The following is a 121896-nucleotide window of genomic DNA, read 5'->3' as shown; positions in this document are numbered from 1 at the left end:
CACAAATACATGTGTCGGCGCCCCCGAATGCGACTATACTTGTTTGTGTTATGTATTTTGTTATATGTGTTCGTTTTTATGTGAGTCATTTTGCGTGTTTGTGTTTTGTGTACCTATAACCTCTGTTTTCATTGGCTAGTTTCGCTTTCCGACATTCGTCCAAGTGTTAAGGGAACCATGAGAAACCTTAACAGGAAAGGGAGGTATCTGTGGAGAAATTTTGATTAGTTTACATTTTAATATTGTTATTATCACAGATTGTTATGACAAGTATAGAGTGCCAGCCTCTTTACTTGTTCATGGGTCTTATTCTATCTATAATTACTTTAGCAAAGTTCACGAACATCCCGGAGAGTAACCTGTTTTGAAGTACCTGCGTAAAATCTTCAAATGGAACATTTAATCTGTTGCACTCTTTTTCGAAAGAGAATCGATCTATGGCAAACATGGGGCAGTGAAACAACAGATGATCTACGTTTTGCTCCGTCTGTGCGTCGCAAGGACAAGCCGGATTATCTTTCAATTTAAATCTGTGAAGATAAGAGAGTGTGGCTCCATGGCCCGTTAGAATTTGGGTTGACTCGAATGTTGGCGTGTTTGATTTTCTGAAGTTTTTGCACTCTTCTAGTGTCTTTAAAAAGTATTTGGTTCCAGAACCAGTGGTGCTGCTTTGGTATCGTTCTTCCCATTCTGTTAAAGTCAGACTTCTTAATTCTCTTTTGGCGTAACTAAGTGGAAATTCAGTGTAAAGCTTTGCGGTTTTTACGTGTAGAGCTGCGCTTTTAGCTAGTTCATCAGCTCTTTCATTTCCCGCAAGGCCATTATGGCCTCGAATCCACATAAATTTGCAATCGATGCCTTTGGACTTTAAGATCCGAGATGAGTTTTGGATGTAGAAAACCATCGGATTGTCGGGAGCCCCGTCTTCAAGTGCTTGAACAGAGCTTCTAGAATCTGACAACAAGTTGACAGTCTTCCAGTTGCTCGTCTTGCTAGAGACCCAGTCTAAGGCTTTCATAATGGCGAAGAGTTCGGCTTGGAATACCGAGCAGTAGTCAGCCATGGGAAGTTTCTTTCTGTGTACTTCTCCGTCATTATTAAACACGGCGAAAGCTGCTCCCACTTTTCCTTCAGTTTTACTTCCATCCGTGTATATATCGATTTCTTCGACGGGGAATTTGACTCTTGCGTACGAGTCTGGGTAACTGGTGATTTCACCTATTTGCTCGCTTGGATGCGGCAGTTCCGTGTACGCTATCCTTCCCTGGTATCTTTGATCATCTGGTCTATTAGTGATGGTGAGATTCTTCTTCGTATTATAGATTTCTCCCAGCTCTTTAACTTTTAAGTCCAGTGGAATCAGTCCAGCTATTGCTTGTACAGATGTAAGGGAAGCCGTGCGGTATGCTTTGCATATTCTTATTCCCATAGATCTCTGTACTCTATTTAGTTTCGCCTGTATATTTTTCCTTTTTGCCGCTTCCGACCACACCGCCGCAGCATAGGTGATCATCGGTTCCACTACTCCAATGTAAATTGACCGCAATATTTCAGGATTAAGACCCCATGTTGGCTTGGCCATGAATATTAATTTGTTTGCGATTTTTGTCGCTTTTTTCGTTACTGAATCTACGTGTTTACTCCAATTAAGATTCTCATCTAGTACCACTCCAAGGATTTTGCAGTCTGTTACGAAGTTAATTCTTTTTCCCTTCATGAAAAGGCAAGGTGCCTGCGCCTTATTGCGCTTAGTTATGAAGAGGGCGTTAGTTTTTTCCTCTGAAAATATCAATTTGACTTTGTCTCCCCATTCAGTGACCGAGGAGAGCGTTTCATTAGTTATACTCTCCAGAACGTTAATGTCTTTGTGCTTTATGACCAGTAGTACATCATCTGCAAATGCTTGTAAATGAACATTGCAGTGATATTCTTTTTGTAAAAGTTCGTCTAGGACGATATTCCAAAGCACCGGGCCGCAAGCAGATCCCTGTATGCAACCCTTATTGGAGCCTTTCTTTGAGCTGGCTCCTGCGTATTTTATTTCTACCATCCTATCCGAAAGGTAGTCCTTGAACATGTTAAATATGTTCAAGGGGCAGTCAAGTCGCGCTAGTTGCCGGAGGATGTGAGGCCACCAGGCATTGTCGAACGCTCCCTTGATGTCAAGGGATATCACACACACGTGATAACCTTCCCTTGTTGCCGTCTTGATGCAAGTTACTGCGTCAAGCATGGCGTCCTCTGTACTCTTTTGTCGAGTAAAACCATATTGGCGAGGACTCAATTTATTATATTTGTTGAATTTCCATGATATTCTATTAATTAAAAGTTTTTCTAGGACTTTACCCAAGACTGGTAAGAGTCCAATGGGTCTATAAGAAGTGACATTGCCGTAGTCTTCTTTGCCCGGTTTGGGTATAACTTTTATTCTTGCTATTTTCCACAGTAGTGGAAAACAGCCAACTCTAAGGCAAGCGTTATATATGCTGACAAGAATTTCTGGATGGAGCTTGAACGCCATCTGGCAAATGTCTGCAGTGAAGTGATCACGACCCGGTGCTTTTCCGGAATCTAATTCTAAAAGTGTTTTTCTTATTTCTAGTTCGGTAAATAGTACATCATTATTTTTTAGAAGCGCTGCTTCTTTGTTTTGTCTAATCAAAAGTTGCTCGGCTGATTCTTGTGACAATGAGTCATCGGGAAAGAAATGTCTAAGAAGCTCGGTGGCCGACTCCTCCGCTGAGGTTGTTTGTTTATTTTGGAACTTTAGAGTTTCTGGGGGGCGATATTGCGTTGATTTGAGAATTCTTTGCACTGTTGACCACGTGGTTTCTTTCGATTGTGCCGAACAGAAATTTTTCCAGCTCTGGATTTTGGTTGTCGCAATCAGATTTTTATATTTTTGTCTAATCTCCAGATAGGCTGGTAATGTGACATTTACTCTCCGGCTAGCGGCTGAGTTCACAAGTTTACGTTTAGCTATAGTCACGTCTTTTTTCATTTTAGTCAATTCCGTTGTCCACCATGGACATTTTTTGAGAGGCGCTGTTTTCATAGTGGGTATTGACGATCGACAAGTTTCAGATATTGCGTCAGTGTAAAGGCTGACTTGTCTGTTTAGGACACTCTGTTCGTTATTAGAGTCGATATCTGTTTGGGATAGACCCTTTTCCTTTAATATCTTTGTTAGGGTTGTGCTGAATTTGTCCCAGTTTGCTTTGCATGTTTTGTACAGAAATGTTGTATCAGCGTTATCTTTAGTGAATAAATGAGTTTTTAATAACAAATCGAATGTTATTCCATTGTGGTCTGACAGTGCTGCTATTTCTCTATTAACCATCCATTTGTCGACTAGGCCGATCATGTTGGAGGTGCAAACCGTGATGTCTATGACGCTTTTTAATAATTTGCTGCCTCTTATGGTTTCAAAAGTAGGCAGGTTTCCTGTATTAACAATATGTAGTTGTTTTTGCGATATGAAGTCAACGACTTTCTCGCCTCTTTTGTCGGTTCTATCGCTCCCCCACCAAATGCTTTTAGAATTTGCATCGGCACCGATAACGATTTTACATTGGCCTTTGTCTTCCGTTACTGCGTTGAATTTACTCAGGCTGGAGTCAATGTCTTCACTCGGTGAAAAGTAAAGAGAGCCGATTATTAGTGGTTGCGACTCCACCGTTGCTTCAATGAAGATATTGGCGTTATTACTATATTTATCAAGTAAAATGCAGTTTTTAGAAAATTCCTGGTTAAATATTATTATGGCTGCCTTGACCGGGAAATTTAAGCCTCTTTTTTGGAAAATCTTTCCTCCATACGTAGATTTGTTAATTTTACCGGTGCTTCCAACATACGGTTCCTGTACTAAAGCGATGTCAAAATGTTGTTCAACCGCCTCTTTGAGAAACGATACGGTGGCAGATTCGCATCTTTGTAGATTAGCCTGAGCAACTTTAATGATACTAAATGGTTTACTGGCCATAGTCAACCATGTTCTTATACCTATTTATTTGCCTCTGGTGCGCCGGGCACTCTAATGATAGAGCTTTATGGTTCGTTGGAGTATTTGTTTTATACAATTTGTTGACCAAGATGCAGTTATTGCACTTGGTCGTGCTGCCCTTTTCTGTGCATTGGGCTGCGCGGTGTTCTCCACCACACTTCCAACACACTTCTTTATTTTTACAGTGAGCCACGGAATGTCCGTAGCTCATGCATTTCTGACAAGATATTAATGAAATATACTCTGCTACCCCAACTTTAGCGTAGCCGATATTGACTCTGCCCATCTCTACGAGACGGGTCCAAATTTGCGGTTGAACCGCAAGGACAGCACATTTACGGCTGTTATCTTTTTTAAATGGCAGAGTGAAAAGTACTGCTGCTTTACATTCTGCCGTTTGGTATGCAGAGCTGTCAAAGTCATTTTGATTAAAAAGGGCCTCAATGATTTGTTCTTTTGTGAGATCTGCGTCCACACCTTTTAAAATAACTTTAGGCCTAATTTTAGCGCCGTTTTGTACAATGAGCTCATTATTTTTTGCGATTTCGCTTGTGAGTTTTTTACATTGGTCCTCAGTGTCGCATTGAATAATAACTTTATTGTTGGCCGTCTTTTTTAGGGACCGAACTCCAACGCCTAATGTTACCACGTTGATGCTACTTTTAATGGTTTTTTCCAGGGCCTCGCTGGCTGTGGGCAGTTTTCCTTGGATGACTACTGTATGCCGTGTTTTGGGTTTTACAACTATAGGCTCGATAGAAAGACCGCTTTCTGGCTTAGCATTGGTTGCTGCAATGTGAGCATAGCTTATGGCTGAGGATGCGGTAGCAGGCGATAATGAAGAGCTTTGGGGCATAGTAATCTGTGCTTTGAACGAGGTCAAGGCTTCACTATGCTTTATTTCTTGTACAAGAGCCTGCTCAGTATACAAAAGTTGTGCTTTAAGAGACTCTGCTTCAAAGCGAATTTTTGTCGCCGAAGCTTCAGCGGCAATAGCAGTATTTGCAAAAATTATAGCTTTGAGGCAGTCACGAATTTCTGTTTTAATGGAGCTTTTAATGTTTCCACTATTTGACAATGCGCGAATCGCTTGCTCTGCTTTTGATTTAATGGTATCTGTGGGCGAAAGTATCATGACAATTTCATGACTTTGCTCTTCGGGGCATTCTTCATCATCCGAAAATGCTTTTTTCGATAGGAAGATTTGAAATAGGACGAAAATTGGAAAGATCTTCCACATCTAATTGTGAACCTTTTAAAAGTGGAGTTACATTCGCTTTCTTTATGGCTTTTGGAATAATGCTGTGCTCCATGGAAGTATTGAATAAGTCTGTTAAAAGTGGAGCTAATGCGTTAATGCATTTTTTCAAAAGCCATGTTGGAATCGGATCTAGTATACATTGTTTGTTGGGTAATGCCGCAACAATCCTTTTTACCTCATTTATAGATGTTGGTTCAAATTTACTTAATTTTTGGGAGGCGTCAGCTGAAAAAACTGGTTTTTTCCCTGAACTAGATGCCAGTCTGATTTTTTCGACCTTATTTGTAAAAAAGTTGCCAAAATCAGTAGCAGTAGCGCCTGTATTCGGTGTCTCTGTTATACAGTCACCACGGACAGATTGAAGGCTTCGCCAGAGTGTTACACAGTACAGTGCTGGTTTCTTCCATCTCCGACAGATCAAATCCGTACGGAGAAATATTCCCATAGACGCAACTAAAGCTCTTGTAAATACTTATGTCGTTTCGCGTATGTCGTTACTGTAATGAAATATACACAAATCTCCCAAAATATCAAACGTCAATCTGTTTTCAATGCAGCAGCAAGGCTTATTACGGGAGTAAAAAAATATTCTCACATCCCACATCTTTGAGATTTACACTGGCCCAGAGAATAAAATACAAGCTTTGCTGGACAGTATTCAAATCCCTTTATGAAGTAGTTTCAAGATACCTATCAGGGAAAATACATGTCAAAGAAAATCTACTCTTAGGTCAGCATTTGATTCAGGAAGAGGAAAACTTGTCGAAATCCGGCGCTCCCCAAACACTAGATTTAGAGATTGTGCTTTGGCCATTGCCAGCCCCTCTGCCTGGAACCAATTGTCTTCAAACTTACGATTCATTGACACTCCCAGTCAATTCAGATCCCAACTAAAATCTCACTTCTTTAGATTATCATACCCTCAATTTTAAATCAGAAAATATAGTATGTCACTTAAGTTTAATTAGAATGTAAGATTAGATATACAATTTTATAGTGCCCTTGAGGTGATTTTTCACAAAAATGGAGCTTTATAAATCGGCCAAATATTATTATTAATGTTATGGGTTTTTGCAATATTAGTAACTAAATTTATAAATAACTAAATTATAAATACGGAGTACATAATGGGCACTCGATGTTTATCTATAATCTTTTATAATTTATCAAGACTTCTGTAATGCGAGATGTGGCAGTCAGGCAGGTATAATACTATAGTATAATTATATATCGATTAAATTGTTTCATGTTGGTCTGTTGTGTAAAGACTTCAATTTCAAAATATTCAGTCGTCTTTCTCAGTTTGTTGCATTTAGACTTGTGACAGTCAATTTTTTTTTTTTTTCAATCACCGATTTTTTCAAGTCTGAACTTTAATATATAAAAATAATATCAGACTTTGTGAATTAGACTATAATAATCAGACTTAATGAATTATTACAATTCTTACTATGAGACTGATGGATTTGTGTTAAAAATTAAGTAAAAACAAATTATATAAGAATTACTTTATTGTAAAAAAGTATTTTATTCCAACATCTGTTCGCCTTCCTTCATTTCCTTGAGATTGACAAGTTCCATCTGTCCTGTTCCTTTAGTCTCCGAAGATATAATGGAATCTAATGTCCTGAAGTGACCAGGATCAATCAGACTTACCATAACCATTGTTCCACCATTCCACTCCTCCTGCTCAGTGCTGCTGGTTAAAGTTCCTATTTTATCTCTGATCTTCCTGGCGTCCTTCCCTGATAGTGTGATCCTAACTCTCATCTGGGCACGTTCTAGGGGCATGGTTGTTTTTAACAAAGGTATTACATCCAATGCTTGCTGTTTCGCATTACGATTCGCTTTTACAGAGAAATGAGCATCCTTCATTGCCTTTTCAATTATGGAAACTGGGTAAGGCCTTTTGGTTTCAGGATTAATGCATTTATCTGCAACCGTTGTAGCTATATCTTTAAACAGGGCATCCAGTTGAGAATGACGCTCTTTATCAGACACTTGGAGCTCTCCTTTTTCCAATATTTCTTTACAAATTTCCGTAACATCATCCTTTGCGAAGATTTTCACCAAATCTTCTTTTTTAGCAACTTGTCCCTTTGATACATTTGTAAACACTGAGTGAGACTGCAGAACTTCATCTATATCTTTTTCCCTGTAACCATAATGTTTTTACATGTTCCAACTAAACTCATTGCTATTTAATATGTAGTGTTAGCTTAGTTAGTGGTGAAATTTTAAAATATAAATAAAAAAGGTAAAGGTTTTGGTTAATCTAATTTCCCAGCATCAAGATAACATGGAACAATAAAAACAAAACACAAGTTAGTACAATGTATTAAACATTTCTATCTTTAACTTTGGGCACATATTCAATACATTTTATGAAAATGTATATTGTGCATGTAACGATCTAGTTAGTTTAATAATGCATGTGATATTGAACCAGGCTGTGGTCCCGTGGTAATGTTTAAATTTCAATTGATTTATTTTATAAATGTTTATGTACATTACAAAAAAAATTCAATTATAGAAAAAGGATGCTATCCTCTCTGAACTTTTTTTCACATATATGATAGATGTCGATATCCGAAGAGATATGGTTGAGTAAAGACATTGCTCTTCCTACTGGCATTACCATCGGCAGGTTGGTTCTGCAAGCAGGAAGATAAAACAGCTTAAGCTGCCGATGTCTAAGGTAGTAAATTAGGAACATAAAGAAAAATACTCTCCATTACACCTATGTTAATCGTAATACTATGTATTAATCTGAAAAACTACATAAGCAAGTATGCATTTCTACTTTTCTTCAAACTATTGTAGCCAAGCATTCCCAGTATGAAGTCAGACGGGTACAACCACGGATAGTATCTGCACTCCCTTAAGTAAAGATACCTCAGAAATTTCTTCTGAACCATCTCCAGCATAACAGAATATTTCAAATCGTGGGGCGCCCAGATCAGAAATCTCAAGTCTGACTCAAGTCTGCTTCGCACCAATGAGTTATAAAGAAGCCTAAGAACACGAGTATTCAAGAACACCTTAGCTGTTCGGAGAACAAATTCCAACATTTTGCGCGCACTGTCTCAGACAGTGCCTATGTGAGTATGAATTTTCAGTTTAGCATCAACATAACTCCCAGGTATTTGACAGTGGCAGTTTGCTTAAGTGAACACACTCCCATACAGTACCGCATAAAAATAGTTTATAATGCCTTTGTATATGACAAAACATAACATTTAGAAACATTAAAATTTAGTTGGTTCCGAGTTCCCCAATCAAATATATTATTTATATCAGACTGAAGAAGGCAGCAATCATCCAAGGTGGAAATCTCCAGAAACAATTTTAGATCATCAGCAAACAACAGAACTCGTGAATACGATACCACGCTAGTAATATCATTTATAAAAATGGAGAATAAAAGTAGTTTTAAATTAGAGCCTTGTGGGACTCTTGAAAATGTAAGAAAGGGTTTAGAAGTAAAAAGTCCATAAGTGACAAATTGACTCCTGTTTTTAAAATAATTTGCAGAAAATATTAATAGTTTATTACTGAAACCAATTTTATTTCATTTGTTTAGCAACAAATGATTCACCCTGTCAAAAGCCTTGGCAAAATCATTATATGAGCAACCCACTTGATGACCTCTATCCAAGGCTCTCGACATGTATTCAGAGAGTACCACAAGATTAGATTCAGTTGAATTATCAACAGAAGTCTTGGAGCCACTTTTGAAAATTGTAGTTACCTTGGATTTCTTCCAGACTTCAGGAAAGGTACCCGAATTTAAGGACTGGTTAAAATGAAAACACAGCAGTCCCTTTAAAAACTCAATACAACCTTTCAGGCTGATAGGTACAAAATCGGGACCAATTAAATTTGTATTTTTAAGTTCGAGTAAAAAATTGGAAACTTCCTTCTTATCAAAATAATCTATGGCTATGTTATTGGCTCCATGAGGGCATTGTTTAGATGCATTATCAGCACAAAAAATAGGAGGTTCATCAGAGTAAATTGATTTAGAGTGACTCGCAAATGCATCAGCCACATCCGAGTTTCGAACAGCCTTATCACCCCATAACATAGTACCTATCAATATGTCCACCATCCCTGTGCTTGGATTTAATGTAATTCCAAAAATTATTAGACGCAAGAAGAATATCCTTTTCCATAGTGTAAATGTTTTATGAATACAGAGATCGTATTTGTACATGGATTTCTGAACGATAGCGACTGAACATTTAATACTCACACTCACTACCAGTGGCCTTCCACTGTTTATGATGGAAATGTTTTATCTCTATGTCCCTAATAAGTTCTCTAGTGTAGCATTTCGGATATCGTCTTCCACCCAATGATGGCGATCAAAGGTCCGGTTCAAATCCCACTATATCACAACTCGATTCCCATTTTTCCAGTAGAAATTTACTTTTAGAAATTGAAATATTTTGGTAAATAACTAAAATATTTCTTGTTAGGAAGATTGCTGTTGCCGGTACGATAATTTTTATCATCCTAAAACTTAAAAATATTGAAATAACCTGAAACCGTTACGCATAACACTTACACTTTACTTCTCCAAGATAAAACCTTGTTTTTGTAACAAGCTATTTCAAATCGCTTTCCTCCTTTTTTTAACCTCACAACCGCAACGTTCGTCAATCTTATTTGGTTTGTGGGAGTAAAGATTTTAGACATGTTTAAAAAAAAAATTTGCTCAACACGAGAACGTAGGTATTTATATTTTTAATATTGCATTGTTATTTTCAGATTTTAGACCGACAATTGGACAAATCCGACTCGACTCGACATATCCGAGCACAGAAAACCATAGACATCATCCGAAAAAACAGATTTACCACAAACAAAATTATTTCTCTTTTTTGCCTTTTACAACAATTTTTTTTTTTCCGCTTTAATATTTTTTTTTAGAAACCTGCTATGTTTATTTTTTTTATAAACCTTGCTACACCATCTACCAACGTACTTTACTTGTTATCCGAAAATAATAATAATTTAATTTGTAAATATGTAGGTAAGTAATTTATATTAGCCTTTCCTTTCCCTACTAACTGGCAGCACTGCTTCGATTATGACAGTTCTATGTCTAAAATAAATATTATTGTCGCATTTCTCATTGTCTGTTGAGTTTTGAAGTTTGAAGTTTGAAGGTTATGTATTACTCGAGTATTTTGTTCATTAGTTCATCTAAAAAATTGCATTGAAAATTAAACAATTTGTAAAATAATTTAGTATGCTACTTCCAATGCTTCAAAGTAACCGAGTTCGTAACGTATGTAGAAACAAAGCAAGAGCCGTCTCTTATATTAATGCAACCATGAATACAAAAATACGAGAATATAACTCTAGAAGAGTTGTTGTTACGGGTATTGGAATTGTAAGTCCCGTAGGTTGTTCTTCAATTTCTGCATGGAATAACATAATCAATGGAGTATGCGGAATAACAAAATTATCAGATAGTGGCTATAAATTGTTACCATGCAAAGTTGGCGGAATAGTCAAGAGAGGTGAAGATGAGGGTTTGTTAAATATTGAACAGCATTTTAATAAAAGTTCGTTGAAAACAATGGCGCCAGCAACTATGTTTGCACTAGTTGCAGCTGAGCAAGCATTATCTGATGCTAAATGGAAACCTGAAGATGAAAAGCTAAGAGAACATACCGGTGTTGCATTCGGTATGGGAATGATTGATTTAGAAGATGTTTGTAATACTAATGAATCCTTTAAGTTAGGTTATAATAAAGTTAGTCCATATTTTGTACCGAGAATTTTGCCAAATATGACTGCTGGACAGATAAGCATAAAATATGGTTTCAGAGGACCAAATCATTCAGTTTCCACAGCCTGTGCGACTGGAGCTCACTCTATAGGCGACGGTTTTCGATTCATTAAATATGGTGATGCTGATGTCATGGTCTGTGGAGCTTCTGAAGCTTGCATATGTCCCTTGTCTGTTGCCGGTTTCTCACGTTTGCGAGCCCTAAGTACTTCGTTTAATGAAAATCCTACCAAAGCATCGAGACCCTTTGACAAGTCAAGGGATGGCTTTGTCATGGGAGAAGGAGCGGCGGCTTTAATTTTGGAAGAGTACGAGCATGCGATACGAAGAGGTGTTAACATGTATTGTGAAATCTTAGGTTATGGTCTATCTGGAGATGCATCACATATAACCTCGCCCAGAGAAGATGGATCAGGGGCAATTCTGTCAATGTCCAGAGCTTTAGAAAGTGCAAATCTAAAAGTTGAAGATATTGGTTATATAAACGCTCATGCTACATCTACGCCGCTCGGTGATGCTATTGAAGCTAGAGCTATTGGCACATTGTTTAAGGGTTGTAAGAATCTTCAAGGAGTTTCGTCGACTAAAGGAGCGCACGGACATCTCCTGGGTGCCGCGGGGAGTCTGGAAGCTGCATTTACTGTGTTTGCTTGCCACCATGGGATATTACCTCCGACAATTAATTTGACAGAGTGTGATGTAATGCAACTTAACTATATTCCTAATATTAAGCAAATTTGGGAGAAAAGTCATAGAAGAATAGCGTTGAAAAATTCATTTGGATTTGGAGGTACTAATGCAACACTGTGTATGGGAGCATTGTGATATTATTTCTCAAAAACAGATGAATTTGTAGATCGCCTTAACATAAACAATGTATTGGAGAAGTCACTGATTTAATTTTATGATGTATATTTTTATTTGACATAAATATATACATTTAAAATGTTTTAATTACACATAATAAAGTAAGAGGCATGTTCAGAAAGTATGTATACTAGATTTTTATATTTTTTAGAAAGTCTATTTGAAAAAAAATTACTCTTTGACTATTTTTCCACATTATCGCCATCCTGTTCAATGCATGTGGTGAGCTGTGGCACAAGCTTCTTTTTGCCCTCCTCGAAGAACTCTTCCACCAGCTCCTTCCCCCCACTTCAGAACTTGTTTCTGCACCGACTTGTTGGTTGAAAACTTAATTCTACCCATGTGTGCCTCCGGGCCACTTGGCGCAGCGTTACGGCCCGCTCCGCCAAGGCTGACGCGTGACGCTTTAAAAGGCTGTAATTTTCTATTATTAAATCAGTTAAGCCCTGGGTCTCTAAGCAGTAAACATTGTGTTTTATTTCATCTCTTCCCCCCTGTGTGTTCTTCGCTCCACTCTGCCCGCTGACTACCTTCGCCTCTATACCACTTGGACTGGGTGGAAAGTCCCTTTGAGGGCTATTGAGGTTGACTTGTAGTTGGTGTAGACGTGCCCCTATGTTCCGGGTTTGGCTTTTGTAGACGCCCGGGAGGGTGGCATGGAAGACTGACTGCGGCAGATGCCGGTGATGAATCAGCAAGAAATGTGGTAACGCGTTAAGACACAAAAAAATATAATGCTTTAGAATAGAAGCCAGAAGAATGTATGAATTTTTATATTTAAAAAATGCATATTAGTGATTATTTTATGGCTATAATTTTCAATATAAGGGATAATAAATTATGCTATCACGAACCAGCTTAATGTATGTATTTAAATCTGACTTAATTAAGAAATTCCAGTTCTTATCCATATAAAAGCTGAAAAATGAAGAATTCATGCTTGTCTTCAATTAAAAAGAAAATATAGTCACTGACATATTGGAATTTAATCACAGGTTAGTCTGGATAGCCAGAAGGCAAATGGAATACCTTATGATTACTTTGTTTTATGAGGGTAAGTAATAATGAGAAACCAATATTTTTTGGTTTCTTTGCAAACATAAATCAACATATTATGTACATTAAAAAATTTATCACTATAATTACCAGGGTGTGGTAGTATTATGGAATCACAGATCGAATCACACTCTTCCGCTAACGGATTCCTATCTTTCTAGCACAAATTTAAAAAAATTGAAAAACCTTAAAATTGAAACATTGGGTAAACAAGAACTCACCAGCAAAGGCTGCCTGCCTACAACAAATTAATAATTAAAATAATGTATTTCTAGTGTGAAGATAAAGGTATATATTTTATATCCACTTCAGTAATTGCAAACAATTACTCGAAGATGGCCATGTATTTTTATTTGCCTATTGGAAATAAAAGTCGAGTTTTGGTGGAATATTATAGAATTATATATTTTAATAATTGGTTACAAACATGAGAATTGGAACATACATAAAATTCATTGCATTGGAATAATGGGTTTGCGAACACCCTAAAAAGTAACAATTACCAAATATAATTATTTCACCAACTTATTTAACAAATATTGTAAAATTATAAAAGTTATAAGTAACATTAAAAAAAAACGAGTGGACCGTAGTAATATTTTCAATTTTTGTAAGTGTAATCTGGGCAATGGAAAGCATTGAAGCCCTAAAGTATGATAATATGTCGACAATTTCTGTAAGAGAAATGCATTCTAAACATTAATTTTGTAACAATTTGTTGGCAGTAGCGCAACGCCTATCATGTGTAACAATGCTTACATTTTCCACTGAAGAAATCTACGGGTATAACCATACCTAAATGTTAATGTTCTTATTTACTTTCTGAGGAGCATTATAACAAAGCTGAGCAAACTTATTGCGAAGAGTCTGTCGAAGTTCTTGACGCTTTTCTGTTATGTTGTGTCTTGATTTAAACTCCATAACATCTTCAATTGGAATACAATCATGTTCTTCATCCGATTCCTGAAAATAAATTACCAAAATTATTGCTTCAATATGAACCGGATTTTGGTTATGTGGTAGCGTAACAAACTTACGGATACATTCTACCACAACCTGATTTCCATTTTCTAAAATTCATTTATTTAAGAGTTGAAAATTGCTCCAAAATTAAAATATTTAAATAAACTGTAAAAATCTAACTATTAATATAAAAAATATACGCATTTATCTTGTCAGATTGAGTGATGAAAAAAGTGTGGTTCTGAAAATCCAACATTAAAAAAGTAACATCACATAAATTAATTATACAATTATTATATTTGAATGTATCTTTTGATAAAACTAGTAATGTATCTAAGATTACATCAGTTAAATTAACATTTACAATTTTCTACTTACTAACTAAATTTAAATCATACTCACAAGTAACATTTCTTGAAGTGATAGAGTAAACCCAGATTTAGCAAATTTATTTTTTTTGTTGCAGTTTATTACAGTTGTAGAATCTACTAAGCAATCGGCCCTTTCATGATTGCAACAACTGTCTGAACAAGCAACTTCCGAACCTTCAGGGGAGCTAGGAGAACTAGATGATCCGGAAACAGTGTCGCAGCAACCATTATTATTCTCTGAGGAATAGCCACAATCTTGCGAATGTTCACTGGATGACCAGCTTCCTTGGACCAGTCTTTTAGAAATAATGCTTGACCCTTGAACACTATGGCAGGAATGACAAGATCCCACATTTAAATCTTGACTATAAGGAAGGCACCCTTGATTACTGATGCTTATTGAGTTTACTTCTATAGCTAACACTTTGTTATCAGCCAGACAGTTATCACACCGACAAGGTTCTGTTTCTGCACACTCTTCTATGTCTACATCATCACATTTATCTTCTTCTGTCCTACGATCTTTCTTCTTGCGCCTGCGGAGTTTCTTCTGTTCTTTCCTTTGTTGTTTAGCCGCTTCTTCTTTTGTTATTTCTTCATAAAGCAGTTCGAGTTTGGTAACACCACACTTACGCTCCACAGCAGTCTCAAACTTACGGTAGAGTGCATCAACTGCTACTGCTGCAAGAACCTGACAAGTGCCTTCTTCTTCCTTTAGTCGAAGGGATATCCTGTGTAGCCTCTCGTATAAGCAGATGCCCAGACATATGAGAACTTCTTCTTGAGCTATTTCTAATGTTTTAGCGTGCCGTTCACGATGGCTGCCTAAAAGTTCTGGTTCAGCTTTCATTATTAGGTTTTTGATATAATCTGTATCAGCTGACAGGTGAAGATGCTTATCAAACATGCATCGGCGAATTCCATCATACAGGGCACTTACGTATCCTTTTTCTTTAGTAGGCTCTTTTTCTTCAACTAGTAACTGATATGCTCGAATAACCTTTGTCCTGCATTCCCCGCAGAATCTATGTTTCCTTAAGTAGTTGTCTAAAGTATCTTGTAATGTTTGGAAATTGATAAAGGTGACTTCTTCTCTGCACTGAGTTTGCATACAGTCCCAAACATCCCTCCAAGAACCGCTCATAATTCGAGATCTACTCGACTCCAAGGAATGAAGAACACAACGACGACTTTTCTTTGACCGGGGCTGGTTTTCTACCAAGCACTGTAATTGAGAACTGAAATAAAAGATAAATATTAGCAAAAAATACCATTATATTAAAGATTAAATCTTCCAGGAAATAAAATTCAACGAGAGATTAACTTTGACTTTAAAAAATCACACCTTATTTTAATAAATTTAAAAAGAACAATGATAGACCGAAAAAGATCAATAGTATCTCCGTTTTAGAACAATCAGTGGATGATATCTGACATTGAGAAGAACATTTTAATGCTGGGAAAAAATAAAATCTATTTAGAAATAGTTACCTGGTTTTAGTCTGAAATACCAAACTTATTTGGCTCATGAAGCTTTGATATTTTACTTTTAGATCTTTACGTATTTACGTTAAAGCTCTTTTAAAACTTTAACTGGTGATCAATGGAACAAAAACAAACGAACCATTACACCGTAAGTAGAGGACAGAACGCCACACCACTCTGTCTTTGTATACAGACCCCCTTCCTCTACAATCATACATCTTCGCATACCAAACGTGATCAATTGATTTTTGTTGAATTAGCTGTATGACTATTTTAGAACTCTTTTCTTTAACAGGAAAAGATTGTTGCAAATTACAATCTATTTTTTTTTTAAAACACAATTACCTGTGTCCATGCAGCAATGTACAGAGGGCTTGCGGTTTGACTAATTTATCTTGCTTTACAGTTAATATTCCATCGGGAGTCACCACAAGTGGGTCTAGAGTAGAGTGACCTGAATCCATCAGTTGACAAAATAATCTTTCCACACTGAAACAAATTATTAACAAATATTAAACACTTATGTGTCACTCCTGATACTCAGGCATTCTAGTTTTGGGGTCAATGCTACCAATAAAACATAGACATTGATAAATAAAAACATTTTACTCAGAATATTAATTTTATTATAAACAAGACAAAGAAATTATGTTAGATAAACAAAACTATTATTCTGACAAAATTTTTGACTGAATATGTATTTTTAATACTTAGGATGTGAATGCATTTGTAGGCAATGTACAGTTTCACAACTCTTGGAAGAAAAAAACAGGTTTGTGACAGTCACTGATGGAAATTCAAACAATTGGAAGGGTAAAAATTAGGAACTCTTACAATTATCTTTTTTAATTGTTTCTTTAAACCTTATGAAATTTACAGAACTGAATACACACACTTCAAACACGTTGAACAAACGAGAACATTTACAATCAATAAATCCTTTATTGATTGTACATGTTCTCGTTCATAAATGAGATTTTATTTTAATATTTATCACATTTGCGAAAACGTTTTGTGACAACCATTCTTACCTACAACTGGTAATAAGTTTATATATGTTCTGTAAAGTAAATCGCATTACTACATTTCAAAATTTTAAAGATTTTTAAAAAATCGACAATAAAATGGGTGAGAGGTCCCCGAACTTTAAGGGACTTGAATAAGTTCTCGTTGTTTCCAGACAGATGTAGTCTTTTTACATCAGCCAATACTACAACCAACTTCATCGTGAAGTTCACCATTAGGCTTATAATGACAGTATATGTTATTCCGCCGAAGTGTAAATACATATTTTTTCATAGCGTTAAACATGTCAAATTTTATAGTAAAAGAAAAAAAGAGTATTTGCTGTCATTACTTTTTTGAAAAAAAATCTGAAGCTGAAGAATTCTTATGGAGACTTATGGTGACCATGCTTTGTCAGAAATAACATTCAGAGATTGGATTCGACACTTTGAAAATAATGATTTTGATGTTGAAGATAAAGAATGCTTAAGAAGGCTGAATCACACTACCCTTATGGAAATTGCGCTCATCTAATAATAGTGTATTTTAGAAGTGTTACTATTTTATCCTATGAACTTTAGTTTTACACTAGCTTTAAAGAAATTCAGAAACAATCTGGTATTAAAGTTCAATAAACCTGTAAAGGAATAACGTACTAATTTGTTTGTGCATGCATTTAAACTGTAAGGACAGACACAATCATGACTAATATGTTTGCTGGTACAAGCAAGTGAGGGAAGAAAGCAAACTTGGAAATCTCCACCAAAAACGGAAAATGAGTTATTGATGCCAAAATAAACTATACATAAAAACCTACCTACCTAAATAATAACGTAATTCAAAACTGTTTCTAAATCTAACAAGAATGTATTTCAATTATACTTGACACTGCAAACTTAGCATTCTCCATTGAGTTAAAGCATAATAAGAAATCTCACAATCACACACTAGAATTTCTTCAAAAACTACATTGCCGCTTAATACATTTGGAAGTTGGTTGTGATTTTTTGAGAGTGAATTTTTAATTGATATATTATAAAATTAAGGTGTTTCAAGTACATAAAAGATACAATTAATAAAAATACCAGTTATAAATAAAATAGCTAAAAAAAGTGCTTAGAAATACGAAAAATAATCAAATAAGTATATTTAAAATAAAAAGATAAGAAATGAAAATGATTTTTTATCTTGGCTTATACACTAAACATCATAATTTTCCTTTTTTTAATTAGAAAAATGTCAGAAGCATGTCACATTATATCATATTTTTATTTCTTAATATGTCAAGTAGGTGTTTTTTTTTCAGGTACAAACTAAAAGAAATGCCAGAATATCGCACTTGTGAAGATAATATGAATGAATTTAAATGTCCTACTTGTTCATGTTAAAAATAAAATATTGATATTCGAAAACATGGAAATCTTAGAAATTAAAAAAAAAACAATTCATACAACAAAAGAAAATAAACAATATTTCCTTTAGTCCACCCCTGTCTAGTTTTAAAGACTGTTTCCATCTCACTTCAAACCTCCCATCTTCACAATAACAACATAACATAACATATTAGGTCCATATGTTTAAATTTAATATTTATTTATTGTTAAAATTCTAATAAGATTCATTACTTAATTATGCCTTGATAAAGAAGCTTGTGTAGCTTTAAAATCGGTCAGTAGAAAAAAAAGTGGTTAAAAGCAAAGTTGTTTTATATTTATTTTATCAATTTAACTTTAATTAAGAAAGTAATTTTCATTGTTTGATTTATTGAACGTAGTCCACTCATTTTACATATATTTTTTATTATTTTATATTCTACTCTGTACTTTAAAAAAATCTAACTTTTAAATTTTTTATAAATTCGATACTGTATTGTTTTAATTATGTTTAAAAACCTGTCAGCTAAGTAAAGTTTGTTTCTTTAATAAATGGTGTCTCACATTTTATTTTTAAATAAACTCATTCTTCTACGGATAACTTTTTTGTTACTCTATAGTATAGATCTTATGATCTCGATTTTATTATAAACATTATTAAACAAAATATATTTTTATTATTACTTACCTACTATGGGCATGCAGCTTTGTTAGTTATGATTATGTCTTTGAAGTCCATAATACGAAACAAAAATGGCGGCATTTGTTTAATTTATAAAGCGAATTTAGATATCTCCATCTACTGATTTGCTTTTACTAAAAGCAAAATTAGAAATGTCATTTCTCTTAATTATGCAAAATTAGATATTTCCACATTTTTGTAGCATATGGAATCTATGTTTTCCAAAATGGTACATATTTTTTTTTAAAGTTACTAGTTTTTCGCAAATATCTCAGTAACTCCTTCAATGGAGATTTCTAAGTTTGCTTCTAATACCCCCAAGAATAAGGACTATTAGTAACCTCATTTTGTTAACATAAATTTATAAGTGATGCTCAAAGGAGCGGAGCAGTGGCTGGTTCACAATGTCCTTTCAATGTGTTTTAGACCACCGAGACCCCTCTAAGCCTCTCTGCTTCCACCAGAGATCTATCTACACTGTTAGGAACCAATAAAGTAGGTGCGGAATCTAATTGAATAAAGTTTAGGTTAATTTTTTATAGGAAGCCTCGGATAAAAATAATGAATTTAATTCATTACAATATTTCAATTTGTATTAAGATTAACAAATTACAACAGGGATGGAGAATACCTTAAAGAAGACTTCCATATTACCTTCTTTAAGGTATTCTCCATCGCTGTTGTAATTTGTTAATTGATTTTATTTATATTTCATATCAATTCTCATAAGTAATGACTTTTGTGTTTTAAAAAACTTCTTACTCTTGTCTACATCCAATGGTGCGCAGGGCATTGAATTAGTACACCAATGAGGAAGTTCAGTGTTTATTTGTATTTGTTAGTAGACTATAAAACCATTAAATTACTTCACGTGTGGCATCTCAAATTCTCTACCCCCATCTTCTCGATGAGTTCTGCTGATTGGTAAGTTGATTTGGCGTAAATCGGAAATCTATCACAACTTTCTTATCATTGGTTGATTCGGAAGAACTGGTGACGTCATGCAAAGTAGTTCGTTTTTATTAAAATCATTTTTATTATTTTTTCAAACATTTGCAAGAAACTTCGCAGTTGCGGTTTAATGCTCTATGAACTTCTACGAAATTTTTACCGCATGTAAAAATATTTTTTTTATATCCAATTTCTCATAGGGCTGAACTTCCTCATGTGCTCCATGAAGACAACACGATCAGTCTTGCACTTCAGATTTAGTCTAGAAAGTTAGATAGTGGCGAAAAAACAGAAACTGACCTAAAAGAGGAAAGGCTTTCAAGTACATACTTACATTAGTAAATATGTACTGTTTTATGTCAAAAATTCAACTCCAATGAATTTAGAGATATAGAAAAGCAAATTTAGTTCAAGAATAAAATAAATTTACAAAAATGATCAAGTTACAGAAGTCAACGATGGAACTGGATTTACGGGTCAATCAGAATGATGTGTTATTGACAAATAGCAATTCAAAACTATTCAGGGGAAAATAATTTTAACTGCGGCAACTAATTAATTAGCACTGTTGTATTTGTTTTTCTACATTTTGAGTATTGACTAATCCATACTAAGACATTAAAAGCAGTCATAGGCACAAATTGACAGATATTTACATATTTAATTTAGAAATGTAACTGAAAAATTAGATATCTTATGAGAAACGCAATATTAAATTTAGTTTAGTGAATAGACTTTTGTTTTCTTCCTGCAAAATTACTGAAAACATTTGGACTGTTTTTTGTGCGAAAATTTGCGCCATAAGCAATTTTTAAAGTCTTTACCTTCTTCTGCAGCCAACACAAGGAACCGTCTGGCCGAGTATGAAAAGGAGGTCTTCGCATGTGACTTGGAATGATTCCTTAATTTCGTCGGGACCGAGAATGTTGTACTTTCTAATGAAGTCTTCTAACTCTCGGCCTTTGACATCAGGATTGTCACACACGAGACCCATCGTGTTTAAGTCCATTATCATCTAAAACAATCGAAAAATGTGTATTAAACCAAACCTTTTGAAGAACACTCGCCATAAAAATTAAAAGAAAACATTTTGATAAGGAATATTATAACGTCACGATATTGAATGGTGGAAATAGAGCATCCAGAAAACTTATGGTAACGGCGATGTATTGCAGAAAAGTGATAAATTATTACAAAATTTTGTTAGAAATGCCGTTTTCTGCGTATTATTTGCTTAATACAGAGATAAAACTAAAAAATATCAGGACAACGACGAATGTCAAAGTGCATTACTAATTCACTTACTGTAAGATTTTCATTGACGACAAGTGGGAGTTGTCGTCGCTTTATGACAGGATCTTTATCGGAACGATAAATATCGACTAATTTCGCCATTTCGTGGTATTTAAAATTAACGACAAATGATGAATTTCAATAGCAGATACCCAATTAACAGCCTCCCGTCACGAAAAATAACACGTCGTGTTGCTACTAGAACGACTTCCGCCTTGAAAGCATCAGTCTAACGTTTAACGGCTGTTAAATATAAAACATAACACATAAAGTACTTAAAAATGGGGCAACATTAGACGAACGTGATGTCAAGGAAAAATATAATAATGTAGATAGTAAATAATTATATGAAGTATGAACTAGTCTCAATTAAAAAATATATTTGTTATATTTAAATAGTCAATAATTGCGAGATTAATTGATATTTTGAATTTCTTTCACGTGTGTTTTATTTTGAATAGTCATTTGTATTTATACATTTTATACTATTTGTGTAAACCATAATGTTAACTCTCCAAGGCATTAAACAAAATATAACTGCAAATAAATACATATTTTGGGATAGAAACTTAGGGATGCATAACATAAGTACGATTGAATTCACATTTTTTTTGCGTTTTAATGTGGGTACGTTTAAAAATTGTTAAAACGATATGGTTAAAATATGCCATTCAAACTAATTTCTTCCACTGTTCTAAATTATTTCCTCCTCTGTATCTCTATCTTGTTATGGTGGTGAGACTTGAGTATTTTAATGATTTACCAAGCTATGCTGGTGTTAGTAAATACCAAAAGGGACTCCCATGCCAGACAGGTTAGTGTTGAGAAATCAGACGAAAGGAGATCGAATATGGTAGCCCATGTCTAAGTGGGTAGATTGAGCCGACCTCAGGGATTACAAGGCGTTTGCCCACAGACCTCAGGCCTTGGGAGCGTAGGACTAATCACTTTACCTTCTAAAAACTCATTAATTACTAAACCTCCATAAAATGCCTAGGATACCGGCATCCCTTATACCCGACCCGGCAACGCAAAAAAGTCAATTCATTCGAAAAAAACACTTCTATCCAATAAATCTTCCTTGCGCATCGGTACATACAACGCGCGCACAATGCAGGTCCTCGGAAAAGATATTCACGCAACTCGTATCATGGATAAATATAAATTATATATCCTTGGTATAAGCGAGTCGCGTTAGAAAGGATCTGGAAAGAGAGTATTGGAAAAACACTCACTTATATACTCCCCGTGGTCAATAGCAGTATCTTTGTAGCCTAGAGAATGCCTATGATGCAGTTATAGTTGCCGATTCAGTCACGGGTCTTCAGGCCTGTGTAGATAGCTTAAATAGGTATTCCGCAAGCATGAGTTAAATCAATATCGCAAAAACTTATGTACTGTGTAATACTTCATGCCTTGATGCCCAATATCGACTTTGTTTGAACCATGTCATCTTAAGAGATGAGATTATCAAATACTAGGGCTGGTATTCTAAATGCTCTCGTGGCCGTATTATCTCGTGTATTTTGTATGTAAATACACGAGATAATACTGTTATCTCGTGAATAAAAAACTATTTTCTCGTGCCATGAGAGTGGTTTAAAATAGCACCCCAGGGGTGCCACATTCAACAGTATAAAGGCTGTTTGGAGATCGAATATTTACCCAAAAACTAAATTCCGCCTTTATAACTCATGCATAACACTTATTTTACTCTACGGATGCGAATCGTGGCACACCTCACGAGGGCCAAAAACAGCAAAATATACAGAGTTTCGAGAGTAGAGGTCTCTGAAGAATCTTGGGTGTGTGACTTTGTAAATAATGAAGTAATGAGAAAACGGACGGAACAAACTCCGGAGACAACTGTCATCAAACGGAGGTGAAATGGTTGGCTTGGCCATGTACTGCGGGTGCCTTTTATTTTACAAAGTATCAGGTTCTCGACTTTCTGGACTCCACTGCTTACTGTTCGTCGGCAGTTCGTATCAGAACTATGGGACGCGAACCTGACTTGGGAGGATGCACAGGAGCTGGAAAACGACAGAGATGCTTGGAGGATCTTTGTGGACACCATATGCTCCAACTAGGGAGAAGACATGGAATGATGATGATGATTCAAGCTAATTTTCACTAATAAAATACAATTTTAAAAAGGCAGTTAAAAAATATATCGTGATGTTAAAAAGGTGTATATAATAACTAGACTAGGTACATCTCGTATTACATAGTATATTCTATAGGTATTTATGAACGCTCTCTCGAGGGTAGAGAAACCGTTGCAGAACGTAATTAATTAGGTGATAGCAATGCTTTCTTTACTCCCTAGAGAGCATTCAGAATCGCACTGTAGGTTTTGTTGTTTCTATATATGCTCTCTCATTGTAATTCATAAATAATAAATGTTACTTGTTTTCGACCGCTATTATTGTATTTTAGTAGAAGGCTTCAACAAAAGCAAAAAAATACGTACGTAAAAATATTTAGCTTATTCTTCTTTGTTTATTGGTTTTATCACCTCCCTACTGCGGTATTCTAGCAACGCAAAAAGGGTATTGCTTCTAGTCAGTGTCGAGTTCTATTACAATATTTTTTTTATTTAATAATTTATTTATTTCACCATAAACACAAACATATTTGGTACTTAACACCATATTAATTAATAGATATTTTCATAAATATAAGTTTATTGGGACTGAGGACAGGAGCGTTAGAATATGAGTAGGGAGTTAAATGTTAGTTTCGGAAAGGGTCAGATAGGAACTAAAGACAACAATAATGTCTAGGGCATCCAAAAAAAACATTAAATTAATATTTGAGTTACTACTTACATAAATACTTTAATTTTCAGAGAATTTTGTAACAGTCGTATATAACTTTTACTGAAAAAATGGCAATCGAGTTACGGTAAAGCAGAATTTGAACCGCAGACATTTGATCCGTGAGTCCACAATACTAACACGGGACCACAAATCAGTTAAACATGGTTTAGATCTTCCTCCTCAAGTTTACATTCGCACATGGCCAAATCCTGGCTTTGCTAAAATGTGCGTATTTTAAATGAAAATAATAGCAATTTCATTATTATTATTATTAAACGAATACACCATTATTCATATATGAAAAATTCAAATGAGTTATATGGTATATTTTAAAACTATAAAATTGTATGGTTTGTTTATAAAATTAGCGTCGTTGTCGTTTTTCTGATTTTCCATTTTAAATTAAATTTATTTGACAATAAAAAAAGCTGTCCTACTTTGTTGGCATATAGGTCATTCATATAGTATAATTTCCGTGAAGTTTTATATAATACCTCCTTATTTTTTTCTCACTCAACAAGTCAAAAAACTTGAAATTATAAATCTGTGGCGTCGTGTATAATCTCTGGCGTCGAGTGTCAAAGCAACGTCAACGTCAAACAAGAAACGAGATCGTAATTTTATTTTGTGATTCTGTTCTTAATGTCGAATTGGATGCTACAAAGTATCAATTAGTACTATAATATCTGCAACGAATCAGAGATCTGAGTTATCAGTTATCATTGTCTATAATCAAGTCGGCATATAACATCTATGGCTGTGAGAATAGTAAATATTATTAGCACGCTTTGAAAGCTGCAAACGAATTCTGTTTGCGTTTAAAGTTTTTATAAAGCTCCCTGAGCGAATTGTTTGCTTCATAAGGTGTAGCTTTCTTTGTAGCTTTCTTTGAGCCAAGTACTCATTTCAAAGTCATGAATTTTAAAGTTTTACCTTTGTTAACCGTCATTTTGGGTATTGTTTTATTTTACTTTCAACAACATATTTTAGTATCTCTCTCAAACATTTACTCTAAATATTTAAAACCCAAAAATAAGGATGAGATATTGTTCACCGTCAGTGAACTAAAAATGTTCAATGGAGTGAATTCAGATTTGTTATATTTGTCGATTCTGGGGAAAGTATATGATGTCACAGCCGGAAAACAACATTACGGACCCGGTTCAAATTATAATATATTTATAGGTAAATTTGTAATTATTATTATTCACATTCATGAAATATTTACACTTTCATAAAGTTCTGTTTGGTCACCAAATTTGAGCCTACATAGAATGTTTGTAGCAGTCAATACCGTGTTGCTGCTTAAAAATCGCCAGTTTTCAAACAATATAGTATATTGGATTATTTAGCAGTTAAAACCTGTCTTAGATAGTTCATCGCATCTGCCCGATGCATCCAGTGCGAACTGCTTTAGTGTTATTAATTTTACATGACTAAACCATCTCAGAGATCCTGTCTTAATCTTATTAATTGTACCTGTCTCAGATTTGCACTTACGTCTGATTTCATCATTCATAACCCTGTAATATTTTCCACGCATTTGTCTAAAAGATCGTATTTCGACTGCTTTCACTTTGCTCTCATCCTTCCTCTGCCAGTTCCATGTTTCACTTCCATACATAAGTGTTGGGACTAAAACTCCGTTGTGCACTGCCTGTTTAGCCTCGATTAACATATTTTTATTAGCAATTCCTGTGCTTAGTGCGCTGTTCATTATGTTGTCCGCATTCATTATCCTTTCAATATCTATTTCTATTTCTTGATAACACACTTCACAGATACATAAACTCTTCTACTTATTCAAGACATTAGTTGTTTACATTTATCATGCAATCAGTAACATCACTTCGCTTTTCAAATACCATCACTTTTGACTTACTTTCGTTCATCACCAATGAGGAAGTTCAGCCCCAAGGGAAATTGGATATAAAAAATGTTTTCTTATTAGAACTTGAATCAGGTCCAGGGCCCCTGGTTATATCAATCTGCCTCAATCGCTCCTTTACAGTTTGCATAGTAATAGCTCCTGAGCCCATACCGCACTGATTATAATCAAGAGCACCATTTACATCTGTAAACTGCAATGATGGGTTCATTTGATAGACTGAAGCGAAATATTCTGAGAAAAGATTAACAATTTGTTCACCGTTCTCTACATGTATGTTATTTAGATTCATAGATTGTGGAATACAGTTTGTGGTTCTCAATGATTTGGAGTAAGACCAGAAACATCACAGTTGAATTGAATTGAATTGACATCAGTTTGAATTGCTGACTTAACAGAATTTATGAAGGAGTTGTAGCATTCCTTTTGATTTTTTTTTATCTTGCTCTTAAAATGTATAATGATCTGAAGGATTATTATATTTTTTAGCTCGGAGTCTTTTTTAAATTTTTTTTTAGAAGTTTTATGAGTGACTGACTAAACCATAGTGGGTAATGATTATTTGATTTTGATTAGCTTGTTGAAATGTTCACACACTTGTTGAAAATTAAAAAAAAACTTTATCTTTTTTAGGCATAAATTTGTCAATTATTTTATTTTATTTTATTTTATTAGGGAAATCAACAGTTCTACATACTTATTTTTAGTAAACAAACAGATATAGTGTATAAACTCAGAACTAATAACAGATTTCCACATAGTATACAAAGTTAGTAAAGAAAATATATATTACATATCAAATAAATACATACAATTTATACATATAAAAATGTTATTTTCAAGTACTCAATAATCAAAGATTTTTTAAATATTAATTTTAAGAACATGAAGTTACTGTTAATTGGGCGGGATAAGGACAAAAATGCTTGAAGAGAGGATAAGGAGGGGGGGGGGAGATGTACATATTTATTATTATAATGTCTACTAAGTTACATAATACATTTTTAGTGTAAATTTTAAATCTGACAGAGTGATGTTTGTATAATCTATATTTTTAAATTTTGTAATTGAAAAAGTCCTACGAAAAAAAGCATTTTTAACATACGATGTTTTACTTATTGGTACATGAAACAGGTGGTACCGTCTACAAATCCTGGCTGGCACATGTATTGTTATTAAACCAAGCAGCTCTGTACAGTCAACCATTCCTGTCACAATTTTGTAAAGCAGTAGTTGATAATTAAGCATGTTACATAATTTGTCATAGAACAACTGCACTATAGTGTTAACATCTTTGATATTATTAAACAATAAGTTCCAGTCTGTGGACAATAGCTCATGGTGACAGCTATCAAGATTTCCCCTTTTGAAATTATATTTATCATCAAAATGATTTATTTTTAGAAATTTGATTCTTTCTGAGTTTACATTTATACTAAATGGAGGGTGATGGTGATCTATGTTTGATAATCCCGCCGCTGGAAAAACATCAATATTAGTTTTATCAGAAAAAAACTAGGTCTAGGATTTTTATCATTTGAGTTGAGTAAATTATTAAATTGATAGAATTTACATAATAATGACATGTTAACTAAATGCTGGGCTTTTTGATTCACTTAATTAGAAATATAAAATATTCTGTTATTAAATGTGCTGTCAGGGTCCCATTTTATTTCTGATATATTAAAATCTACAATTATTATGAGCTTAGGTCAAATATGAATTTAGGTCAAAAATTATAGAAATTTTGAGAGAAGTAGAACTTTATTATTATATACATATTTTTTCATTTCGTTTCATTTACATTTATTATATTGAACATAATTAAAATTATTGTATTAAGTGTAAACATTTTTTTTGGTGTGTTCATGAGTTTCTTACACTAATATACAAAGAAATTGGCAATATTTGTGTACAAACTGTTTGTTTACCTAATAAAATAAATAAATAAAATATACCTCTTTTTCGGAAAAAATCTAATTATTCAAACTTTTGATTATCCGAATGGGGTCCGGTCCCAATTGATTTAAGATAATTGGAGATCTACTGTATCTATTTTAGTAAAAACATAAAATTGATTTTTATTTATTTTGTTGTTTTACTTTAGGTCGAGATGCTTCTAAGTCTTTTATAACAGGAGAGTTCATCGACACAAACAAACAGTTGGATGCGGTTTTAGAACTTTCTCATTCAGAATTACTAGATTTAGAAAATTGGTCAAAACTATACGATAACCAATACATTTACAAAGGTAAAGTTTAAATTTATTATTAAATAACAAAATAGAAATTTGGCTTTTGAATGCCATAAATATAGAAATAAGTGTTTCATATTGTTTTATGAAAATTGTGTCCCATAACATTTCCTAGACAATTTTTTGTAATTTGTGAAAATGATGAAACAGATGTTATAAAATCATCCATGAAAATAATGTTTATAAAATCCAATTACTAATGTCAAAATCACAACTCTTATTTTTTCAACATCAATTGTAGTATGAGGGTTGATTGATGTGCTCCACCCCTGACCTATTTCAAAAGGGATCAGAAAAGTTTTGGTACCTTTTTTTTGACCTAATCCCCTTCGACTAATTCCAGCGACGCTCCAACATTTCTATAGCTTCCTGGTAAAACATTTGTCCAACCCCTGCCATCCACTCATCTACATAGTACATATTGTCATTCAAAAGTCTATTTCCACGTAAATGTTTCTTGAATTTTGGGAATAGGTAAACCTAGGTTTGTGAATAGCAGCCATTGACACTAACACACTGTGTGCTGGAGCATTGTCCTAATGAAACAGCAGCTTGCAGCATTTTGCGGTGGTCAGCGGCCTGTTGTAGGTTTCAACTTGTCGCTCGGTACTTTACACGTAGGGATACATAATGCATACACATCAGCTCGACTGGTCAATTCAAAGCAGACCAAGGGTGGAGCATATAAATCAACCCTCATACATATTATGTATTGTAATGATACATAATTACTTGGAGATCCACTGATAACCGTATAATTTTGTCTATTTTTTCATAAATAAATGCCACTTTGTGGCACTGAACTGAAAAAAATATATAATTATAATTCTTGATTTATTTCTTCCTCAGGCAAACTAATAGGCCGTTTTTATGATTCATACGGAGATAAAACTGAATATATGAGAAATGTAGAGCTGAAACTGAAAAACGCCATCCAAATTCAGTTAAAAAAAGATGAAGCGAGTTTGGAATATCCACCTTGTAATGCAGAATGGGATGCGACTTTGGGAAGCAGAGTTTGGTGCACAAAGAAAAGGTCTGTTGATATCAGACCCATATATTTAGATATCAGGGGTAAATTGTTCATATAAGCGATTATGTGCAGCTTACCATTATATTTGACTATCAATAATAATGTTTTATAGTAGTTTTAGTTAAGGGAAAATAAATTAAATAATTTGCATTTATTATAAATTACCATCATCCTTTATACTATTTTCCTAAAAAAAAAATATAAACATCTATGAGCTTGTGGTGTAATGGTCAGCGCGTTTGCCTACCAAGCAAGAGGTCTCGAGTTTGATTCCCGACATGGTTGATATGAAATATTTATTTAAAAGGGTGTTTTCACACTAGAATATTTCGTAGTCCCTGAACTGGTACCTGAAGGGTAAGGCTGATCATCTTATCTTTATGTAACAAAAAATGATCAAGATACGCTGCGATTGGTGTACTACTGCAGTGCCCTATGCACCATTAGATGCGGAAAGGGAATGATGATGATAAGCTCATCCAGCGCCCAGCCCATTCCCAGTGGCGGAAAGAAACTGGCCGATTACTTTAGCTTCTTCATATAAAATGTATACTGTATTTTGACATCTCAAAACACAGTTAATGTTTTTTCCTCCTTAATTAAGCTCGCAGATTACATATATTATTTAAAGCTTCTCTATTTGGAGAGTATCATTTCGAACATTATTTCCTAAGGACCATTTTCCTTTGATAGTATACAGTCGACATATTATGACACCCGTTTTTTCATCAGCCCATCTTAATTCAATGTTAGCGGCGCTCCGCCTGGCGCATGTGTCAATTTTTGGCATTATTCATTTTTAGAAGGAATCAAAGTGGACAGCCAATTTAAGCTAGTCAATTAAAAAAATAGAACTTTTTTTTACTTATTTGTGCATGTTATGTTCACATATAATTAATGAACAATATCTAAACATAACAGATTTGATTATTATACTAATGTCGTATGTATTGTTTATTGTTTGTGAACCATAATAAATACATAAAATAAATAAAAATATATAAATATACGTATGTAATTCTGTTTTCAATTTAATTTCATCTTGTGCATTTTAGCGGGGGAATAGATAGAGATTGGGAAGGAGTTCCAAGGATGCTGTACTCTAAAGGATCCTCTGAACCAAGATGTGTTTGTGTGAAGAACATAAAAGATGCAGACAGTAATGCACTATTAAAGAGCTACGAAAATTGTGACTCCTTATCAGTTAGTTGTGTTGTTAAGAACTCAGAGTCGTAAATGAAAATAATATAACACACTGGTTGAAACCTTTGAGCCTAAATATATTTGAACGTAGTTATTCAGAAAGCTAAAAAGAAAAAAATGGATATTGGTGTTTTCGGTTGTAGCAAGGTCAATTCTATGTTCTGCTAAAAACTGACAACTGCTTTCATACCAAAAACTGTAATAATCACCTTCTAAAATTGGTGATCACAAAAACGGCATTTCTCAATCCGCAAAAAACACCCACAGCACCAGAAAAATCTAACAGTACATTAAAAATCATTAAAACTAGTCAAATGTGTAATTAGAGTCTTGTTTGTAATATAAAAAACTAATGTATTTATCATTTGTCAATGTCAAAAACATTCCAACTGTTGTGTAGATTTTATTATTCACTCTTTTCACAAAGGTGCTTTTATCTCAGTTTCACTTTTCTATAGCTGGCTGCTTTCTGCATAACTATGTTCATTTGATGTAGAGTAATGAAATCTGTGATCCGTTGATTTTTGTAAAAAATATGATAATTTTCATTCCTTTTAAGAAGCATTTTAAGTGTTATATTTTTATTATGTCTTACAAATAAAATTATAATTATTATGAACACACATTTTTAGTAATTATTATGAAAAAAAAATTATCTTCGAGATCTGAAGTAGATACTTAAATCACAATTGACGGGTGGCATCAACCGGCAAATTTTTGCGTATGCATTTAATTTGTCTCAGCTGGTAGAAGCATGAACTTATCGTTCTACTCATTTGAGCATCAAGTGATAGGTCAGAATTGAGTAAAACTCCCAGTAGTTTAACGGTTTGTAAAGCGGTACTCCCTACATTGGGTAGAGCCATATCCTAGATCAAATTCTGTCGTCTGGCTGAAGCCACCATATTCCCTACTTTAAGGTATTCTCCATTCCTGTTGTAATTTGTCAAATAATTACTTATTTATTTATACTTTTACATTGTTTGTATTCTTTTTTTATACAGAATAATGTTCCCTCACTGGGGTGTCCCGTGCCGAGGGAAACATTTTACAAAATGTGAAACATGCTTAAGATTAGCTATTTAACAAAATTAACATAATAATAACACCATAAATACATATCATAAAGTCCAATTCGAGGCCTCCACATAATATTGTTATTTTAAATGTTGTCACATAAAAAATATACATAACATAAAATAACTAATCATACAAAACTTATAATATTACTAGAAATGTAAAGCATATTATTCAAAATATATCTACTTTTGAATATTGGTCACACAGTTGCACATTATAATATAAATAAAGTTGACCATACAGTGTACATTTATCATGTGCCTACATACAGAACTACACATAACCTGCATAATATAGGCTGCGGATTCAAGGCGCAACATCATAACTCGAATTATTTTTGGAAATTTCACTTTTAAAGGAAGTTAAAGATATGTTATTAATATCAATGCAATTTAATTTCTTATTACACATATTGCAGGTTCTATTTACAAATGAATTTTGAAAAGATTTAGTGGAACATTTAGAAATTTTAAAAAGGGATTAGTTTCTGGTCTGCGTTACTGGGACTCTAAAATTAATAAGTGATAGAATCTTAGGGCAATCTATCATGTTATTCAAAGTTTTATACATAAAAATGGCATCAGCCATATTCCTGCGAGTTTGGAGTTTAGGTAAGTTTGTAGATTCATCTGGACCTGTATTCTGAGTCAACCGTCTAAAATTGCAATACGATATAAATTTTGATTGTATAGATTCAATTCGGTTAATGTATTTTTTGTATTGAGGGCTCCAAGCGGGAGATGCAAATTCTAATTGACTTCGAACATATGTAAAGTAAAGAGTTCTAAGAGTGCGCGCATTATTGAATTCTTTCCATAGGGATTTCCATTCCGATTTACATTCGTATAAACGGAAGAGAAAATCTAACATTTGGTATGATTTTTTCACAATTGAGTTGTGCCTCAAACGTTAACTTATTATCAAGTAGAACCCCGAGATCCCGCATCTCATTAACTTTAGTAAGTACTTGATAGTCAAGGCAATAATTATGGATGATTTTAAAGTTGTTCCTCGAAAATGTTTTTAGCAAATAGAGCATTTTTTAATATTCAATTTTAGTAAGTTTTAATTACAATATAAATTTAATCTATAGAGATCTTCTTGGAGTTTGACACAGTCTAATTTTCATGTCATCAGCAAAAAGTAAAAAATTTGCAAATTTAAAGTACTTATCAATGTCATTGATAAAAATTATAAACTAGTAATAGCCCAAAATGCGATCCTTGTGGAACGCTTGAGGGTACATTTACAACATCGGAACTAAACCCGTTTATGACTACTGATTGTAGTTTATTATTAAGGAAAGACGTCAGCCACCTATGCAGATTACCGTGGATACCCAAATTCTATAATTTATTGAGTAATATACTATGCCTAACAGTGTCAAAGGCCTTTGAATAATCAGTTTACACTACGTCTACCTGAGTTCTTTCGTCCATTGCATTTAAAACAGATTCTAAAAATACAACAAGATTAGAAGTGACAGATCTAAATTTTACAAAACCATGTTGGTTCTCGATGATAATGTTTTTGACAGCATTATAAAGTTGACTGTAGACTATTTTTCAAAAAGTTTGCCAATAATAGTTAATTTTGAGATTGGATGATAATTTTTTATATCATTTTTGGAACCAGATTTATATATAGGTGTAATAAAGGCGCTTTTCCACATATCAGGAAGTATGGCTTCACTTAATGACAATTGAAATAGTAAAAATAATGGTTTGGCAATTTCATAACAACACATTTTAATGAAATATGAAGATATGTTATCACTTGTACTATTTGACAAACTTTTAATATGACCAATAATCATCCTTTTTGAAATTGAAATAGAAGATATGTTGACATGATCATCAGTTTGTATAAGGTAATTGTGTGTTGGGGGTGCAATGATTGAAGGAAGTAACAAAATGCTTTAAAAAAATAGTTCACAAATATCACTGGGGTTGTCCGCTGTAATATCATCAAGAACCATAGATTGCGGCAAACCATGATTTTTGTTTTTCCTCTTTCTTTTTTCTTTCTTCTTTCAATTCCAAAATTGCTTTGGATCTTTACAAATTTTAATCTCAGAGCCATTTACAAAACTTTTTAGGCAATCTTTGGCCATTTGTTTTCGTCTTGCGCGCATAATATTAAACTAAATCTTATCAAGGGGGTTATTAAATTTCTTCAATTTTTTTTTAATTTTTCTTTAGTGAGTTTAATTAATGCTGGACTGTACCATACAGGATATGAGTTATTTGATTTGCATTCTCTCGTTGGAATATTTACAGATATAATTTCCCTTAAGAAGTGATAGAATCTTTCTACAGCAGTGTTACTAGAAATATTAAAAATTCGCTATCCCAGTTGATATTCTGAAGGGAGTTGTAATTTGTATTATAATTTGCCTTTTTAAATAATGTTATAGTACGGGAGTGATTAGGCATCGGTGTAAAAACGGATAATTCAATTTTAATACATAGAGCGATACGGTGCCGACACTCAGGGATGAGAGGCTGGCTAATTTTGGAGATTTCCAAATTATAAGAACTTATGACTAGATCGAGATATTTGTTGTTATTATTTGGTATGCTGCAATACTGTGATAGACTAGTATACGATAATAAATCTGAAAATTTAGCTTTAGTAACAGTTTGATTACTATTCACCATACACATGGTCCCATCGATACTCTTATGCCATGAGGCTTGGGGCAGATTAAAATCACCTATTATAATAAATTCATCATTGGGATGTTTAGTTCTAATATCACATCATTTTTTGAGAAAGATTAGAGAATGAGATAAATGGTTAACGCCTGGTGGAATATAGACACAGCATAAGTTAATTTTTATATTATTATTAATAGTTAATGTTACCCATATGTCTTCAACTGATGATTCCCATACAAGTTGTTGAAAAGCTTTGTATTATTTTTTCAATCCAATCATTACACCACCACCTTCTCTATTATGACTGTAAACCTGATAACGGTCGTCAAATGGTTCAGAATTGTGAATATTAGGGAGTAGCCACGTTTCTGTTATAAATATAGCATCATAGTCGTTATTAGTCACATTAAGATAAAAGTCATTCATCTTTGAGCGCAAACCAGTTACATTCTGATAATATATATTTATTTGAGCTTTGGTCCTGAATTTTTATCTATAGAAAACCAACAACCTGGTAAGAAATTGCATGAAAGATAGTTAATAATTACAGTATGGAAAAGGCAGTTACAAAATAAAGTAAAGAATAATATATAAAAAATATCTTGCAGCACAAATTCAGAAGTCACTTGAAGTACCGGGCTAATGAATTGAATTATGTCGCGTGAGTGTTGCGGCGATGAGTTAAACTGGCTGCGCATGAATTACATGCTGGAACGGAGTGCCTGCATTGAGCTGATTTGTTAGGCTGACTGGGCGTTACCACACTCTGTGATCTCTTTATGTCTCCATGGTAGGAACGATGTTAATGTACTGCAAGAAGTTGCTTATGTGCAATACAGTTAGTATTACAGAATATAATGTATTTAATCCAATATGAAATGATGAACTTATAATATTAGAAATCAAACACTGATTTGAGTCTACTGAACACTTTATTTTATTTTTACAAATATAAAAACAAAATTTTCGTGACAATTGTTTCGCCTTGTTAGGGCATTTTTCAAATGAATGCCATATTTATTGAATGTTTACATATTTGTAAAAATAAAATAAAGTGTTCAGTGGACTCAAATGAGTGTTTGATTTCTAATATTATAAGTTTAAATATGGAGTTCTACAAAATAAACACTAAATCAATCAATGAAATGATGACTTGGTTCAATTGTCATCGCTTTATTTTTCATGAAATGATTTAGCATGTGTGTGCGTCATCGACGTATTATTATTATTTTTTACTATTATGAATTACCCAACCTAAAAGAGTTTGGTTAAAATTGTTGGATTTGCAAAGTGTTCCGTTCCTGAAAAACTCTGTACTAGATAGTAGTTGAAGAGGAAGATGAATGTGAAGAATAAAAGTTGCTATAAATTCCAACGAAACAGCCAATAGTAATTCCAATTCTGATCATGGGCTCCGTTCAGCAGATGATCCAGTAGCACTGAATTCAACAAAGAACTTGTCCAATGTTGCCTGTTTTTGTCTGCCCTGTAAAACGTTCCTGTAGTAGTAAATCAAATTATCATTACACACATTTAAATTTTGGTTGGAAGTGACGACAAATATGGGGGTTGACAAATAAAGAGGTTCCACTGTATATAGCTTTGAAATGTAATCTCTAAAATGAAACACAAGCAATTAGAATTTATATGTCTATTTTTATTAAAACCTTCAATCAAAAAATATTTTAAACTTGTGCCTTTTTTTAATTGCCAGAAGAAAGATCTTATTTGCAAATATCTCATTTTCCACTTTGTTTCTTACGTGGTTTTGATATTGAAAGACTTTATAAACTCAAAGTATGCGGTCAATAGTCCAGCCATTATAAATCATGTTACAATTAGCAGGTTTTAACTGTTGTGGCTCTGAATTAGCCCATGATACAATGGCACCAGAGAGATCTAATCAGGCATGTGGTATGCCCGATCTGCTTAAACAACCAACTAAAGATGAGTTATGGAGCAAAGTTCAAACATAAAATGGAATAGGTAGCGGAAGAGTTATGTCAACTGTCAAATGCATTTATTTTGGATGAAACATTATGACATTATCTTTACTCCACATACATCCTCAATCTAAATGAAAGAAAAAGAGTAATACTTAACATTGTTTTATTTGATACACGGAAAAAAAACATAAAAAAGAACACATAATTAGGAATACAAGCTTTGCATCCTTTCAGTCTATTTATCACCTTCACAATCGTTGCTGCTGTCAATTTTTTGTATGAAGGTCGGATTGATGGGTTCATCGGGGTCTAGTGTTTGGAGGTTCTTAATGAATGCTTGCATAGATAGCTTCTTCCTCTTCAAGAAGTTCTTACTACCCAAAAGCCTTTTGATTTTGGACCTCCGTTTTTTAATTTTTTCTTTGGTGTGAGAAGATCCTAAAGGGAATGTGAGAGATCTTTTTATTTTTTTAGAGCCAATGAGTATTGTTGTATTGCAGATTCCAGCTTTAGGCTCTTCGAAAATTGTTTCTAATGTTTGAGATGTAGTTTTAACCTTTTGATTACAATAGTAATTTCGTAATTCAACTTCTGACATAGATACTTTCAGTTCTCTTTTTCTGGGCTTCATTATAACCCTTCTGTTGGTTACCCCATTTGAGGATTGGTTTTTTTTTCTAGATGACCTTCGGGTTGAAGTTGTGCTTGACTGTGGAGTATTCTCTTCTTCCATCTTATTAGGAGATTCCCATAAATCTAAAGAGGCCATTTTACATGGGAGCTCAGCATCCAACCTTCAATAATTTGAAAATTGTTTCAATGAAAAAGTTAACATGCTAAACTAATATGTCGATACTTGGGTAGTATAAATCATTAATCAATCGATGTTTTCTTTTATAACAACATTTAAATAAATTATTACATCTATAAATACAAAAAACGAACAAAACTCTATAAATTTAATTTAACTCAACTAGTCAAAATGAATATAAGATAAGGATTACCCACCTCACATTTTCCATTGCTGGTTGTGCGGTTGTGATAGCGAATAAAATTTATAAAAGTGAAATAAGTTTTCAAACAAACACATCCATGCACAACATGTCAAAAATTAGAGCTTAGATGAAAAGTAAAAAATATAGAAAATATCAAAATCTCAATAATGCCAACCTCATTTTGGGATGGCGCTAAACATAAACTCGTAACTTAGCTGGACATTTTTGTAAACAATTTTAAATAGGTACCTAACATCAAACGAACTTTTATATTTCTCTCTTCTCCGAAAATAATTATTTTGGGGTCCACAGATATAGAATAGTTTTATTTCTTAAAAATAATGGAAATGGTGAATAAATACCATATTATAATTGGTAAAGCTAAAAGCGATATTTTTTAAAAACAAATTACTTCAAGGGCGTTAAACACGTGTTTGGGGAAAACTATGCATAATTTGCTTTAGTTTATCAATTCATAATCAAAAAAGGCTACAGAGATGCCAAGATTTATAATTATTTAGAAAACCTTTTTTATTTATAAATACATATAATACTTGTATATCTCTAATTATTTAATTATGATTTTTCGTGTTTTAATTTATAATATTTTTTTCGTAATAAAGTAAGTACATACCCAATTTGTAATTTTGTTTTCAAGATAACTTACTTTTATTTCAAAGATCTCAACTAATTTTTATAGACAAGTACTAACTGCATCTTACCTTCAAGGGAGTTTACCAAGATTGATATTTCAACAAAGATGAAGATAAAAATGTATTAAGCTGTGAAAGCTTAGACTCCCGAATTTCTTCAAAAAATAATAATAATCAATAAAAAACTAGTGGATTAGAAAATTCATACAAAGTGTCCTTTGGTTAAGATAGTCTCCATCTAATATAGCTCACCTTGTTCTAAGATGGAGATTAATTAGATTATTAAAGTTATCTCTGCTATAAAGATTATAAAATTTGATATTGAATACATTAACGGGTGCCACGGCACAATCTATTAAATAACCAACAATGATACAAGGATTGCGGTTTCTCTCAATTAGTCTGGGTGTTGTGGTGTATTATTCATAACTACCTTCCATATCCTTTCTTACCTACCTCCTGACAAGCTTCTAAAACATAGGCTAAGCGGGTTTTCCTTTAAAATAAAATGGAAACTGTAGTTTACTTTATTTACAGACACTAATCATTTATCAGTATGTAGTGGAATTGTTGGCCTCGTGTTGTAATGGTCAGCGCATTTGCCTACCATGGAAGAGGTCTCGGGTTCGATTCCCGACATGGTTGATATGAAATATTATTTAAAAAGGTGTTTTTACACTTGAATATTTCATAGTCCCTTGACTAGTACCTGAAGCATAAGACTGATCACCTTACCTTCATGTAACAAAAATGATCAAGATACGCTGCGATTGGTGTACCAATGCAGTGCCCTGTACACCATTAGATGCGGAAAGGGAATGATGATGATGAGTGGAGTTGAAATGCTCTATGCACCATTGGGTGCGTATATAAATTATGATGATATAAAGATCAAGGGGATTAAAGTTTTTTTTAAATATCACTTCAATTTTGTGGTTTCATACTTCTGATATTTTTCACAGATACACGGTTTCAGCTAGTGCTAGTACAGTGACCATTGCTGCATCAAGTTGAACACTTATGGGCCATTATGCATCACACAGATACCACGTGACTATATTATTATTCATTAAAAAAAATAAAAAAATTTACAAAACCATATGTTTTTGAACATTCATTTAATTCCCGCCAAACAGCAAAAGCAGTTATTTGGCAGGGATTTCTCTCGCAGCGATTATAGCATCAACTAAGCGCTCAAATGCATTTCCAAATATGTTGGGTTACCAAGGACTCACACAATATAAATGTAAAGAGCCTTCTTTTCTTTTTTTCCACATCTGCTCCTAAGAAGAGCATGTGGACATCACCAGTTGCCTCCAAGAGACTCTATCGCTAGCCAGCACTCTCGCCTCCTCCCATATCAATCCAGCGCCCCTTAGTTCTGCTGAATCAAGTCTAAAGATCGTCATCAACAGCCTTCCAGGACGACGTGAGCCCGCAGGTTTAAAGAGCAGACAACTTGACCAAAATCCAGAAGCCATTTTTTGACAAATAATTTGAATTTCTGTTTACCTATATTTATTTTTTAATCAAGAGGTAGCGTAAATTTAAAAAAAGTATACTCGTACATTCAATGCAGCACTAAGCATCTGTCCCATTCTTTTCAATCTGTTTTTATTTGTAGTTATTAACAAAAAAATAGTTGTTCTTATTTGAGTCTTGGTTCTTTATATTTATCTTTTTTGTTTGAAATATTAATTCCAAATTGATTTCAATGATATATATTATGTTTACCTATTTACAATATTATGTGAATCACCCTTGAGGTCATTTGCATAAAAATAAACAATACCATTCTAAAAGGGTGTTTTCGAAATGATATTATTTGCCTTGTCTTTAATTTCCATTCAAAAACAAATTTTAACTATTAAAAAATGTTCTGTGGCTTGGATCTTGAAGGGCCAGTGTCAAATTTCATTTTTATCTTGCCAATTTTTTTAGAGGGGCGATGTCAATAAATTTTAAAAATTATTTTATATACATGTCTGTGGTAATGTTTTTTATTAATATTAGTTTCAAACAGTTCATTAAAAGGCTACGAAATGGCTGAAAAATTACTCTCCTGTAATTTACGACATTAGTCCTTTTAGATCCAAGCCACAGAATTACTGCCAGGGTGGATTTCAAATTTATAGCTAGACTCCAGCAGTAGAGGTAAGCTAGCTAAACCAATGCCAACAGATGTTTAAGATATGTGCACAATCTACATCTGCTGACCTGAATGGGACATTCAATAATTTTCAAAATGTTTTAAAACCAGGAGACAAATTTGCCATTCTTTGGTTTACTTACGTATATGATAAAATGTGTTCACTTTTTGTTGCATATAGACAAGTTTATATTTGCTTCTTCTACATAGTTATTCATCTTTTCAGAAATATAACATTAAATTAAAACTAAGTGTGCTTATTGCATGTGCATTTATTTTTTAGCCATGCAAAAAAATATTTTAAATTGAATTCGATGACAGATTGTTCCTTCAATTCCTTAGCTCAACTCTTGACTTGTAACTTTATTTTTATAAAATAACAATGAACTTACATCAATGACTGTTTTTAGAGTAACTATTTCTTCGAAAGATGAACAACGCTGTATGGAACAATGGATGCGGGAAATAAAAGGCACCACCCATTTTAAAATTTTATTCCTTGTGGTCTCTTACGTTAATACTCCTTATTATATACATACATATTTATGTATACGTGAAAACTTGTGAAGGTCGCTGGACATTGCGACAAACTTGTCTGGAAATATGTCTCGGTACGGACTTTAGTCCATAGTTGTACATATTTCCCTTTGTGTTTAGATCAGTAAAACTTTAATTAGAAAATACAATAAACTAAATGAATTGAAAAAAAAACTTAGAGTTTCTCACCTATGTATTATAATATAATACGTAATCATAATATTATGTTATATCTCAATATTTAAAATGCAAATGAAGTGATGGAAGACATATCAGTATGTTCCTTAATTTCTAATTCTTTCTAGAATCATTTTTCATAAGATTAATTTTAACATTTATTGTACTTTCTAATTCTCTGTGAGAATAAAATTCTACTTACAAAAAATACTTGTGTAAGTACTGATCACATCAACAGGAGGATTTATTATTGTTCAACAATCTCGTATAAAAGTGTGGAATATTTATATGGATGTAGGTCTTTATACTACAGGGGTTACAAATCCATTAAGCGTATAGCTTTATCAACAATTTATTTTATAAAACAATACATTATAATGTACAGGTATATTTATATTCTGCCAGATGTTGTGTTGTTGTCCTGGCAAAAATAAGCCGATCAGTAAAAATGCGTGTCGGGGCGTGCGTAGAGAAATAAAAAATAAATATTATTACTTTATGGACATCACATATGGATCCAATCACAAACATGTAACTTGATAGATCTAATATTTAAGTACAAACCAAATGGGATCCATATATTGGATTTCGCCCGTCCCGACAGGCATAAATCCATCAGACACTTCATTCTATTCAACAATTTAAATTACTTTTCCTATTTATATAATATATACACAATTTGTTTTTATTTTAATTGAGTAACTCTACCACTGACGTCACAGATGCTGCAAGGGAGAATAGGCGCAGCAGAGGCAGGCAGAGCGGTGTCTCAGCTACACTTCCCAACCTCGGGCCTTTGTGCGTTCCTCCGGTCCGATTAATTTAGAAAATACAAGTAGGTCGGATTAAAGCCAATTAGATTAGAAAATAAGCAGTAGCGAATTAGGTGCTAAAAGCGGTATACGGAAGTTATCGTTACCACTTGTCAACCACCACATCACCCACTGAAAAACAACAACACCGTTAGTTCGCTGAAGGAAACTTCGCGTTCTGTATCTCAACAACTAGTTTGTAATAAGAGCAGCCAGGGGAGGCATGCGGTGAGTCCGAGGAAAAGAAATGTTCAAACAACAAAGGGAGAGATCACAACCGAGTGTTATAAGTAGAGAGGAAAACACAACATGGGTGTCGGTGGAATAGGGTTAGTCTGGGTGGCTCAACGGGGTCCTGATAGGCCGGCGGCCCTGACTCCGCTCTTAGTTCGCTGATACCTTCGGGGACACTGCGGCAAAACACAATCTCATTAGACATGGGCGGTGTGAGGTCGGGCGGGGGAGGGGCGGGGCGGGGCCGAGCAGGGCAGGGGAGGGTGGGGTGATAAATCATATACAGGGATTAATAGGTATAAATGATTTGGTTCATGAACAAGAAGTTATCTATAACGATTCATAATAAATACATTAAAAATATACAATGTAAAAGGAAATATTTTGAACATAATATAATCACATTACCTGAATGAGACTCTGTAAGGAGCCTTGGTTATAAATAAGTAAATTTGTTTACAAATTCGGTTAGTCCAATTACCAGATTGATTGTGAAATAGTATTTATTCACATGTTAAATATAAAATTAAACATAATGTATAAAAGTATGTTACAATGTGCCATAATACAATATGGATTTATTTTTAGGATAGAATGGACAACAAACATTTTCCACTAGAATAGGGTCAATACAGGAGAAAGTACACTAAAACACCTCTGCACACGTTTCTAAGGTTAATCACATTGGGATATATTATGGGTTTACAGTACTTTAGTCAATTACCCATTCAAAATATTCTAACATTTTATATGTAATATGAAGCAATATGTGTTAACAATAAAAAACTTCATAGTTACAATTAAAAATATCCTTTACGACATTAAGCGATGTAAAACTACTTCCAGAAAAGTGGATGAATGTTTTACTTACATACTGTCCAGCGTATGTTGTAATGATCAGTAATCAGCACGAGAAGTGTATTTCCCATACCGCGTGTACAACATTCACTATAGACAAATGGAATTGAGTAATTGAGCACAAACATTTGGCTTCCAACATCCAACAGGAACAAGAGGTGATGAGGAACAAGTTGGGGGCGTGCAAATCATGCCTCACACAAGTGTGATCATACAACTCAACAAACGTGACTTGGGCTACAATAGACTTGTAGTGGCAGTGGGCCAGCTTCTGCAAATTAACTTGAGGTTTATATTATTACATTGTCTAACCAAGTGCATGATGAGTGACAAATAATATTATTGACACGAGGAAATATCGGGTACATGTTAAATGCATTAAAGGCACTTCCGAAAATTATAGTGACCCGAGTATATCAGAATTTATTAACGGACTAATATTCAAAGAGAACACAAAAAAACATAGCTAGATAAATAATTTAACATAACACAATCTCCCGATGATATGAGATACATTTAAAACTATATAAATACTAAAAATGAATCATATAGTCCATTTCTGGCGCGAAACTGTCGGGTGTTATAGCACCATTAGCATGTAGTCCGAACATGTATTGTCCTACTATAGTATCAGTTCTTCACACTCAAAACACACTGATGATCGTTTGTTTAGTAACGAGTGGTATTAGGTCGGGGTCAGGTAGGGGCACAAACTAAACAAACACAGGCCGGGGAGCCTCCACACTACCGGGGCGTTATATTGGCCCGTAGAGCAGTAGACCAAAGAACACGACCCACATTAGGGCGATCCATTGCATGCCTTGAAACATGTTCTCACCGTCGGCGACCTTTCTCGCCACAAACTTCAGCACCTCATCCAGCAATACTACCGGGATGGAGAACTTCATCACGGTGATCCATTCTTCGATGCCCAGGGGGGTGACTTGGAATACAGTCTGTAACACACAAGGGGCGGGTGGTTATTGCACTACCGGTTATAAGGACATAACATTGGGCGCTGACTGTAAACTGTGCTACTCACCGACAGGACCTCCACATACAGGATGACAAAGTGGAGAGTGAAGGACAGAGCCATGGACCCGATGAGCCACATGTTGCACCATGGGGGCATAACGAGGAGAGACTGGTTCTCTGATAAGCTGTAAATCAATAACAAAACATAAGTTTACACATTCACTAGGATTAATTGTTTAAATGAATGGTAAAGATGATTAAATATAATCGAGAAAAATACCTGTTCATGGCGTTGAGCATCTCAATTGTAACAAGTACTGAGAGAGCCATTGTCATAGGATGAGGATCGGTGAAGATCTTGCAGTCAACACCCTTGAAGTCATCTCCGCCACCGATGCATGCCAAGTGGTGGGTGAGCTGCCAGTATGTCATCTGGGGACCCTCAGGGGAGTACATGAACCACCAGGAAGCGGCAGCTACGGTGGCAGCGCCTACATATCCTCCAATAGCCATGTACCTGGTCATTTAATGAAAAAAGCTTCAAACAATGATCTCCAAAGTGGTAACAAATCAGTAAACATCTATAAATGATTTATCGAGTTTTCAAAAAAATATTGATGCATAATTTGTAATTAATGTCACATGGTGTGTATGTTCTGTATGAATTAGCCAAAGGTATGCCATAAATAATTAGGTTGATTCCAAGTTAATATATGTATAAATATTTTCAATACATATTTATATTTATTTTAAATCTATAAAAAATATTCTAGAGCAATACACACAGTGGCCATGTAATTTTGACAATTTTTACACTTCAATTTAAGTATAACAACACACTTAAATTAGTAAACTTCTAAAAGAGTAAGAGAGAAAGTTGACCGTGAGATAGCATAATAAAGTTTTGAAAATACATGCCTTTAACAGCCGAAAATACAGATTTTGCAGAGATCTGGATATGTAGGGAACTAAATTCGTCAAATGAACAGGATAAATATGAAAGTATGGGTATGTTAGATACCTGAAAAACAGCCATCCGGAGATGAGACCTTCATCAGCCTTGCGGGGAGGCTTGTCCATAATGTCAAGATCAGGGGGGTTGAAACCGAGAGCGGTGGCGGGGAGACCGTCAGTGACGAGGTTGACCCACAGTAGCTGGACGGGGATGAGGGCCTCGGGAAGGCCGAGGGCGGCCGTCAGGAAGATGGATACCACCTCACCAACGTTGGAAGAGATCAGATAACGGATGAACTGCTTCATGTTGTTGTAGATGGCACGACCTGCAATAGCAAAGCCGAGGTTTATTTGAAACGAAACATAAAAAGCACACATTTATGGAACTCTTCAGAGGGGATTGATTACCTATCGATTGCTAAGGAAAAAAAATATACATATCTAAAATATTTTTTCTCAAGGGTAAATAATTCTCGGGAAAGGAAATATAAAACTGCAGACGATATACGAACGAGGTAAGCAAAACCACCCATTTTGGAAATCAATCCGTTTCAATTTTTTAAAATTTTTGTAAACTTATGATGAGGTGAGCAATACTAGTTTGTTCATAATGTTTAATCTTAATTCTTTCAACTTATTTTTCGAATGTACCTACACTTAAGATAATATTTAGTTTTTTATAAATTATCCTTACACTGTATAATATTCACCAGTCTGAAGATGTCCATTAGAGGGTGAAAGTGCTAATTGGTCAAACGAATAAGTGGAAGTGTACCAAGTATTTTTAATTAATAACTTATAGGTAAATATGAGTTATGAAATCATTGTTATTAATTGTTTAAAATTATTTTGACTTTAGTTGTATAAAACGAAAATAGTTCCAAAGACTTGTTGATTACTATATTTTAGAAATATTTGAGTGGTTATCGTTAATTAATTACTATATCATTGGTTTTTACAATTGTTTTTTTAAAATTTTTTTAAACTCTAACATCAGCCAAAAAATGGCAATTCCAGCCATTATTTAATGTTACTTCTAAAAGATAAAAGAAACATAAGTTAAGAAACACATCCAGGCTGGTCAACCTGACTTCAATATTTTACTACAGTAAGTAAAAAAATAAACAATAAAAAAGTTTTCAGGCACTGAATATTTTGCGAGTGGACCCCTGTTACCTACATGTAATCTAATAATAAATGTATTAAAACATATGATAACTTTAAAAATAGTTCTCATGTATAGCTAAGATGTTCGAACTGTGTACATTGGATGCAAAAAATGTTTTTTTTTATATTTTTTTTACACGCAGTAGACGTGAAAAATTAATGCTTTAGTAAAAAAAAACTGAGATTCATTTGCATTGTAGGTATACGACATAGTTGCATTAAAAAAACATATTTATTTGTCTAATGGATTTTAACAAGAGTCTTACTTACTAACATATTTCATTAGCAAATAGGTTAAATAGGTAATTTCACTTAAAAAGTCAACAATACACGATTTACAATTTATGTACAGAGAAATAAATGAGCAGTTTAATTAGGTTAAAGCTGTTTTACATCACAGAATCAACATGACTGCATTAAAGTAAGAAATAATAAAACCACGATTATTACTAGTTCATTTATTTTGGCAGTATTGATGCCACAACCACACAGCTCACTGTTGCATGCACTATCAATATGAAACGATCTCCTCTCTTTAGTAAAGCCTCAAATCTTCCATTTGATTAGAATTTGTAATATTATATTTCCTTCACTACTATTCTACGTTTCCTTGCTTACATAATCCAAATAACACAGTTTTGAAGAGAAATTTACTGCAGTTTTCAAATTAGTTAGAAATGACTTGTTTTGAGTTGGATAAAATATGTAAATAGCCAGTTTTGATCAGAACTAAGAATTACATGGCAATTTTTATTAGATAAATAGCAACTTTTGGAGCATTCTGGGATCAGAATTTAATAGATTTAAACCAAATAGAAAAATGTAAATAGCCACTTTGTTATTTCTTAATTATAAGAATAATTTTCAAGTACAAAGTAAAATGGAAAAACTTTTTTTTACCCTGGTCAAATTTCACAGCCGTATATGGTTTTATTTTTAAAAATTTTGAGTTCTAACATGTTTTTAAAATGTGAATTATAATACTTTTGGAATGAATGTCACCAAGTAGGGTCGAGAGAAGATGGAAAATACAAACCTTCTTCAACAGCAGCGACAATGGATGAGAAGTTGTCGTCAGCCAACACCATCTCAGCAGCAGACTTGGCTACGGCAGTTCCTGAACCCATGGCAATACCAATCTCAGCCTTCTTGAGGGCGGGGGCATCATTTACACCATCACCTGTCTGGGTAAGATTATATAAGTCAGTAAATGTTTTAAGCTGTTGAGTTCTGAGAATATTAAACTTTAAGTCAAACTAACCATAGCAGAGATTTCATTCATGCCCTGCAAGAATTCAATAATCTTAGATTTGTGGGAAGGCTCCACACGGGAGAAGAGACGACCACGAGCAACAGCCATTTTCTGTTCAGCGAAAGGCAGGTCATCAAATTCACGTCCAGAGTAGGACTTTCCAGTTGTATCTTCTTCCTCAGTGAAGACACCGATACGCCTAAAGAACAAATCATATTAGACAGTAAGTCTTTGTTTATAATTGTACACATAATAATAAATAGCGGTCAAATGAATTGATATAACACCTGCAGATAGCCTCAGCTGTAGCCTTGTTATCACCAGTAATGACAATGACACGGATTCCAGCAGCGCGGCACCTCACGATAGAGTCAAATACTTCCTTACGTGGGGGATCCAACATGCCCACAACACCGACAAAGGTAAGGTTGACTTCATAAGTGTAGAACTTGGTAGAGTCTCCGAGATCCATATCGTCGGGCTTCATTGGGCTATCGCTGGTGGCCAGAGCTAAGCAGCGAAGTGTGTCACGGCCGGTACCATAGGTGCGGGTCAGTTCTAAGATGCGGTTCTTCAGGGTCGGAGTCAGGGGCACTTTAGATGCTCCGACACGAGCGTGTGAGCAGCGATCCAATACACCTTCGGGTGCTCCCTTGACAAACAGTTTAGGTCCATTTCCGATACGGGAAGACTTCAGAGGTACGCAGTATGAAGACATGGATTTCCTGTCGCGAGAGAATTCCAGAGTAAATTCTTTCTTCCACTTGGTTTCAATTTCTTGGCGGACAACGATGGCAGTTGAGCGGCGATCGAGACCAGACTTGGGAACACTGAAGGGATTCATCTTCTCAGCTAGTACAATAAGGGCAGTTTCAGTAGCTTCACCTACTTTCTCAAATGCTTGTTTGAATTCATTGAAATCAATAGCGGAATCGTTGCACATAATGCAGATGGTTCCCATTTCCTGGAGAGCGTCAAAATCACCAGCCTTAACTTTTTGGCCCTTAAGGAACACATCTCCGATGGGTTCGTATGTGGAGCCAGTAATTTCGAATTCCAAGAAGTTGCTATCATTACCATCAACTTTATCGAAGATAAACAAGCGGGATACAGACATCTGGTTGGTGGTGAGTGTTCCAGTCTTATCTGAGCAAATAACAGATGTGCAACCGAGGGTTTCTACAGAGGGTAGAGACCTGACAATGGCATTTTTCTTGGCCATACGCCTGGTTCCCAGGGCGAGACAAGTGGTGATGACAGCGGGAAGACCTTCGGGAATGGCGGCAACAGCAAGAGCAACAGCAATTTTGAAGTAATATACAGCACCCTTGATCCAGCTTCCTCCGTGAGCTGGGTCATTGAAGTGTCCAATGTTGATAGCCCATACGGCGACGCAGATAACTGAGATAACTTTGGAGAGCTGTTCACCGAATTCATCAAGTTTCTGTTGAAGGGGTGTCTTGATTTCTTCAGTCTCGGACATCTCAGTACGGATCTTACCGATCGCAGTGTTCAAGCCAGTTCCAATAACAATACCACGAGCTTTTCCAGCAGCGACATTGGTTCCTGAGAAAAGGATATTTTTCTTATCCTGGTTGACAGCCCTGGGGTCGGGGATAGCGTCGGTGTGCTTGATGACAGAGACAGACTCGCCCGTCAGGATAGACTGGTCAATGCGGATGGTGGTGGAGTAGACCTTGATGAGCCTAATGTCAGCAGGAATTTTGTCTCCCACAGACACCTCAACAACATCTCCGGGGACAATTTCTTTGGCGCGTACTTTTTGGACGCCAGATTTGTCTCCACGAACCACTTTGCCCATTTCAGGCTCATATTCTTTAAGAGCTTCAATGGCGGATTCGGCATTTCTTTCCTGAAAAGAGAAATAAATTAAGTACAGAATAAATACCAATAAAACTGTAAAGGATGAATAACTTATTAGTTTATATTTACCTGCCAAACTCCCACAATAGCATTAGCAATAAGAATAAGTAAAATTACAAGAGGCTCAACGAAGGCTGTGAATGCGTCTTCATGATCCTCAAATAACGCTAGGACCTGCAAAAGATAATTTAAATTAAGTTTTTAATCCATGTACATAACATGTAGTTATGTATGATTCTAATATAATAAATTGAAAATAAAAATGTTGCCCAAGAAACGATAATATTTATATAAGTTAGGAATTGAAACCATTTCTCATTATTCGTGGAATTACCAAGAACAATTTTCTACAGAATATTCGGCCAATAAAATAAAATAAAAAATGCAGGGAGTCATTTTAGTCTGTCAATAGGTGGGTGTAAACATTTCTGATAATAATAACAAGTTTTTATCATGAATTTACTTACAAAGGAAATAATAGCAGCTAAAAGCAGAATCTTTACTAAAAGGTCATCGAATTGTTCCAAAACTAATTGCCAGATGGATTTTCCTGAAATAAAATTACACAAATAAGTACAGTATAAGAAAGCTCTACCAGGGTATGAAATTCTGTGAAATGGGATAAACAAATACATTCCCATGAATAAGACGTATGTTACCAGCAGGTGAAAACTATTTCTGTTATTATTTGACTAATTTAGCCTAAAAATATCATGTCGACGGGGTATGTCGGTACATTCTCAGATTATATTTGCCCAGGTGTACTATTGTTGCAGGGAACACCATATTAGCAAATATTTACCGCCTGTAAATATTAATAATAGCAGATAGCAAATTGTGATAACTGACAGTACATGACTATATAAGGTCAAGTGGTTTTTATCTCACAATGAGTTCAAGAGAACTATACCAATCTTACTTTTTCTTTAAAATACTACAATATATACAAGACGTATATAAGCAAATTGAACTTTTCGGATGATAATATTACTTTTATGAATGAAATACCGCACACTAAGAAACAGATGCACATTACATATATTTTGTAGCTATTTCGGTACAAGTAAAACAAATCTAACACAAAATTTAATGTGTGAATAAGGGTGAACAACTGTCCCGTATTTTAGCTAGCCGTGTACCATAATTTAATAATCGACACCCCGCTTATAACAAATGTACGTAATTGACTAATTTTAAAAGTCATATTTTGACACAAGCGTCTTTAGTAGCTCATAAATCGAAATATTGATCATAATTTGTACTTTTAAATGTAAATATGATCAAAATATTCACTAACTTTACATAGGTACCTGATTAAAAAAGCACAAAATTTCATGAAGATTTGAATTTATGAATAGCAGACTTTTGCAAATAGCAGAATTTTTGCTTATGAGGGCAGAATACATAATACATGCGTGAATTTTTATGGTATAATGGCAGTCTTTATATCACCCACTTCAACTCCACCAACAAGCCATAGAAAGTGGGTTGGAGGGATTTTTAGTTATTGTAAAAAAAAATAATTAAAAAAACAAAATCGTAAAAAATTGTATTGATGTAAATAATAATTTAAAAAAACGAATCGGTTTGTGGCCCCGCGGCTAGCGTCGTGACCTTATAGACCAGAGGTCCGAGGTTCACACCCTGTTCTACCACAACTTGGTTCGTATTTTCTAGTAGTGAGTTATTTATAACTCATTGAAAATGCCTTCCAAAATTGAAATATTTGAGTGGGTCATAAGAATGTAAATATTTATTTATTTAAAAAATAAAATCGAGTGATTAAAAGGTCGACATTTTACCATAAAAAATCACACTATTGGTCGGTAAATCAAAAGTCCGGCAGAACTTTACGAATACTGCCATATTATACAATGTTACTTGTTCTATACTTGTTCCTTGTTGTTAATAAGATAATTTATTTTGGTTTGTATTAAGAGCAAATTTTTATGTTTTTTTAAAAAGTGGATATGTATTTTTAATAAACATGTTCATAAAAAATGTGGTGGAGCATATTATTACCCTAAATTGGATTAAATCTTTGATTTTATATCACGTGTCCTGTAAAATGAGCAAATAGAGTTGGTCATACCCTTAGAGTAATAATACGCTACTGGCTAATAGAGTGGCCCATTAGGACAAAAATCATTCTATGATTCTAAACCACGAAGTTAGCTACAGTTTACAGCAATACAACAGGGTGTAGGAACTCTTAAGCACAGACCGAAACTGACTAAAAATTTACAACGCTTATGTTCTATGCAATAGAGCTAAAGGGCTTCTTTTTAAGCGTGAGCGAATTATTACTATGAGGTGACCTCATAGTAATAATTCGGTGTGAACCTATGTAGAATATTTCAAACTATAAAAGCCTATTATTTAAAGTGCTCTATAATAATTCTCAGGTGTGTTAATCAGTAAATTTCCTATATAGGTTTTTTTTTGTGCAACGCGTTTTTTTTATTTTTTAATTTTAAAAATAGTATTATATTGCATAAATATATATATATTTTTAGTGGGTTCATTATCTGGTTTTTAAACGGTGACCAGTATGGGTACCATACCTGTAATTCATGCAAAAATCTTTATTAACTGACTATGATGCAGAAAACGAGGAAGACCGAGAAAGACATGGCACGATCAAGTCCATCAAATACTTGAAGATGGACATGTCAAAAGTAGGAATAATCGGCGTGCGTGCATGAGAAGATGTATGAATGTAGAGGAAGCGAGGTCTGTATGCAAAGATATAGTGATATGGCGTTCCATCCTCTCTGCCTACCCCCACGGGGAAACGGCGTGATGGTTTGTTTTTTGTTTTAGATACATGTATATACACATAATATATTTTTAAATTAGCAAGAATTATTTCAAACAATATTATAAGAATTATTTTGAGAACATATTGCAATAATCGCGGGGAATCCAACCTCTTGAAACTTACCTTCTTCTGTCGGCAGTTCTGAAAACAAAAGAGAAAATATATTAGAATATTTAGTCCAATAAATCAAGCAGATTACAGATTTCAAAAATATATTTGAACTACTATTTTTATCTCGTGGGTATGTAAAGCAACGTATTTTACGGAAAGTCCGTCGACGAAAATTAGGTTAGAAAATTGTGAAACAAAAAATAAATTAACATTTTTGTGAAAAAAAAACTTTTTTGTTACTTTAAAAAAATAAATTACATCACTGGGTTTCAATTGTCGGCCTAGTGGTGAAGTGGTCAGTGCGTGTGCCTGCCATGCAAGAGGTCTCGTTACATTTTCCCCGTAGTATAAATATTTAATGTCTATATGTAAATTTAGTTTTTTTTTTGTTTTACTGAACCTCATGCAAATCAAGAAAAGAGGTCGATTGGCTTAAAGAACTAACCACCAAAACTTTAACAGCACTAATCCATAAAAAAAACAAATTCATTCAAATAAACATTCGCATTAAATGCTATACATATTTATGTGATCATGGTGATTTATGGTCTTTTGTTATTACTCCGCGCGTCACGTCACTAGTTCTCATCGGTGAGTTGTCCTGATTGGTGAGTTGGCTTCCCGGAAACCGGAAATATATTACAACACTATCATTGGTTGATTTAGAAGAACTTGTGAAGTCATTTAGAGTGGTTAATTTTTTTTTTTCATACATTTTAGAGAAACTTTGCCGTGCAATGAATGCTCTAATTTTTACCGCGCGCAAGAAAACATTTTTATACCCAATTTCCCGTAAAAATCAAATAAATTTTACTATTGCAATCTTATTTAAATAGCTAATAATTCAAGTCAATTAATTTATTTTAAATAATACATACATTACAAACTAAAATTTAATGCGAACATATTATAAAAAGACAAAAAATATATAAAGAGACTCTTGTCAAAATAGTAGGAGAATCCTGCTCCGGAAAACCCCTTCAGATACATGGAACAGATCAACATCCAGAGCGATGTTGTTCAGCATAGCATAATGAATTAAGTGTACACATAGTACAAAAACAGAATACTTAGTGATAACTGTATTTTAGTTTCTTACATACGATTTGAAATGTAAGTATTTGTTCCACACAAAATGCATTATTATATAAAAAGTGCATTTTATAATAATTATATAAATTTGAACGTCGATAAAAATAATGTTTCGCTGTTTTTTAAAAAAAAGAGCCTCGCATATGATGATATCCATTAAAATAATGTTAAGCAATATATTCGCAGGGGTAAGCGGAGGTGCGAAATAATACTATTATTACCCGTGCATTATATTGTAACTCCTTAAAACTTTTTTTTTTCATTCCTTTATAATAAAAAAAAACAGATTGGCGTTTGTGCGCGACGATCGATATATCATTTTTCGGATAGCAGAACTAGGTCTGACTGTTTTTAAAGTCTCGATTGAACAGTGTTTTGTTTACAAAACATGTGGCTTCACGGAGTACCTTTGAAGTAAGCGTGTAATGCAATAAATAAGGACATTTAATGAATAATCAGTGTACGTATTATTAATAAAAAAACATGTTAATGAAGGCCGCGCACGAAATAGGGTTAAAAGATCATCGAGTGTGGATCTGTGGACGAGTTTAACGACAAAAATTAAAAGTATGGCGTATATTATAATATAATATACTTATCTACACTTAGAACGGCCACGGGAAATTACGCGGAAGTTTTATTATGTAAGTGAAAATTGACCATTCGCAGTTTCATTATTCAAATTAATTATTTCACATGAATTATTATATTTTTTACTATAGTCGTCTTTGCCCATGTTTTTCATCAAAATATTACTATCGATCTTATTGATTTCTTTGTTTTTTAAAGTTAGCCCGTAGTGAAAACGGCATTTGTATTCAATCAATCGTTGCATCAAACTGGAACACAATGTTCGCTAAAAATAATATATATTACTATGCACTTTTGATAGTCCAATTTAATATAGGATTATAATATACCTGTGGTTTTTTTTTAAGTATACCTAAACAAACTTTTAATAAACAGATATGGTACAAATATGTGGAGAGACTGGAAACTCTCGGTCCCACAACGCTGCAGGAACGGCGAGAAAGGGTGACCCGATAGACATACAAGATACTCGACAGTCACTATAGCTGCCCAAATTTGGATCCCATATTCAAGCTTAAACGAGATGCTCGTCTTTGAGACCACAGTCTCAGGCTGGAGAAAACGAGATTCAATCTAAATCCACGGAAGCATTTCCTGAGCAAAAGGGTTGTTGATGGTTGGAATAAGCTGCCACAAGAGCTGATCTCAATGTGTAGTCTCAATGGGTTCAAAAATGGACTAGATTTGTTTCGGAAAAGTTTAAGTGCGCCGACAGCTAACTTTCGTTAAAATAGATTAAAGCATATCAGCTTTAAGCTGCTCGCTTAAAATTAATATGATAATAATAAAAAATAAAATTATTTTTATAAATTATCTCAGAGCTTAGCGAAATGAGCCTCTCAACTTCATTATGAAAGTTATTAATTGCAACCGACATGAAATTTTATGGTTTTGATTAATATTTGTGATGTATAATTTCGAGGAGCATTTCTGATGACGTATCCGGAAATGAGTTGTCTTTCGTTTCACATCCATTCGTCATATAAGTCATAACGGACACCATTGTATAAAGTACGAACTAAAGGTTACAAGACAGCTTTACCGGATTTACATTGCTGTAATACCTTTCCACAGTATTCAAAGCTTTCTACCCAAATTGTAATTGACCATTATATACAAAGCGATATTAGAAGTAGAAACACTCATTATACGTAGGTATTTAACGTAACATTATTCAAATTAAGCATTCAGGCCAGAATGGAAAAACAATGATTAGAAATGAGTCAAAACTTAACTATTTTAGAAATTATGCGAAGTTTTTTTCAAACACCAACTTTACAACGTAATTAATTTAAGACGAAACATATTAAACGATAATTGCGGCTTTTTAGTAGAACGGTTGACATTTTTGTCTCTTTACTCATGCATATCAGAAACGAAGAATTAGCGTCATTAGGCCAGGAGGTAGGAGCTGGGCTGCTGGGAGCACGGGAAAGTGCAAGAGCACTAAAAATACCACCGGCTACTGCTGTTTCATTGGCATCTGCTACTGGTAAATGTGTATCTGTGACCTGTTCATATTCATTCCCTCGAGTTGTTCTCACTGCACACGGCCAGTGAGATAAGTACGAAACGGAAATATAATGTTGCGCTCAAATTCCACGAAGTTACAGTGAAGAGAATAACCAGAGGCGATTTCTAAATAAAGGCAACAAGGTTAGTGGCCCGGTCAAATTTTGGATAATAAATATGGAAAAATGTATCAATTTCAGACGAAATTTTGTACTGTTACTACACTCGAAGCATTGGGAAAATTGACAAGAAAAAAAATAATCAGATAAAGAGGTCTTCTTAAATCCATCCACACTTTTATTATTTAAATCCTATTATAATTACTTAACTTTAAAAGTCTTGCAGCTACTGAGCGCACGGAGAGTTGAAATGCAATACTCCATTTACAAAATTCAAGTGTTTTATGGTTGATAATATTTACATATTGAAGCAAGATTACCAATTATCTTGCAGCTACAAAGCGCATGGACGGGTGGAATTCTAGCAACTTAAAATTACATCAATAAATTTACAAAAAATAAACGAAAGCATTGGTAGGTGATAGGGTCAAAAGCATTTTTTTGGATATTCATACTCTATTTTAAGATGTATCCTATAAACTAAGATTGATCCTTCAAATTTGCCGAAGGTCAAAGGGTAGATTGTGTGGGAAAGTGGAAGTAACAATACGCTGTAAGAGGTTAAGACACATTTCCCGGGAATTTTCATTACACTTCATTTTGGCCGAATAAAAGGAAAGTCGATCGAGAGGGTTCGAGAGCCAATGTAGGTCGAGTGGGCACTGCTCGGCGTGAGAAATCTCACACTACGATTGTACGGGGTGGATTCGTTTGCGGATAGTAAAAAGCAAAATATCAGCTATTTTGTCATTCGATAGAGTGCAGAAAAGTTTCCGGAATCAGATGCAGATCGTCTGAAACAAGGTGTAAGTACCAAGTGAGCATCGAAACACCTGTGGCCGTCATTTTATTTAAACGCGCATTGTTGGGAACTGTTTAAATAGAATGGCGCACGCAAGTCGAGAAATAAAAGCGTTAGCTTCCCAAATGACCACCGTCATCGTCTAGATGTCGATAGTGCGTATAATGAATAATCCTTCCACCCAAGTTAGTGTCTGTGTTCAGTGCACCAACAGCAGAAGCCATTAGTTGTAGAATGAGTGCTCTTCCGTATTCGGTCCCGTGGCCGCGGCCATTAGAGTCCGGAATGGCGCATGGCGTTAGCCTGTCACGTGGTAGGCTGTGCAATGTGTAATCACCCGTTTCCTATCTGATTAGGTTAATTAATACACTAATTGCGGGATGTTCGACTTCTTACAATAAAAATACCAATCAATAATTGATAGATAAATGAGGTAATTCGTTTCTGTTAATATAACGACAATTCTTCGATGTCCCGATACAAATGTAATGATATTTTACGCCAGTTTACCGCTACCCTCGGAAATATTACACAAATTTAACTAATACTAGGACGATCGTATGTAAATTTAAACTTTTACGCCTAGCGTATTCGTTTGCATAACACGCGGCAACGGCGCATATTTTCTTATCCAGACGTAAATTACGTTCGGCAAATTTACGAAATAAACATTATACTTGTGCGAGTCCTTCTGATATTTTTTCTAGTGTGCGTATTAAAAAATACAGCTTTATACGTCACAACGAGGATACGTGCGTCATTGCTCGGTCGGATGATACTGTTCTTGTTCAACCACCTTACGCCACGTCACGAGATTCCACAAGGAATCGTAAAATTGTTGTTGCGCAATAAATTAACAAAAAAAGCATAAGAAAAGAATTGCACAAGGTTAAGACGTAGAGAAAACGAAGAAACCGTTTAAAATTGTACCATACAAAACATCACAAAACAGAAAATATTTCCCGTTAATAGAATATGCGACTGAACGTCTGATGTAACGTTTAATAGACAAAAGAGCTAATATCTTTATGCAAATTAATATTCTTTGGCCGGCTTACTCTAACTTGTTCACGTATATCGCATACAATAAGTACTTTTACCGGATACTTTTTATGGTACCGACTTTAGGAAAACCAAAATACGACAAAAAGCTTAACTATCGTGATTATGAAGTAAGAGAAAATCTGAAGTTCTGAGTATTGCGGACAGGCAATATATATAGGCGGCCTCCGTGGTGTAGTGGTCAAGACGCTTGACTCACAGACGGAAGGTTCCGGGTTCGATTCCTGGTGAGAACACAAAAATTAAATGTGATTTTTCTCAAGCCTGGGAGTTCTGTGATGTAATTCACCACTGTAATTAGGTCTCCTGGCCTGTTGTGGTGCAAAAATAAAATGAAAAAATGAAATGAAAATGAAAATAGAAAACATCACATCGGGATGGCTTCAACTGGTAACCCGGTGAAGGGGGCGAGGATTGGAGACATAGTATTGTGGAATTAATTTCCCGCGGACACGAAACCACCTGTCGCTAATGAGAAGTCCACGACATTGACACCATATTGTATGACGCTGATACGTTATTACGTATTGAGGACTACTTTGTTAGACGATAGTATGCGCGAGGCTTCTCAACATGTGTCGCAGTCACTATAAAAGTAACGGAAATCACACGCATCAATTTTACGTAAATTTTAGTGAAAGATCGAATTGCGCCAACATGGCGAATTGTCTACGTTGTTTGTAATAAAAAGTCTTAGCGGAAAGCGAAGTCCACGTTGCAACATTTCGACGGGAGTAGCGAACTCTCCGACAATCGCCGGTTTGTCAGTCGTCGCTGGTTGGCAGTTGGCGGTTGCCAATCCTTGTGCCGTTATCGCCGAGAATTAGCGTAACGGTAAATGCGGGGAATATCGCGCAGGTAACGTCGGCGGTGCATGGCGGTGGCGCGAAACTCCAGATCGAAACACAGTTGCGAAGTCCGCGAGAACACAACAGATGACGGATTATGCATAATATTATGCACCGGAGCTCGTGACGGCGGAGCATTTATCTCTCGCGCAATAGGGCAATGTATGATCGCCGAGGAATACGAATGTGCAGTAGATACGCCAGAACTGGAGGCCGTGAGCTCGTTATACTTGTATAATACACTGCGGATCAAAAACTATCACAGCGGGCAATACCATGAGTACTAAATCAGTTTAAGATAAAAGGATACATGCTTGGGTACTAGCATTGGTTGTCTGAACTGAACTCTTGTCCGTCTATGTTGTTCTTGTCCCATAGAAGGGAAATGGTAAATTACAAATCTAAATAGTAGGCTAACTCAAGAGAACCACGCGCCGACCATGCTCTAGGACCCGTTTCGTCTGCTTTAAGGTCTGAGAGATTGTTAAGACGATTAAGGTCTTTGCATAGGATTGTTTCTACTGTTGGTATTAGGAAAATGGTTTTTGCGAGGAATTCAGTACTATGACGAAAAGTAATTTCGCCTGAGTTCGATAGGAATCATGTTGGGATCTGTGTTAGGATTTTGCCGGTAGTGTCTCGATAATTTGATGTTCCTCCGTGATTTGTTATAGATACGTATTGTTTTTCTTCTGTTGCTTGAGTGCATGTTGTATAGGGCAAATTATTCTAATGTTCCCTATATGTATTTGGGTTTCGTGTCGTTGATTGATTTGTTCGTATTACTACGTTCTTCTTCCTTTCCGATGCGGGATCTGGAGCGTGCGGCCGCGGTCTCAATTTGGAACTAACACTGTATTCCTCCACTGTCATACTGGGAAATTAGAAAAAGGTGATTGTGCTGACCACGTGTATTTGATTGATCACAAACTGACAATACTGCAGTGAGGGGTACAATTAAAGTTTTTAAAGTTTATTTGTTTTGTTATTTTCGCGGTTTGATTGTAAAGAAATATTACATTTTCGCTTAGTTAGTTTTTTAAAAAATGATATTGATATGCGAAACTGAAGAAAGACTCAAGTCTTTATGAACAGTTTCGGGAAAGGGGTGGATGCTTTCATTGTATCACAGCGAGGGCGATAGCCCGTTTCCTAAATGCGGTGTTCTTTCTACATTGGAAGATAAATTCACTATATATCCGAGACGATTAAAAGAAAATAATATTATTTTACTAGAATACGATAGTCAAAAGAACATTATTTGACTTCAGAGTCGAATAAAAATGTAATAAAAAAATCTTCCCAATTAAAACACGATAGGGAATAGGGAATTTTATTCAGCGTGCCGCTACGTCTTATTTTATGTTCAAAATCATTAACGCTGTTTATAAAAGATCTCGCAGAAGAGGAACTATCGTTGAAAGGGCTAATTGAAGCAATAACAAATCAGAGTAGATCCGATGAGCCGTCAGTGTCAGCGGTAAGAGGAAAGGCACGCACGCATACTAGCCGGTTATAGCTATAATAGTATGTAGCTAGCAACACCAGCTTCGAGTTTCCGGCAAGGAGAGAAATAAAGTTAATAAAGCAAACAGCCGTTCATAGTTCAGATATAGTTTTCACGAGCGCGAGCGCTTTGTTAACGCGGAGTTAACACCGACACTCGAACGATGATGAGAGGTTAATAATATGATTGGCGTTGTGTTATGAATGAATATGAACTGCCCGATTATTATTAGCATTGCCGCCACTCCGATGAATCGAATCACCTGGTAGTAAATGTAAATATTTAGCATAAAACAGATGTTGCGATATTTTCCCAATGCGGGAAAAGCCTCGGAGTAATAACATTAGCGCCTTATTACCCCGAGGTAAAAGCGCAAGTTTATTAAAACGATTCAATATTATATCTGTGTGAACTGTGAACATATTAAACTTTATTAACGAAGTTATCACAAATGCGAAATTCATGCGAAGTTATACGTGCGCAAAGTGGATTGCCGAGTTTAAATTTTACGAACTTACTTAAGGCTCGACCGAGGTTTATCTAGAAAACGGATCAAGTAGGGATCCGGGATTCGTAAAGCTCGGTAGTACCAACAGGTATACTAAATCCAATATAAACCATATCGGCTCTAGCGGGTTCAGGAAAGCACTCCGATCCTCGGTGAATTTCCATATTCCGCTCGGAGAAAATCCAATTATGCCCCTAAATCGTCTACCTGGTATATCTACTCCACACTCCACACGGTTTCCGAGATATTCAATTTTATAAATATGTGGAATCCAAAAAACGTTATTTTATTCGAATAAACGAAAATAGAAACATGACGCTAGTGTCAAACCATTAACAAAATATGTAATTGCCGCAGTTTAGTGGCTGGATAGAGCGGGATCGGACTACATCCGAAATACCGCGGTGACGCACGATCGGGCTAAAATTACCTGCCGCTCGTGGACTCTGGCAACGAAGGAGTTACTCGGCTCACTGCACGGAAGGCATACGACACATCGCAGAGATCGAGTGCAGTTACGAGGAAGAAAAGTCAGTTGTATTATATCGACACCTTCGATAAATCGGTGCTTTTCATGTTGCTTCATGACATCGTTAGCAAAGTCGCCAATCTACTGACACGTAATAATAAATCACTAAGCGTATCAACAATAAATTAAGTCGACCCTATAAATAAACTGCCTTCGAGAAATAGACCAGGCAATGAGAGATTGTTTAAGATTCATGCTACACTAGACTTGTCATAACTAACTTTAAGATCTAAATATTAATACATGCTATTTTTACGCTTAGGGTAGAATTTACAGCGCCTTCGCAATCTTTTTTCGCGGGGCAAAAGACAGTACTGCCGTGCCTCTGCAGACTCTTCTAAACGGCCGTAATTCACATTTTGTCGTTTTTAAGTTATTTATTGATTCGTAATCAGCATTCAATAAGCTATAAGTGTATTCAACTCTTTTTTCGTTACGACAACTGGAAGGTTGTTAATTAAATACCTACCCATTCAGTAACACCAAGTTTTTAGCCCATAAATGATTGAAATACTAACTAAAATGCGATAAAAAAATATGTTTAGCTTGATTACATCGAATGTTTTTATTTGTAACGTGCGTTAAAAACGCGTGTAAAAAATTAATTGATGTTTTAATTCAAACTGCGTATACTCAAAATAAGTATCTGCTATTAGTCAAAGTAAACCTTATGAAATACGCATTTTAGGCTGTACTAAAAGCATATTTTTTATGCGGCATCAATTTTTAACATTGCATTTTAATTAGTTTTGGGCAACTTTAGGTTTGGAGTAATTGTTTTTGTTTTTTAACGACGCACTATTATCTGACAATTAATCGTCATCATCATAGCCTTCAGATGCATTTTTTATCAATATCATTGCGATTTACCCGTTTGAAAAGGTTTTTGCGTTTCTCTCGAAAGAGTATTTTTAGAGTTACGGGGCTTGCACGGCAGAGTAACTTTATTGCTTTTTTTTTAATACTGTTGCCGATTGTTCTAACTGGTATAAGAAGACCCGTAGCACCGACTTATCGGATATTGTTTGTCGAGAATGAAATAATAGATAAGGGATAGGAGTGTAGATAGGCCGGTTGCCTTGTTCCCAGTTTACTTAACTCGGCACTCAGCATACACGAGGCACTTCTATGACACAATATTATGCATCCGAATCTCAGTAACTAGCCAACATTCAAACGCTTGAAAGTGTGAATATAAAATAACGCTTTATTTCTTAATTATGAAAATAAAAACTTCGTCATTAGTGTAACACGTTTATTTTTAAAGAACAGTGTTATCGTTTCGGGAGAGAACTCCTCCCATCGACGGGTGATACAAAACTCGAAAAAAGAGTTTTGTATCACCCGTCGATAAAATAGTGGATGTTTACATCACTTGATGAAAACATCCACTATTTTAACGCGTAAAGATTCATTGTGTTCATCACCCAATCGAGGGTTAATATCACCAGCAATATACGTACACATACACTCGTACACTGCTACTAGGTATATAGGTAAACCTTTATTATGTAGTAACAATTCAATAACAGTGTTCTCTTGTTACTTAATGTTACAATTTTAGTATATTTTATTAAAATGCTATAAAATCGGTCAAACGCTTAGCACATTCGAAGGTCAAAATATGAATACCTAGACTTGATCAGTACACAATCATTCCGAAGAACAAGCAATCGAAAAAAGGCGAATGAGAAAAGCAATATATAATTGAATTGTTTTATATAAAATTATTATGTTTTTATTATTCCCTAATAATTATATTAGATTAGATAGATATCTCAGCAGAGAAGAGACAATGAATTAAGAAAGAAATAAGGAAGCCTAGGAAATATTTTTTTATGATTTTTATTTACTTCCTTAGGTGGTGGCGCAAACATTTGCAGGTGGCTGTATTTTTTACTATAATAAATCATTATTTTTTCAATCTGGTACATGTTATAGACCAAGACGACAGCTCAAACTTCACCATTTTAATTTTAAAAATATGCAAGGTGGGATAGTACATACTTTTAAAAAAATAATTTTCAGTTTTGAATCTGATTATTTTTAACATATTCTTATGCGTGCTCTAATAATTACATTGTGCATATATATATTGTTTATAAACCTTTTGATACATGAACAAATTACAACTTGGATGGAGAACATTTTAGAGAAGGGAATATGGAATTATGCGTTTAAAGGGCTGTTTAACACATATTATGTCTTAACCTTAAGTTTATCATATTTTTGTACTGCATTATAGAGAAACGATTTTTATAACTTGGATTTTTTTCTAAATGGGAGTTTGATTCTTCATATGTTTTACTTTAATAAGAATGAATATATATTTATGAGTTTATCATACTTATGTGCCATATATTTTGTTTTTGTTTTTTTAAATAGTTATTTTTAATATTTGGGATCATATGCTCGTGTGTCTGTGTAAACTAATTGCTCTTCTCAACTCAATATGTTGGGGCATATGTCTCAAATACTGTGTAATAAACGACCTACAAATAAATAAATTCCACGGTAGCTTTTAATTAAAACAAGAATTTAAGCATCAATATCATATTTTTAAATGATGCGGATGATTCACAATGAATTAATTATAAAGACGTTGCACGTTGCAACACTTTCATTTCCACACATATTTATTTTGTACATTTGCATATGGGCGATTTTGATTTCACCTAAAATCTACTAATATACAAACTACAATCGCGTGTATTATGCATAGTGTGTATAGAATATGAATAATCATCGGGGTAATTAATAATTAGAACAAAGTCTGTACGTACTGCGTTCAATAAAACCTACAATGTACAAAGTTTCAATAAAATCAAGATGCAAAAATCAATTCAATTATTTGAATACATACGAGACTTCATAAATTTAAAACCGCAATCGCTGGCATACTTTCTAACAAGATTATTATTTAACAAACCGTAGTACATTGTATTAGCCTTGAATTTCGATAAACATTTCACATGTTCGGATTACCCTGGATATTGTAATCAGAATTTATATGGACTATATCGTGTATTGATGCATATGTTTAGTTTGCGTAATATTAGGTACAATAAGGCAATATTTGTATAAGATTTTTTCACAAAATGCGCAAGCAAATGCGCGAAAACATCGAATAAAAAATAATATACAAACTACTACCGGGTAGATTTCATAATAAGATCGATAGGCCGTATCTTTGAGATTTGCGAGTCAATAAAAAATAAAGCGATGCGCAGATGTTCGTTTAATCGCTTAATATATTCTAATTTATGCGTTAGACCTCAACACAAAGCTACACTTCCTATAACACAGATGTAATGATTAACAAGAATAATTATTATCAATGGACGATGAACCGCTTACAAAGGTAACCTTTGTAAGGTTAAGCAACTTCTGAGAGCGGACGATTCTTCGTGTGTTCGTATGAAATAATAATGTCCCCGTGATACCGAAATTGAACGTTACAATGTTGTTTAGTAAATATACCCGAGGAAAGCGTCGGCTGATAAGAATCTGCTCACGGAAGTAGGGGATCCGCAAACAGCGCGCCATGTTCGCGATACAATTATTTCATCTGGATTATATAGAGCGGTCAAATAAAAAAGGAAGTTAATTTCTAGACTAGCAGACGCCATTCGCCATCTATTTAAATATTTTATCCGACCAATCATGATATATCATAATACTCAACTACCGACTGCGCGCGCAACAAAGGAGCATGCCAAGACTATTAGGCTGGTGAAAAGGCACCTTCGAAGCTTACGCAAAATGTATTTATTATGTAATTAATTCATTGTTGACTTATGTTTTAAATTGACGCGGGTTTTCTACAGTATTTGAATTTGCGGAAAATAAATTCATTTGGAATAATAATATAGTACGAAGTCGCAGATAAGAAAAGAAAGGCCATAATATACTAGCAAAAGCCATAAAGCAAGACCACAATTGAAAAAAACAAAATCGATACAAAAGGAATGACTCATATAGATTAGAAATCTACGGTAACAATTTTACATTATCCGCAGTGTCATTTTGACGGAATAAGGTAGACAGATCGTGAACGTTCTGATTAGATCGAGCTGTGATTGGAATACTTATATGCATTTAGTTAAAAAACTTATCACCATATTTTGTGTATTTCATAGAAATACGCCGAATGTTTGTGCGTGATCTGAGGGTTGCCTCTGATCGACCGTTAGGATAAAGTTGCATTCCTATAAAAAATGGAACGTTTATAAAGCGCAAAGAAAGCGTGAAATAATGTGTTTTGTCTGAAAGACGCGAAACGGAAAATGTTTTATTTAAAAGTTAAGAATTTGGCAAGTGGAAGGAGTGAGAATATTTACGATCTGACAGCCGATTGGAAAGAAATAGAATTAACGAAATAGCTCTGGTGAAAGTAGACGTAGTTATCGGTTAAGTATCTTTAGATGTACGAGTATTTCATGATCAAATACATTAGACTAAAAGTGTTCAAACATACAAAGTCAAAACTAATGAATTGTCCAAGTCGAGAGAAATAATTGCAATTAATAACATTGTCATTTTGGAAAATGGTATCTTCTCGCTTTCGCCAACTGAATGACTGTGGACATAAGAGGACACGGCACGATGATTTTTTAATTAGAAAAACAAACGGGATGTACAAGAAGAACGGTGAATGTCACCTTTTGTCTGCCAGCAGTATTAGATATTTACCCCAATGCACTTACAGCAAAATAATGCCGAGTCGAGATAACGAGAGATTTACGATGCTCCGATTATGATTAGGAACGTACATACACTACAATTTACATACGTATCATTGTTTAGAATATATATATAATGGATACGAAAAAAATACTAGTAAAATCAGATAAGAGTAAAATAGATTCCATCTGCAAAAGGAAAAAATAAAATACAAAAACTATCCTAACCTAACCCGCTGGCTTTTGGTTCGGCTGTTTCCAAAGGGCTAGCTAGACAGACCAGCCAACACGATGAACGTCGAGTTATCTTAATTCATTTAACGAACGGCCTAGCCATTCAGTTGAATACGGGCATTTAATTAACAGCCTAGCCGCTCTGCTGAGTGGCTGATTTGACTATTTGGCAGCTACACACACATAATATTACGTGATTTAGAATTTGATTCCCCGAGTTTTAATAGCTTCGATAAAATAAATGCATATCCTGTGTCCCATAGTAGTCGAATTAACCCGCACTTCCGCAAGCCAGAGGCGCAACTGCATTTAGTCACTTGCTACATTGATAGCGATGCTAAGTTACAATAATCAAACAGCCAAATTATCATGAGTTGGTAAATCGGAAACTAGTACCAATACCATCTACCAAACATTGTTAATACAATTATGTCAAATGGAATCAAATTTAACCTTGGTGGTTGCGCGTGAATGTTTACTGCCATTTATATGTTTTAGTTGTTGGCTTTTTCTTGAGAAGTAGGAACCCGAGCAGCCTGGCAGTACCTACCGCATTTCAACTATTAAAAAATTCCATATTCAAATATAAAACTGACAGTTTCCGGAAAAACAAATGAATCTCCTGGGTGATCCCCAAGATAGACAAAAAAAATATATATTCCTACCACTATCGATTTATAGTATTCGCTAAAGTGTCAATGACATTATTATTATCGCATCAATATCCAAAAATTATGATACACAAAGCCAAATAAAGAAAGAACTAAACATCCGCATTATTCCCGTAAATAATATCTGGTGGAGCGAGGGGAACACTTCAACACAGGTGAGCCGATTTCCATTGTATATTAGGTGGCAGCAAACGTCCTTAATAACGTGTGTTGGCTGACCTTGTTGGACCATCTTGGATCAGTTCATGCGCTCTCTAAGCTATCGAGGAAATAACTTTCGCGCCTCTCTCTCGCGTCATCACTTGGAATAAAACTTTAAATAAATTTAATAAACAGAGCCACGATCCGAGAATATAAATAAGGTATCAATGACATGTTTCACCACAGGGTTGTTTAAAAAAAGAAGAAAATACTTAAATAAAAATCCTTCACCACCTTCACCACGAGAAAAAAATATAATTAAGTCAATTTACATCGAAATCATGTAATTATTGTAAATAATTTATATCAGAATCTGATTTAAAATGTTTAAAATCAAATTAATTATCTGGGTAAATAAAGTGTCGTAAACATCAACATATAATATACGTATGTATATCGTCGGTATACTGACTAAACCGTCTAAAGACAAAATTTGAGAAAACAGGTTAAAAATGCAATTACATGATTTTTTCCTCAGTTTAGTTTCTAATTTATTTTAAATTGAAAAGTACTTTAAAAAATGTATTCTGGTGTTCTCACTAATTCCATTTACACGATATTTTTTCGAATTCTTAACTATTGAAACAATTTAAAGGAACTGAAATGGTATCTATTTATTTTATATAAATGTACAATACAGCACGACTGCAAAGTGCATATATGATTGGGTTATTACAAAAGAACGTTTGAAAAAAAATGCTCAATAGATTATTAAGGTCCAACATATGGTCCATAAAAACAATAGTAAACAAAGATGAATAAGTCACTAATGCACATTATGATAGATAATTAGAGAGGAAGAGTCTAAAACTGGTAGTCCCAGCATAGAAAAGATCCACGTCTCTCGGTAGGCTGTTCAACAGACCGATCATCCTCCCCACAGGCATCATCAAGGGTAAATTTGTCCCGCATTCAGGAAGAACAAATTGATGGTCTGTGTTGCCTAGCTCTTAAAAAGTTGCTCGGCACATACAATTTTAATCAGTCGTGTCATGTTCAAAATATGAATAAGAAAGACCGGAAAAGATTTATGTTGAGTCAAACATTAAAATAGATTTTTCTCAGAATAGGAAATAATGCATAGGGGTTTTATCAGAATACCGACAGTATAGCAGAAAAGATAAAATCCTAAGAATGATTACTAAAATGATTTTATATCAATAGTTTGAGACAGCTTTGTCGCCTCGTAAATTCAACCTCAGCGTCGCACATTAATCATTTGTGGAAGCATGAATTTTATTATATTTTCATTATTATGGTGAGACAAAACTAGCCGATACTAAAATGATCGAAAATAATTAAATAATACAGTAATCAAATTAAAACGCGGATATTATAACAAGGCAATAACTTATTTTAGTTTTCGGTTTTCCCAGGAGTTCCAAAAGGAATTTAGTTTTTTATGCTATAATTAATGTCCACAATTAAATTTTACGTTGGAAATCTAACTAATTAGGCGTAAAATGTTAGTAAGTAGTGAGTGGGTATTTTCTTTTTAAGCTTTTAAATGTTTGAGGATGTTCATGTGCGTGTATCTTTTTTACTTCGCGTTCATTAAAATTATAACATGATTGTTAATTATTTACTATTGGGGTAGGTCACCAGCTGTACTTGTTTTTCTAAAACATGATACACACCAGCATTGTAAGTAAAGGCGCTTTTATGTTTTTGAACATGAAACAATTATTATTGTCATTCGAACAAAATGAATGCATCGAATAGTAATGTGAATAATCATTTTACTATTTTCAAATACAAGAAGTAACCTATAGCAAATATTTCGAAACAATATTACCATTTTAAATTGTAGATTTCGTAATTATCAATCAAATTTACGGTGACCCGAATATTACGAATGTTGTTTTATGTTTTATTCCCTAATTGAATAAATATTTTTTAGAATAAGTTTAGTAATACATATGTTTAATATTATGTTCATTTCTAATATTATGTAGTTCATTAATAAACTGTATAACTAATTCAATTAAAAATAAATAAATTTATTTTTTTTGAATATAATATTCCCATGTATGTAATGTCTTAAAAGTGATAGACTAATAAAAAAAAACATATGAAATACACACGATTAAAACGTTGATCAAAAATATAATTTAGATTTTTCATCTCAACCGTCATATTTATGGCAAATAGTATTAGAATAATGCCGCCAAGTGTAATTATTTATATTTGAGAATTTTATTTCTTGATTTCAATTACACGTAAACAGGAAACTCTTATAGAAATAATTGTTCATATAAGTATGTAATAATTAGTTTTCATTAAAATATTAATGTTTTTACTGTATGAAGATTTAAAGATATGTACTAAAGTCACTTTGCTCCAACACAAGGTCAGTCAGTATAGCCTCATTTCAGATATTCGCAAATAAAATAAATAGCATGTGTGTGCCGTGCCTACAGCAATAATCATTTGTATTCTAGATAGGAGAATCGGTATTACGATATAAAATAAGGGCATTAAAGATAAACTTTTAACTTAATTACAATCAATTTAATATTCTTAAATCAAGAGCATAATCAAGAGTACTTTAAATAATGAATATCATAATCATCATCATCATTCCATGACCGCTCCCTAGTTGGAGCATATGGTGTCCACGAAGATCCTTCAGGCATCGTTCAGTCAGGTTCGCGTCCCGTAGTTCTGACATGAACTGCCGACGGACAGTCAGCAGTGGACGTCCAGGACGTCGAGAACCTAAAGCCTTGTTAAGTAGGCGAGCGTGGCTAATGCTCTCAGGAGGCATCAGCAGTACATGGCCAAGCCAACCGTATCGCCTCCGCGTGATGACAGTTGTCACCGGAGTTTGATGCGTCGTGAATATAATTGTGAATAAGTTTCGCATATACGCTATGGAAACGGCTAAACTCTTTGCGGAAAAATATGCGTGGTATCCAATGCCTACGACAGTTACTGTTCACCAAGTTTCAATTCACGGGAATGAAATAATAAAGCATGCTTTATTACCTATGGGCCAGCTAAGTGAAGAGGCACAAGAAGTAAGAAACAAAGAGTTCAAAATATACAGAGAATGCTTCTCGCTAAAAATGTCACGTATAAAAACTAATGAAGATGTATTAAATTAACTTTTAATATCTTCAGACCCTCTTGTTACCAGCTCGCGAAAAGTTCCCGTAAAGAAAGACGTAAATTTTGAAAAGGATACTTAGGATCTATCGGCTCTATAAAATATTACAACGTCCGACGTTTCCACGCAATCCACGATCAGTGAAAACGAAGCCGAAAATTCCTCAAATAGTGAATAAAGTTTTTTTTTTTTTAAATCCTGTTTTTCTGATTAAAATTACTTTATAATAATGTATGTACATTTTTTTTTATTTATTTCATATTTTAAAGATCACTAAAATAATTTATTCCAACAATGCGTAATTCGGCTCCAGTGTGGGTCGTTGCGCCGGCAATATATGTTAAGTTACATTTCGAATTTTGTGAAGTAGATAATTTAAACAATGTATCTTTTACTGATGGATGTTATTTTTAAAATACATTTTTATTGGTGACAAAAAGGAAAAATACGTCATTTTATTTTAAGAAAATATTTAACTATATTTTGTTGAAAAAAAATTGTTTAATCTTAATGAGAAGTTAAAAATACTTTTGAAAAAAAATCACTCTCACAACAGATTTTGCCGGCGCAACGAAGTGCTGATTTAAGATTCCCCGCTCCACTTAAAAGGGGTCTTTGGTAGGGGGGTTGGTCATCAATCAGCTTAATAATATCATAAACTAATGATTATTTTTGGCTAAATCAACGAATATCCAGTGACCCCAGTTAACGCTAAAGTTACTTATTCCGAAACTATGCTATGAACTCAACAGGAAAAGAGGAGACACTTACCGTTGGGGCCATATTTTTCTTGATTGCGTTTGATTTGATCTGGTGTAAGACCTTTGTCTTCATTTGTGCCGAAATAATTTAATACTTCGTCCACGGATTTAGCGTGAGCATCCTCCATGGTTGGTTACTTTGTTGTCGTCAGTTCTAAAACAAAAAAGTAAGGTTAGAATTTAAGTATAAATAATAAGTAATACTAAAATGTTGTGACAAGCACATACATACGTCATCTTCCGGACATGCAATGCACTTTTACTTAATTTCGCAAATGTTGAATAAAGCATATTTTAAGGAAATAAAACGATCTAACGTTCTAGAAGGAATGAGGAGATCCTATCATACAACATAATTAGAGGTATAGCAAGCGGTGCTGTTTTATACGACAGTGACAAATACATTGGGACAACTGGGGCGCGAGTACAGAGAGCACTGACAATATACGAAGAAACGATATAAATATATCAAATCTGAATAAAATATAGCGTGATTTTTTGGTAGCATAGGCGAAATGGTAAGAAACGGCTAAATGCTAGGTTTTATAATTGAAATACAGCAGGCTTTACTTCGCATCGCGTTCTTAGCGGCATAGATGAAACTCACCTAGGTTTTATTTTAGCATGTGAAAAGTACGTCAAAACTTTAAGATACACGCCAAATTACGACACCTTACACTAAATAAATTAACACTTATTTTATTGTATAAAAACTCCACATGCGATGTAAATATCATAAACCACGCGCACACGTAACCAAACCAGCCGTCATTTTCCACTAAACTTGACTAGACCACAGATTACATATACTAATATCTAGATGGGACACTTAAATTATAGTTATGCTGTTACGCACGAAGCGCTAGTGTCGCTTAGTCATAGATTATGCAGTAACTGAATTAGTGTTGCGCCACATTGCGAATTCGATTATCGATATCGATGTAATAGTGATACCAAACCGATCGATATTGGTCGATGTGGTCTTCTTCTACTTCGTTTTTTATGCCTTTTCACCTCTCAACTAGGGTGTTCTGGCCAGTGTCGAGTTTTTTCGTTTATTTATATATTATCACGTGTGTTAATAATATATACACAATTTAGTAAGTTAGTATTTAATATTTTGAATAATAATATATAAATAATATATATTTACATCTTAACACCATTTATAAGTAGATATTTACATTATTAATTTTAAATATATGTTTATTGGGTGGGGACAGGAGACTTAGAATATGAATGGGGAATGGGATATTAATATCAGAGAGGTTGGATAGGAAATTAGAATAACAATCATTTAAAGAGCTTAAAAAAAATGGTTTAAATCTTCCTCATCAAGCTGACATTCGCAAATGGCAGAGTCCCGGATATGGATTCTGAACAAGTGAAAACCATTGCAACAGTGCCCAACGCTTATTCTGCATATGGAGGATTTCTCAAACTTGTTCAGAATTAGTTTAGAAAACCAAGGTTTTTCTGTTACATTTGGCTTTAGTTGGAAAATATATCTCTCCTTGGCTTGGGAAGAGGCTACTCAATATTCTTGCCATGTGCGAAGTTGCTTCTCCTTTGTCAGAGCAAGGAGATCACCCAGTGGTAGTAAATTACTGTAGGAAAGAACCCCGGAGTGCACCGCCTCCTTTGCTAACAATGGCTAGGAATCCAGTACACAACAAAAGTCTTATTGAACGCCTCTGATAAAGAAAAAAGAAATCGAGCTCGTCCTCAGGAAAAGAGGATGGAGGGGAATTGATTTTTGTAAGACATTCAAGGAATCCAACAGGATTAGGAACTTGCTATATTTTGAGCTTAAGGCGTACTTGACAGCTTCTCAGATTGCGATACATTCCACTGTAAATACAATTGCATTCTTGTGCAATTCGTTTAATCTTTGGAAATTGTCATCTTCACAACATATAGTCGCACCTATTTGGGTTGGCGAATCTAACCGAGATCTATCAGTGCAGATAATTTTCCAACTGCCTATCCCACCATGGGGTAGGAGGAGATTTATTTCTATTGCCTTTTTCTTTTACAGGGACATGTTTGTCTGCTGCTTTGACGACGAATGATGATAATGCTTCATAGCATTTCACTACTTCTCTTTCGTCGGAGTGGGCAGCTCGTTCACTTTGAGTTCAATGTCGTCAGATAAGTATCTCCATTTAACTATTTCTGTGATGTATCTCGGTTTCCGTCTTCCCCCAGGGGATAGGTCACTTTGGCAATATCTATGGCTGGATAAGAGGTTGACTACTATAGGGTAATGATCAATACCAATAATGTCTTCTTTAATTAACCATTGCAGTGATGGTGCCATTTTATTCAATATGCTATGGCTGTTCCACTGAAGAATCCTCATCTGAGGAGCCATGGTGGTGGTTAAGTAGGGAGGTTATATGTAGGAGTTGATTGGCGAAGTTGGACAGTATTTGTGGATTATTTTGAAGGAGCGAGATTAGTCTCGATATGGTATGGTTTTGTGTGGGAGGGGGCGGTCGGACTAACTCGATTTCCTCTCCGAATTTACGAGTTTTTTGATTTTGACTTAATGGTTATGAATTTTACGGGATCTGGAACAATGTCCACTGTACCACACGATGAGTCTGATTGAGATCCATCCGGTGGATCCGGAGGTTTATCTTTTAACTCATTTTAGAAAAAAAAAATTTAAAATAAGTTATAAAAACCGACAATAAATTTTGGCTACAGGTGTATGGAAAAAAATAATTGTTACCTGGTTTTTAGGTATCGGGACAATGAACGAAAATAAACACAAAGTACTGTTAACACTCAGTAATAAATAAAATAATACGTTTTTCCAAGCAAATTAGATCATTATTTTCTACTTTTTTGCGTAAAAACACAATAATTTTTATTTAAGACACAGGAAAACATCCACCGCCACTGATAGCCATAGACAATCCCATCGGTCGATGTGGTCGATTTGATGCGTTAAATTCATGATTAGGAACAAAAGTAAAAAAAAAAAACACCGATTAGATATATATTACATTTTCATTAATAAAACCACATATCTTAAAAAAAAACAGTAAAATAAAAGTTTATATAATATACATTATAAACATCTAAAAAATAATTTTAACATAAAACTACTATCAGAAAAAAACGCATAAAAATATGTATAAAAATATAACACAAACGATCTTAAAATAACAATCAATTAAAAAAAAACTATAGCATAATACCAAGGGAACAATTACAAAAAAAATATTGATATGCTTTCAGAAACAATGTCTATTACTATAAAAACAATGACTTAGTAATTAGCGTTACACGTTTACCATATTAACAGAACACAACTATATTTTCAGGAGAGTACTCCTCCCATCGATGGATGATACAAAACTAATATTATAAATACAGAATATTGCTCACAGTGCAATAACAAAGTTTTTATGTTTATAATATTTCAACGTCTTTTAAAATATTATATTTCTAATTCCATTAAGTAAATGTGGCGGATCAAATATTGAATACAATTTTTGCCCAGCAATATCAATGGTTGCACCTGAAATTGATAATGCCAAAAATTATTTATTTGTATAACCAACGAATGTAAAAATCATTGTCAAAATAATACTTTTCTTACAATACTTAAGATTTCATTTTCCTTTAATGTCTTCTATGTTCAGTTCAATTTGTTTTTAATTGCGGTTCTGAAAGTAGAACCAGAGTGACTGGTACCAAAACAGATTCCGCGACCTTATAAACGTGTTTCTTTAAAATTTTCATTAAATTCTTGTTGAGCAATGAGCAAAGGCAAGAAAGACAACCACAGTGCTTCCAGTGCTTCATTCCTTGGAATATAAAACGTGCAGTTTGTTTTACTCGTTGAACTGCACCCACAAACAATTTGACCCTCCATATTTCAGTCTGTCTATAATAAATCTAAAATCAGAATTTGCCGGTGATAAAATAAATTGGCTTATTTTGATAGTCAACTCCGCAATAAATGGCACTTCAAGCAATCTTTAACTGCCTTACGAGCTACGAACGTACGAACGAAAACTGAATTGATAGAATGACCGAATCGAATGAAACATCAACGCTCTCAAAGCAAGATGACAGCTGGAAGTTGTCTTTAAAATTTATCTGTGGAAAACGGGCAAACGCGATACTAACGCTTTGTGTGTAACAGCGGAACTAGAGCCGTCACAGGCCTGGACTAGACAGCCGACGCCGGGGAGATTCTAGGTTATGTAGCGCTCTCTTTGAGTGTGCGGACGAACTATTTCAAGTCAAGTTTCGTACTAATTTTTTTCTAAAATACATCGATCGGTTGTAAAATGTCTCAATAATTATATTTATACGCAATAAAAAATACATGAAATAAAATAATATGTACTAAAATCTAAACCTTCCGCAATGTCGCGACAAAACGAATCAAACTTTAGACGTAATGTGTATGAACGTGATTGGTCAGTTTGTACCATGTGATTTCGTAAGGTTATTTTAGTCTCTTTACACCCACAAAGTGCGGTATTTTTAAATTACCGTAATGTGTTAGCGGCGGCAAATAATTTTAATAATTTAAAAGTGTACGTAACGTTTACATAACTATAAATTACATTCAAAGATAGTTTTTTTTGTGCTATTGATCACTTAAGGTTCACTGTCACTGTCAATTGTCGATTGATTTTTAGTCACAATTTCATTCTGACGAACACAAGACGAATATTTGGGAACACAGTCCAATGTAGAAGGGTGGTAGGGTAGCACAAACACAAGCACGGGGTAGTTATCAGTAGTTATCACTAAATTAGTCCGAAGAAACTTACTCTCGGCAAGTATGGGTGGTAGTGTCAGGGAGTAAGGAAGGCGGGAGTCTGTACACTGCGCTCGCCGGCGGGACAGAGCTGGCCACTGGCCACTATCTCGTCTGCCCACTGCCCACTAGAGTGGAGAGCCCGGGCGGCCAGCGGTTCCCGGCGGATACTTTTAGCACATCGGGACAAGCGAGCGACTTTCTTAATTATTTTGGCAAAGCCCAACGATGGCACAACTAAATCTCCAGGGTTGTATGACGAAAGGATTCAATTCGATTATTACGGTCGCGTCGAATGTCTTTTTATTGGCTTTTTTTAGCTGAATCCCGGCCTCGCGCCCCCGGTCAGCCCTTGCTATTTCATTTATTCCAAATACGGTGCCAATTTTTCACTAAACACACCTTGACTGACATGCTGTGATAGTTTATTTCCAATGCTCATTCCAACGATTAGGACACTAAAATATTTTTTCCAAGCAATGCTTTTTATGATTTTATGCCCCTCGCATCGTTTACATAATTATGTCATTTCAAAAAGGTAATCGGTTGATATGACTTAAGGAATATTTTAAATACTATTCTTTATGACTTTTTTCGAATTATTTATTTATTAATTTTTATTTACTTATTCATTTTCTTCCACATAATAAACAATGAATAATAATAAAAATAATGTCACCTCACAATATACTACCCATAAGTTTAGAATTTTGTTTTTTTTTAAATTTTCTTATAAATACGTTTTCACTTTGTTCATTTACATTTTACCTTTTGGATAGACATAATACATGAATTACGTTTCTGCTAACTCTGAATTTCCTCTAACATTGAACTTTTTGCGTATTTATTTACATTACGTATTTAAATGTCTGCCTCGTGGTGTAATGGTCAGCGCGTTTGCCTACCATGCAAGAGGCCTCAGGTTCGATTCCCGACATGGTTGATATGAAATATTTATTAAAAAGGGTGTTTTCACAACATAATATTACATAGCCCCTGGACTGGTACCTGAAGCGGAAGACTAACCATCGAACATTCAGGTAACAAAATGATCAAGATACGCTGCGATTGGTGTTCCAATGCAGTACCCTATGCACCATTAGATGAGCAATGGGAATGATGATGATGATTTCAAAATACATTTTCTTTATCAAGCATATCCTGGATATGCCTGAAGAGCTATAAAAAAGGTATTTGAGTTGGACCGTCAACAAAATTTTCCATAAATAGTATATTGATTAGCGGAGATAGCAACACTCAGGAGGGCGCACTTTACAGACCCACATCTTATCTCTTTCTCTTCCTAGAAAATAGGTCTCAGAGGGAGCAAAATTTAAATCTTAAATCTTGCCAGGGGTGCCCATGACCCCGGCCACGATGCTGATTAGGTTAATGTTGAAACCTTTTGTTATTATCTTTAATATCAAATATTATAAGGTCAATAATATTTTTCGGCATCTAATGATTCATTGGTACGTCAAATGCACAAATATCACCATGATTTTCGCACGGGAACAAGGCGACCCCGCTGTGTGATGACTACGCTTGTCTCACACACGGGGGTTCCGGGTTCGATTCCCGATGAGATCACAATAATAACACATGTTTTTCTCAACCCTGTGTATTCCGCGCTGCCATTCATCACTGTAACTGGGCTCTTTGGCCATTTGTGGTCCAAAAAAATGACGTAAAAACGACCGGAATACCTAATATTGCAGTGAAAAATAATTAAATAAATATTTATTGTCCTGTCAAGAATCTGTAGCTAAACGCGTCAACCACAAGATGCGCACATTGACCAACATTTTAAAACAGATAAAGAACACCATTTGAGAAGAAATATGCGAGTCTTGGAATTTACAGGGCTCATTATTTATCAGTGACTTAATGTATAATATTCTGCCTACTTTAATATCTGCGTTACACAAATTATTTTATTTATTTGAGAAATGAAAAAGCAGAAATACATTATTTACGGTTGTTGTAGAGATTCTGACATATTGTTTCATCATCATTCTCTTTTCGCTCCTAATGGTGCATAAGGTACTGCGTTGGTACACCAATGTCAGCGTATCTGGATCATTTTTGATATATGAAGGTAAGATGATCAGTCTTACGCTGCAGGTACCAGTCCAAGGGCTATGAAATGTTCCAGTGTAAAACACCCTTTTTAAATAAATATTTCGGGCTCGTGGTGCAATGGTTAGCGCGTTTGCCTTTCATGCAAGAGGTCTCGGGTTCGATTCCCGACATGGTTGATATTATGATATTTCACCTACTAGAAAATGCCTAAAAATGTTTTTCTTCAGGTATTTATACTTCTAAGACCAGTTAGCATCAACAATGCCCAAATATGTGTAGACAAGTACGGCATTCATCTCATTAGGGAATTTATCAAGAAAAATAGATATTTCATGAGAAACGCAGAACCTCTATAAGAACGGAATATACCTTATAATATTTTACATACCTGCATAAAACGGAAGACCAGTCATTTAAACAGCATAAATGGTTTAAGTGATCGACCTACACACCGCGTAATGTTCACAATTCTGCCTGCGTTTGAGCATCCATATTTCTAGTATTTGTATATGTACAAACATAAGACAATCAAAATATTGTTCATCAAACCAACTGCATTTACGTGGCGTAAGACCTGTCATTGGCCGGTTCAAGTTATTACTTGCTACACTTTAACAGTTATATTTTTTCCTATCTTTGAACATCCGTATCTCGTCCAATTGTTATTTATTCACATAAAGATACGCATTACATAAATAATAATAACGTATCCCTTACTCCAAGAGACCAAGATCCCTGTATTGAGTTGGGATGCAACAAAATTAAAAATGGAAGCATGCAAAGACTACTTAAAATAACAATTATTACATAAACATAAATTTGAATAAACATCTGGACAACACGCTTAATAGTACTATATATATATATATAAATCTATGCAACATCTCGCAGCAGTTTCTTGCAATGGTCTCTTCCCTTGGACAAAACCCAAACTTGTACACTTCTCCTGAAAATGGCGTTCGTTTTGGAGAACTTAATATTATGTTCATCCAGAACGTCGAACACTTTTAAGGCCACAAAAGAAAAATTTTGCGTGTTTTTGGTGTTAAATAATTAAAGTTATAGTTAAACCTCGTATGAGCATTTTGAAGGAATCTCCTCATGTAACCACATGACCAGAAATATGAAATGTCAATGACTCTTTTTTTTAAATTGTCTTATATCCAGTACCTTCATTAATTAAAACAATGTCCCAAATAGGAAAATTGGGGATCACGAAAAATTAGTCTGAGAATGTTTTTTTTTTTACATTTATTAGGGGGTTGAGGGTGCCAATGCCCAGGACTGAGTGAGCAAAAAACATGGCACAGCTTTCTTAATCTAGAAACCAGCGATTGAACCTGTACCTCCCATCGTAGATTTAGGTCAACAATTATTCCAAGATATTTAATGTTAGTCGACTGGTTTTAAAAGCTGGCAGGAACAATCAGATTTTATTTCTAGATTAAGGTGGCATTCAGGCGATGACCTGTTACCCATACTGAATGTGATATATTTGGTTTTATTCACGTTCGGGGTAAGTGGATTATTGTGTAGTCAGGTTTTGACCGCTCAGTATTCATACAGAGTACAATATAGAGTTCTAATCCCCCGCTTCAAACAACAAAATCGTGTCACCGGCAAACGATATAGTTTTTCCACCTGTTGATTTTTACGTATTGTAGAATCTTTGTTTACATTTATGCCTAATGCCTAGACTTCCATATTCCCTTCTCAAAAATGTTTTCCCTCTCTGTTGAAATGAATTTAAATATAATACTTCAAGCTAACCCATGCCAATCCATCTTCATCCCATATTGTTTTAATGGTGAAGGGATCTACGAAAAGTCGGAAGATCTATCCCAAAGAATTCCATGGTGTGTGACGAATTGATTTATTTACACATTCTGGACATTGGGGCATAAAAACAAAAGTTGCTCTTGGAAGATTTGATAAATAACAGATTTTCACTTCTGGTGACACGGGTGTGCACATTAAAAAAAAATCAACAGAGATGGGACATCACTTTTGGTAATAAATATTTTGAAAATGCATATAATCCATCTATGTTTTTTTTTTTTTTTTAAATAAATATTTGGGGTCTCATGATTTACCCAAATATTTAATTTTGAGGGCTATTATTATCGAGTTGTATAACTTACTATTAGAAAATGGGAATCAAGTTGGGGTAGCGTGAGATTCGAGCCACGGACCTTTGAGCCGTAAGTGTGAGACACTAGCCACGGGGCCACAACCCGATTACGTTTCTCCAACGACGACAGATTGAGAGATTGCTCTATTTCAAAATAGGAATAATTACCCCTTTGCAACCTGAGCAACCACGCTAGTTTTCATAAAAAAACGGTGTTTTATAGACACATTTAAAAGCTTTGATAAAGAAGTTTGTGTAGCTCTGAAATCGGTCTTATATTTGTTTGATTAAAAAATTGATATTTCATGTCAACCATAATGGGAATCGAAACCGACACCTCTTGCATGGTAGGCAGACGCGCTGGCCATTAGATTTGACCATGAGGCGGATAAATACGCGTACCACGTGTTTTTTATAATTTCGCGCGGTTTGGATCCAGAATCTGTAAATATCTATATTCCGTACATTTTATCAATGTGGGATGTTTCAGAAATAATATCAATTTATCATTTCCCCATATTCTGAGATACATATTGGTAAACAAACTGTAAAATTTCCACCTTATAGCGTTTATGATGTTTGAAGATCTGAGGTTTCCTGCCGCTAGGAATTTCAATTTTCTTGCCGACAGTATTATTTTCTCGGCATATACTAGTGTGGGAAATTACCGCTATTTTATTTCATATAATTAGCATGCAAAACACGTTAGATTATCATGTGAAATGTTAATGCTATTGCGAAAATTTCGCATTCGCATTAATGCTTTATTCAGTATTTCTACTAAAGCTTTTGCATTCTCATTATTGCTAATAGCTAAATTTGTTGCAAAACAGGCAAAACATTTTTAAGATGGGAATATGTAAGTCTAGGCATTTAAAGGGTTTATGACCAGTCATCGACTGGATTAAGTGGCCACTTTACACACTGTGTAACATTTACCATTCTGACTATGTTTAGACATCCACATTTCCTCAACTTTTCCATTTGTTCACTTTTGTAAGGTAAAAGAGCTGAAACCTTTATCTTTCTTATTTTTAGCTTAAATTTTTTCGCTCTTTTGCAACAAATTTAGATGTAAATAGGAAGAAAATCCAGCCGGTCTATAAACATTTTGACATACTCAAAGCATTGTTGCTAACAGCTATTATATAGCATGATGTAATCATGTACAATCTATTCAAAAATTCAATGACCTTTATTTATATGTGCGTGACATAAAGTGTTCAAATAAAATATTTAAATAATAAAAAAATGAGTAGTAACACAAACCAAATTTGCATGTTTACTTGGTTCACCGACAGGCACTAACAAATTAAAATAAGCCATTTAACATTTGAACGCTCTGTACGTCGTTTACTATTATATATTATCGTGGATTATATTAATTTCTACGATGGAATTAACCCATCAAATATTTCAAATCTTGTTAACCCGGCGCGGCGTTGCAAATTGCAATTAATTAATTCATATCTTGGCTACTACCATGAACATTACCATGATTTTTTTGTGATTTTCAAGTAAACCTTAACACAAGAAATAAAAATATGTCGCACATTTAGGTATATTAGATCATTTTAAATGAAATATTTTGTCCATCAGGATCCTTAAAAATGACAAAACATCGAGTACCCTGAGACAAATATTAAAAAAAAACATTTATTTGAAAAAAAGAGATGTAATCTAATTAGATCACTATGCAAGAAACACATGTAATTTTAATAGGAGAAAAAGAAACTGTAATTATCCGGCGATCATTTCACACAGTTACTCGAGGAAGTTTTTTCACGGTTAACACATAATTTAAAGTTAGCAAATTTGAATGATTAGGCGTATTTCTTCGCATAGGGCACTGCAGTAGTACTACAATTGCAGCTTATTTTGATATTTTTTGTTACTTTGAAGGATCAGTCTTACGCTTCAGGTGCCAGTCCCGAAACAATGAAATACTGCAAATTAGAACCACCATTAAAACCAATATTTTGCATCCATCCTGCCAGGAATCGAATCCAAGACCTCAAGAATGGTAGGCGAACGCACCGACTGCAACATTACAAGGCGGACGTATTTCCATTCAATTTTATTTTTCGAGTAGCCATCTAGTTGAAAACACTCATCTGGGGTTCTGATTCTGTTGCACACACAAATGTATTCTACACCCACCTGATTTTTAATATCAAATTCATTTAAATTATCAAGCACATTTAACATTTGCTAACATTGTTGGAAATTAATGGTAAATTCAAATTAATGATGCTAACTATTCCATCATCAGTACCTTCATAATAATTATATCTATAACGCTTGCATCTGTTTCAGCTTCCCGGCAATAAAAGTCATCGTGTTTAACTATTCGTTTCTGTAAATACCGACACTACATTTATTTGAATGTGGTCAAATATAGTGCTTATACTAGTATTGAAGAGTTATCTAAATAGTTATTATTCTATTTAATGCAGGCCCTGTCGTTGTCCACAATGGTGACACGTATTCGAAAGGTCTATTTTTAAAATAATTTCTTACATTTTGAGGTTTTGTTTGCTTGTGCAGCGGTTTATTACTGCTCCGAAATTTGACGCCTCTAAGATAAGTGATAGTAATATAAAGCTACGAAGTCGAAAAGTTCGAAAGATGGGTGTTCTATCGAGATGTGTTAACTTTTTCTCCTCCGACCAATCTTTTTTATAATTTTATGTATCTAACTACTAGGCGCGAGCGAGCGTGTCTATAACTAGAATAATACCTACCTGTGTTTAGAGACAAAATTGAGGTGAGGAAAGTACATTCTAATCTTATATAAAAAAAGGCCGAATTTTCTCCAAACCTCCATAGGAAGCAGTGTGTAATCTACTTAAATCAGCTAACGACAGGTAATAAGCCCCGTAAATGCCTAGACATCTGTTTCCTTCCCAAAAATGTTTTTCAATTAGTTCGATTTTAATCTTGATAGCTCCTTAGATATTGAAATCCAGCCTCGTTAACAAAAAATTAGATGTACTCAAAATATTGTTGTAAAAATACATAAATTCAATATTTAGGTTTATACTCATTTTGAAAATAAATAAGTCCCAGTGTGCTTAAAAATACGAGTACATGAATCGTGAATATTGTTGGTGACGACATACTGACTAGAAACCATGTCAATGACACAGAAAAGTAGCCAGAAACTGAAATGTACGCAACGGTCCATGGAAAGACAGATGCTCGGTGTATGTCTAAGAGATGGAATAAGAAATGAAGAAATAAGGCGCCGAACTTGAGTCGTCGATATCATGGATCCTGCAGCATAATTAAAATGATAGTTGGCAGGACACTCGGGGAGGCAGAATGGTGGCAGATGGACGCCCAAAATAATAAAGTGGAGACCATGGCCAAACAAAAGAAGTGCTGGAAGGCCACAAAAGAAGATGGGTCGATGACATTGGCTCGAAAGCCGGTAAAACATAGATGATAAAAGCGGGTGATATGAAGTAATGGAGACGTTTGGAAGAGGCCTTAATCCAGCAGTAGAGAGAACATGGCTGAGAAAGAAGAAGAAACCCAAATATTTAGATTTCGGAGACTTAATAACTTGCTTGAAAATTATTATTAATTTGTTAGCAGAATATCAAACTAAGTCTATGTAAAAAAATATTTTTATGTGTCGTATTATCAGCGCTATGATATTTCAAAGTTTTGCAATTTTGAAATTACTTCAGCTGTGACGTCATAAGTTCTCTTCGGTGAGTTCTGCTGATTGGTGAATTGGCTTTCCGGAAACTGGAATTCTTTCACTCTGTCATTGGTTTATTCTCAAGAACTCGTGACGACTTTCAAAGTAGTTCATTTTTATTATTATTTTCACACATTTTCAAAAAACTTCGCCGTACAATTAAATGCTCTAATTTTTACCGCGTAAATGAAAAGATTTTTTGTGTCCAATTTCCAGCAGAACTGACTTTCCTCATTTCAGCATCACAACTTGATTCCCATTTTTTAGTAGCGAGTTATTACCAACTCTTCGAAAATAGCCCCAAAATGAAAATATTTTAGTAAATCACAAGAACGCAAATATTATTTTTTATGTAAAAACAATATGTAAAAGATAGAAATTGAATACAAAGGTTAACGATTAAAACGATCTTAAAATACGAATTTGCGTTTTCTAGGTGCAAAAATCGTTGAATGTACTGCGTAGGTACTGCAAAAATACATATCTAGTAAAATGAAAACATTTCCCTGTTTACGCAGTTAACTGGTTGGTAATCGTTAAATCTTTATTGAGCTCCGCGTTGAAATTTACGATTTCTCATGTGAAAATGAAAAATATTAACTTGACATTCGATAATTTTCAAAATAAACAAAGTAATTTATGAGACTAAAGATGAACACGTTTCAGATATTCAAAAGAGAAAGCTATAGATGCAGCGTGATAAAAATCAACACAAAATTTTCACTGTAACCTGAAAGCGTCTAATTCTTCTTCATTTTTTTCTTTTGTTTTATGGCTATCGAGTGTTGTCACTATTTTTTCTAAATTTACTATTGGAACGCTAACAATACTAAACTTATTGTTCAAAAATGAATATACATAAATATATTTTTAATTTTTTTTCGTTTGTTACTTCTGGTGCGACATTCGATCTCAAGAAACGTGTCTTAAAAATGACATTTTGATCCAGAATATTCACAAGCTTATCAGTAAATTCATTTATTTTATATTTAGTTAATTAGGATTTGTCTCTATTAAATTCGTGCAATAAATAGTTTATTACTATTATTAAATATTTCGTACATCAGGTATAACAATATATATGTATATAATGAGAGTGCTTCTAAATAACTATTTTATATATTAAACTATTGAGTATACAATAGATACCTTTTAGATTATAATATCAATCTTAAAGCAAAGAAAAAACACAGTCTCTAAAATTTTGTAATTGACAAATGAATTTTTAAAGGATACGCGGTATTATACAATTAGAAATAGGTATATGAGCATTGTTTTTATGTCAAGAAAGAGAAGGAGAAAGTTCTCGCAAATGCCTGAATGATGCTGTGCGAAAAAGGCTATCGAACGTCGGACTGATTATGCCTAACTACAATCGATAAAATCGAGAAAATCGACGATTCGTTGTCCCGTTTTCCGCACCTTAAAACCCAACCGATTTTGTTGTTTTTTTAGAGAGAGTCTGAATAAAATTTTCTGTGTCGGTACTATTTAGGTTTTTCAAAAAATAGTTTTCATATATGTATACCGTACGTCCGAAGACAGCAGATACAACTGGGTACTTTTAAGGGAATTTTTATGGTTCTGTTGCCATGATAAACTATTTATTAAAATAAAAAAAAACATTAGGGACACGACACGCCTATGGTAAATATCTATCTTGTGTAAAAATCATTGCTCTAGTGCCATAATCTAGGGAGTAAATACAAAATACGTTTGTATGAAGAAAAGCGAGACCGCGTTGGTATATTGAAGGACTTTACTAAATTATGTAAAAAATAAATAGTGTCTTGAGTGATGCTAAATACCAAGCACGCATTTCTCATTGGAAAATCTTATATTTACTTATTCTTATTCTAAAATATTTATTAGCTAAGAAAAGTAATTTTACACTTAAATTGAATAGTCATAAACAATTACGAAATCCCATAATTCAATTTTAAAAACATCGGCAATTTGTTTTATTTGTTTTAATTTGAATTAAAATGCAAACAAGTTAGTTACACGCAGAAAAAATACGATATTTTAAACACGTTAAAAAGTAAATGTTTGCCAATTTTCTATTGTCAATAACCGTGTTCAAATATAATCAAGTTGTAGTGGGTCGGGTACCGAACCTCGAAAGTCTTATCCCCGGTCTGCAGCACTGCCATTCCAACAACTCTACTTTATAAGATATATGAAAATCTAATTTGAACTACAAAATGAGCAACACGATAGCAAAAATCCTAAAATTAGGTAGGTTCATTGTCACCTAACTATTTGTCGATTAAAAGTTATTAATACATCCGCTTTATAATTAGTATTAATAAAGAAGTGTTAAATGCGGTAAAATAATATTTATAAGGCACTTGATTCATGCACGGAAGGTTCCGGGTTCGAATTATGATGAGAACAAAAAAAAAGATTTTTCACAAGCCTGGGTGTATTGTTCTGTAATTCACAACTGAAATTGGGCCTCCGGCCTGTTGTGGTGCAAAAAATACAAAATATTACATATTAAAAAGCGTCCTAACAAAAGATTGACAAATTATTTTTAATATTGATACTTGTTTTCACTACCCTAATCTGAACACACACAGTTCTGCTTATTATTTTATGTCAAAAATGAATATTTATTTACGCAGGTAATTCATCTTTTGTAGAAAAATGTTTCTTATGCCTACATAATATATTATATAATTTGTTAATTACGATTCTCGTCATATATTTGATAGACTCTTATATTGTTTTATTATTAAACAGTGATCAAATGAATTTTAGTGATTCCACAATTGTCAGTGTCAAAAGTAATATTTTTGTCCAAATAATTGCTCCGGATAAATTATATATATATATATATTCAATAAAACTCTATTTTCAAGTTAATCTTATACGAGTGTTATTTAATCTTATTGTTTTTTTTATATTTGTTTTGCACCGCAACAGGCCAGAAGGCCTAATTACAGTAGAGAATAAAAGAATAAGGCTTGAGATAAATACATATTTTTTGTTCTCATCGGGAATCGAACCCGGGACCTTCCGTGCATAAGTAAAGTGTCGTGCCCATTACTTAAAGGAGGCCACCTTATTATTTCATTTAATTAATACATTTTAAAATCAAAATAATTTTATATGTAGATAACAAAGCAAAAATCGTATAAAACAAAATAAGGTGCCCCAAAAAGTTTTGGTTTGTAAAAACTATCATCTAATACGTGAAAATCTGACGAATGGGCATGGCCGCATTATCGCTATGCACACAGCCCTGACCGACGTATGTACATACAAGAAATGTTTGTTTTTTTATGAGTTACTGACTCCGAAGGGTCCAGCGACCCTGGATCTCTCAATGTGGCACTGCGAATGGGTAAATTATTTAGAAAATAATCATGCTTATAGAGACACTACACAGACATGTACATGTGACTGAAAAATTTCTAATATTATGAAATGCTACATTCAAAAATAAATTCGTAATTTAATATTATGGCAGCGAATTAAAATTGTTTCACTTAGGATATTTACGATGAAATGCAGCTGTTCGCATTTGTTACATTTAGAGTTGGCAATAATTTTATAACAAATTTGTACTGAATAACACAGCAGTAAAGGAGATCAACGTGTTAGTTGTTTTTGTAATCTTAAAATACACGCATATAAGCTAAATATATATGGATGGTACGTATTTTATTGATATACCTTGTCATAAGCATTTTAAAAAGGCTGGAGAATTTCAATGAAGCTCGCTGAAGGGTAAATTTTAACTACCAGAAGGGCCTCCCAAGCCAGAAACGATGGTGCAGAAAAATCAGACAAAAGAAGACCCTTGCCCATGCCTCGGTGGGTGGTTCGGGTCGAACTTAGGTATGACAAAACAGGTACTCGCAAGAGTCGTGCCTCGGAGCTAGTCACCTAGCTCCGAGGCACGAACTAACTTCAACTTCAATAAATCAATTTATTAGAAAATTATCACAAAATGTTTCCAAAGCCATCATTTTTTAAACTTAACGCGATGTTCATGTATAATATACGCTCCATTATGGTGTGACAATTAAAGTGATTGATTAATACTATCATCGTCAAAATGCTTCATATATTCCTATCATTGTCTACAAAAGGATTCATCAATGCACATAATAGCCCTCGTTGGACTACCATGTACAACGAGTATAAGGCCAGGATTCGATTCCCGATAAGGTCGACTTGAAATGTTCAAAAGGGTGATATTTCGCAGCAATATTTGATATTTCTTAGACTGGCATCTGAAGCTTAAGTCTTGTACAAAATATTTTTTGTTAAATGCTGTGCCTTTATATGCATCGTAAGATGTAGTTTTGGGTAAGAAAAAAGAGGAGTAATAGATATATTCTTATGTATTATTCGACTAAGTATTTTGTTTATTTGGGAAAATCATATTATAAGTACATTATTTTGATTTAGGAACTTGACATTAAATCACACACTGATTTGAGTCAACGTGCATTACTTAAAAATGAGTTTAACGAAACGTATTTTAAAAAAATATGTTTGCTTTCATTACCTCTTCTTAACATTTTTCTACTAATGTCACAGAAATATGGACATTTAAAAAAAAAACCCTACCCCAATAAGGCGGAACAATTGTCTGATTTTGTCAAAAAATAAATATGTAGAACCTAATCGGTGATTGATGTAATATTCTTAAAAAAATAATGTCTCTAACTTAAATGTAGTTCTATAAAATAAACGCCAACTCAATAAATATATTTTAATGTAAATGTTCTTGCTAAAATTGAATTAAAAAAAAAAAAAAAAATAGAGCAAAGAGCAAATCTAATTCATGGTACGACAGAATATTTCAGTGTTTTAAAGATTCCGATGGAATAACTGTGTTGTTGGTAGAAAAAATATTAATCTACTATATTATAACATTAGCACAAAGTTACACCTTATTACAATATGTCTGTAGTAGTTTAACTATATCCTATTTGTAAAAAAATGAACTTCATCTAATAAGTACTGAATGATCTTATAAAAATAATGTTAGCTGTACTTCTTTAGACGCTAATTTAAAAATAATAATTGTAATTAGAATTAAATTGTATCATATTTTTTTTAAAGTAAAACAAATTTAAATATAAGTTCATATACTAAGTATTGTAATATTGCTAACGTAAGAAATAAAAAAATAAAAAAAAATCTTTTTGATATTGAGGATCGAATCAAATAGAGGAGAGAAAACGCAACTGAAATATAATTTAACAGTATTAATCTTTCATAAATTATTATATTTAATACAATTATTTAATGTTGGTATTTCAAGCACAAATAACAATAAGAATGAATCTTTTTTCAAAATCCTAAATTATTATAACAACTTTTTTTCTGAAATCGATAAATATTTTCTCACTCTAAACAACTATAAAGAAAATGCTAGAACCTTAATTGCAAATAATGATTATACTTCAATCTAACTGTACCTAATTAAAAAGGTTTTACATGCCATATTTTTTTGTATACTTTCATAATATAAATATTATATCGTATTTACTTTCTCTTGTTTGAAAGAAGAAAAGAAGGAAAGCTGATCTGGGGTTACTCCGTGTGCATCCGCTGATGAAAGGATTTTTTTAAGACAGTAAAAAAAATATATTTTCATATTATTATGTTCTTTTTCATTTCTATTCTTATATTTTATTTTTTACAAGTGGAATTATTCGGAGTGGCTTTTCATGGGTACAATTGTTTAACATTTTTTTTTGCATTGTATTTACTAATATATAGAAAACTATAATTGGCCTGTAATTTTAGTTTATTTGCAAATATTGTATTTTTTTTGTTACAACGGCTGTTGTTTTCTTTTGATAAATAATATTTTAAAAAAACCCTGGAAAATTTGATCACTCCGAATTTAAAAATGGGTAAGTAACTAAAATTATGTAGCATCAATAATTATATAGGTATGTAAGCGCATATTATTTAAAAAAAACACCATAGTTGATAAAAAAAATATTTAAAAAAAATGAATTCTCACTTCGCGATAACTAGGTACCTACATTTGTTATTATTAATGCAGTAAATTTGATTTGTAAATAATTGCCAGATGGCCAAAATATCCAACAGACGCTAACTACTACAAATGTCAAATGACTGACACCTTTGTGGCACGACGCCAATTATTTTACTCATTTCCCATATAGCGTTTTTATTGACTGGATTAATTGAGTTTAGGACTAAGAGCGCAAAGTTATCACCAGAATAATTATTAACTGCTAAATTTCCATTACAATTATAAAAGCGTTTAAAAACATAGAAGATAATACATTAAGAAATCAAGGTTTGCGAAGAACGTGATGCATATATTTTTAAATTATTGATGGACTAGTTATGAATTCCAGCGGTTTTAACGACGGGAAAGTACGTCAGTCTAGTTCGTAATGTGAAAATGGGCTTAGATAAATATAGCCAACACACTAAAAAATAATATTAGTAGTTCGTTTGATCTTTGAATAAAAATGGTTGTGAAATAATACAATATTTTAAACACTCGTAAAATGACGCGGATTTGTGAAATATACTCGTAATAATGCAAAAATAGTTAAATAATTCACATTGTTAAAAAGTTTAGGTGTTTAAAATCACGGTCAAAGTTATATAAGGTCGGGTATTTATAGAAACAACCACGTGTTGGTCCAATGACAGAATACTTTATAGATTATTTTAATTTAATTATGGCAAAAAAAAGACTACGATGTCCCTATTTCTACCAACCTGACCGCTTGACTCTTGTTGAAGGAAAGAAACGATGCCAAACGGTAAGAGATTTTTTCCAATTTGCTTACAAATATTATGTAAATCTGGATAAGCTATTTCTGTTGGCAGCTGCTCGGGTGAAAAATATAATGAGACATCTTTGCTAAATATACGCGGGAAATTTTCGAGAGAACAAAGCGCTTATTTTTTTTCAGACATCAAATAAAGGTAATTTATCTGTCGGGAAAACAAAAGTACGATTTTAGATCTTAACGGATCCTTACCCGAAAAATTAAATTACGCATTAATAAACTCTACGTACCAAAATGAATGGGCATATTATTATACTATTTGATTTAAATCCATATTTTAAATTAGCATGTTGGGAATTTTTATGCAACGTAAAATACGTCATTTTTGTTAATCAATAAATTGAAATTTTTATAAGATTTTGTCTTCGTGTATTTAATAATTGTCTGATGCTTATACGAAGCTGACAATGTTTAAAATAAAAATCACTTATATTATCCAATTTCCACGTCTCCCACCTTATAAAAATGTTATGAAAATGAACGTCTTTCACTTTGTAAACGCGTCTTTAGGGTCGTTTGAAAACGCAATCTTTCTCTTTAGTTAATAAAACTCGAAAGAACCCGAAATCCTTTGTGTAAAGTTATCTAACACAACACGATAATTATATTAGATTCCTCGGCAAAGAAACGGCCTTTGGCATTCCTGCGTTTCTGACACGTATTTTCGCGATTTCACGAAAATTCGTAAAAACAAATTTTATATTCTCGTCAAATATTTGGCAAAGTTACCGGGCGGCGGGGACGGATTTAAATAGAGTTATATAACGGTCGGTTCCACTCGCGGCCGCCGACGGGACGCGGGAAACGGGAAACACTCGGAGAGGAAGGACTCTCCGCAAACTAGATGAACCGACACAACCTTACGGTCTTATGGAACAGGGTATCCGTATTCTCACATCACTGTCACACATAGACATGTACAGGGGGATCACACTTCACTAGCAATAAGACGACTTACCAATAATAATCACTTTGGTTCGTGGTCCCGATAACGAATTAAAACAAAAACACAGCGGGAGAATGTCGCAGGGGGCTCTATCGGAGGTACGTCGCTAAGGCCCCATGGACGGAACGGAACTTATAAAAATAATATATAAAGGCAACGCCAGCGCTGCGGGACCAAATGGGCACCATTGTCTGGGTCTGCCGGACTTATATAAGCTCAGGGGGGGCGAGGGGGAGGGCGGGGCTCCTCCCCTCACTCCGGGTCAGGGGACCGCGAAAAGGAATATGAATTATTTTGCGAACTTGCCTTTCCCACCTTCCGCCTATCCAGGGTAGGTGTACCACGGCTACTCTGAAGTTCACCGTTTACCATTTTCCACCATTTGCAAAGCTTGCATTTCTACGCATATTTGAAGGCAATCATTTTTACGGTTGACCTTCGTCAACACGTGCTCCGCCGCGGGTAGACAAGCACGTGTCAAAGGTTTTTAAAAAATTACATATTATCGTTTTAAGGGTTCGGTGTTGTAATTACAATTGAATAATTATAGGCTGCATATATAACGGCGATTTTCATTTTATGTCATTTCCAACATCTTTAACTTACAAACTTTTTTGACATCATATGTTCCGGGGTTCGAATAAAAAAAACTTTATCGCTGTCAGATTAACTCGCATTTATTCTCTCTCTCCGACGCCGCTACAGCCCATACCGAGCTTTGGCCTCCTGCAACTTTCGCCTCCAACTCTGTCTGTCCTCAGCCGCCGTCTTCCAATTTGCCACCTGGAGAAACTGCGCCGCATCCTTTCTCTCTTCATTCTCCCATCTCAGCCTGGGTCTTCCCACCTATCCCTTTCCTCCCGTTTGTCCGCTCATTAATATTTTAGGGACACGTGAATCAGGGATTTCCTGTACATATCCGGCCCTTCTTAATCTAAGCAACTTCATATGTGCTGAGATGCTCGGGGCCCGGTATATATTGTACAGTTCTTCGTTATCCCGTGTCCGTTATCCAGTGGTCAAGACGCTTGACTCACACACGGAAGGTTCCGGGTTCGATTCCCGGTGAGAACACAAAAATAAAATGTGATTTTTCTCAAGCCTGGGTGCTCTGTGATGTAATTCACCACTGTAATTAGGCCTCCTGGCCTGTTGTGGTGCAAAAAAAATAAAAAAATATGTAAAATATGTTATACCGAATCGAACTCGCATGTATTATGTTTGCATAATTTCGAGTTTAAAACATTATTCACTCGCATAATACACCGCCTAATCGTTAGAGGAAAGAATTTACGATTTTTGACGGACAACTTTACAGACTGAAAAGCGCGTTCGTTAAAACCGTAAAATCTTTATCAATTAAAAAATAACTTAAATAGTTTAAGATATAAACAAATTTAACTTATAAATTATTTTTAATAACGTGATAACTATTTTTTAAGGGCATTTATAAAATATAATCATAAATTTTGCATTGTTTTAAATCTTGATAACATTTACCGGATACACTCGTTATTTTAGCCACTGAAAGCTTATTGAGTGCATTTTCGGTAAATATTTACAGAACAAGATAACACGTGCATGAACATATATCATATATTTTCTGTGTTGACTGCATTCTATAGCTAAACATCGATCAATCTAAGATGATTGGTAAATGACAAATTTTGTTATAGTGAATTGACAACATACGCCATGCCATAATTTACAAATTGGTCGAAGTAGAATATATTTATTTAAAAGAACCCGGCAAAAATATAATTTTTATAATCATAATTCCGCTTTCTGTAACCTGCCCCTAATGGTGTATATGGAACTGCGTCGGTACTCCTATCGCAATTGGTTTCACTACTCTACGATGTTTTGAGTATGTTAAAATGTTTGTAGACAGGTGAAATTTCATCCCTAGAGATTATATTAAGATTTAAATTTACTGCAACAGAAATGGAAAAAAAAAATTGAGAAGGGAATATGGAAGTCTTTTTTATTTTTTAAATTAAAAAAATTTTTTTTTAGTTTTTTTTTACAGCATACATAAGAGGTAAAACAGAGTATTAAAAAATAAAGGATAATAACATAGAAATTGACTGTATTTTTATTTATTTAACTTTTTGTACATTATTGCCAAATAGCAATTTCTTCTAACCAACCAATAAAATAATAGTTTTATTTTTATAATTCAAGTAACAGCACATATTCAATAAAAAATAAAGATTAAAAATCTATATATATTAAAATAGAAAGAAACGTATTTGTTTATAAATTACCTTAAATCAAAACTATTACTCAATGGGAAAAAGGAAAAAAAAAGGAAAGAAGAAAGGAAAAGAGATTAAGGAAGAGAAAGGAGATGTTTCTTTAGACGTGATTTAAACAGAGATAATGTAGTAACATCTTTGATGGTGGATGGGAGATGATTCCACAGTCGAGCCGCATGAACACTATATGAGTTAGAGAAGAAAGAGGAATTGTGGATGGGTGTTAAGAGAGTGCCCTCAGAATTAGAACGAAAAGGTAAACCATGAACTAATAAGCGTTGAAATTTTTCACGCAGGTATATAGGAGCGTTGGGACTATGAAGTACATTGAAAAGAAGTGAGATGGAGTGATAGTCTCTCCGCTGTCTAAATTAGAGCCATTTCAGCTGCCTACGATAATCAGAAATGTGGTCATATTTCTTAAGACCAAAAATGTAACTTATGCATGTATTCTGAAGTCGTTCAAGTTTATCGAGTTGGCGTATGGATGCGAGGCACCGACTCTGACAGTAATGTCCGCTGAGATGCTGGATACATTTGAAAGGAGAGTTCTTCGCCGAATCTGTGGTCCCGTGAAATATGGAGATGAGTGGCGCACTAGGCAAAATGCCGAATTGTACTGCATATTTATATTAAACCCCTTGTATATCAACGCACATAAAACTGCTCAGGTTGAGATGGGCTGGACACGTAAAAAGAATGGCTGATGCGCGAGTAACCAAGAGAGTCATGACTGGACATCCAGGGGGCAAACGAAGAATTGGAAGACCTAGATTGAGGTAGGATGATGAAGTAAAAAAAGATGCAGCACAGCTTTTACAAGTTGCAAATTGGATATTAGCTGGTGAGGACAGGCGGAGTTGGAGGTAAAAGTTGAAGGAGGGTAAGGCTCGGCTTGGGGTGTAGCGCCATCGAAGAAGAAGATCTTTATTTACTTCATTATCAAGATAGCACTGCATTTACTGCTGCGGTATATTTTTGCCGATGCAAGTACTTGATTAATGTTTCCCAGTGCAATAAACTCGTTAAATGCAAAATAACAGACTGGATATTTACAGCCAATAAGCCATCGACCAAATCGCCATAACGTGTTTTACGAGCCCATATTATGTCAATTAATTATCAAACGACAGTGCCTTAAGCGTTTAATGTCGGAATGGAACTATGATGGCCGAAACAATAGTAACATCTGTCGTTTTTACAGTATTTATTTAACACTTTATATACTCACCATACACAATATATATATATACATATAAGGGCGGGTATATTGCCTTAAAACAATTTTTTCATACCTACCCAAGTCGTTCAGTTTAAAAAAATTACAAGTACATGGACATATTCTAAGGAATTATACCGAATTTTAAAATTTTATACAAAATTAAAAAAAAAATATTAATTGAAAAAATTAATTAACACTTTACTATGAAGAGAGGAGAGAAAATGGGAATGAAAAAAGGAAAAAGGGACCATTTTAATATTTAGATAGAGACAGAATCTTGACTTAAATATAAATAAAGAAAGGGCGTCTCTAACACTAGTGGGTAGATTATTATTCTATTGAGCAGCTACAACTGTGAAAGAGGAGGCAAGAAAATTAGAGCGGTGAAAGTGCATTTTTTATTTATTTTTTATATTTGAGTTGCTTTATTATTTACCTTGCTTATAATACACAAAGTTTATATTTCAAAAGTGGATTTTTCTGCAATAAAATTTCTTTAAATTTATCTTAACTGTTGGGATCAGGAGGGATATACTAATGTGGGCGGTGAAAGGGCATCAAAAGGGTTCTCTCGTTACTAAAACAAAGAGATAGTTTATGTTGTGATAGATGTTGGAAGAGCTCTCTCAGATAAACAGGCGAAGTGGGATTATTAAAAAAAACAAAAGAAAAGATAGGACAATATTGTTTTGTCCAAGCTCCGTGAGCAGCCTCGACCCCGCATGTCAGAACGCTGGGACGATACGAAAATTCGGCCGCAGTTCACGCATGAGCGCTGCGAAAATAAATACACGACGGCGTTTATTACAAGCGAGTTCACGAAAAATATTATTTATTTTGTATCGGAATGATGTATTGGAATTTTTAAAGGACGAACTGAATGGTAAAAATATTTTTTTATCCGCCACTTTCGGTAGAAGAAATGCGCGGGAGCGATACTTACACGTCGAGCAAATTGCTATGTTCCTGTCCATGCGTGTTCACACGAGGAAAATGCGGCCACAGAGATAGCCTGCCCGTATATTCGTGTCAATGTCTCGGAACAATGTCCTGTCCTACAAATTTCTCTTAACACGCGTTGTGGACAAAAGTCGAATCCGCGGACAGAACAATACTGTATTGCCCACGTGTAAACGCCCTTTAAGGTCAAGGTTCTTTGTCAAAATTATAAGTAACAACAGATTGAGAACAGTCGGCCTCGTGGTGTAGTGGTCAGCGCATTTGCCTACCATGCAAGAGGTCTCGGGTTCGATTCCCGACATGGTTGAGATGAAATATTTATTTAAAAAGGGTTTTGAGAATATTTCATAGTCCCCGAACTGGCACATGAAACGTAAGACTGATCAGCAAAAGTGATCAAGTGATCTGAAGTTTGTGTAACAATGCAGTGCCCTATGCATTATTATGTGTAGAAAGGGATTGATGATGATGATGAGACTTTACAGGGCTTATGACCTATTGTTGGCTGGTTTGAGTGATCACCAGTGGTGTAGTCGGGCAGCAGCGCACTTGAGCGGCGCTCCGGAACTTTTTATCTGAGCGGAGCGGCGCTTTGGCTATGGTCAGGAACAATTATTACGTTTCAAAAATATTTCTACTTAAGTCTCTTCAAACAATTCGAAATAAAAACAAACGTATTTATTGCCGATAACTGGCAAAATTTTAAACATGTGTCCCCCCCTCCCCATCCCCCCTCCTACTTCCCCTCACTTCACCAAAGTAGTGGCGGTGCGCTCCGGTACTTTTTTATTCAAGACTACACCACTGATGATCATTTTTACACACTGCGTGACATTCACCATTCAGCCTATGTTTGATAATCCCTATTCTTCCATCTGTTGATTTTTATGAAGTTAAAGAGCGGATCTAAAAGCAAAACATCCCGTTTTTAAAATGTTCATTATTTATGTTGTAATGTCTTTAAAATGTTCATCATTTATGTTGTAATGTCTTTATCATAATAACCCTTAGGGAGTAAAATTTAGTCCATGTCATGAAAAATTGGGACAAACTTAAAAAAATTGTTGATGGTAAAAATTCTGAAACAGCTCTCCTCTTTTAAAACAAAGATAATACATTTAAAAAAAACTTCATCACCATTTCCTTATCCGCATCTAGTGGTGAATAAGTCACTGCATCAGCGCTTTAATGGCAGCGTATCTGGATCATATCTGTTACATGAGGAAATAAACAATAGTTTAGGGTCGCATTATAAACGTCATCTTCATCGGTACATACAAAAACGATATATTTAATTTTTCTACTACTTTGCTCGGTATGGCATTTGATCTACTGACATGCCGGTACGCGTTTTTGTTACGTTGTCTCAGACGTCATATGATCGAATTCAACCAATAAGTGAAGCTGAAACTCAACCCCGCGTTCGATGCTACATTAAAAATTAAACCATTTCTCTTTCGTATTTTAAATGGGCTTCTGTTATCACAAGTGAGGTTTTTTCATCAGATGTAGTCACTTCAAAACGATTAAAAATTAAAATAAATCGTGATTGAAGCAAAAATCGGTGGAACAAAATTGTTGTCACTTGTAAAGTGGGATGCTTGGTGCATACGAATATACCGACCTCAAAACTTAATATAAATTGTCGGTAGTGTATCTTCTCAATCGCTTTGAAGAATTTGTCTTCAACTTACAGTCATGGTGAAGGTATGAGGTCTTTAACTTCCGATTGTAATCGCGACCCAGGTACGATTTCCAGTGAGATCTAAAAAAAGCCGGGATATTTTTTTAAGGAATTTACCACTATAATTGGGTCTCCTGGCATGTCGCGAATTTGCAGCGTATCTGGATCGTTTTTGGTAAGGTGATCAGTCATACGTTTTAGTTTACACTCCAAAAACAATATAATATTGCGGCGTGAAACTACATTTCAAACCAATATTACATCACCCTGGACCTCAGCGTGGTAGACAAACGCGCCAACGAGTACACTACGAGGCGGACTTATCTCTACAAAAGAGAGGAAAAGAAGAGAGATTAAGTAAGTGAAAGAAGATATTTTAAATGTGTTTTACACACAAATACTAACAGCGCGCTGTAGCGTCTTTTCCACTGAATTAAAATTAAAATAATTTCCTAAGAACTGTACATTTATGTACATATCTTGATTGACATGGCCCATTGGTAATAGAAAATAACTGCCGGTTTTTTCTGCTTCCTAGGAATAGATGAACCAGAAGCCAAAAATAATGTAATATCACTAAGCCATAACACCTTTCAAATACAAAAATACCCACACAAATATTCTTGTCAGTTTCGTGGTGTACTAATAAGTAGATTTGGCTTCATTCATTATTGAAAGGAATAAAAAGCCAATTCCGGATTAAAAAATAAAGATAAAGATTATATTTAAATGTGAAAAAAAAATGCGTGTAACGTTCATTTGATTTATTTGCTCACGTGACCTTTTTCTAATTCTGGAAAATGGGGGTTAGTGCTATATAAGCTCCTGACGTCACTGCGACATGTCTAGATCTATTATGACGGCGAAAGACTCCTAACTCTACCATAAAATCACCTTCAAACTAGGACGTAGACTCACATCGGCTGCATAAGAGACCCCGCGACTTCCTCCATTTACAGTAAACTACTGCAGCAGTCTGCATATGTGGTATTTTTATTTATTTATTTTTAAACCCTGCCTTCGGTAGTACTACTACCCAATACCTTCATTTAAAGTAAAAACAGTCAGATGAAGGAGCAGGGGGTCTTAATAAACCCGGTACTCCACAAGCCATTAGATACTAGACTAGTACATCTATTGTGATGGGTCCCCGTAAATTAGTTCTCGCCCTCCGAGTCCTTGTTTTAAAAGAGCCTGGTTACTTAGTGAAGGACGAGTGTTCTCATATTGCTAAATTTCCCCCTCCAAGCCTAGATCCAGTATTGTACTATTAGGTAGGGGGCGAGCGCTCTAACATCTTCAGGATTAACCAGTGCCTCTCCGAGGATGCGCCCTCTTTTATAAATTTTATTGTAAAGGTGTTTCATCATTTTTCTCGAATTTTTTTTCTCACAAATACACACAATATTTTTCGTTATCTTTTATTCATTATTAAATATGTAACATTTTTTTAGTATCTTAAAATTGTACATATAACTGTTTACTAGGTGCGAAGGTTTTCACGGTCACTGTTATCAATATGTTTCTTTTTGGGTGATACCGTGTGTGTTGGATTTGTTCCGACGTTTCGGCTACCATTACAGGAGCCATCTTCGGCGTAAACTGAGTTCTACAAAACAGTCAGTTTACCCTGAAGATGGCTCCTGCAATGGTAGCCGAAAGGTCCGAACAAATCCAACACACACGGTGTCACCCAAAAAAGAAACATATTGATAACTGTTTACCTTTAAATTTCACGATTTTTTTCTATGATTTTTATACTGTTTACTTTATCACACATTTTAAATATTTGTAAATATTTATTGTTAGTTTAACTGTTAGTATTACTTTATTTTCAAATGTTTTATTGTATTAAAAACGTAACTCTACTTACTGGTATGCATAAATAATAAAGTATTTTTACTTTACATGTAAATAAACCCGTGCCGTGTATTTGAATAAAATATAAATATTAATGATCTGCACTGCAGAGCCTATATTTAATTTCTGAAAGGTTCGTTCTAGCAAGGTGTTTTATTCAATTTGCATCGCTCTGTAAGGGCTATAGTGATAACCCTCTCTTGGTTTCGGCTAAGTTTCATTGGATATTGTTCACATGTCGCTAAAATATATTTATGCTAATGTTAATTCATTAGTATGAAATCAGTAAATTACGGATCGTAAGCGAAGTAAAAAAATGTTTAATCAATATTTTCTAAAAATATATAATACATTGTTTTAACGAATATCGTGTGAAACCACATTTTTTTATAATGTTGTTTTATGATTTTAAGCATATTTTTAATCATTACTCAAGTTTTATACTCTAGCCTTTGTCCTGAATGTATTTTTAACTATTATAACTTAATATATTTTAATAAACCGAATACAGATTATTAGTGACCGACCGAAGTTTCGGTTTCGATGAAAAATTAACCGAAACTTCGGCTCAGACAAAACATGTGGTCGGGATGTGTCGGATTACGTTCGGCTGTACTCGGGTGCATCTTTCGGCTCGTGACGCCGCGTGACCCGTGACCTTTAGTTTGTTTCGGTTTACGGCCGTTGAGTGTTGTTAGTTCCATCACAACAAACGAAAAAGCGCTAAAAAAATTAGATTTTCACATTAAATATGCCTTTTATTTTATTGTGTTTTTTAATTAACACTTATTTTAATGAACTCGTAAGGTTTAATTTTGGGCGTTTTGAAATGACTTTTAACTTATTTTAATAAGTTTCGGTTTCAGTTGAAAATTTTTTTTCGGCCAGTTACTACAAATTATATGGTGGCATTTGTTTTTAAAAAACGATCGTAAAAGAATTTATGCATGTTCAAGAAATATCGTTATTTTAAGTCTGTTTTGTGAGTCTAGAGTTACTACCTAATGGTAATCGGTAGTAAAAGATAATTTTCATTAAATCAATTTAGAAACAAAGGGATTTGGTACCTACTGATTAAAATCATCAGACGCCCAGGAATGAGTTACGCGATAGTGGTTTTAATCGCCTATAAAATAATAATAAAATGACTGGGGTCTTGACAAACGGAAATACTTGGAAGGAGCTTATCAGGCGCCCCCATTTGTGGTGCCGCGACGCAAACTCTAAAGCACTGCGACGCTGTGTTTTGATGTATTGTTCGTTCTCTTATCTGCACCCAACGCACTTTTGGGCAAAATGAAGAAGTTCAGTGCTACGGGAAATTGGAAATAAACAATATTTTCTTACAAGCGGTAATGATTAAGAGCATTTTATTGTACGGCAAAAATGTATGAAAAAAATAATAAAAATGAACTTCTGTGAAACGTCATAGATTATTGTGAATAACGACCAATTAGTTATAGCGGTCTTATGTGTTGTGATATATTTCCGGTTTCTGGGTATCCATTTTTTTCAACGCTTAAGTGTATTTTGGCCACTACGGGGTTCTACTTTTAAATCTCAGCACAACTCACCAAAGATAATTCGTAACGTCAACGGCGGAGTAATTTCATAATTCCGAAACGAAAAATATAATAAACACACGGGTTTTTTTATACTTATATCTTATCGCCTTGTTCGACAGTTGTTATTAAACACAGTGCGACTTCAGCAAGTTACCACTCATTCATAATTTTAAAATAGTACATAATAGAAAAAGCATTATTTTATAACGGGTCAGTTTAGTTTAATCTTTCTGACTGAACACAAATGCCTAGCGCTTATGGCTCAGGTATCAATTCAAATACGCGTATTATTTAATATACTGTATTTAATGTCTGGTTAGTTTACCTGTTAAAAGACCTGGAGAAACCCCCCATTTCAACCCTTTTGCAAAAATAACCCCTTTACATATAGAAAGGGTATTATGTAAATCATTTTTTTAAGTCGCACCTTTTGTATTTACCTGCTAAAATAATCCTTGCTTCCAAAAAGTTGTCCATATATTGTACTCCACATATTTATTTACGAATTTCGCAAAAAAAACCTATCAAATAAACACGCGAAAACAAAAATAAATACGTTTTACGATTGTCTTCCGCAATTTCGTATTTTGCAAAAAAAAATGTCTTAATCGAATTTTAAATGTATATATAGAAAAAGTATTTAAACTCTCATATTTAAAAAAAACTCACTAGCCTGTGCTAAGGAAATATTGTCTAATTAATTAAAAATATTTTAGTAGTCCGTTAATCCGATTAGTCTAATGTTAAAAATGGTCTGTTTTGTACGGTGTAGAGGCGTGGACTCATAAACCGCATTGAAGCATTAGACACGTGGATCCACCGTAGTATGTTAAGAATATATTGGACTGATATGGTAACCAACAATGAAGTATTACGTAGAGCCAATACTAATAGAGAACTATTCACCACTGTTAAGCTCCGTAAGATTTCATATTTTGGCCATGTGTTGAGAGGTGATAAATATGCCATACTTCAGCTTTTCGTGAAGGGGAAGATCAAGGGATGTAGAGGGGTCGGAAAAAAATAGCTTTCCTGGCTGTGAAACATTCGAGCATGGATCAGGATTAGAACTGTGGAGGAGCTGTTTCGCACTGCTCAGGATAGGGAAGCTTTCTCCCAAGTGATCGTTAATGCCGGGGGGACCCTACATGACACGTGAAGAAGAAGAAGAAGTAGTCCGTTAAAAACAATATCACCTTAAAATATTAAAAAAAGAGTATTAAAAAGTAAATTATATAGAAATACACCAAATCTTTTATAAAACTACGATAATTCCACATTTTTATTAAAGCTCTACAGTATTTTATCAAGCTAATGTCAAAAATATCAAATAAATAGGAAAACGCCAAAACACCAACAGAGAAAATTAATGAAAATATGAATAAAAATGAATGAAATAATAAGTTATAAAATAATAAAGAAGAAAAAGATTTTTAAATGTTAATAAAATATATTTGTAAATGTATTTAAAAGTGTATTAAGAATTTTTAAATAAAAGCAAAATAAATCAGTAAAGATACATATCAATAAAAAATAAATCAATAAATTTATATGTCATAAAAATGTCTGATTTATAATGCATTAGTATTTTTATATGTAAGTTTTTTAACGATCAATTGCCAAATAGTTTAAAATAAAAATGTAAGTAGATACGTGATAGATATGACAAAATTTTTGTTTTTGTTACCCAAATGTGTTACGAAAGCCTATTCATTACATTGTTTCATTTGCAACCAGGACGACAGGATTTCCTAAATAGGTCTGATGATGTTCACTTGCTTTTCCTAGAAACAAATACAGTAAAGAATATGAAACATTATCGTTCAGACCTTTGTAGCATTGGGGGTTAATTTTTTTCTGCCTACTGATAAGGAGCCTGTTCTAGATATAACTATTGTACCGGGTTGTGAGAAATCTTTAGGATTTTTATGACTCACCTGACTTTGCTTTTAGTATGAGTGTAAATGCCAGAAGGGTTTCTCGAACCTGGTACTGAGAATTCAAATACATAGAGATATCAAGGTATTATAACCTATACCCATACCTGAGTAGGCAGGTCAAGTTATAAAAATACCTTTATTTAAAAAAATATATATATAAAATCCCTTACTGCTAAAATGCTCGGAAAACCAATATCTCTCAAATGCTTAAGCGACGATTAGATGTGTGAAGGCAATTTTCGGATGTCATTTACACTCTCTGTATGGAAGCGAACTTGGTATCGAAGATGAAAAATTTGGTAGATGTTTTTGAAAAATGCCTTGCGTGCCTTTTTGTGCTCAATTCGGATAGTTATAAATTTAAAAAAAATTGCTTAAAAATCAGCTGAATCTACTCAACTCTAAAACATTTAGCATGTTTAGAAGACCTTCAATATCACGACCTTGTTATCATTTGGAATCATACCAACACCCGATAAACTTACGTAAACGAACGTAAATATCAAGAGGTAAATTATTTACAATTATATCACATCCATGAAAAGTTTTGTTCAATCTCACTTAATAGACACACCATTAATTAATCTAGTAGTTAAATTAAGAAAACAGAACATTGAATTAATCCATTAAGGATAAATACGAGTAGAAAAGACTGTTAATAGAATATTTATCGTCTTTTGTTTGAAAGCTTATCTATTATTAATCTGCCTTCTTAATTATAATAATAATAATGGTTCATTAAAAAAAATTACAATTTTCTTATCTACTACATACAAACTAAGGTAATAGATTTCTCTGGATTATGTCTAGTCTGCCTAACTAGGTACAACCTGTTTTAAGGCAGACATTTTTATGCAAAAATAAACAATCACATGACTACCTACTAGTTAATTTATTATAAAGTTATACAATATATATACTATTTATTATTTTATAATGTTTTTTAGTAAGTTTTCTGATTTTTCTCTACTTAAATCCAATAACCATTTTATTACAAATTTGTATAATAGAATTCGGGTCATGGTTTTGTAATGTTCGGGTAATATATTGAATATTTTGGGGCCCAGAAACCTGAAATTTCTTTGCCCGAATTCAGAATTTGTGGTCGATCCCATGACCCATGGTAGTGTGGGAGTGTTCCTTTTAGGATTGAGTAGAATAATTTGCTTTCACAAACATAATTATTCTAGATATATATAATTGCCTTATATCTAATATATATCAAATTCCTCAAACAACTTGACGCTGGGGTATCTGAATGGCTTTTTAAAAATTATTTTAATAATAGATTTTTATTGATTTATAAGTGCCTGCCCATCCTACTATGCCATAAGTAATAATTGAGTTACATAAAATATAATATAATTGTGTGAGTTTAAGGGATAAGATGTTACGTATCGACTTGCAGATATAGAAAAAGTTTTCTAATTTTTTGTGTTACATATTGTATGTGTTCTGTCCATTTAAAATATTTATCAATCATTATTCCTAAATATTTTATATGGTGTACTGTGTATTTCATAGCATATTTTTAATTAAAGGTTTTGTTTAGGCTGTCCCACCGTGGTTTTAAAATGTCAGGTATTTTGTCTTGTCAATATTTAAAGTTAAGAGATTGTTATCCAGCCACATTTTTATTGTATTGACATCGTTTTGAGCCGCAGAATAAGTTTCATCCCATTTGTCACTTCTAAAAATGAGAGCAGTGTCATCTGCAAATGTAATTATATCACAATTTTTTATGTGTGTCAGACATAGATCATTAATATATAAAATAAACAAAATCGGACCCAAAACACTCCCTTGCGGTACACCAAAATTAATATTTTCTTTTTCGCTAGTAGTATACCAATTTAACTTGTTGTGTTCTACCACATAAATAGCTTTTAAACCAATTTAGTAAATTACCTTGCAAACCTATATTTTACAGACGTATTATCATGATTGTATGTGATATCGTGTCGAAAGTTTTTGCTAAGTCAAATAAAATTGATAGACATTTCTTGCCGGAGTCTACATATTTAGAAATAAGATATTTTATACCAGAGATTGCCGCTGCGATTGATTGATTGCCATTGATAATGAAATTTAGATTGATATTTTATTGACAAGGAAAAAACAAATGTTGCCTAATTTTAAAAATGCTATATAATTGGCTTGATTAAGTGATCACTTTACACTCTGCATTACATTATACATATTGCCTGTTTTAACATGCATTTTACTTGAACTTTTTCATTCGTTGGTTTTATCAAAAGTTTAAACTTTTCTTGATGGTTAAATCGTCTACATAGATTTGTTTGTGCAAATTATTATTAAAATGTAAATACTTCGTTTGAAATATAAAATATCACAATTACGAATAGATTTGAATTATAATTCAAACAGGTACGTGTACCAATACTATAGGGTTTAAGTAAAAAAAAATACCTACAAGATACGAGTGCATAAATCAATTTGTACTGTCATTTTGAATTTATTGTAAATTATATCGATCTTTTTAAAAATATACTTCTAAATCGGCCAAGTAGATCTGCTTGGTACAAAAGTTATAAAATAAATTAAGTGTAATAAAAATTCAGTTTATTTCAGGGAACTTTTTTACACTATTAATTCTAATTTGATCGTTTGTTTAGATTCAATTCCTTTTATATACCAACTGCTTGATCGATACGAAAAAAAGTTTTATTATTAAACCGCATGGAACAATTTGCACATTTATTGTGAATTTAATGGTAATAAATATTTACTGTATGTTTTATTTCTGCGATTATAATGACTGTGTCACACGGATCAGAATTGATATATTTCCAACTATGTATATATATATAATTTTGTAGCGCCATTTTTGTGAAAATCACCTCAAGGACGTTATACAATAAATAAGTATCCCTGCACGTCTTGCAACTACAGAGCGCATGGACGGTAAGTAATCGAGCCTCTATTTATATTTTGTTTTAATTTGACAATGAAGTAAAGTTTTTGAATGATGTTAAAATAAAAACATAAAAAAACTCATTTGTCAAAATAGGAGTTAGATTCAAACAAGTCGTGCAGCTACTGAGCGCATGAACTGTTGAAATTCTAGACCCCATTTACAAAATTTATGGTTTTTAGCATTTACATATTGAAGCAAGATTACCAATTGTCCTGTAACTACAAAGCACATGAACGAGTAAAATTCTAGCAACTTAATATTATATCAATAAATTTACAAAAAATAAACAATAAATATATAAAGCACTGTTTCAACATTATATTTCACGAAATAAAGAAAGATATCCGAAGGGTAGCTATTATAAACTGTACGTATCGTATCCGGGCATGTGGCCAACAGGCTGCTGAAATTCTAGCAAAATAAAATTATATCAATAAAAATACGAAAAATAAACATTAAGAAGAGTAGATAATTTGTCAAGAGTTCATGCTAAAAAGTAAACAATAAATAAATAAAGCACTGTTCCAATATTATGTTTCACGAAATAAAAAAAGATATCCAAAGGGTAGCTATTATAAACTGTAGGTATCAAAGCCGGACATGTGGCCAACAGGCTGCTCGCTTATTCCTGGAACTGCTGTGACCGAGGGATGGTGCGTATTGTTCCGATGTCCATCTTACTTCGTTTTAGTTGGTTTTTAGGGAAAACTAATACCAGATACTTCACTCTATTTAAAAAAAATAAACACGTGGTATTTTTCCAAAGAAGCATTTTTTTCAAAACGCATTTTAGTCCGTATTTCAATCATGTATGAACTAAAAACTGTTACTGCATGGGCAGATATTAAATTTACAAACTTCATGTTATAGCGAAAAAACAGTGGATACGCTTATAGCTTATAAAATGCTGATTACGAATCAATAAATAACTCAAAAACCATAAAATGTGAGTTAAGGCGGTTTAGACTCTGCACGGCAGTATTATATCATCGTGATTGTAGAACAACGACGGATGTGTTAAAAATGGGACAATGACATTTATTTATGTTTGATCTTGAAATGGTTTTATAAAGGCTTTATACTCCAGGTTTAAAAAAATATATTCATAACTAATCCAAGCATCAATGGACATACTTTTGTACTTTTGAAGTTATGACATAAATGTAAAAACATAATTAAACCCATCTCATGTAAAATTGAAAAAAATCACATGCGTCTTTGTTCTACGATAATGACGATATTTCTTAATGCTATTCTATAACTTTTGTAAGGCTGTTGATTGGCTTAAAAAAATGTTGGAAGCCATAATATCTTACTCTTGTTTGCATCTTGCAAAAGAACATCGTTATCATACGCTGCACTTGGCGTATAGCATTGAAAGTATAATATTGGAAAAGCTCTAAATATTGTTAGCAAAAGTATTGTCGGTATGCTGATAAAACCCCAAAATGCATTTGTGTCTATACTGAGAAAAATCAATTTGGATGTTTGACTTAACAAGAGTCTTCTCTGTAGTTCAATCACAAATAACTATCGACGTGCTAATAAGCGACGTTATAACAATTTCTCACCATGGTTGTTTATCGTATTCGCGATCACAATGGAAAATCCGTGAACGCTTAATATTAAATGTCTAAATATTTACGTTTCGCGACGTATAATCCTGCTGCGCAATCACATATTTGAATTTCACCAGTGTAAATATGAAAAATATTCCAAAACTGCTATTTTTACTTATTTATTTATTATTAATCATGCTATTCATTGCATTAAGCCGGCGTTTGGCAAGTCAAATGTCAAGAAAAACAATCGCCATAGTAATTGAAATTTTATTTTCACTTTTTTGTATTAGATACTCCTTACTCTTTTGCAAATACAATATATTATATTATTTTTTTATAATAAACGCTGATTTTTCGCCAATGAACTGTATTTATTTACGAGGAAAACAAAAAACAAGCCGATACGAGCGTTGACTTAGAGATTACGCACGCGTTGACTTATGACTGCGATAACTTACTCGTAAGCATGTTCATTATTGTTCATTGTGATCGCTCAAATGCTTAGCATGTTTTTGAGCACGTCGATATTTATTTGTGATTGAGCTACAGGACTTCCTTATTTATATTTTGGACATAAAACCATCTAAGTTCCTTAAATTTTTTTCAATAAGGTTTGATGTTTCGAGAAAAAATATGTGGTAAATGGAATTAATGGTTTTCGCGGGAAAACATTATAGTTTTCTTTACTTTTAGTGGGTTTTATACGTGCTAACTTTGAAACTAAAGCTCGGAGGATTTAGATAATTGTATCAGTAGATAAAGCTCGAAAAATGACGTATAACTGGATTTTTGTTATAAATAAATAAATACAAAGATAAATACAGTATGATAATATGTAACTTTTAGGCACGACAGTTATATATATATATACATATATATCACCGGATTTGTATCGATGAGATCTACAATCTGGAAAACATGAAATATCCTCGTTTAATAATAGCCGTGTCACTTCATAATATGTCTATTTTTCTATTTCCAAAGATGACGAATTGAGAATGTCACAAGCATGACATGACAAAAGACGTGGCATACCATACTTAGAAATGGAGTAATGGTTGACAGTTTATGATATGTCAACACATCTTGTTTTGCCGTCTTTGTTTTAGATAGCAAAATGTGATATTTCAAACATACCTTAATATGATATGTCAAACATACATTACTAGAGATGGTATGTCATATCTGTTGAAAGACGGCTAAATGTGGTATGTCAAACATATCTTGTTTTGCCGTCTATGTTGTAGATGGATACATATGATATGTCAGGGACGTCTTGAAATAAAAAAAAATATTTTTCAGCGTTCGTAAAACACTCTGCTTTGGTGAAAAAAAATCCTGGACAAACAAATGTTCAATGCATCTACTGACGCTAGAATTACGTTTTTAAACTAAAATTCCGATTTTTTAGAGCTCATTAAACTTTAAAATTTCTCATTAAAATTCATAAAAAGTTAGCCATCTTTCTAAATGAATAAACACATTTATTTAAAACATAAGAAAAAAAATAATATTCCGTGTTGATTAGATATACAGGGTTTTCTTTAAACTCTGTCACATCCGAAACCACGATGATCAGTATGAACAAGAAGACATATTATGCTACTTGCGAAAATCTATAATTGGCTTATTTATTATTTGTTTTGTTATATATATATATATATATATATATAAGATAATTATAGCTGTTGGTTATCCAAATGCATTAAATAAAAAATAAAAATATTGTCACATTAAAATATTATTTTAGAACGAATATAATTTTAAAAAATAAAATATCAAAAAAATCAAATGGTTGCTTACTTCTGCAGGGGTGAAACGAGGGGAGGAAGGGGGAGTCTGACACTTCGCCGCACTCCCCTCACTTCTCCCCTGCAGAAGTAAGAAACCATTTGTTTTTTTTAATATATTTTTTTAAAAATTTTCTTTGTTCTAAATGTTTTTAAAAATATGCTAATATGTCTTCTTGCCCATACTGATCATCGTGGTTTCGGATTTGACAGGGTTTAAAGAACACCCTGTATAGGTAGTACTTTCGTTCTGCTTTAAGAATAATTTAATTGCTTTGATTATGAAATGAAGTTCTAGTCAGTGAGATTAATAGTACGGTGAGTATTCAGATTTAGGTCAATCATTTGGATAAAGTACATTCTTTGCTGTCCGGTGGCCGTTTGGGATATAACTGCCTTGTCCGATGCAATAAGCTCCCGTGGGAGCAATCGACACCTGTCCCATCGCACTACTTCAAATCGGGTTATTCTGATGTCGCCTGTGTATAATATAGAAACAGAAGACACATGGAACCAGGTTACGGTTCCGCGGTAGTGTCGCGTGTCCAAAAGTCGAACACCGCTCTACTACAATTCGACTCCCACTTTCCACCACACTTATTTCCGACGAGTGGGAAATGGCCTAAAATTTCTACCTACATGTATTTTTGAAACGCAAACATTTCTTTTTTTAAATAAAAATTATAAAATTATCACGGTGAACAATTACAAATAATATTTTTTGCAAATGGGTACTAGGAATCCGCTCTGTAGCTGCAAGATTTGTTGGTATATTTATTTACTGTACAACGCCCTTGAGTCGATTTCCACAAAATGTATAAAGACGCTGTATAAATTATCCATAGTTATAGCTTACCCACCACATACCGCACACCGCATCTGAGGACATAAGTCTCCTTGGCGGTGCCCACATACACGGAAAATTTGCTCGTTGTCAAACGAGAAAAGCTGCCCGAAGGAGCTCTCTGAAATCTGGTAGCCTTAGCATCTTTGTGCTGAAAGAAAGTAATCCAGAAGTACATAATATGTACTTCATTGGATTGAGAAGAGAGGGAAGTGAATTCTTCACTGACTGGGATTAAATTGATTGGACATGATCAATTCGCCGAAATGATTACAAAACTTTTTAAAAGCCTTGAAATTCTTTTTGGAAGCCACCAGATCTGTATATCCGACAGGACCTATAACAGGGCCACGGATAGTAGCGAGAAGCTCCATTGGGTAATCATAGAGAAGGGGAAAGGGACAAGACCACAGGATGTGTTCAGAAGATTGGTTAGGATATCCGCAGCAGCACGAAGGGGAGTCAACAATATTAAAAACAAATAATTTTTGATTAAATTTACCATGATCTGATAAAAACTGCGTAGTCAAATAAATATCCATAGTTATAATAAAAACACAGTGGCTCAAGAAATAAAAAACTTGGCGGCCTCCGTCGTGTAGTGGTTAAGACGTTTGTCTCTCACACGGAAGGTTCCGGGATTGATTCCCGGTAAGAACACACAAAAAATGGAATGTGAGTTTTCTCAAGCCCGTGTGTTCTGTACAGTAATTACAGTATTTCCAAGCGTTTATTTAACTTTTGACACATGGGCGCCTATAAAGTTCCGTAATTATTGACAGGCAACCATAGACCGAAAAATGCAATACTTCATGTTTTTTTCATTACGATAGTGAAGCGACATGTTCTTTTGCTCCGATATTTATCGATATCGATGTTTATTGAGCCTACTTATGCAATGAGAATTATACAAGTTGATTTTTTTTAATGAAAAAATTTAAATGTGAATTAAATTAAAACCAGAAATTAAAAAAAATAATTTTCCATCGAAAGCCACAGTATTTTTATTCACTTAATAATGAATACGACTAATTTACATGAAATATAAATGTCTAACTGATTCAATATTGTGAAAATATCAAATATTTATTAAAAACTACTTATCGATTTCTGAACACGCAATTGTGATGCACGCCTTGGCGGTCAAAGCTCTACGCAACCCTGGAAAGAGGAGCCAACGCTATCGAGTATTATTTGTCAAAGTACAACAAGATACAAAAAAAACTCACCCCGTTTCAGATGCCCGATTGACTCTGACCAATAATATTAGTCTGTAATGCTGATAGTCGATCCACTACACTATCACATTAAATTTCTGTGTGAATTTCCAAAGAAAACGCCAGTGAAAAATATTGATACTTTCTTGTAGGCTTACAAAAGATGACATTAAATTTATTTTATTGTGAAAAATCGTCGGATTCTTCCCCATATGAACTGGAATCATCACTTGAATCCTCAGTAACATTAATTGTAAATTCTCCTGTATTAACAATGTCAAACGCAATATCACGATCCCAATCAGAAAATATCTTCTTCTTTGTGCTTTCGACGACATTCGCCCAGTTTTTAGGCGTCACATTAGCACACGCATTTTTAAGAAGATCTATCATTTTCTTAGCGGTAAAAGGAGTTGTGTTGTTTCTAGCGGCGTGTCCTTTGACTTGTGCCCAGATAAGCTCAATAGCATTGTATTGACAGTGGTATGGGGGAATTGACAATGACAAACTCCAATTAAGGAGTTTATCGAGACTGTATTTAAAGTTTCTTTTGTAAAGAAATGATGTATTTTTTGCAATATTTTTTATTGAATGAAGACTTTAAAAAAAAAAAGTTTTACTACAGCGCTTTCGTAATATAAACTCTGCTTTAAACGTCTGGGTATGTTTATAAACTACAAAATGTTAAGATTAAAACTTTTTCATAAATAAAGTCGATTTTTATGAGAAATCGATTGGGTAACGCATTAGGACATCCCTAATCGATACATAATCGAGCTGTCAAAAGTTAAATAAATGGTTGGATAGAGTATAACTACTGTAATTTGGCCTCCTGGCTTGGGAATCACAACATTACAATCTTCGTTTGATTCGGAAGAACTTGTGCCGTAGTTCATAGTAGTTAATTTTTTCAGGCATTTTCGAGAAACTTCACCATACAATTAAATGCTTATAGAACCCGTTTTAATCCTCATTCATTTGATCGCATATTGCTACCCTACTCTTACAATATAGTTACGTATTAACGACTCCTTTAACATATGCAGTAGGTTTGCATATTCTGTCGCATCTAACGCGATGCCCTTCTGATATCCCCTTAGCTACCTGCGCCCGGAATATGTATATTATCTTCTCCCTCTAACGCACAATTCATCGGTAATGTCCGGAATATGTATATTATCTTCTCTCTCTAACGCACAATTCATCGGTATGAAACGTTGTCTGTCTTGCTCAAATGACGGTTTTGGGAGATATAGTATATTTCACATAAATTCAGGGTAAAGGATTGTGCAAAGCAGCATATGCACTGAGACTATTGCGCGTGCGTAGACAATATGAGAAAATCGTCCGCTAGAGTCGATTTAGCTAGATCTTTTGGCGTTAGTATTGAATATTATGATGTTTACGAGTATAATATTGCAACGAATCCCGGTTTCTTTGTACCTATAACATAGTTTTACTATTAATAAAAAAAAATTAAGCACTTATGCACATACTAAGGAACCGTCTCTGGTACTAGGCTACACTTTGGCTCTCATCCCTGACGTTCATGTTATACTGTCAGTCCCTGCTTACCTAGTCGCTTACCTTATTTGGTACAACGGGGTTCTATGGGCAGAAATATAATTTGATTAACGCAGATCATAGTAATTGATCCCTGGTACCTAGTACCTGCTCAGTTAAGTACAATTGCTGGTTGTTAGGCCCTTAGCAACGGTGCAAGACATCAGTTATTAGGAAGAACGAGCTTGACTGTCCGAAGCACCGCGTGTTTTGGCAACCCGGAACCATAAATCAACCCCGTGTCTTGAAGCAATAACTTCCCTGCCTCTCGATCTGTAAAGTCAGTACGCGTCACCCCGTGTAATTAACGGTATGGTTTTTCTTTAATTTCCCAGTGCTTTTACTATGTGCAATGTATGGTATGAATCAATAAATATATTTGAAATATAACCAGACGTGTTATATACTCTTATATTTACCGCAGATATATAATCAAATATTTTTTTATATCAAATTCCCCGTACTGAACATTGCACAACAAAGCACTGAACTTTTTCATTGTTTAAATAAAAAGATATCATTTTGGTATTCAAAAGTCATTTTTGTGAATTTTGGACAGTTGCGTTTTTGCTTTTCACAGCCAAAATAATATGTCAAAAACGATAACAAAAACTAGTATACTCCAGTTACAAAAAGGTTTTTCTAAATTGTGATTTTCAATATAAATTTATCTTCATCGACTTTGCATTATTATCATTATTTTCAGAGAAAGTTTGTTTCATAATTATTATTATTAATAAGGCATACAAAATGCTAGGTTTTTTAATGCGAATGTCTAATGACTTCAAAAACATTAAAACATTTATATTGCTATATAACACATATGTGAGAAGTCAATTATAATATGCTTCAATTATATGGAATCCCCATATAAAATATATATACAAACCTAGAAAGGATACAGAAGAGATTCATTAATTTAATAAAATATAAATTTCACTGTACACCAAATTCTCTCTCTTACCCTTGTACTACTAGCTTGTACCCAACAGAACAAGACTCCATACTACATTTAATTTGCCAGTACCTAGGACTAACTCAAGGAAAAACGACTTTTTCTTTAAAGCATGTCATTATTACAATACTGTTCTCTCCAGTCACGCAGACATTTTTCATCTCTCTTATATGAAATATAGAAAATTCTTCATAGACAGTACACCCGTTTAGTTTTATGATGTCAGTAATTATGTATGTATTCGTATGTTCATTATTATATTATTATATTTTTGTACCTTTTACATTATTTTTACATAACTTTTTTCTTTTCTTATTCTTGAAGTTTATCTTGTTTCTATCAACTTTATTTTTATAACTGTAAATAAGTATATGTATTTTTATTTTATTTGCAATTTTCTAAGTGCCTAACAATTGTTAATTGATTTTATTTTGATACTGATAATGTACTAAATCGATATCTTACACAACTGTGGAAAATTTTTATTGACTGTTTTCACAATTTTCATTCATATGTATTCTTATTTTTTTATACAACATATGTAAACACTGTTGTTTTTTTCCCAAATAAAAAAATAATAATTAACAAGAAGTATTAATACAGAGGGTAGAGAATAAGTCTAGTGAGAGCCGGGCGCATTCGGAACGTCGCGCCAGTGACGAACTTTGACGAGTGCTGCACTTTAAGCGCAGTTATTTGAGTATCCGTTTAACCGCTCACCAGCAGAAGATCAATGCAATTCAATAAAGCAAACCGACAGTCGGAGGTTAGAATTATATTGTACAACTGGGGCTTACCTAACGATCGCTAGCGGTGACCTAGTTGGTACGACAATCAAAATGTGCAACTCAGATTGATCAACACATCAAAAACAACCCGATATTTTTAGAATATTTATTACCCTCTAATTCAAAAACAAATGAAAATACCCCCAGGTTGTAAAATTGTTAAAATAATCAATTCAATTAAAGGTACCCAGAGTTCTTATATATTTCAAAGATAATAATATATATCACGTTTGAGGTAGTGTACATACATTATAACTCTATCTCGCGAAAACTCAAACTCCAGTACCATCGGGAGTGTTAAAAACTGTGAGAAGTTAAATGCTTCAGAAAAAATATGAAACCCGTTTTTTCGGATAAATTCTTACTATCTGAATCTAAAATAAAAATTAGTAATATTTTGAGTATGTCCAAATGTCTGAAATATGAGTATGTTCAGTGGTGTTTTTCACTCCCTAGGCAGTTATTAAGATTTAAATTCACAACCCGGATGAATCTCACCCACATCAATAAAGGTTTCAGCTCATTCCCGCAAGTCAACAAATGGAAATGTTGAAAAAATGTGGATATTATATATTGAGTGTCCACTTAAATCAGCTAATGACAGGTAATGAGCTCAGTAAATGCATAGACCACCATTATTCCTTCTCAAAGATGTTTTATCCGTCTGTTGTAACATATTAAAAAATTACCAGTTTTGCTTAAATTGAATTTTAATTAAATATTGGATAAAATCACTTTATTCAGCGCTTTTCAGGCGTATTATTACGCATATAATATATAATGTAAGCTATCCATTGGAAATAAAAATAATGACAACAAAAATATATTTCTTTCAGGCGAAGCCATAGATTTTTGGAACAACTTGAAATTCTCAACTTATCGATTGATGAACTTATTAATTTTTATAAATCCGTCGAATGTTATTTTTCAAATCTTTTTCTGATCCTTGATTCTGTAACTACAAAATTTTCGTCACGGGTTTTAAAGTGTATGAAACCAAACCTAGAACAACTGGTTGTAATGGCCTCATCAAAGAGGAAAAAAATCATGTGTGTACGTTCTCCCTTCATCAGACGAACAGATCCACAAGGACTATTACTCAGAAGTTGAAAATCTGCGTAGGAAATATCCTAATGCTACTATTGTTCTAACGGGTGATCGAGGTGAGTATAACTTACCTAATGTGCAATGGGACCCCGTTGGCGGCAATACTATAAAATAATTAAAGCGTACAATGAAAGTAATAAAAATTCAGATTGGAAAACTTTATTGAACATACATAGTTTGATTCGCACATTTAAAAATGGTGGCGTCAGAACCCAAAACTGCGGAGTATCTGCACCGTTCCAGCCGCTTTCGACGAGAGGTAGTATCATACATGATAAATATAGTGCAGGCAATGAGGAACTTCAGCCCTACGGGAAATTGGATACAAAAAATGTTTTCTGACGTGGGGTAAAAATTAGAGCATTAAATTGTACGGCAAAGTTTCTTGAAAATGTACAGAAAAAATAATAAAAAATATTTTGATAAAAACGCACTACTTTAAATGACGTCACTGGTTCATGTGAATCAACCTATGATCTGAGAGCTATGGAAGATTTCTGGTCTGCTTGTCGCTTCTGAACCAATGGGAAGAACTGAGTGAGAATAAACGGAAATGAACCTCTGACGTTACACGCGGAGTTATTTCAGAAATACAAAACTTTGAAAAAATCGTAGCGCCGATAATACGATATATAAAAAATTAAAAAAAAATAATTGACTTAGTTTAACAGTCTATTAACAAATAATTAAAAAAAAAAAAAAAACACTGAACTTTCATCATTGGTAATTTTTTTTTTTTTTTGCACCACAACAGGCCAGGAGGCCCAATTACAGTGGTGAATTACATTACAGAAAAACCAGGCTTGAGAAAAATCATATTTTTAATTTTTGTGTTCTCACCGGGAATCGAACCCGGAACCTTCCGAGCGTGAGTCAAGCGTCTTGACCACTACACCACGGAGGCCACCAAAAATAAACCAAAGTAGGGAACAAAATGCCGAACACTCTAGTGGAACGAAAGGCCTGTTGACTTCTGCCAACAGCAACAAAATATTTATTTTTGGTAAAAAAAAATGCAAAATTCACATTAACGTTTTTAGCATAAAAAGTAACTTTCTGAAAAGTTCTGCAAATTCTTTCATGATTTTTTATTTATTTTTAAAGCACTAACTTTCTTGTTATTCATTCTTAGTCTTTTAATTTTAAGAAAATAACAGCCATATCAATGAATACAATATTTACAAATATAATTACAAAAAAGCTATTAAAAAAAAAATTAAAAGAAAAAGTTTTTCGTTGACTACGGTCTCAAAAAATCTTAAATTATATAATTAAAATAAGAAAACTTTGTTTTCAACCACTAATTATTTATTTAATTACCTATTTGTTTCGGAACTATTATTGCTTCCTTATGTAGAAAATATGTAACAATATAATTAAAAAATATTAAAAAATCTAATAAACGATGGTTCCTATTGTATAATCCTGTCTAATTTGCCGAGAAAAAGTACAAATTATCAAATTTCAACCTCATCACCTCTCACTCCATCCGACTTGATATACAAACAAACAAAACAAACAAACCATCACGCCGTTTCCCCGTAAGGGTAGGCAGAGAGGATAGAACGCCACAACACTCTATCTTTGCATACAGATCTCGCTTCCTCTACATGCATACATCTTCTCATGCACGCGCGCCGATTATTCCGACTTTTGACATGTCCATCTTTAAGTATTTGTTGGATTTGGTCATGCCATGTCTTTCTCGGTCTTCCTCTATTTCTGCATCCATCAACATTCGCATTGTAAATATTCTTAGCCGTTCTCTCGCTGTCCATTCGTTCTACATGTCCAAACCAGCGCAGAGCTCCTTTCTTGATTTTGTCGATAATGCTTGTCTCAGCCTTACATAATGTACGGATCTCAACATTTGTGCATCTATCGTACATAGTTTTACCACACATTCGCCTGAGAGATCGCATTTCGACAGCATTCAGCCTACTTTCATCCCTGTTTTTCCAAGTCCATACTTCGCTCCCATACATCAGGAGCGGGACCAGGACTCCGTTGTGAACTGCCAATTTTGCCTCTTGTGACAAGCATTTATTTGCCAAGGTCAATTTAAGTGCACCGTTTACTCTGTTTCCGGTACTCATCCTCTCAATATCTTTCTCAGTCATTCCATCTCTAGTGAACATACTTCCCAGATACACAAATTCCTCTACTTGTTTTAGTATAACTTCATTCACAATGATTTCACATTTAGTCATACTTTCATTTCTTTCAAAAACCATTACTTTCGATTTATCGACATTCATCAGCAAATCGCTTCTCTTGCATACATCGTAAACCTTTGTTACCAAGAATTGCAGTTCCTCTTTGTTGTTAGCAAGGAGTACAGCATCGTCAGCATACAAAAGACAATTGACATTTAAATCACCCATTTTTGCTCCCATTCTTAAGCCTTTTAGTTCTTTCATGCAGTTATCGATATACACGTTGAACAGCCATGGTGACATAACACATCCCTGCTTCACTCCTTTATGAATGTCAAACCACGATGTGTATGATCCGTTTACCCTAGCACATGCTGTGCTGTCTTTATACAGAGAAGCAATAGAACGTGTTAGATTTCCGCTTACTCCGTACTCCGATAACACCTTCCATAATTTTTCTCTGTCAACTGCAAATGCGCAGAAAAGCTTTTGGTTGATGTGAAGATGTGATTTATTACTTCCATATGTATTAGATTTATGTAGACGCTTAAAATTATAAAAATACATGTTATTCTTTCTCGGTTATTCCTTGGTAAGGTATACACAATAGCTTCAAAACTGATGTGTTTTATTTTAATTATATGTTATTTTATGTTCCTTTTGTCTTACACTTACCCTGTCTCTTCACTTACCCTGTCCTTAAACCTACCCTCACACCCATATACAATCACACATATATTCACATACCTACCAAAACCACACTCCACTTTTTTACACACGCATCCTCACACAAAAAAAAACTCTATGAATTATATTTAACTGAACTGGATTTTTATAATTGTATTTATGTGGAAAACTGATTTGGCTTTATTTTATGTTTTTCTTATAATGTTGTGTATATTTTTTTGTATTGCTGTTGTTTTTCTTAATAAACAAAATTAAAAAAATAAAACATAAAATTTGTTGGATTTCTTAAAATAGAATCGATTATTTTGATGAATTTTGATGGAAATCTCAGAATATTTTAGTTTATTAGTACTAAATATTATTAATAAACCTATAATATACGAGTAAGTGTGTTTGCGAAGAATACGTCCTTGATTTGTAAGCGTTATAACATCAACACATTTCAGGTATAAATAATTTTATTTTATGTAATCTTTGATCAGGCCAGAAGGAATTCTGTGTTTGTTTGACTGCCTTTAGGTGCTTATTGACAAAAAACTCGTATAATTTATTATGCTTTGTATTCTTTACGAGTATTAATTGATGAATTATATTTAGCCGGTTTATGAGAAATGTTAGAGAAAAAAGTATGTCAAGCAGACACAATGCTTAGGTACACTTTTAAAATGTTTATTAAGATTCAGTAATAAAGCAATAGTCCAGTTCATTAAAGGTTCTTTTCACGTGGACAATACAATATTGTTTTGTTTCAGTACTTGACCATAGTCCACGTGTTAACAGCAAGTTGTAAGAAAAAAAATGCAAAGGACCTTATTCAAATACAAGTTATTAAAAAAATATATGTGTGCTCTAAAGATTTATTACGCTTCGCTCGGCTTCTCCGAGTTTAGCCGAATCAGCGTTTCAATTTGAAGTCACTGATATGACGCATTCGCTGTCGCGCAAAAATGTTTTTACTTGGTTGTGCCTTACTTATAAACCTGGTTTAAAGTATATGTGTGCCGTGCGCCTAAAGAATTTTTCACTATAAAAAACTTTGTTAGCAAAAAATAACGTTACATCAACCTACAAACAAAATTGGAACATTCTCGATTATTGTAATACAGCTTACAACCGCACTCAGCTTTAACTCGCGCATAAAGCATTTGATGCGCCATAAAACTTTTATTGAATTTAAATTTAGTTTTTCAAACTAAATGCTTCAAATTTAATATTTTGGGTTTATTTCAAGCTTTGTATTTTGTATCCGGCGAGAATAAGTGAAAATCTGTTTTCACTCAAGTCCACGTGACGTCACATCAAGATATATTGCTGAATATTTTTCTTAGAGTTAATGGACTTTTGGTCACGAAGTGTAAGCCGGCTTATTTTAGGTCCACCGCAGATTAAACGAGGGTCGTTCCCGATTAAATATAGACTTTACTTCAAATTGTGAAACATATTTTTAATGGCGAATGCATAACACGGCCCTGTCCCGTACAACAAGGTCAAGAACTTGATAGTAATTGGATTGCAATATTATGATGTAGTGCATTTATTAAATTGAAGACCTCCCAGTTGATCTTAGTCTTCACAAAAATACAAGATAGATTGATCGTTATATTATCATTTAATATTCGAATAAAAAAATTCTTAAAATGCCTAATTTTTTTTTTGCTTAATCTATTATCTCTCGTGATATTTATGCGTCTTATTTTTATTGTAGTTTATTTAAGATAGTCAATCTTAAGCTTCAGGTGCGAGTCTAGGGATAACGAAATATTCTAGTGTAAATACTTTTTAAAATAGATATTTCATGACATATCAGGAATCCAACCCGATACCTCTTGCATGGTAGGCAAACGCGCTGACCATTAGATCGTGATGGGCGGATCTCAAACAAACTAAATAAGTCAAATTTTGTAGCGGAAGTTATTTTCATTTGTCTACCTAACAACGTGGATTAAGGCCCTTTTCATTAATTAAAAAAAACATAACTTTTGTTAAAATTGAATTTACTCAATAGCTGTTTATAAAGGGACAGCGTTATGAGGAAATAGTATTTGTAATGTCTATTCTTGGGATTTCTCTAACGAAAAAATTTAAATAAAATCTATTATGTAAATTATTTTTGTACGCCAAAGAAAATAATCTAAAAATATACTTGATAATAATCCGCTTAAAGTGACGAAATATTATTTTCCGAAAATAGATGCATATTCCTTGTAATTGATGCTGAAAGAGATGATGTTAAAACTTTCCCCTTGTTAACGTGGACTTTTTTTAGACATTTAGTTTGCCCCGCGGTCTTGGGTTCGATTCCCGAGATAGTGAGCATGAAATATTTATTAAAAATGTATTTTTTAAATGCAATATTTGATATTCCCTGGACTGTCAACTGAAGCGTTAGACTGATCATCATACCTTTACGTATCTGAAAATGAACTATATATTTTGCGATTGTAGAAAAAAAAATTATTTGTGTAAAAAGATAGAAAAATATATTTTTTTAAATATTTTTTTTAATTAATTAATTTCATTAAAGGTTCATGTTTAAAACAAATTCTATACAGATCTACTTTATACATCTAGTAAATGTTATCACTGTAACTCTCCAAAAAAAGAGACTAACTCTTGTGCTTGGAGAGTAACTTACACTGTTGTAGTTGTTTATTTATAAGAGTTAATTATAATTTAAATATACGAGTACATGAGAAACAAAATAAAATCATAGGATATATAATGAAAAACATAAAACAATAATACATTCATACTAAATAAAATTTAATGTAGTTTTTACACGTGTTCAAAAAAATTCTTTAGATTTACTTTAAATTGATATATTCTTTTTAATAGTTTTTAGTTCATTGGGGAGATTATTATAATTTTTTACACCTTTGAAGACAAAGCTATTTTGACCATGACTTGTGTGGAATTAAGGAATTTTAATATTGGTATCTGAGTGACTTATTCATCTCAAATTCTTTTATTTTTTCTTCTTGATAAATTTGTATAATAGAATTTAGTTTATTAAGAGTGTCTACTGTATAAACCTTAAATATTTTATATAGAATTTATTTGTGTAATAAAAAATATACTTTTACTGGGTTTTAAAATTAAATTAAATTCTCACATTTCAGCTTTTTTGGTAAAAACCCGCGTTGAGCGGAAATGTTTTATTATACATAAGAAAGAATATATATATTTAAAAAAAAAAGGAAATATTTTCGTTCTAATTAATTGCCCAAATATTTCGATTTTGGGGCCATTTTCAAAAAGTTGTAAATAACTCACTACTTGAAAATGGGAATCAAGTTGGGGTAGAGTGAGGTTCGAACCTCTGACCTCTGATCCGTGAGTCCGCAACACTAACCACGGGATCACAACCCGATTATTAAATTATATATGATATTAGTCAAAGTTATTTAATTGAATTATTAGTATAAATGCACAATGAATAGAAAAAAAAACAAAACTGTCAATTTATTAAAAATTAATACATAAATACATGTTTTGCATGAATAATTATTTAAAGCGACACCTTGAATTAATTCATAATGAATTAAATCAGATGTAAATACTCGTATTAATAAATATTTAAAGAAAAACTACGAATGAAATGAAAATTTGTATTTTATTTTATGAAGTAATTCAACAAAGATACACACTAGAAAACAAACAATTTGAAGGTATTCATCGATACAATTTCACATGCAAATTTATTTATTTATTTAAGTATTTTATTTTATTCACATAAACGCTCGGAAGGCTTTTACAAGTGTGGTACATAGATAAAATATATAAAGTAAGAAATAAAGATAGCATTGGTACATTTTAATACATATTCCTACATACACCTAGTTAGAAAATAAAAATAACATGATTTTTATAAATATTTAAATAAATTAAAACAAATCAGTATGCCCGGTAAGAAAAACTTTTTTTTAAGATAGGCTAATAAAATTTAAAATCCTAAGTGTTGCTTAATCCTAATTTTAGAATTACACAAAATAGTTTTTTTTTTCTTTTTATAAATTCTTTTACAATATACAATAAAATAAAAAATGAGTTGTGCGTGTGTACTGATAAAATAAGTTTTTTTTTTAACAAAATATTTAAGCAACGAATTTGATAATCATCATTATCATTACCTTTCCGCATCTAATGGTGCATATGCCACTAGGTTGGTACACCAATCGCAGCATATCTCGATCAATTTTGTTACATGAAGGTAAGGTGATCAGTTTTTCGCTTAAGGTACCAGTCCAGGGACTATGAAATATTCAAGTGTAAAAATATCCTTTTAAATAAATATTTCATTTCAACCATGTCGGGAATCCAACCCGAGACCTCTTGCATGGTAGGCAAACGCGCTGACCATTACACCACGAGACCGACATAATAATCATTAAATAAAATATTTTTGCATAGCCATAATAATTTAAAACAAAATAAAGTTAAAAAACAATGAATGAAAACATATTTATGTTTGCAATAATTGACGCACAGTGCTCTATCGAATAAAAATAAAATATTTGCCATAGTGAAATGA

General features: G+C 33.8%; 7 protein-coding genes and 1 non-coding gene across 16 annotated transcripts; 3 read left to right on the top strand and 5 right to left on the bottom strand.

Moving 5' to 3' along the window:
- Positions 1-289: 289 nt before the first annotated feature.
- LOC148280974 (uncharacterized) lies at positions 290-2233 on the bottom strand. Its single transcript, XM_088227476.1, has one exon. It carries the CDS (start codon positions 2231-2233, stop codon positions 290-292), a length of 1944 nt encoding a protein of 647 aa, XP_088083602.1.
- A 4524-nt stretch (positions 2234-6757) lies between these two features.
- Sbds (SBDS ribosome maturation factor) lies at positions 6758-10118 on the bottom strand. The gene is made up of 2 exons (XM_088227497.1): positions 9835-10118; positions 6758-7419 (listed from the first exon to the last, which is right to left on the bottom strand). The coding sequence occupies exons 1-2, from the start codon at positions 9963-9965 to the stop codon at positions 6792-6794; spliced, it is 759 nt and encodes a 252-aa protein (XP_088083623.1). The 5' UTR covers positions 9966-10118; the 3' UTR covers positions 6758-6791.
- A 296-nt stretch (positions 10119-10414) lies between these two features.
- Positions 10415-12400, top strand: LOC148280972 (3-oxoacyl-[acyl-carrier-protein] synthase, mitochondrial). Its single transcript, XM_088227496.1, has one exon. The coding sequence runs from the start codon at positions 10522-10524 to the stop codon at positions 11890-11892; it is 1371 nt and encodes a 456-aa protein (XP_088083622.1). The 5' UTR covers positions 10415-10521; the 3' UTR covers positions 11893-12400.
- Positions 12401-13368: 968 nt separating this feature from the next.
- On the bottom strand, positions 13369-21304 carry LOC148280971 (gametogenetin-binding protein 2-like). Its single transcript, XM_088227495.1, has 5 exons — positions 21126-21304; positions 20645-20835; positions 16155-16298; positions 14356-15562; positions 13369-13953 (listed from the first exon to the last, which is right to left on the bottom strand). The coding sequence occupies exons 1-5, from the start codon at positions 21213-21215 to the stop codon at positions 13786-13788; spliced, it is 1800 nt and encodes a 599-aa protein (XP_088083621.1). The 5' UTR covers positions 21216-21304; the 3' UTR covers positions 13369-13785.
- Positions 21305-24396: 3092 nt separating this feature from the next.
- On the top strand, positions 24397-30938 carry LOC148280970 (neuferricin homolog). The gene is made up of 4 exons (XM_088227493.1): positions 24397-25120; positions 27931-28074; positions 28927-29113; positions 30166-30938. The coding sequence occupies exons 1-4, from the start codon at positions 24850-24852 to the stop codon at positions 30344-30346; spliced, it is 783 nt and encodes a 260-aa protein (XP_088083619.1). The 5' UTR covers positions 24397-24849; the 3' UTR covers positions 30347-30938.
- A 5207-nt stretch (positions 30939-36145) lies between these two features.
- On the bottom strand, positions 36146-37147 carry tant (tantalus). The gene is made up of 2 exons (XM_088227479.1): positions 37008-37147; positions 36146-36793 (listed from the first exon to the last, which is right to left on the bottom strand). The coding sequence occupies exons 1-2, from the start codon at positions 37019-37021 to the stop codon at positions 36235-36237; spliced, it is 573 nt and encodes a 190-aa protein (XP_088083605.1). The 5' UTR covers positions 37022-37147; the 3' UTR covers positions 36146-36234.
- Positions 37148-40846: 3699 nt separating this feature from the next.
- On the bottom strand, positions 40847-90463 carry SERCA (ATPase sarcoplasmic/endoplasmic reticulum Ca2+ transporting SERCA). Of its 9 annotated transcripts, none has more exons than XM_088227488.1 (13): positions 90282-90463; positions 69817-69960; positions 51591-51608; positions 49114-49196; positions 48716-48820; positions 47050-48635; positions 46772-46961; positions 46547-46694; positions 44411-44669; positions 43670-43906; positions 43457-43574; positions 43253-43370; positions 40847-41454 (listed from the first exon to the last, which is right to left on the bottom strand). In XM_088227488.1, exons 2-13 carry the CDS (start codon positions 69932-69934, stop codon positions 41426-41428), a joined length of 3009 nt encoding a protein of 1002 aa, XP_088083614.1. In that variant the 5' UTR covers positions 69935-69960; positions 90282-90463; the 3' UTR covers positions 40847-41425. The 9 variants fall into 9 exon arrangements, with proteins under 9 accessions (XP_088083614.1, XP_088083617.1, XP_088083613.1 ...); XM_088227491.1 differs by having other exon boundaries at positions 40847-41732; positions 90282-90462; XM_088227487.1 differs by lacking the exon at positions 90282-90463 and adding an exon at positions 74609-74842.
- TRNAE-UUC (transfer RNA glutamic acid (anticodon UUC)) lies at positions 76782-76853 on the top strand. Its single transcript has one exon. It is a non-coding gene; the product is annotated as a tRNA-Glu (tRNA).
- Positions 90464-121896: the final 31433 nt, after the last annotated feature.

Source organism: Micrasema longulum, unplaced genomic scaffold (assembly GCF_059751315.1).
Source record: "Micrasema longulum isolate JH-2025_06_02 unplaced genomic scaffold, ASM5975131v1 h1tg000508l, whole genome shotgun sequence".
In the NCBI taxonomy this organism is placed as follows: Eukaryota; Metazoa; Arthropoda; class Insecta; order Trichoptera; family Brachycentridae; genus Micrasema; species Micrasema longulum.
This window is presented reverse-complemented; position numbering and strand designations above follow the sequence as displayed.

What these genes read in the sequence shown, in the direction of transcription:
- LOC148280974 (XM_088227476.1), bottom strand. Translation starts at nt 2,233, where the DNA reads ATGCTTGACGCAGTAACTTGCATCAAGACGGCAACAAGGGAAGGTTAT.
- Sbds (XM_088227497.1), bottom strand. Translation starts at nt 9,965, where the DNA reads ATGTCTAAAATCTTTACTCCCACAAACCAAATAAGATTGACGAACGTT. An exon ending in TTATCTTGGAGAAGTAAAGT is followed by an intron (nt 7,420 to 9,834) that starts GTAAGTGTTATG and finishes TTATGGTTACAG; the next exon opens with GGAAAAAGATATAGATGAAG.
- LOC148280972 (XM_088227496.1), top strand. Translation starts at nt 10,522, where the DNA reads ATGCTACTTCCAATGCTTCAAAGTAACCGAGTTCGTAACGTATGTAGA.
- LOC148280971 (XM_088227495.1), bottom strand. Translation starts at nt 21,215, where the DNA reads ATGGCGAAATTAGTCGATATTTATCGTTCCGATAAAGATCCTGTCATA. An exon ending in TCGTCAATGAAAATCTTACA is followed by an intron (nt 20,836 to 21,125) that starts GTAAGTGAATTA and finishes CGATTGTTTTAG; the next exon opens with ATGATAATGGACTTAAACAC. An exon ending in TGTGTTGGCTGCAGAAGAAG is followed by an intron (nt 16,299 to 20,644) that starts GTAAAGACTTTA and finishes AATTTGTTTCAG; the next exon opens with TGTGGAAAGATTATTTTGTC.
- LOC148280970 (XM_088227493.1), top strand. Translation starts at nt 24,850, where the DNA reads ATGAATTTTAAAGTTTTACCTTTGTTAACCGTCATTTTGGGTATTGTT. An exon ending in AAATTATAATATATTTATAG is followed by an intron (nt 25,121 to 27,930) that starts GTAAATTTGTAA and finishes GTTTTACTTTAG; the next exon opens with GTCGAGATGCTTCTAAGTCT. An exon ending in TAACCAATACATTTACAAAG is followed by an intron (nt 28,075 to 28,926) that starts GTAAAGTTTAAA and finishes TTTCTTCCTCAG; the next exon opens with GCAAACTAATAGGCCGTTTT.
- SERCA (XM_088227485.1), bottom strand. Translation starts at nt 69,934, where the DNA reads ATGGAGGATGCTCACGCTAAATCCGTGGACGAAGTATTAAATTATTTC. An exon ending in TAGCTGCTATTATTTCCTTT is followed by an intron (nt 48,821 to 49,113) that starts GTAAGTAAATTC and finishes TATCTTTTGCAG; the next exon opens with GTCCTAGCGTTATTTGAGGA. An exon ending in ATGCTCAACGCCATGAACAG is followed by an intron (nt 43,575 to 43,669) that starts GTATTTTTCTCG and finishes ATTGATTTACAG; the next exon opens with CTTATCAGAGAACCAGTCTC.